The 123,345-nt window shown below is 46.3% G+C and overlaps 2 protein-coding genes across 4 annotated transcripts; both read right to left on the reverse strand.

Moving 5' to 3' along the window:
- Positions 1-18,010: 18,010 nt before the first annotated feature.
- rab3da (RAB3D, member RAS oncogene family, a) lies at positions 18,011-80,836 on the reverse strand. The gene is made up of 6 exons (XM_048521817.2): positions 80,815-80,836; positions 78,135-78,177; positions 49,775-50,002; positions 31,421-31,539; positions 26,636-26,760; positions 18,011-23,655 (listed from the first exon to the last, which is right to left on the reverse strand). The coding sequence occupies exons 3-6, from the start codon at positions 50,000-50,002 to the stop codon at positions 23,468-23,470; spliced, it is 660 nt and encodes a 219-aa protein (XP_048377774.1). The 5' UTR covers positions 78,135-78,177; positions 80,815-80,836; the 3' UTR covers positions 18,011-23,467.
- Positions 80,837-93,860: 13,024 nt separating this feature from the next.
- On the reverse strand, positions 93,861-121,346 carry LOC125447365 (shiftless antiviral inhibitor of ribosomal frameshifting protein homolog). Of its 3 annotated transcripts, none has more exons than XM_048521682.2 (9): positions 121,029-121,346; positions 120,734-120,881; positions 113,109-113,158; positions 110,665-110,712; positions 108,041-108,073; positions 101,146-101,286; positions 99,512-99,615; positions 98,189-98,337; positions 93,861-95,402 (listed from the first exon to the last, which is right to left on the reverse strand). In XM_048521682.2, exons 1-9 carry the CDS (start codon positions 121,092-121,094, stop codon positions 95,131-95,133), a joined length of 1,011 nt encoding a protein of 336 aa, XP_048377639.1. In that variant the 5' UTR covers positions 121,095-121,346; the 3' UTR covers positions 93,861-95,130. The 3 variants fall into 3 exon arrangements, with proteins under 3 accessions (XP_048377639.1, XP_048377637.1, XP_048377640.1); XM_048521680.2 differs by having other exon boundaries at positions 113,073-113,158; XM_048521683.2 differs by having other exon boundaries at positions 113,073-113,158; positions 120,734-120,886; positions 121,029-121,101.
- Between the last annotated feature and the right edge of the window lie 1,999 nt (positions 121,347-123,345).

Consider the following 123,345-nt stretch of genomic DNA (forward strand, 5'->3'; position numbering starts at 1 on the left):
AAATGCCCTCTGCTAAATAGTTAGCAGCTATGAACTAAATTAAAATTAGTCTTAGGCCCTGTTTTTGCCCACAGGCTGCCTCAATGTAGAAATCATATAGTTACTCAGTTGAAACAACTATAATATTCTCAGTGAGCATACACATAAACAGAATGCTGTAAACGGATGGTGCAGTTAGCTTTTAGTGTTCTTTCCAACCACGCTTCTCTCAGTTTGCCTGTATGAGTTAATGTATTCAAATTCCGAATGTATTTATGGTTTATGCAGAAAATGTTTTGGATTGTTGCTGTCAAAACCTCAAATATGAATATTTCTAACTGAGAGACAAACATTGTTGTGACTGAGGCATCCATATAATATTGTTTAATTAGGGATGGTAGGGGTTGTAATTTTATAATATGATCAAGAGATTCCAATCATATCACGAACCACATGACTTTTGACCTAGTTTTGTCATTATAAGTCTATGATGAAGTTATAGTCTTCTACCATCTGTTTTCTTTATTTTGAAAGTAAATGTATATTCTGTCCCTTTAACAAATTAGTATACTTTTGATTTAATACAGTATTTTCTAATAAAATGTGAATGTTTGATTTCAGTATTAAAATATAATTTATTATTATTACTTGAATAATTTATATTTCTATTAACCTGGTTGGTGCCATATTAAATTGTCAGCTCATGGTTGCAAAATTTCTTTAATTTTTGCAAAGTCAAATTTCTAGAATTGTGAATGAAGTAGTCTTTTGATTTTTAAATTTTTATTTTGTTCATAGTTCAAGACATTGAACCTGGAAAAGTAACTAAATATTCAAAATTGTGACATATCTATTTAGGCATGGGACTTGAGAAAATATAAAGATACACCAAGATTACATACAAGCAGGATTTCCTTCTTCAGTTACTTACAGTGTGATACAAAATTGTGTTTCACAATGAAATTCTTTTTGAAAGGTTGAACATTCTTTAGAGTTAAACTGTATTAGATAGTTATCACTGGCCTTGGTTTCAAACTCAGCACAGACAGGAGGGAGATCCTCTATCTCATAATAACTGCTAAGTGTTTCATTACATGTTGAAATGGATAGAAATTCATAGAAAATGGGGATACTTCTGTGATACAGTCAAGGTTGCTTTTCCGTGGCTGTGATTGTGGTACTCCGGTCACTGTAAAATGATTAAATGCAAAAACAAGAAAATCAGCTTTCTTCCTTCCAACTACAGAACAAATTGCCAGTGGAATCATAATCACCAGAAAGACAATAAATGTTGGCTTTATTCTGAAAATGAATAATAAAGAATCCCTCATGAGTATTTGTAGTGCAAACCCAGACTCAGTCATGGACAAGTGATAATGGGAACTGCAGATGCTGGAGAATCCGAGATAACAAAGTGTGGAGCTGGATGAACACAGCAGGCCAAGCAGCATCTCAGGAGCACAAAAGCTGATGTTTCGGGCCTAGACCCTTCATCAGAGAGCCTGATGAAGGGTGTAGGCCCGAAACGTCAGCTTTTGTGCTCCTGAGATGCTGCTTGGCCTGCTGTGTTCACTCAGCTCCACACTTTGCTATCTCAGCCATGGACAAGCCTGACTGAGAAGTGAAGCAAAGCAGAATGGTGTTATAGCTATTTGACAGCAGATGAAATGCAAATGCAGAGTGGTACTAAAAAGGGTGTATAAAATACTCTAGGGTTTTGAAGTTACTGCAAAAAAAATGAGAATAGAGGTTAAAACTTAAGAAAGTGAGAAAGTATTTTCTAAACATTTACACTCTATCTGTTGAAAGAGAGATTTTTATTTTGTCCAAGTATGTATCTCCGAAACATTCAATCCTCAGCTGGTTCAAAACTAAGCACTGCAAACAGATAACTCTTTGACTTGTAGTCGAAATCACTTGCTACTTCCACTGGTGTTGATGATGTCAAGATAACCTTCATGTCACTCTTCTGTCCTGAGTCATGAATGTCTGCACAAACTGGTATTGAGAACTCTGACACTGAGCTGTGAAGAGTATACAAAGTGTACTCTGAAGTAATGGAGTTGAAACTGACCTATAATTGGCTGTTGGCAAACCATCCTCTCTGAACAGACATCAAATATATTTTCTTGCATGATTCAGGGGTTACGAGAGAGAGAGATAATGGTATCCACCTGGTGACACCATCAAGCGGCCCTATCCTTTTATAGGGCAAAGGTTGCTCACCACGAGCATTGCCTGTTTTAAAATCAAAAATTCAGTAGGGTCTGAAAAACTCTCAGGATGTTGAAATTTCTGCCAAGAGAAAAAGTGCTGAAATCGTAATTTTGTTCCTGTTTAGCTGAGCACATGATTGTTGCCCTTCAAAGATTAGAGGAGTTTAATTCAGATCTGTTAATTACAGCCAAGTAAAGATCTGGTGCTAATTTTCAAAGCAGTCCCTGTAGCAGCTTTTAAGAGAAGTTTGGTCCAACTCCTTCCCAGCTACACTGACAGTTTCTGTTTCTCTATTCTTAAGTTAGTGTCATCTTTACTGCATTTATTCTTACATGAATACACACATTTCAAGGAGGAAAAAAAGAGGACAGCATTTCTGCAAATGTGCCAATATGAGGTGAAGTAGGTACATTCAGATTATTTTTTTCATTTGGAAGTGCCAAAGGCAATTGTCTCAGAAGGTTCACATGACCCAAAATGTTAACTGATTTCTTTCCACCAGTGCAGTCAAACCTGCTGAGCTTTTCCAGCAGTTTATGTTTTTGTGTCCGATTTACAAAGCTGCAGTTCTTTCAGCAGAAGCAATAACCCTTTCACAATTGCTGGAAGTAGATTAAATGAAGTTTAGACATTGGAGGGAGAATCCTCATGATAAACTGCATTGCTGACCAATAAAAATGATGTGGCCTGCCAGTGTTTGACTGGGATGGACAAAATCAGGAATCATATGACACCAGGCTATAGTGCAACAGATTTATTTGAAAACACATGCTTTCAGATCCTCAATCCTCCTTCAGGTGTTAATGAGAGAGATAATTTTTGTGTCTGATACTATCAGGAAAAGATCAAAGGTTCACACCATTGATGAGGATGTACTAAACAAACCTAAGATGCTGTTAAATCTTTATTCAGTTAGAAGGTTTTAATTGATTAATATGTAAATCTCTGGATTTCCTTCAAGTCATGGATGAGGAGGAATGAGACGGACACCTGAAGGTGCTGAAGAATGCCCTCATAGGAACAGGACACAATGCTCAACTCATCGATCGCCAGTTCCAACGTGCCACAGTGAAAAACCTTAATGACTTCTTCAGAAGACAGACACAAGATACGTCTGATAGAATGCCCTTCGTTGTCCAATACTTCCTGGGAGCAGAGAAACTATGCCATGTTCTTTGCAGCCTTCAACACATTATTGATGATGGTGAGCACCTTGCCAAGATCTTCCCCACACCAGCACTTCTCGCCTTCAAGCAGCTGCCAAACCTTAAACAGACCATAGTTTGCAGCAAACTACCTAGCCTTCAGTACAACATCGACCACAACACTATGCAACCCCGTTATGGTAAGATCTACAAGACATGTCAGAACTTCAACATGATGCCACCATCACACGTGGGAACACCACCCACCACGTACGTGGCAGATACTCATGTGACTCGGCCAACATTGTCTATCTAATATGCTGCAAACAAGGATGCTCCGAGTCATGGTACTTTGGCGAAACCATGCAGACGTTACAACAACAGATGAATGGACACTGCACAACAATCCCCAGACAGGAATGTTCCCTCCCAGTGGGGCATCACTTCAGCAGTCAAGGGCATTTGGCCTCGGATCTTTGGGTAAACGTCCTCCAAGGCAGACTTTGGGATGCACAATGACAGAGTCACTGAACAGAGACTGATAACCAAGTTTGGTACCCATGAGGAGTGCCTTCACTGGGATTTTGGGCTTATGTCGCACGACAGATAACTCCACCACACTATACACTCTCTCTCTCTCTCCCTCTCTCTCTCTCTCACACACACACAGGCACACACTCCCTTCCCCAAACACACTCTCTGTCGCCCCCCGCCCCTCCTCTCACACACACATGCTCTCTCTCCCCCCCAACCTGCCCTCTTCCTCTCTCACATACACGGATGAATCTATGGGATGAATTTGTATTTACAGATACATTTTATTTTGTTCAAAAAGCACACAATTTATAGACAGTCAGTCAATATAGCATTTTATAAATTCCTACTTTAGAAATAAAACCAGTCTGACTCCCAACTAAAACACAAACAAATTCTGAACAAGGTCTCATGCCAAACGTGCAATGTCTGACCTAAAATGCCACCTCTTCTTTACACCAATAAAACCTTTAGCTCTCTCAGGGCAGTGATTTGAAAGGAATTTGGGGATTTGTATATACATATTAATCAATTAAAACCTTCTCACTGATTAAAGATTTAACAGCATCTTAAGTTTGTTTAGTACATCCTCATCAATGGTATGAACCTTTGATCTTTTACTTATAAATTATGTGTCTGATACTACCTCTCACTAACACCCGACGAAGGACTGAGTCTCCGGACGCTTGCAATTTCGAATGAACCTGTTGGACTATAACTTGGTGCTGTGTGATTTCTCACCTCGACCAATAAAAAGGCCTCGGACGATCACAATCAATACCCTTGCTGCACCCTGCTGGCAGATTTGAGGACTGTAAAAACTCTTACATTCATGCCCAGTAAACTTCTATTGCCTTAAAATTCGGGAGGAGTCCTCGCTGTTTTTCATCGTAATTTTTAAGATACAGCCAAGGAAGCCGTGGGATAAATAAAACAATTTACCCTTTTTATTCTGGTATTTCAATGGTCTTTCCATTGTTCCACTAGAACATAGATTCATACAGGCATGAAAACAGATCCTTCGGTTAACTCAGCCATGTCAATTCCTCAACTGAAGTAGTCTCATTTGTCCACATTTAGCCCATATCCCTGTAAACCTTTCCTATTCATGCACCTGTCCAAAAGTGTTTTAAATGTTGTAACTGTACCTGCCTTGACCACATCCTCTGGCAGCTTGTTCCATATATGCACTACCCTCTGTGTTTAAATGTTATCCCTCAGATCCCTTTTAAATCTTTCCCCTCTCATCTCAAACCTATGCCCTCTATTTTTGGACTCTCATACCCTGGGGCCAATACCTTGGCTATTCACCTTATCTATACTCCTGATGATTTTATAAACCTCTATAAGGTCACCTCTCAGCCTATCCAGTGTCTCCTTATAACCCAAGCCCTCCAGTCTTGGAAGCATTGCTGTAAATCTTTTTTGCACTGTTTCCGGTTTAATAACATCCTTCCAATAGCAGGGTGACCAGATTGTATGCAGTATTCCAAATGTGACCTTATCAATGCCTTGTAAGCCTTAACATGATGGCCCAACTCTTGTGCTCAATGCTCTGACCAATAGAAGCAAGCATGCCAAATGCCTTCTTCATCACTATGTCCACCTGTGTTGCCACTTTCAAGTAACTATGTACTTGCATCCCTCCATCTCTCTGTTGAACAATACTCCCCAGGGGCCTACCATTAACTGTGCAAGTTCTGCCCTGGTTTGTCTTGCTTAAATGCAACTGGCCCAGTTTTTCAAGATCCTGTTATACTCTTAGATAACCTTCTCCACTCTCTGCAATACCATCAATTTTGGTGTCATCCACAAACTCACTAACCATGTCTCCTGCGATCATATTCAAATCATTTATATAAATGATGAACAACAGTGGACTCAGCACCAATCCTTGTAGCACACTGCTGTTCACAAGCCTCCAGTCTGAAAAACATCCCTAAACCACGACCCTCTGTCTCCTATTGTCAAGCCAATTTTGGATCCAATTGGCTAGTTCTCCCTGAACCGCCATGTAATCTAACCTTAACTAGTCTTCCGTGCAGAATCTTGTCAAAGGCCTTGCCAAAGCCCATGTATGCAGCATCTACCACTTTGCCTTCATTTATCTTTTTGGTTATCTCTTCAAAAATTCCACTCAAGTTTGTGACACACGATTCCCCTTGCACAAAGCCATGCTGATATGGGGAGCACCCCTGTAGGAACACCTTCCCAAAGTGAGTTATATTTTCAGACCTTTTCTAACTGACCTGTCTCAGAAGTATTGTCATAAACCTCTGGAGCAAGTGGGAATTTAAACCCAGCTGCCCCCTCCCCACCCCCGTTCAGGTGCACCAGCAGAGCCTTTTTTATTTATTAACAAACCATGCACACCTCTGGAGCAATAGGCACTCACACCTGGATCTCCTGGCTCTGAGGTAGAGACACTACCCCTCCACCACCAGAAACATTTCTTTCACTTCTGTAGTACTGAGTTGAGTAAAATTAAGAAGACTCATGAACCTGAACTACGGTGCTCACTGAGTGAACACAGTATATATCGAATTGCTGTGTTGACAGAAGGTGGTTGAATCAATCCAGTTGGCCTAGAGTAAATGGTGTACTCACCCTTCCAGGTTTGCAAATGGTGGGGCAGGGGGGCAGCAGAATGCTGCTTAACATTCCCTGCCTAGCAACTGGAACACTGAGGTGAATTGCAGAAGACTTCAGACACTACCAGTACAAATATTTAAACTGCGATCTTCCTATTCTGTTTCACTCAGTGCCACACAAGTTAACCAGATGGAATTGGGAACTTTTTTCTTCCAAGTTTCAAAAGACACATTCCCAAAACACCCTTTACGAGCACTGCAACCACACAGAAAATAATCATTTTCAAATGAAATAAAATGATTTTCCGATGTAAAAACAAGATGAGTAGACATCAAACTTCAGACAATAGAAATATCGAGTCAGTTAGTCCTTCCAGTGGGCCTTGTGACACAATGGATAATGCCCCTCTGTTTGATGAAACACTCCAGGTTCAAGTCCCAAACAGAACAAAACAGCCATGGAAGGTGCATTCATAACATGGGCAAACAAACTGCTCTTCAATCTGTGGGGAGTTGGTGCCACAGGAATACAGGAGTTATCCAGAAGTGCAGGCTAGTGCTGTAGAGGCACAAATTAAGTTCCACCATGGCAGATGACAGAATCATAAAACAGTAATAAAAAGCTACAGTAGTGATAGCCATGAAATAATTGAAAATCCATCTGGATTAGCATACTTTAGGGAAGGAGATCTGCCATCCTTACCTGGCCTAGCCTACATGTGATTTCAAACCTAAAGCACTATGGTTACCATTGGAAATGATCATGGAAGCCGCTTAGTTGGCCCAGACGGACTATCAAGCATCCACCTGGAAATGTCATCAGCATGCAAAGCCCCATCAACCCCAAAACTCTTCCTTACTAACGTCTTGTGCCTAAATTGGGAAAGCTGTCTCACAGACGAGTCAAACAACAGCCTGATATAGCTGTAGTCAGCATTATATCTCACAGACAGTGTCCCAGACACTGCCATCACCATCCCTGAGCCATTTGAGGACAGGCCGACAAGAGGTGGTAATGGAGTGGTATAGTTAGGAGGGACTTGCCCTGGGAGTCTCAATATTCACTCTGGACCGATGCAGTCTCATGTCATCAGGGTGAACATGGGCAAGGAAACCTCTTGCTACTCACCATTACTGCATCCACCCCTTAGCTGATGAATCAGTGCACATCCATGATGAATGCCAATTAAAGGAAGCACTGGGGGTGACAAAGGCACAGAATGTATCCTTTTGTGGGATTTAAATGATCATCATTGAGTGGCTCACTAGCAGCACTAAAGCAGAGCTGTGAGAGTCCAAGAAACCAGAGCTGCTAGACTAAGTCTATGATTGTGTGTGTGTGTGTGTGTGTGTGTGTGTGTGTGTGTGGGGGGGGGGGGGGGTGCGGGGGGTGCGGGTGTGGGTGAGATGCTCTTCATAGGGTCAGTGTGGATGCCATGAGCCAAGTGGCCTGCTTCCACACAGTAGGGAATCTATGATTCTAGGTAATATACAGAGGTAAGCAATCCTAATCAGATCTAAGTTCTAGGCAGCTCATCACTGCCATCTCAAGGGCAGTTAAAGCTGAGCATTAAAAACAAAGTTACTGGAAAAGCTCAGCAGGTCGCTCCAGTTCTGAGGAAAGGTCATGGACCCAAAATGTTAACTCTGTTTCTTCCTTCACAGATGCTGCCAGACCTGCTAAACTTTTCCAGCAACTTCTGTTTTTTGTTCCTGATTTGCAGCATCTGCAGTCCTTTTGTTTTTTATTAAAGACAAGCAATAGTTGTTATCCAGCCAACAATGCCCATGTTTACAAACAATGGAGCAAAGGTTTACCAAATTGACTCCTGGGATGGCAGAACTTATATATGAGTGACATCAAGTTTGTGAGGATTGTATTTACTGCATTTTAAAAGAATGGGATGCATTGAGGGAAGGGGGTTTGGGTGGAGGGGTCTCACAGAAGCCTATCAAATCCTAACAGGAGTAGACAGGGTCGACGCAGGAAAATGTTCCTGATTGGGTCATAGTTTAAGGATGTGGAATCAGCCTTTTAGGATTGAGACAAGAAGAAATTTCTTCACCCAGAGATGGTGAACCTGTGGAATTCACTAGCACGGAAAGTAATTGAGGCCAAAACATTGTGTGTTTTCAAGAAAGAGGTAAGAGGTACCTGTAGCTCTTGTGGCTAAAGGGATCAAAGGATTTGGGGAGGATTGTGGGATTAGTGTATTGAGTTTGATGATCAGCTATCGAATAGTGTAGCAGGCTTGAAGGGTCGAATGGCCTGCTCCTGCTTCTATCTTCCATGTTTCTATGGGACATTATGGTTCTGGGAATAGCCTCCCTGTGTGTGAAGGAGTAATACACATTTCAAGCAATTTAAGAACTCTGACATATCAACAGAAAGTGCTCAAGCATGCCTTGGCTATCTGCGGAGTAAATACAAGAAATGTTTCAGATTAATGACCCTTCACCAGAGACTGTCATGTCCCTTGGTGCTACCAGTTGAATGTAGAATGGGGGCTGTTTTCTTGCTATCAGATTTTTTAACAAATTAAATGCTTCAAACAAACAATTGAAGTATTTAGAAGGAAGTGAAAAGAATGGATTTTTTTTCCATTTGCCTTCGTGCAGGCAATTAATAAGATTAGAAGAAGTAGTAGCAGGAAACCCACCCCGCAAGCCTGCTCTACCATTCAACAAGATAATGGTTGATCTGATCAAAGCTTTATTGCTACAATCATCCCTGTCCCATAACATTGAATTCCTTGGTCAGTGAGAAATATGATTCACTCAGTCCCAAATATATTCACTGACCCAGCCTCCACCACCCTGTGGGGAAGAGAATTCCAAATGACTCTCGGAGAGGGTCCCAGCTCTGTCTTCAATATGAGACCACTTATTCTGAAACTGAACCTCTGGGTTCTGGATACCTCAATGAGAGGAAACATCCTCTGAATGTATTGAGGAGGTGAATTGGATAATGCACTTGGGGCGAATGGGATCAAAGGTTATGGAGTGAAAGCAGGATTAGGCTATTGAGTTGGACAATCAGCCATGATCGTGAAGACTGGTGGAACAGGATCCTTTCCTCATAAGACAATCCTTTGAATGTAGGAAAGATACTGGGAACTGCAGATGCTGGAGAATCCAAGATAACAAAATGTGAAGGTGGATGAACACAGCAGGCCAAGCAGCATCTCAAGAGCACAAAAGCTGACGTTTCGGGCCTAGACCCTTCATCAGAGAGGGGGATGGGGAGACGGTTCTGAAATAAATAGAGAGGGAGGGGGAGGCAGACCGAAGATGGAGAGAAAAGAAGATAGGTGGAGAGGAGAGTAGAGGTGGGGAGGGTATAGGTCAGTCCGGGGAGGACGGACAGGTCAAGGAGGCAGGATGATGTTGATAGGTGGGAAATGGAGGTGCGGCTTGAGGTGGGAGGAGGGGATAGGTGAGAGGAAGAACAGGTTAGGGAGGCGGGGACGAGCTGGGCTGGTTTTGGGATGCAATGTGGGGAGGGGACAAGCTGGGCTGGTTTTGGGATGTGTGGGGGAGGGGGAGATTTTGAAGCTTGTGAAGTCCACATTGATACCACTGGGCTACAGGGCTCTCAAGTGGAATATGAGTTGCTGTTCCTGCAACCTTCGGGTGGCATCATTGTGGCACTGCAGGAGGCCCATGATGGACATGTTGTCTAAGGAATGGGAGGGGGTGTTAAAATGGTTCGCGACTGGGAGATACAGTTGTTTATTGCGAACCGAGCAGAGGTGTTCTGCAAAGCGGTCCCCAAGCCTCTGCTTGGTTTTCCCACCTACTAACCTCATCCGCCTCCTTGACCTGTCCGTCCTCCTCGGACTGACCTATCCCCTCCCCACCTCCCCACCTATACTGTCCTCTCCACCTATCTTCTCCTTTATCCATCTTTGGTCTGCCTCCCCCTCCCTCCCGATTTATTTCAGAACCCTCTCCCCATTCCCCTCTCTGATGAGGGGTCTAGGCCCGAAATGTCAGCTTTTGTGCTCCTGAGATGCTGCTTGGCCTGCTGTCTTCATCCAGCTCCACACTTTGTTACCTTTGAATGTAGGAATCAGCCAGGCAAACTTTGTCTGAACTGCTTCCAATGCAACTGTATTGATTCTTGAACAGGGAGACTAAAACTTCACATTGTAATCAAGGTACAGACTCCCAATGCCCTATACAGTTTTTGCAGAACTTCACTCCTTCTATATTCTATCTCCTGTGCAATTAAGGGCAATCTTTTACTATTTATTTACTTTACAAACTAATTGCTAGACCTGCATGTTAACTTATCGTGATTCATGCACAAAGACACCCAGAACCCTCTGCACTGCAACATTCTGCAGTTTCTCTCCATTGAAATAATATTCTACTTTCATACTCTTCCTACCAAATTAGAAAACGTCACATTTTCCCGCATTATTATCCATCTGCTGGATATTATGCTCCTTACTTGACTTCTTGATGCCCTATTAAAAAAAATTTAGAAGAAAGTGAAAGGCTACATTCTTTCTAACGTTTCATTAGATTTAATGCAGTTTGTTGCAAAGACACCTTTTTTTCTAAAGGAAGACTGTGTTTTCAGGGTTGAGAGAGTGTAAGTTGGTTCCAATGATATGCCTTGATTAAAAATGGCCCTTTTCACACCTGCCCCAAAAGCATAAACCAAATAAACCAGCAAAGAGCAAATCAAAATTGCAAAGACGACTGGTGAATCTATCACAGTTTTCACCCACAGACCAAAAGTAACCACACCATCTGACATCAAGGTGGAGGGTCAGCCATTATCATGTTGAATGGTAGAGTGAACTCAATGGGATGAATGGTCTAATCCTTCACCTATTTTCTATGTTTCCATGTAAACAAAGATTCTCTGATTACACGGTTTCTTTTGTATAAGGCAATGGTTTTGAAGTGGTTAGTGCCTTATAGGTGTGAAGCTGGAAAAGCACAGCACGTCAGACAGTATTACAGAAGCGGGAATGTCAATGTTTTGGGCCAAAACCCTTCATTGGGACTGGGGTGAGAGAGGGAACCACAGAAATAAACAAAGGAAGGTGTGTTGGAGGGGATCGGAGGGGGATAGGGTAGGAGAGATGGTAACAGGTGGATGCCAGAAGGTGATTATTGTTATTGGTCCATGGGAAGGATGGAGCAGATAGGTAAATAGGAAGATGGACAGGTTAGGTCATGTCAGTAGGGGAAGGGCTGGACATGGGCTAAGGCTTGGGATGGAGGCATTTTGAAGCTGGTGAACTCAATATTGAGGCCATTGGGCTGTAAGCTCCCAAGGTGAAATATCAGGTATTGTTCATCCAGTTTATGTCTGGTCTCACTCTGACAGTGGAGTTGCCAAGGATGGGCATAACTTCAGGGGAAGTGGGAAGGGGAAATTAAAATGGATGGCAACCAGGAGGTTGGTTTGGTTGGTGCATGTAGAGTGCAGGTGCTCCTTGAGCCAGTCTCAGTGTCTGTGTTTGGTCTTCCCGATACACAGGAGACCACATCGGAAGCAACGGTTGCAATAGATCAGGTTGGATGAAGTGCAGGTGAATCTCTGCCGGATGTGGGAGGATTGTGTTACATCGGTTCCACCAATTCTATTGAGGTCACACACACTTTGGAGACAAGGTGTTCTATCCCAATTTAAGGAGGGAGCAGATGTATCTGTACCAGCTCCCTAAGGTCCTAGTCATTATATCTGGATAAAAGTGGTTGTACTTACTGCTGTGTTGTAATAAGCCATCTTGTTATCTAAGAACATTGATTCTCAGTCCAGATATTCTATGGTGATATATCCTCTCTTGCTAATCACTACATAAGCCCAAGATAAAGTGAAGATGAAGGAGAATTGGTAGCAGCAAACCACCTCAAACAACCCTTACTCAGTGCTGCATACTGGTTGGGGTGGCAAATACTGTAAGGAGGCATCTGGGAAAATTCCAGAGCATTTTTAGGAGTCTTCCTCTGAGACAAGTCAGAAATGGGCTTTCCTGCATGTCAGAGACCAGGCTGACCAAAACAAAAATCAAATTTTTGACAATGTTAACTTATTTGCTTAAAATCAAAACTGTAATGATAAAGTTCATACTGAGAAAATGTGACCATGGGTAAGGATTGTACAACACTATTTCAGGTTCCTGTTCAAGCCACTAACCCTCCTGACTTGGAAATAAATTGTTGTTATTTCAGCATCAATAAGTAAATATCCTGAAACTCCCTCCTGAACAGCACTGGGGAGATATCTACATCAAATAGACCACAGCAGTTCAGTAGGTGGCAGTCCACATATTCGCAAGGGCAACAAGGGCCAGACAAGAAATCCTGAGCCAGCCTGTGATGCCCACATCTCATGAATGGACAGATTTAAAAAAAAACACTTCACTCTCATTAGGACCAAACTAGCTTTTGAAAAGTGTTTGAAGTATTCCTACCAATTGAGATTAATGTGGAAATACCTCTGACAGAGATCCAGTTCAGAGGATTGAGATAGTGCATGATGAGGCTTCCACCAGATGGCGCTAAAGTCCAAGTTCTATCTGAGACAGCAAGGTGGAGAGCTGGATGAACACAGCAGGCCAAGCAGCATCAGAGGATCAGCGAAGCTGACGTTTCAGGCCTAGACCCTTCTTCAGAAGTGGGGGAGGGGAAGGGAGTTCTGAAATAAATAGGGAGAGATGGGGAGGCGAAGATGGATAGAGGAGAAGATAGGTGGAGAGGAGACAGACCGGTCAAAAAGGTGGGTATGGAGCCAGTAAAGGTGAGTGTAGGTGGGGATGTAGGGAGGGGATAGGTCAGTCCAGGGAGGACAGACAGGTCAAGGGGACGGGATGAGGTTAGTAGGTAGGGAATGGGGGTGGGGCTTGAGGTGGGAGTAGGGGATAGGTGAGAAGAAGAACAGGTTAGGGAGGCGGGGACGAGCTGGGCTGGTTTTGGGATGCAGTGGGGGAAGAGGAGATTTTGAAGCTTGTGATGTCCACATTGATCCCATTGGGCTGCAGGGTTCCCAAGCGGAATATGAGTTGCTGTTCCTACAACCTTTGGGTGGCATCATTGTGGCACTGCAGGAGGCCCAGGATGGACATGTCGTCTGAGGAATGGGAGGAGAAGTTGAAATGGTTCGCGACTGGGACATGCAGTTGTTTATTGTGAACCAAGCGGAGGTGTTCTGCAAAGCAGTCCCCAAGCCTCCGCTTGTTTTCCCCGATGTAGAGGAGGCCACAACGGGTACAGAGGATACAGTATACCAGATTAACAAACATGCAAGTGAACATCTGCTTGATGTGGAAAATCTTCTTGGGGCCTGGGATGGGAATGAGGGAGGAGGTGTGGGGGCAAGTGTAGCACTTCCTGCGGTTGCAGGGAAAAGTGCTGGGTTTGGGGGGGAGTGTGGAGTGGACAAGGGAGTCACATAGAGAGTGGTAACTCCGGAAAGCAGATAAGGGTGGGGTGGGAAAAATTGTCTTTGGTGGTGGGGCCGGATTGCTAATGGCGGAAGTGTCGGAGGATGATGCGTTGGATCCGGAGTTTGGTGGGTGGTACGTGAGGGCAAGGGAGATTCTGTTTTGGTCATTATTACGGGGAGGGGGTGTGAGGCATGAGTTCCGAATTCTATCTCCCAGTTCTGAAGAAGAGTTATGTCAAACTGGATACATTAACTCTGTTTCTCTCTCCATAGATGCTGCTAGACCTGCTGAGTTTCTCCAGCACTTTCTGATTATATTCCTTTCTGCAGGATTCTGGCCTCAGCTGGATCCAACTCCAATATCGATTAACACAAACTTTGTATATGTCAGTAAGTAATAGAATCATACCAAGCTTGAAACCCTTATAATTTTCCCACTGTTATACTGGAGGAAGTGCTACACAGTTGGAGGAACCATCTTTCAGAGGAGATACTAAATTGAGATGCTGTTATTTCTGTTGGTAGATGTCAAAAGTCCTTGTGGCACCATTTTGAAGGATATTTAAGCTTCAACCAACTAATTATCTGATCGCTGTGCATTAATTGCTTGCCTTGTTTTCTGTGTTACTGCAGTGACTGTGCTTCTAAATGTACTTCTTTTGCTGCAAAGCATTTTGGGATGTTCCATGTAAACGCAAGAGCTCTGTTTTAAACCTCCGGAAGAAATCACTGAGAACTTCTCAAGAGTTTGAGCTTTATCTATGCTTTTCTCAAAACAAGCACACATCAGCTCCCAGTCAATGCAACTTTAACTGTTACCTTTTAAGATTAATTCACAGAATGTGTGTTGCTGGCTCAGCCAGCATATATTGCTCATGCTGAATTGCCCAAGAGCAGTCTAACATCAACCATATTGCTGTAGGTCTGGAGCCACATGGTTTAGACCAGGTAGTGACGGCAGATTTCCTTCCCTAAAGAACATTAGTGAACCAACAACTGTTTCATGGTTATCATTAGGCTCTTAATTGCAGACTTTTGATTAGATGCAAATTTTACCATGGCAGGGTTTGAACCCTGGTCTCCAGTGACAATACCTTCAGCCCATCACCTCTCCACTACATTTAGTATTTACAGCACAGTATCTGGTCATTTGTCCAATTGGCTAACGTTGTTGCGTTACTTTGCTTTGCTTGAAGCTGCTCCCATACTTCTTCATGTAACCCTTACTAACTCCAGAATTGTTTGTCCTCTCCTGGTTCCTTCACGCTCTCTCTCTCTCTCAAATACATTATGGTGAGAAGCCAGTGCTGAGGCAGCTGGTCTAATCCATTGCCATTCTGATGCTTTTTTCAGGCTGTGATTAAAGATATCTTTAATCTCCTTGATAGGTTTGAACCTGAGTCTGCCCTAGAAAAACACATGACACATCACTTCAGTTTATATCCTGCGGTGAATCACAGAACAATCCATTACAGGAACAGTGTCATGATTAGGACTAATAAGAACACTTGGATTTAATCTCAAAAGTGAACTGAGTCATAGCCACTCTCCAAAGTTGATCAATTTCCTCTCTTTTAAGGTTCAAGCTCTGCAGATAATGTTAGTCTTCTCTTACCTCACGGCAATGGTGGCTCTTCATATGACTCTAAAAGGCATTCTGCCCTCGTCTATCGCTCTCAGATGTGGACCCAGAAATACACGCAATGCCATTTTCTTTGGGGGTGGTGCTGTGACTTCTGAGCAAACCTCATGAGGCCTAACAAGGAGGTACAGTGAGGTAACAAGCACCAAACAACTACAATGATGCAGAAATTTCCCCAAGATTCCAATTACCTGCCACTTGAACACACCACTGTGTTCTCACACCAACATTTCCTTTTTGGACTTGCTGTTCCAGTGTTCTTCGAGCTTGCATTGAGGCTCAACTTCTCATGTTCGGCTTGGGGACCCTGCAGCCCCTGGAATTCAGCATCAAGTTCAATAACCTTACAGCCTGATTCCACCCTGCCATGCGTTTTACCCACTCCTACACCCAAGCCTGTCATGACATGGGGTGCTTTCAGCTCAGTCACCCATTCCCACATACTCCTAGGCCCATTATCACATTATCGCAGTTAACCCATTTCCTCACTCTTAGCTCTTACTATCACTTTTTCAGCTTGTCTTCTGTCATGAAGATCCCTGTGATCATGTGATCCATTATCTCCTTATTTACACAATCTTTTCATCTTTCTCCCTTTCTGTCTCTCCAGGCTCTATCTCCAATTATCCAGTCACCTCTCCCCTTCCACCCCTGTCCCTATGCACTGCCACACCAACAGCCCGCACCCCACCCCACCTCCTGCCAAGCCATCCACCACTTCAGCCTCAGCATAAATACCAGTCCTTCCTAGCTAACAGTTCAGATGAAAAATCACCAGACTTGAAAAGTTAGCTCTGCTTTCTTCCCACAGATGTTGCCAGACCTGCCGAGTTCTGGCTTTGTTCCGGTAAACTATGTTGTTTACACAGAATACAGAGTATAGCACTTTCTGACATAATCCCTACCATTCTTCTCAGAACCTCAATAGCATGTGGCTGTTGATGCGAAAGTTATCTCATCATCTCAAGCCAATTCAGGCCATCTCAGGCCATGGCAATTTATTGCTACTTCACCTTTCCAGCTGCTGTAAGCTGCGTCTTTTTGTTGATACGTTAAAGACCTTTCTAAGGGTAAATCAGCCACCCTGCGCCTCCTACAAATAAGTGAAAGCATCTGGAAAAGGAAGATCATGAAGCATCGAACAATCAGCAAAAGGACAACCTCATCAAACCCTGTGTCTGGGGATCACTGAATCAACTTCCCAGTCTTTCCCTTCACCCATAACACCCAGTTTTTGTTTTACTTGTATCTATGTTTTTGGGGGACGGTGGAAGTTCATAAAGCAAGGTTAGAGTCTAAACAAGTGGTTATTTGTTGATGGCTAATAATTATTTTATCTGTGGTTACAATCTATTTATTTGCATTGACAAGTGATTCTTGTCAAGTTCAGTAACCAGGACAGTTCTTTGTCAACCTTGGTCTAAGAGATGGGAAGTTGGGGAATTTTACAGAAACTTCTTAAGATTTTAACTTGTTTGATGACTCCAGGAATATCAGGGCTTCTCATATCCAATGTGCTGCTTTCGTGAGCTGTAACAATTCTCATCATTTTACAACAGGTATAACTTTACGTGGAAATTGAAGGAGCTGGAATCATAGAATCCCTACAGTGTGGAAGCAGGCCACTTGGCCAATTGAGTCCCGACCAACATTCTGAAAAACATCTGACCCAGACCCATCCCCTGTAACCCTGCATTTCCCAATGCTAATCCACCTAGCCTTCACATCCATGGAAACTATGGACAATTTAGCACGGCCGATCCACCTACCCTGCACATCTTTGGACAGTGCGAGGAAACTGGAGCACCCAGAGAAACCCACGCAGACACGGAGAGTACGTGCAAACTCCGCACAGACAGTCGCCCGAGGCTGGAATTGAACCTGGGTCGCTGGCGCTGTGAGGATCATTGATTAGGTTTAAAAGGAGGAGTTGTTAAACTATAGAATACAAAGACCATGCAACACTCTTAAAGCAGTCAGAGCCAAAAAGGACAATTTAGTAGGAAGTAGGTAAACATGAGGAATAGGAAGAAAAGGTATAATGAAGGTACATGGGAAATGGGAGAATTAGTTTCAGCGTTGGATCCAGCAACAGACTGACCTGACAGCCACTGAGCTGCCAAATATTTGTCCCTCAGCCGATATGACTAAAAATAGCAAATTTGGTCATTGTCGCATTGCTGTCTGTGGCTCACTCGAAACTCAAAGTGGCTGCTGTATTTCCTACATCACCACAGGGATGATGCTTCAAAACATCACCCGCAAGTGTTTCAGGATGTGCCCAGGGCCTCCTCACCCTCAACCCCTCTCATCAGACAAACGGGCTGAAGTCTGACGAACAGAGACACAGGCTGGGTTCTTGCAGTTTGAATATTACTCTTTATTTTCTTTTACTTCGGTTTCTCCAACAGTGAACACAGAAAATGTGCAACTCGCTCAAGATGGCTATTTCTGACAGCCCAACAAAAAACAAAAAAGGACACGTACAAGTTGGGACAGCTAACAATCTTGGCCCCGTTTTAATCTTCCATTTGTAGACCCCTGCCACAAACCTGGCAAAAAATTTCCCCAAATTATTATAAAATGGAAATATCCCGGTGGAATTTGGTTCATCACATACATTACTGACAGCTCTTATACATTCATACAGTTAGGAAAGCTATTACAGAAAGTTTCTTTCCTATCACAGTGGTCATTAGAGCTGTTTCCTGCCTTCCCTAAACTCTCCTGTACCATTCCCCTCTTAATGATAAGGCAGTGTAACTGCAATCAGTCATTTACACCCCAAACCCTGCTTGCAGTGTTGTGGTCATCCAGAAATCCCCAGAACATTATCCTGAATTTCTCCTGAATTCCATTTTGCTAACCCTGTTTCTCAAGACGTTCTGCATCTTCCGCACTTAGACACTAGGGCAGCAACAAGTCAATTGCTTTGATTCCCATCCAGATGCTCACAGGCTGAGGGCACAAATCAGTCAAGAGCTTGACCCTTTCCCTGGCACAGTCGGCTCCCAATTTTAGGCACTAGCAACACTATTGGCACTAGTAGTTAGAGAAAGAATACCGTGACCCCTCAGCCACTGTCCATCACTGTGGCACAGGAGAATGACCAGGATACTTTCCTCTTTGTAAGTGACAGCAATTTAAGGGTCCCTAGCAACGCAGGGCAGAATTTCAATTCTTTTTCTTCAGTAATATTTGAAGAAAGAAGTGGGCTATCACCTCACAAAGTGATGCAGGAGATGAAATCCTGACCCGAAACATCAACTTTCCTGCTCCTCTGATGCTGCCTGGCCTGCTGTGTTCCTCCAGCTCCACACTGTGTTGTCTCAGGAGATGAGAGAGTTTTGTTTGTTACAGCGCTGTAAGCTGGATAGGCAAAATGTCACACCAAAGCAAAACTGCAGCTCATTTTGATACCATTCTCTCCCCTCCAGGCTTCGGCACAGCTAAAAACAACAAGAAATTTCAGAAACACCGTCAAGCACAAATATTAAACAAATACTGTGGCTGCTGGAAATGCGACACAAATGCAGACAGTGCTGGAGAAAGTCAGCAGGGTCTGGCAGCATCTGTGGAGAGAAAAAATGGTCAACATGTCGGGTCTGAGATGGCTCTTCTTCAGAGCTCCTTCCTCTGAAACAATCAGGCCAGAGTCCAAACGTTAACCCTGTGTTTCTCTCTCCACAGATGCTGCCAGAACCTGCTGTCTTTCTCCAAGACTCTCTGCATTTCAGAAAGGTGAGATTGCAAGGGGAGTTTATATCTCTAGCCCCCACTCTGTAGGGTTCATCAAAACCCATTTGGCACCTAATTAATTCCACTTAATACCTCAGTTGCATCTCCCTCTAAAAGTTGTCCTCCGGTTCATTGAATATGTAAGGCATAGGTAGAGGACCTTTAGTTGTGATCCTCGGATTTGATGTTGGACAGTCTCCCATAAATATAGTAAAAATTCACCAGGAGAAACAGCTTCAACCAGAGCCTGGAGCTGGGTTGTAAATCAGCCCAAGTGAACGGAGGTGGAACACATTAAATAGCCTCCTCCATTTCCTATGTATGATGTGATATAAATACTGGCCTACTGCTAAACTGATTAACTATTCATTATCCGTGGCAGTGCCTCTACCCAATCAGAGCCCACTTGCCAACCAACCAGCTGTCTCCTCTTATACAGTATAAATGTTGGCTTTCCCCTTTATTTGCACATTGCACTGATTGAAAAAAAACTTCAACAAAATGTATTTTTCGTTTTCAGCAATGCTCAGGCTCTGTACTGTCCAATAAGCATAAACACTAGACTCGCAATGATAATCAGTCTTTCAGGCTGCTGCGACAACTATGCCTCTTCAGCAGCACTTTGCAAGCCTGTGGCGCATACCACTTGGAAAGTTAAGGGCAGCAGAAATAGCTGAACGCCACCACTTGTAAGTTCCCCTCCAAACCACTCACCATCCTGACTTGGAAATCTACTGCCATGCTTGGGTCAGAATCCTGGAACTCCACCACTAACAGCACTGGGCGTGCCCCTACACCCCCACCCCGGATTGTCGCAAGTGAATGGTAAAAGAATAAAAGGGGGCAGAAGGAAAACCTTTACGCAGAGGCTGGTGGGGGCTGGAACTTGTATCTCTTCCCTAGTGCGTCATGGAGACATAAACACTCAAAACTTGTTAAAAAGGCACTTGGATCTGAACCTAAATCCTGGGAAGGTTATGGACCAGGTGCCAGAAGGCAAGAGTAGAATGGTTGGTTCTTTTTTGCCATAACTGGCACAGACAGGATGCACTGAATGTCCTTTCTTGTGCCATTACAATTCTATGGTTTAAGGGCAATTAGAGATGGGCGATAAACACAGACATGCAAAAGTGACACTGATACATCAGAAGACAACAATCTGAGCACAGGTTCTCTTTCACCAGTCACTACTGCTAAGAGATATCTACCAGCACTGGGTCACTGGACAAAGAAAGTTATTGTTGTCTGCTCCTGTTTGGGATTAAAAACCATCTCAGGATCAAGCGACAACCTAGCAGAGTGCAACAACAAACAAAACCAATACCTTTGGGAAAAAAAATAGAGAGAGATGAATTTGCTCCCATTTCAGTGGCATCCTGGATTTTGGAAATGGTAGTGTCAGAATTCAAGCCATTATCCCACCTCTCCCTTGACACTGGGCCAAGTAGAAAAGAATGTCCACTTTCAACCTCACGCTCTGGAGAAACGCAGACAACAGATATCTCGCTAACTGCTGTGCTCAGTGTCACTTGTCCTTTACACTTTCTTAGGGTGTGCGCATCACTGACAAGGCATTTGCTGCATATTCCCAACTGTCCTGGAGCTGAGTGACCCTGAAAGGGCCCTAGCAAGTCAACCACATTGTTATGGGTCTGAAGTCTGGCACCAGGTAAGCATGGCTGATTTCCTTCCTGAAAGAACACCAGAAGGAAATTAGAATACTGTGGTTTTTCGGACAATTGATTGTAGTTTTCACGGTCACCAGATTTACAGACTGAGTTCAAGTTGCACCAACTACCAGAGTGGGATTTGAATCCAGAGCTGTGCTTAACCTGGGCCACTCGATTACTAATCCAGTGGCAATATGACCACAGCACCCCTTCCTCCTCAATGCCAGTTTACTTGCATGTGGGTTCATGTTTCTTTAGATAGTCCTTCTGATAGAAATGCAGAGCCTGGCCAACCAGAAAAACATCCAGGGAGGAGACACAAAATGCATGAAGCTGACTTGGGTAATTCCAGTGGATTTCAAACACTCTCACTACTTCATCTAATTTAAGAACCAGAAGCCAGGCACTTTATCTTTCAAAACATTTTCAAAGAATTCAAATATTTAGCATGCAAACTTGACAAGAACCACACTTGGGAGTACACTCGGCAATTCTAGTCTCCATATCATATTAAGGACACGGGACAGTGAACTCCAGAGATGAGGGGCTTATTTTATGTACCGAGATTGGGCAGTTTAAGGCTACACTCGCTGGGGTTTAGAAGAATGTGAGGAGATCTAACTGAGATGTACAAGATGCTAAAGGGGGATGACAAAGTAGATACGTAGAGGATGTTTCCTTGTGTGGGTCAATCTAGAATGAGAAGTCATTGTTTTAGGATAAGGTGAGGCACATTTAAACCAGAAATGAGGAGGAATAACTTCTCTCAACGGGTTGTGAATTTGGTGGCATTTATTAGTCTGGAGTGCAGTGGATGCTGGGACATGAATGAGTTCAAGAATGAGACAGATAGATTTTTAATAACGGGTTGAAGTCTGAGATAAGGTTGTATCAAATGGCAGAGCAGGCTCGAAGGGCTTACTCTGGCTCTGACCTCTTTATGTTCTATAAGGGAGAGATGTAAATAAGTGAGAACGTAACTGAAGGTTATGTTGATTGGATTGGGTGAATTAAGGTACGGAGTGTAAACTCTAGCACAGACCCACCGGGATGGATGGCCTGTTTGTATGCGCTGAATTGTACAGAAATGTAACACCACTCAAAAAGGGACCTGTTGCATTTGCTGGTGTCATAATCAGAAACAAAATACTGTGCCTGCTGGCTTCATGTTGAGGCAACGTTCAAACATACAAAGCAAGTCCAGTAAAAGCCATTGAGAGACAGGTATGAATACGCTGGCAGTCAAAGATATGAAATGCATTTGCAGAGAGCCTGTATCATGTAGACCTCACTTCCTCCAAGTGAGTCAACATCTCGAATGGAAGTCAAAACCGGACTGTACAGACATAAGCCAATAAAATACTGGCACACTGATTCTGAAAATTTATACTTATAGGGCAGAGAACTAGCAACACGCACATACAAAATACCATCGCAAATTTGGCACTGATGCTTCACATGATTCACTGCACAAACACCAGGACTGAAAGAAAGGCAAAGAATATTTGCAGGTAGGAACAAGGAAGTGGAACAATGGAGGAAGTGGAATGATGGAGGACTGTTTTACCTAGCAATGTCTGTTCCCACATTTGAGCCATTGATCCACCAAAAACCTACTGAGACACTAGGGAGCGGTGCTATCATTTCCAAACGGTTAATATCTGCAGTCTCACCCTTATCTCCCAAAACAAAGAGAAATAAAATCTAAATTTGGGGTCACCTTCTTGAAAAATAATAATTCTTTATTCCTACATGGCATCCCAGATTCCCATATTTCTTCCCGATGATGGGAGGTATAAACGGCTGGGCTGCCAATGCCAGGGCTGAGCGTGTACCAGTTCCCACTGCCCGGGGTTAGCTTGGTGGGTTAAACAATAGCTGCTGTGGGTTTGTATGAATGGGTGTGGAAACCGCCAGCTCCGTTTCAGCACCCATCTAATTTATGTGACACAAATACTTCCTATCAGCGATCTGTAATATTGCATCACAAGTCAGGGACAAGAACGCTGCCCTTTTGTTCTTTCACGGACAAGAGTCCGCTGGCATGGCTGGCATTTGTTTTCCCATCCCTCACTGCCCTTCAACCGATTGGCTAAGCCAGCCATTTCAGAGGGCGGTTCAACCCCATTAGCAGTGGGCCTGGAGTCACATGTAGGCCAGACCTGGGTAAAGCAGAAGGATTCCCGCCCTAAAAGGACATTAGGGGAGCAGATGTGTTTTTACAACAACTGACGGTTAAGATCACTGAGACTAGCTTTCAATTCAGCAAGTATTAATTGAATTTAAATTGCACCTTGGTGACACCTGAACCCATGGTCACCACCGGGCCTCTCGATAACTTGCCCAGTGACATTGGCATTATCCCACCATCTCCCCAAGTTCTTAATTTAAAAATGAAATAGAGAGTTTGACACATTAGCCCTGAATCTTAAATACATTTTAAAGCCTATTTTCACTCCCTTTGCGAGCACCAATCTCTACCCCCCAACCCAAATCTGTGGGCCCTCTGTGTTTGATGATTTAGGTCAGAAGATAGGGGCTTTCTAGCATGCACAGCTGCTTGATTGTGAAGGGGGTTTCTCGGTGAGGGATGAATTCTTGTTGTTGCTCATTAGTGTGGGGTCTGCATCAAGGCTCTCGGACATCTTCACACAGATGATATCGACTAGGCGTTCAAAGACCTGCTTCACGTTAATGTTTTCTTTGGCACTTGCCTCGAAAAACTCGAAGCCTGCAGAAGGGGAATAAAAAGAGAGACAGATGAAAAGTGCAATCGAGTGGCGAATAAAGAAAGCTTCATTTTGCCCTCATCATAACCTATTGCCCCCGACTACAACAGGAGCCAGCAAGGGGTGAGCTAGTCTGGGAAAACCAACCCGTCCTACACAAACCCTGCTTGCACCCTCTGAAAACCTAAAATTCTTAGGCTATGCCCTGGCTCTAGAATCTTCAACCAGTGGAAGTAATTGATCTTAATCTACCGTCTTTCCCGGTTAATATGCTGAAGACTTCAATTAGATCAGCCCCTAACCTTCTAAATTCTAGACAATAAAGGCCTATTTTGTTTAACCTCTCCTTATAACTTAACCCCTGAAGCCCAGGTATCATCCTTGTAAACCTGCAATGAACTCTGTCCAGGGCCAAAACATCCTTCCTGAGGGGTGATACTCACTTCTTCAAAACAGTTCCACAGGATCAAATACAGCAATGTAAGCAGGTAGCCTGAGGTCTCATCTGGAAGAGTGACACTTTCAACAGACCAGCACATTCTCAGTACTACATTGGAATTTCAGACTTGACTTTTGAACTCAGGCCTGGAATGGGACCAGAGCTCTGAACCTTATGACTCAGATACGAGAGGGGTACCAACAGAGTGACCTCTATTTAAGCAATTTGCAATAGCCCCACAGATCAAATCAAAGACACTTGCCACTTTAGTTTGACAACGAGTTGTTCCATTTTCTGTGAGCAGACTGACTTTTAACCCTGGATGTACCATCTCAGACAGAGAAAAACACAGAGGCAATAATATGGAACATCAGAAGGACATTCATCAGTTTTACCACAAGAAGGGCTCACTTGAAAATGAATCCCTCAACAGTTCTGGGAGTGACCATTGGTTCAGTACTAGCATTCTCCTTCTGAAATACAAGTTTGAATTCCAATTGTGATGCAAGATGTGCTATGTATATTCATTTTAATATCATTTATTTCAGAGTTTGGATCTTGAACTGGTAGCATATGAACTTAATTTGGGTCTATGAAAGGGTTTAATTATTAAGGTGCACATAGTTCTGTGGTTACGGGGATTTTGTTTCAAACAGTATGAGAAAGAAACTTCCCAGATAGCAAAGGGAGGCTTTGTTTACACTGGGAGAGTTTTACGAGTGAGCAGAATAAACATTGATATTCATAAGGCTTCAGGCAGGAAGTTCCAAAATTATTGTTTTCGATGTATGGGAAGACATCATAGCTTAAGGAAAGCTTTCAGTTTGCAGAGGCCTTGGCTGAAGTTGGATGCAGAAGGCATCCTGAAAGGAGATGGTTCAAAATTGTTGAGAAAATAAATTCCTTAAACCGAGGTTATCCAGTTGAAAGATTCCAGGTCAGAAGTGGTTAGTTAAAACTCTGAAAGTGTTAGTTGAAGCCTAGAAAGTCTAAATTCAGTGCTAGGAAACTCAAGAGAACCATCAGATTCTCAAGAACAATGATTAAAGTCTCTGTTAGGTTCAGCTGTCTAGGTATTAGAGGGAAGAGGGAATACTCTCTGATGTGAATATTGTTGTTGTGGGATTAATGGGATTATATGTTACTATGTGTTTTGAAAACTTTAAACTTGTGTTATATGTAAATAGTTTGGTTTATTCTTTTTAATCTTCCTTTACTTTGTATAATAAACCTTTGTTTTAACATTAAAAACAAATCTGTGACACTGCACATATGTGTTTCAGTTGAAGACCATTTTGCAGAAACAAAAAGATTCATCAAGTCAGATTTCGGGCTGGGATCCAACATATCCAGTAATGAAATCTGCTGGAATGACAACATAATCCAGAAATCCCGAACAAGAGGAAACAGGGATTTGAGTCCTGCATTTGGTGACATAATGTAGTAGGATATTTACATGAGATGGGACTGAAGTGTGACAGCATATAGCTAGAATTGTTTTTAAACTCTTGGGACGCGGGCATTCTGGCCAGGCCAGTATTTATTGCCCTTCCCTAATTGTTCAGAAGGTCAGCTAAGAGTCAACCACATCACTGTAGATCTGGAGTCACTTGTAGGCCAGACCCAGGTAAGGATAGCAGTTCCCTTCCTTAAAGGCCATTAGTGGACCAGATGGGTTTTCCCCAACGATGGTTATCATTTTTCATGGTCATCATTACATCCTTAGTTCCAGATTCAAATTCCACCAGTTGTCATGGCTTTGAACCCAGGTCCCCAGAACATTAGCTCAGTCTCTGGATTAATTATCTAGCGAGAATACCACGAGACTATTGCCTCCCCATTTCCTGGTTGGGAGTTGCGAGTCAGTTTAACTGCCAGCCCATGTGTAAAAGGACTTGGCTGTAGGGCCAACCAAGATGTGTGGAAGGAATGGGTTGGTACAACAGCTGCTTGACTCGACAAAAAGGAGTCGATGGTGGTTTAGTGCCACGGAGAGCAACGGCTGTTCCTTCCAATCGGGAACTTTCTAGTAACACTGTCCTAGCAGGTGGCCTGCGAATTGCTCACGCAACATTGGAATCTTGCTGAAAAGAGAACATTTTGGCAAATCTTTACACCTTGTACACATCAGGACAAATACCAGAAGGCCAAAGCTGTCTTGTATGATCAGAGTTGACTTGCCAACCAATCAGCAGTGCTTTCTCCTGTGGTGCAAATTGTGTGACCATCTGACATTTGGCATTCTTGTATTTGTCCTGAAAACTGTGAGGTTGAAAAGCAGCAAGTCTCTGTTTAACAAGGTTCGGGTTCTGCACCACCAAGCAAGTGAAGGATGGTAGCAATTAAGAGCTAATCATGAGCGTGCTTCAGTGCTCCTTCCTCATAGCCATCTGGTTGGAGTTTGGCTGCGGTCTGAGCACACCCCAGCGTTGAAAAAGACAATGACTGGCCACGCTATTGGTTGGAAAACCCTTGAAAGTGAAGCCAATCTAGCCTCAGCACTGTTCACCTCATGCAAGTAGCAAATTATGTATTTTGTTTACCTAATTCTTCAGCCAATCGCCTTCCATCTTCTGTAGGGACAACACGGTCATCTTCCAGGTCAGATTTGTTGCCAACCAGGATCACCTGAGCATTGTCCCAGGAGTAGGTTTTGATTTGTGTAGCCCTGTTAGACAAAAGCACACAAGAATGAAGAGAGCTTACAGAGCAATCTCCCTCATTAACTCCACCGTAGGGTTTGTGCTCAACAGCATCAGATTTAAACACAGAATCTTGTAACACAGAGATCATTCAGCCCATCGCTTCTGTGCTCTTTGAAAGAGCTGTCCAATTTGTTCCACATGCCAAACTTTATCCCCCACAACTCTGCAAATTACTACTCCTCAGGCATTTAGACAATTGCTTTTTAAAGGTTCCTTTGGAATCATCTTTGCATTAACAACAGAAGGTGGTGAGAAATTTCTCACATTCTTTCTAATACTGATCGACATTTTGAATCTACAAACCCTGAATACTATCATAGTTTCTAGACGAAACAGCTTCAGCACCCCTTATACTTCTGAATATCTTTATGCAGATGCAACTTAACCTCTCAATGGAGACCAATCCCAGATCTCCCTCTATAACTGAACTCCTTAGTACCTGCTAAACCTCAAAAAACAAAAGAAGGACAACAATACAGCGCAGGAACAGACCCTTCAGCCCTCCAAACCTGTGCTGCCACATTTTTCATTTCCATACTAAAACTGTCTTCACTTACAGGATGCATATCCCTCTATTCCCTTCCTGTTCATGTGTTAGTCCAGGAGCTTGTTAAAAGCTGCTACTGTGTCTGCTTCCACCATCTCCTCTGGCGCATGTTCCAGGCACTCACCACCCTTTGTTTGAAAAATGTGCCTGGCACATCTCTTGTAAACATTACCCCCCCCTCCCCCCAAACACACACACACACACACACACCTTGAACCTGTGTCCACTAGAAAATTGACCCCTCCACCCTGGGAAAAAGCTTCATACTTTTCACTCTGTCCACACCACTTATAATCTTTTAATTTTCTGTTCGGTCACACCTCAGCCTCCTATGTTCCAGTGAAAACAAACCCAGTCTATCCAGTCTTTCTTCACAGCTAAAATCCTCTATACCAGGCAACATCCTGGTAAACCTTTTCTGTACCATCTCCAAAGCATCCACATCCTTCTGCTCATGTGGTGACCAGAACTGTACGCAACATTCCCGTGACTCCTCACAACAGCCTTGACATTTCTTCCAAAGTCTGGTGTCCAGAATGCTCCTGCCAAGATCTAACGAAGATTCCAAAATGGTTTAGCGTGATTTTCTCAGGTGTTCATGGCAAGTACCATGCTTTACAAAGATAACCATCCCATGGGTTTGCTTAGCCACCTTATCAAACATGCGCTGCTCGGGCTTGTGAATATATATCCCTGGTCTCCCTGCTCTCGCAGTACTGGCACCAGGTTATAAAAGTAACTGCGCAATGTAAACGGTGCGACTCAATATCGTTATCAGCGAGCGGGTGGGATAAAGTCCTGGCATTGTTGAATCTGTTTTCTAGAGCTACTTAAGAGACAGGACAAAAGAAATAGGAGCAGGAGTAGACAATCTGGGCCCTCGAGCCTACTCCACCATTCAGTAAGATCGTGGCTGATCTTTTCATGGATTCAGTTCTGTTTACCCACTCACCATGACCCTTAATTCCTTTACTGTTCAAAAATCTATTTATCTTTGCCTTAAAAAATTCAACAAGGTAACTTCAACTGCTTCACTGGGCCGGGAACTCCACAGATTCACAGCCCTTTGCATAAAGAGGTTCCCCTCAACTCAGTCCTAAGTCTGCTCCCCCTTTATTTTGAGGTTATGCCCCCTCGTTCTAGTTTCACCCACCAGTGGGAACAACCTCCCTGCTTCTATCTTATCTATTCACTTCATAATTTTGTTTCTATAAGATATTCCTCATTCTTCTAAATTCCAATGAGTATAGTCCCAGTTTACTCAATCTCTCCACAAGCCAACCCTCTCAACTTGGGAGCCAAACTAGTGATTCTCCTCTGCACCCCCTCCAGTGCCAGTACATCCTTTCTCAAGTAAGGAGACCAAAACCGCACTCAGTACTCCAGGTGTGGCCTCACCAGCTCTCTATACAGCTGCAGCATAACATGGTGTAGAGCTGGATGAACACAGCAGGCCAAGCAGCATCAGAAGAACAGGAAGGCCAATGTTTCGGGCCTAGACCCTTCTCCAGCATCTGCAGTTCCTACTATCTCGGCAGCGTAACCTCCCTGTTTTTAAACTCCATTCCTCTAGCAATGAAGGACAATGTTCTGTTTGCCTTCTTAATTACCTGCTGTTTAGGTTTAGAACACATCTTGTATACAGACGAACCCAAATGGAGCCAATCCATGGTCCAAATCAAGTAATGACAACTCAATTAATGATTGTTAACAATTTAACCCAGCTACCAATCACTCTGACTCTCAACCATTCAGCTACAGAACATGTGTAACACTTTCCCATCACTGCACTCAATAGAAAATGAAGGCATAACACTTGTTAAATGTCTCCAAGTGGTTTTGAATAAAAAGTTAGTGTGGATGATGCCAGCTGGTGATGTGGCTATATCCATCCACTAAAATTAAAAAGTTGGGCAAAAAAAAACTCCTGTGGAAGCTGGAAATCTGCAGTAAAAACAGGGAATGCTGAAGAAACTCAGCAGGTTGGGCAGTGCCTCCAGAGAGAGAAGCAGAATTAATGGTTCAAGTCTGGTGAGATGTTAATGGGATAACATCCATGAATATTTATGCTCTTTCCTACACGGGTATGTGGAAACTGTCTTAAACTTCCTGCCTGAATAGGATTGGGTGGGAAATGTTTGTAAAGGTGTGAGACATCTGTAATTCTGTAAGGGGATGAAACTTTTGTAAAAAGTATAAAACTTCTGTTCATACTGAAGCAGCCAGGTCAGTGACCTTTTGTTGAAGCCAGACACTTCATGGCTTGAAAGCACATTCTGTCACTTCGGCAATTTGAAAATGCATCCTGCCGTTATCAGTCACTTCACGATCGATCAATGCTGTATCCTGTTCTCTTTATGTTCCGAACATAATAATTGTTTTATGCATTCGCCAATTCATACATAGGGTATAAAAAGCGGGGACTATCCGCTGTTTGGGGAGAATCACTTATGAAACTCAGCACCCTGTGCCGGGTCGAGTACAGCGATCCTCCGCAGCTTGTACTTGCTAAATAATAAAGGCTTGTGCTTTGTAGCCAGGTCAGTGTCTTGCTATTACATCAAGTACGTGAGGGACTCCAAAAATGAACCTAACACTGGTATCCAAAGAAGTCATCAGGATTCAAACTGTTAACTCTGTTCCTCTCTCCAAGACCTGCTGACTGTCTTCAGTATTATCTCCTGTAATCTTAGATCATGCATGAGTCAATGCATATAGCGACCATTCATCAGCAACAGCCTCAGGATTCTTGCTAATGGTCACCCAGGGCTGAAAAACCATCTGTGGTGGCTAGCCCCAGAACTGGTCAGTACCTTTACAACCTGTTGCTCATCACATGACACCACGAAGGTACCAATGGCCTGCTGTGTGAATGCATGTGAAACACAGGAGTCTCAAACTGTGCAATCCATGCCCCAATGTGAGTCACGCACTGAGGAAAGGAATTGGAGTCATACAGAGTCATCGAGTTATACAGCATGGAAGCAGACCCTTCAGTCCAACTCGGCCTTGTTAACCAGATACCCTAAACTGAACTAGTCCCATTTGCCAGCATTTGGCCCAAATTTCTCTAAACCCTTTCTGTTCATGTACCCATCCAGATGCCTTTTAAATGTTCTAATTGTACCAGCCTCCACCACTTCCTCTGGCAGCTCATTCCATATATGCACCACCTCTGTGTGAAAAATGTGCCCCTTAAGTCCCTTTTAAATCTTTCCCCTCTCACCTTAAACCTGTGCCCTCTAGTTTTGGACTCCCCTACGCTGGGGAAAATACCTTGGCTATTCACCCTATCCATGCTTCTCATGAGTTTTATTAACATCTATAAAGGTTACCCCTCAGCCCCCGATGTTCTAGGCAAAATAGCCCCAGCCTGTTTCAGCCTCTCCCTGTAGCTCAAACCCTCCAACCCCGGCAACATCCTTGTAAATCTTTTCTGAACCCTTTCAAGTTTCACATCTTTCCTACAACAGGAATACCAGAATTGAATGCAGGACTTCAAAAGTGGCCTAACCAAGCAGCAACATACCTCCCAACTCCTACACTCAACACACTGACTAATTAAGGCAAGCAACCAAACACCTTCTTAACCACCCTGTCTACCTGCGACTCCACTTTCAAGGAACCATGAATCTGAACTCCAAGGTCTCTTTGCTCAGCAACACTCCCCAGGACCTTACCATTAAGTATACAAGTCCTGCCCTGATTTGCCTTTCCAAAATGCAGCACCTCACATTTATCTAAATTAAACTCCATCTGCCACTTCTCGGCCCATTTGGCCCATCTGTTCAAGGCCTTGTTTTACTCTGAGATAATCTTCTTCGCTGTCCACTATACCACCAATTTTGGTGGCATCTGCAAATTTACTAACCATACCTCTCACCAAATCCTTCATATAAATGCTTCATAAATAACTTGCTGGGGGTGTGGGGAGAAGACGGTGGGGGCTGGTTGCTGGGGCATGGGAGTACAATTGAAAACACCACGAAAGAGAATTGCATCTTGCAGGCACCGAGATCTGGATGGGGATCAGTGTGGCTTTCTTCTGGGGATTTATATACTCGATGAATACTTACCAATCATGCACAGCACTGAAGGATTCCTGGTTGGCAATGTCATACATCAGCAGAAATCCCATGGCACCCCTGTAATAGGCTGTAGTGATGGTCCTGTAACGTTCTTGACCAGCAGTGTCCTACCAAGAGAGTGGAAGAGAAGGAATTCAGGGCTTCACAGAGCTCAGGTCAGATTAACCACAGCAGTGGCAGGTACTGTAACAAGGGGAGAAACCTCACTCTCATCCCTCTCCACACACTCACGCCCTGCCACCTTACCAATTTCCTCCACTGCTCTTTTTTTTAGAAAGATTTTTCAAGTTGAGGTAAAGCTCCTTGGCAACACCAAAGAAATCATTGTTCTGGACCAGGTCAAACTCCCTCAAAATATTTAGAAGATTGTCTTAGACCTTAACATTTTCTTATTTTGAAGGTAAATGTAAGGTGTTGTGTTCCAGACGCAATTCAATTGGTCAAACTACCGGATTTAAAGCAAAACACACTTTATTCAGCCACTATAATTAAACTACAACAAAAGAAAGAAGGGATTGGAATAACTTAACTCTACTGGAACGCTTCACAGAATAATAGATACATTAACTATTACTTATTAATTGTTCCTATATAGTAACATTCCGTAAACACACCCTTAGAAAAAGGCAAATTCAGAAAACAGATTGTCTCACATGCAACCCCAGTAACAGGAAGAGAACCCCCAGCTTTTGGCTGCAACAGAGAGAGGGAAAAATAGCTTCCATTTCTTTCAGACTCCAACAGCAATTTCTGAACGCTAAAACTAAAAATCCTGGACCTGTGGGCTTGACCACATCCACGCAGACTGTTGTCATTGTTCCAACTTAAAAAAAACCCAAGTCTCAACCCGAAATGTCAGCTTTCCTGCTCCTCTGATGCTGCTAGGCCTGCTGAGTTCCTCCAGCTCCACACTGTGTTATTTCCAAGCCCTCTCAAGCTGTTTACTCTAGCGGCTCTGTTGACTGTTCACCATCTCTCTGCAAATCAAAAACCTCTCTGCCTTAAAACCTCTCTGCAAATCAAAAACCAGGGCAACATAACCTCTTAATTCATAGTATTATCACTCTATTCTTTGAGTGTAAAGCTAGTTCAGCTGCAGCTACATTCTGCACTGTCCTTATCCCATTCATGAATTTCTCACCTGCTACTCCCATGTTTAATGTCATCATTCTCAAACTGAATCAGACCAGCCACACAAATAACATTTTTGGGAAATCTGTGTTAAGTCACTCACCTCCCGACTCCCCAAAGCCATTTATAAGGAACAAGTCAGGAGTGTGATGGAATACGCCCCACTTGCCTGAATGGGGGCAGCCCCAACAACACTCAAGAAACTCGACACCATCCAGGTCAAAACAGCCACCTCACTGGTGCACAACCCATCATATTCAACATTCACTCCCTTCACCACAGATTCACAGAGGTAGCACTGTGTACCATTTATAAAATGCACAACAGCGACTCACCCCAGCCTTCTCCTACAGTACCTTCCAAACAGTGACCTTAACACCCAGAAATGTCAAGGGCAGTAGATACAACACTACTGTCCCTGCTCCAAGCCACACACCATCCTGACTTGGAAATATAATCGACATTCCTTCATTGACGCTGGGTCAAAATCCTGGAACTACCTCCCTAACAGCATTACGGGTGCCTTTACCCATGGATGCCATGGGGTACCATGTGGACTGAAGCAGCTCAAGAATACAGCTCATCACCACCTTCTCCAGGACATTTAGGAATGTGCAATAAATGACAGCAATACCTGCATTCCAAGAACGAATATTTGAAATAAAAAAGGCCTGGTGAAAATAGTAGGATTTTTACACAGGTAAACTTAGATGTGGCAAACTACCCTTCATGCTTCGGGAGCTGTGATCTTTTCATGTGTAAAAGATAACTGGAAGTGAAAAAGAAAACACAATGGTTATGTAACAGGATTTACAAATTTATAGGCAGAGACGAGAGTTCAAATTCCAGCCTGGGAACTGGGAATTCAATTCCTCATGTAAATCTGGGACAAATCGCTCATCTCAGTCGTTGTCACCACCAAACTGCTGCTTTGTCATCTACACCCTTCTGATTCATTAATGCCCTTTAGGGAATGAAATCAGCCATCCCTAACCAGTCTGGCCTCCACGTGACTCCAGACCCACCGTAATGTGGTCGATTCTGGACTGGCTGTGAAAATGTCGCTCGCTTTTCTTCAAGTTGGCTCACCACCTTCTCCTTTAGGGATGGGCAAGAAATACTGGTTATGCCAGTGATGCCCACATCCCATGTGTCAATTTAAACACGAAGCATGTGAACTTGCCTCCCTACGGAGAGGGAGTTTGGACATTTCAAACAGTGCAATACTCTGCTATTTAGCTCAGAGATCTTGAGCCTGCAGTAGCAAAGAGAGTTGCAGGTAGACAGTTACTGCACAGCTTGTACAATGCTGCTGAATCTTCCCTCATTACTGGACATAGTTACAAATTCCTGAGCTCTCTGGGTATCAGCTCCCAGCTCCTGCTCCAATCCATCATGTCAGAGATAATCAATATATTCTCGTTTCAATTACAAAAACAGGTCTTGGCTCCATTTTAAGCTAAGTTGCATTTACTTCCCACATCTTGATGGAGACGTAGATATTGCCAACTACCATTTCCCTTCTTCATCAGAATTCTGCTTTGATGCTGTGAGCAACACCAGCTCCTAATGCTTGGGTTCATGCATTAATTAACAGAGGCTCTGTTAGAGGAAGTGACTGCAAGCGCTGACTGTGCATCCTTGCATGGGTCTTAGGTTTTTAAAATTCATTTGTGGGTTATAGTTTCGCTGGCTGGCCCAGCATTTATTGCCCATCCCTAGTTGCCCCAAGAGAAGGTGGTGATAAGCTGCCTTCTAGAACCATTGCAATCCCCTTTGAGTAAGTACACAGACAATGCCATTAGGGAGGGAGTTCCAAGATTCTGACGCAGCGATACTGAGTGTACGCCAATACATTTCCAAGTCAGGTTGATGAGTGGTTTGGAAGGGAACTCGAAGATGGTCATGTTGCCATGTATCTGCTGCCCTCGTCCTTCTGGATGGTAGAGGTCACAGGTTTGGAAAAGGCTATCTAAACAGCTGTGGTGAATGTCTGCGGTGCACCCTGTAGTATAAATGGGTGGTACCAATTCAGCACACCGGGCCAAGTTTCTCAACTGTTGTTGGGGCTGTACCCATCCGGGCAAGTGGGGAGTATTCCATTGCACTCCTGACTTGTGCCCTGTAGATCGTGGGCTGGCTTTGGGGAGTCAGAAGAGTGCTTACAGCAGGATTCCTAACCATTGGCATGCTCTTGTAGCCACAGTATTTATACGGCTAATCCAATTCGGTTTCTACTCAATGGTAACCCCCAAGATGTCGACAGTGTGGGATTTAGTGACAGTAATGCACTCAAATATTAAAGGCAATAATTAGACTCTTTATAGGAGTGTGGAAACAGGCCCTGTGACTCAACAAGTCCACACTAACCCTCGGAGCATCCCCTCCACCAAGACAACTAACCTAAGCTACACATCCCTGAACACTACAGGCAATTTAGCATGGCCAATCCACCTAGCCTGCACATCTTCGGACTGTGGAAGGAGAGCAGAGCACCCAGAGGGAATCTACGCAGACACAGGAAGAATGTGCAAACTCCACACAGACAGTCACCCAAGGATCCTTGGCATTGCGAGGCAGCAGTGCTAATCACTGAACCACCGTTATAGATTCACGGTCATCATCAGACTCTTAATTCCAGATACGTTAGGAATACAAATTCTACCGTTTGCCATGGTGGGATTCAAACCCAGGTCCTCGGAATAGTCTGGGTCTCTGGCTTAACAGTCCAGCAATAATACCATGTTACTTCCCCCTGTTGGAGATGGCCATTGTCTAGCACAGATGAAGGCAAGACCAGTGGAGCCTCATGAGGCTTCTCAGTGCCTCCTTGCCTCATACACATGCAACCACTTCTTTTACAACATTTCCCAAACCCACCAAACCCCAAGCCCACCCCACAGCCCAGTAAAGGTAAAGTGGCACGTGAGAACATGAGTACCTCCTACTTTGCTTGCAAGTCACAGGGGGTCCCAACACGGACCCTGTATCACTGGACCCTTCCTGTCCTTGAAACCCTTCAGTTAACAGCACTCATCACTCAGACTGCAGGGGTTTGGGAAGGTAAATTGCACCTGCTGGGGTCTAGGATACTAAGTGCTGGCCTTGTCAAGCAACGGCCACATCACAGAAATAATTCTAAATCAAACATTTCCTTCGTTTTGGGAATGCAACGTTACCTTTGCTCTCATCAAACACTTGCCCTTCCCCTCCTCAATCACACATTCCAGACACGACACACAACATGTACTGACCAGCTTTGCAGAGGGCCCACAATGTTTCTCAACGATTTAACGCTCCCCGCGCTTCTCTCTCCGGGAACCCTGCAAGGTTCCTAACTGAAGAGCAAAGCACCAGAGATTCTGGAAGCACTCACTAGGTCAGATAACATGTCCCGAGGGAAATAATAAATCAGATGTAGCCACCCCTACAAGGCAAGTAATCCCAAAACATTAGCTGTTCTCCCTCCACAGAAGTTAACTGATCTGCTGGGCATCAGCGTGAAAATTGTCCGTAAGGGGTGAAGGCACTGGGCGAATGTTTCATGAATAATCCCAAACAGAAACATCTGTTGTGTTCCAAGAACTTAAAGCTATTTGGCTTTAAAGAAAGGTGCACTGACAAAATCCAAATTCCAACCATTTCAGGATCAGGAGAGGCCTCTTACACCTGGAATGACGTCAAACCAACATCTTCAATCATTGTACCGACAGACTGCTGCCAAACATCACCCCCCACCACCACCCCCAATGCCCCCCAGGAGCCTAGCAACGATAACTGGCCTAGGTGCAGAAAATAGCACAGTTACATCAAGTCCATTGAAAATTGCTCGGTTGCTATAGGACTCAGCAGAGGGAATAACGCAATAACAGGCCACTCTGACAGAGGTCACCTGGAGGGGAACATCATTCAAACAAACTTCACATCAAAACAACTCTTTTCCTTTGAAACAAAAGGAAAAGGCTGACTCACTGAGCAACAGTGTTGTTGAAATGCACAGAATGGGAGGGAGAAGGATGAAGGCCGTGGTGCCGTTTGACCATAACTTGCATTTATTTAATACTTTGGATGGGGACTACATCCACCGTTACCACAATTGTAGAAGCACATTCACCACCACAGGGAGGCAATGGCCTGGCTGTATTATTGCTGGGCTGTTAATCCAGAGGCCCTCTGGTAATTTTGTGGGGACCAGGGTTCGAATCCCACCCCAGCAGATGGTGAAACTTGAATTATATTTTTTAAAAAAAATTAAAGTTAGGAGTCTAATGATGACCATGAATTCACTATTAAGGGATTGGACACTCTGGAGGCAGGAAGCATGTTTCCGCTGATGAGGGAGCCCAGAACCAGAGGACACAGTTTAAAAATAAGGGGTAGGCCATTTAGAACAGAGTTGAGGAAAAACTTCTTCACCCAGAGAGTGGTGGATATATGGAATGCTCTGGCCCAGAAGGCAGTGGAGGCCAACTCTCTGGATACTTTCAAGAAAGAGATGGATAGAGCTTTTAAAGATAGTGGAATCAAGGGTTAGGGGGTAAGGCAGGAACGGGATACTGATTGTGGATGATCAGCCATGATCATAATTAATGGTGGTGCTGGCTCGAGAGGCCGAATGGCCTACTCCAGCACCTATTGTCTATTGTCAATTGTTGAGGACAGAAACCTATCTGTTTCACTAATGCCCTTTAGAGAAGGAAATTGCCATCATTACCCGATCTGGGGATGTGACTCCAGACCCACAGCAATGTGGTTGACCCTTAACTGTTAGGGATGGGCAATAAATGCAAGCCAGGCTTGTGAAGCCCTCGCATTCAGTCACTGCTTCGTTTGGCGCTGTCGTTACTGCTCTGCTCGCTGTCGCGAGGGAAGATCACTCAAACGGGGAGGGGTGGGGGGAAAACAGGGTTGGAGGAAGGGAGCTGGAGTGTGGAGAGGGATGGGTGTGTAATGATCGACATCAGAAGATCCAGGAGAGATGATCACAAGTTTCAGAAAGAGGAAAGCTTTGGAGAGGTGAAAGGGAATTCTGGGGCTTAGGGCTAAAGCAGCTGAAAGGCACAGCCTTCAATGATGGAACAATAAGAACCCAATGGCCTGGGTTCCAGAATTGGAGGAGTACAGAGGGCTCAAAGAGTTGCAAAGCCAAAAGCTGTCTTCAGGAGAGAAGGAGGATCATTGATGGGTTTAATTGCAAGAACAAAAATTGAAGACATTGCCTGCAGTTCCATTATCCTCAGCAAGCAGAGCATCTGTAAGCACCTGACCAACACACACAGCAAGCCAACCTGTCCGCAGCAAGCTCCCACCAGCTACCTCACAAGGCACGCTTTTAAATGTGAGCTATTGCAACAATAGATATTACTTAAGTAACTATTATTATATCAACGTGAGTGGGCAGAATCTGGTCATTTCCTTTTCAGCAGTATTAATGTATGAATTTGAGAGAGTTGAGCCAGATGGTTGGTGTCCGAGAAGGTAAAGAGGTATCTGTGCCGGTCTCGGAGTTTCTGGTGACCCGTCCATTAAACTAATTATTCCAGTGAGTCCCCATTTAAAGGGGAAGCATGAATGCCATGTGCTAAAGGCAGGGAATATTAAAAATTTGGCAGATAAGAGCCATTTACAACAAAACTCTCACGGCACCAAAATGACTTATAACAGCCTGGAGGCAGAGATAAAGAAGGTTTCAATTATTATCTGAAGTATCTCATCAAATAAATTTGCTTAAAATAAAAAACTACTGGGAGTCAAAAAGCAGAAAGCTAACTGTACAGGCATTCAATTAGGACATTTATAATTGTTTGGCAAGATGCTATTTGCTCCTGTAGAATTTTTAAATTGTACTTTTGATAAATATATTATTTCATACTGCCCCTTTGGTACAACCAGTCCATGTTGAACATAATCCCAAAATGAGCTTGTCCCACCTGCCTGTTCCTGGCCCATATCCCTCCAAGCCTTTCCTCCTACGCTGTAGCGAAAGAAGTGCAAAACTTTCTTCATAACTCAAGCCTTTCATACCCGGCATCATCCTGATAAATCTCCTCTGGACTCGTCTCCAGCTTATAACTGGGCACAATGAAGGTTTTTATATACATAAATAGTTGGACATTTAGGGCTATATTGAGGGGAAAGTTCTTCACTAAGCAGGAGGTGAATGTTTGTTAATTCTTTACCCGTGTCTGCAGAAGCTCAGTCATTGAGTATGTTCAAGGCAGAGCTCAATAGATTACTGGGTATTAAAGATATCTTATTTATGGATATTAAAGATATCTGGACACTAAAGATATCTGACTTTGAGGTGGAAGATCAACCATGATCTAGCTGAATGGCTAAATGACTCAAAAGGGTTCAATGGCCTACTCCTATTTCCCATGTTCCTATACATAATTCAATAGAAACACAAATCAAAACTAAAATAGGTTAAAAACACAATCTTGGTTTTTATGGTTTACTTTTGTGAGTACAGCCATCTTTAAAACAAACTTTAACTTAAGATGCATCTAATTCAGAAAATTTTCCAGCTATTGATTCTGGCAATTAAAACAAAAAGCTTCGAAGCACATTCAGAATACGTTATTGACTCAACTACATTAGAAACCACAATGGTCACAGCCATAAATTCTGTTTCTTGAACCGAAGGCATTACCTGCAGCCACATGTAGTCTCATCAATATAACAGGACTGTTTAGGCAGCACGGTTATGTTTCTCTGTATGAATTTGCAAAATGTAGTTTAATAATTGACTTATCTTCACAGCTCCTAACCTTTCTGATTTAATTAGTTTTAGGCTGTTTTAAATGAAATCTTAATTCAATTAGAAAGGTTCTGGATTTACAATCAAGATTTTTAAAAGGGATGTGCACAGCTCTGAAACAAATCTTACAGATCCCCGACTCAAGTCTTTTTATATTTAATACTTGGCCTGAACAAGATTCTTGTTCTGGTCTTCCAAACGTAAGGCATTTTCCTAACTCTCAGAATTAATTACCTAGTGACAAAACTGGTTTGTCTCCTTTCAGAACTAGCACCACTGTCTGGCAACATGCCTGTGGTGCACGTTATAAACTTTCAGTTTAGAGTATTCGCATTCTCGACCGACATCAGTAACAGAACCAGCTTTCCTTAGGAATGGACCAAGCCCTGGGACAGGCTCAAACGAAAAGCACGATGCTGCAAATGTTGGAACTCCAAGACCAAGTGCACAAAAAAATTCAGCAAATGGGGGAGATCAGTGGAGATAGAAAGAGAGTTAATGTTTCAAGCGCAACATCTTAGATTCGAATCATTGATTGCTCCTCACTCCACAGATGTTGCCAGACCTGCTGAATTTTTGCAGTATTTTCTGCTGCTAAAGCAGAATGAGAAAAGCTCTGGTGACAACTGTTGTTTCCGTGGTACCTGAAGATGCTGGTTTAATCACCGATCAGGTCTAATTCAAACAAACAGGTCACAGCGGAACTTCAGCAGCAGATCAGGCAGAGGGTTGTGGGGTTGAGTTGGAGTCTATGGAGACCCTCTGGAGCATGCACCAATTGGCATTGAGCAAGATCCAGTTTGGGCTCTCTCTGATGGCGAGCCCACCAAGGTTAAATATTGGTCATTGCAAATCCCTTTGTCTCATACATGATGGCCAACATAAAAGGTCACCAGAGACAGGTCCATCAGAGATGCCTAGCCTTCAACACGCAATGCAAGCTGGGATGGGAATGGGGGAGGGGGCAAATTCTTAAAATGTCAGTGTGAAGGCTCTCGTACCATTTCACTGGAACAGACCACACTTGGTCTAATTATAGCTCTGAAAGAGGCTGGACTAATTTTCCATTTTTTTGGGGAAGGTGGGAGGTTGGGATGAAGTGTTGGAAAAACAGAAGAAAAATAATTGGAACTTCTTGTACATAGAAATTGGACTGTGAAATACTGCTCAGAATGGTCAGAATTTCCTGCACTTTCCCTCTATTCCTACTTTCATGAGTCTTCATCTGTTGTACAGAACACACCAGCTGGATGCTGCCTGTGGATTCTGGGTTATCCTGTTCTATTTGGCCAGAAACTTTAGAAACAGGAAGAAATCTTCAGGTCGCTGAGCCTATTCCAGCATTCATGGCTGATCTGTATCTTAACTTCAACTTCGATCTGTGACCTTTCCACGAAGAAGTATCTTTAACTTGTTCTGAGCTCACATCGCAAGGAAGACTTATTCATTTGATACTCAGTCAATTCCCATCAAAATGCCTCAATCAGAAAACGTTTTAAACATCCTAATCTAATGGGACTATAATGAATGTTTACTAATACTTCAGTCTCTACCTTCCTAGTATTTTCCCAATTATGCTGCTATCAGGGTCTATCCAACTCTGACAAGTCTTTCTTCAGATATAGCGAGCCCTATTTTCAACCTAACCAGGCAGAAAGGAAAATGTAGAGATGTATCAGGCCCTCTAAGTCAAGGAAATGGCATGAATCGGACCTAGCAAGACAGGCTTTTGATTCAAACCCATATGGTAGATTAGTGATTGCCAATCTTCCAGGATTAACCCTGGAATCTCAACAACTCCCAGGAGAACAATCACAGAGGCAAAAATGTAGTAGTGGGTTTTTCTCCCCCCAAAATATTCTGCTGTCACTTGTAAAACTCCCGGGCATGTGGTAAAAGGGCCAACTAACAGGCAGTTAAGAATCAGAGTTTTTGGTTAAAATAGGTCATGGGAGGGCTGGGCAATGGCTGGATGGACCTGTTGGACAGCCAATGACAGGAATGTGAGACAGGTGGTCACGTGACAATACTTCCACGAATACCATGGAATCGTCTGGTTCATTGCCTTTGCACGACCCTCTGAAGCGCTTCCCACCCAGACCCAGCCCCTACCCTATCCCCGTAATCTCACACTTATAATGGCTAGGCCACATAGCCTGTACATCCCTGGACACTACGGGCAATTTAGCACAGCCAATCCACCTAATCTACACATCGATGGACTCTGGGAGGAAACCGGAGCACCTGGAGGAAACCCATGCAGACACAGGGAGAACGTGCAAACTCCACACAGACAGTCACCCAAGGGTGGAATGGAACCTGGGTCCCCGGCGCTGTGAGGGAGCAGTGCTAACCAGTGAGCCACCATACTGCCCAATATGTCAAATCATGTTCCAATGCTGGGTGGGTTAAGTTAACATTGAGGTGTTGTTGGTTAGAATGCCATTTTAATAAATCACTGATAAGATTGTATTTAAATACTAAAGCATTTCATGCTTTGAATCTTCAACCTAAAACATGTCTAAGCGTTGTGTTTTTGAATGTATGTGCCAGAGGAGGAAGGCAACATTCATTAAATTATTTTGGAACACCCCTTAACATTGAGTGTTTGTTAATAACTGTAACTGCAGCATAGTACAGCTCCCATGATCCATCCTACTCTTTCAGCTCTGGCCCACTGACCTGTGAGACAGCAGTTACTGACCCCAGGAGAAGCTTGGAAACTGCTCCAATGAAAGCGATATGTGTTACTAACCCGATATCTATTCTGTTACTAGGTAACCTCGTGCCTGGCTTTGCACAAACATATTGTAAAGTAAAGTGAAGCTCTTAGCTTGGGGGGGGGCGTTACAGTACAGCAGGGTGTTGAGATTTGAGAGTCTACCCTATTGCATCTCTTATGGCCTGCAATGATCCCAAAGCACTTTGGAATCGATGAAGTACATTAGAGGTCACTTTTATAATGTGAGAAATGTGGCAGTTAACTCACATAAACACACGACTAACTATATCTGTTTATACAAAGCTGTTTGAGAGATTAATATTCAACAAGTCATGCGAGAGCTTTTCTGAAGTTTTTTGAAGTAGCATCATTAGGTTTTTCACATCCGCCAGTTAGAGCCTGGGTTTTAACAGCTGAATCACTTAATTTCTGGCAGGCTGCGCACTCTCAGGACTGCACTGTGTTTCATTTGCGATGTAGAAGCACAATCCCACTACTGTGTCTTTGAACACACAATCTTCTGGCCCAGAAGAGGCAGGGATGGGGTGGGGAAGGGAGGTGGAAAGTGATATTGGCTAATGTCGGAGAGTGACAGAAGTGGAACTGCTGATCTCAGTTCCCCTCTCCACTCCCCACCCAATGCCCAGCGTTTAGAGAAGGGGAAAGTATGCTAGTGGGTGGGTTACCCACAACACATTGACCACAGCAAGATGACAGGGCTCGAGGACAGATCACTCACTACCCAAAAGACAGACTGCAAGGGAAAGAAGGAGAAAGTCACTGCAGATGCTGTGATCTGTACTGAGAACAAAAAATGTCGCAAGTTACAATGAGTCAAGCAGCGTCTGTGGAGAGAGAACAAGCTCATGTTGAGGTTAGACTCATCTAGAGTCGACTCAAAACGTGAGCTTGCTCTCTCTCTCTCTGTGGATGCTGAGATTTCCAGCAATTTTTTATTCTCGGTACTAGGAAAAGAGTACAGAACTTCACTTATCAGGACTGGCTGCGGAATTTGGAAGTGTTTACACTGGAGCGATGAAAGGAGCAGAGTGAATAGAGAGAAACTGTTCCTGCTTGAAAAAAGGATTGGGAATCAGGGCACAGGTTTAAATCGCAGTACAAAAGAAGCAAACACGAGGTTAGGCAAATAAAAAACAAATGTTTTCAGGCAACGGGTCATGAGGGTCTAGAATGCACTGCCTGAAAGTGTGGCATAGGCGGGTTCATAGAAATAATTCAAGAGGGTATTGTCTGATTATTTGGCCAGGGGTACAGGAAGAAGGCCGGAGGCAGGCACAATGTCTAAATGCTGACAGTGTAGACAGCCTTGGCTAAATATCAAGAATTAAAAAAAAACTTGCTGGAAAAGCTCAGCAGATTTGGCAGCATCTATGGAGGAGAAAACAGAGTTAATGTTTCTCCCTTCCTCCTGGCTAAACATGCTCCTTCTGGACTGGAGCAATTCTCAGATTTTATGAATACTGGAACTTTACTCAAAGTCAATAAATCAACACCCGTTATTATAGATCTCACCGGATTACACATTCACTCCTTTTCCTGCTGGACTAGCACCGCAAATGTTGGCAGTGGTTCAGTTCTGAGCCCGCTCATCTGAGTGAGGGTCCCACTTCAGAGAGATGAGAGCAAGTACAGGGTGAATGTTCTAGCACTGCGCTGTGGGTGTGCCGAACAGTCAGGCGGTCCATCTTTGGGATGAAATGTTAAATTAAAGCAATCCCTTCTGACTCCATTTTGATTTGGCCCCCCTCCCTCTTCTCAGTTTGCATTTGCACATAAAATTATTCAGTTGACAAACACAAGTGATTTACTCATAGTGGTTATTAGACCAAAATAAAACCATGGGGCGATTTGGTGATGGGTGAAAGAAAACATGTTCAGTTCTGTGCAAGAATGCTTCTAATAAATAAATAAATCAATCAATCATCACAGGTATGGAGCTGGTTGGATGAATGTAACTGATCTCTCAGCATTATTTGGAAGAATAGCAGGGCAGCTCTCTGCAGGATCCAGGCCAATATTTATTCCTCTCGTCAACATCACATGAACCATCACACATTAACTGATTGTTGTCATACTGCTGTTCATGGGAGCTTGCTGTGCACAAACTGGATGCCATGTTTGCTGCATTACAACACTGACTGCACTTCAACAGTACTCCATTGGCTGGACAGCATTGGAAGACATCCTGCGATCATGGCAGGCGCTATATAAAAATGTCTTTCATTCATTGCATACCCTAGTACCATGCACGGGCAAGAGTGATTTTGCAAGTTTGGGAACTCTGGTGTAGCTCTTCATTCGAGCCCTTATTCTTTAATGCTGGTCCCTCATGCGAAATGGGTAGGATACACTGTAACTCTTACATTCACAAAACTCCTTTAAATATGTTTCTGCTTTGACAGCTACCATATTTTGCAAACCAGGAGACTAATCTGTTCTCAAAACATGACAATATTAATAATAAAAATGACAGGATGCAAGGTTAATTCAAGACTTTAAAATACTGAAATGTTTCCACCCAGTGTATTTTGGGTCAGTGACTGGTAGCACATGATCACTCTCAATTTTCTATTTTTAAAACTGTTAAGATCAGTGTTGTTATTAAACACTGTTGGTGTGCAGCTGGCTCTCATTTACTCAGCAGCCGGCACTTTATTGATCAATTTGCTGAAGTCAAGAAATAGGAAATATGAACAGGGATTGGGTAATTCAACACTTCAAAATCACTCTATATTCCAGCACATCAGAGCAGGAGCAAAGGTCTGAATTTCTCCCCAGTGTTCAGATCACTCCCTCAGCAAATATTAGGGTGTTGTGGTACAGCTGTAATATTGTCAGCTCTTGGTCCCTGGTTCAAGTCCCCACTACTCCCGAAGCTTGTTCTAACATCTCTGAACAGTTTCATTCAAAATAAATCAACACCTCTGGAATAGAGTGTTCTTGTGGTGCAGTGATAGTGACCCTACCTCTGTGCAAGAAAGCCCAAGTTCGAGACCAGGGTTGAACAGGTTGGTTAAATTTAAAAGTCTAAAAATGTCAGAAAATAGTAAAGGGTTACTATGGTATAGTAGTCTGTGCAGGTGGTGTACTATAAGTGCAAGTTATCATGGCTCATAAAAGAGATGATACCATAATGTCAGCATCTGTTTGTTTTCAGGATGTTCCATAGAATCCCTACAGTGACGAAACAGGCCATTCAGCCCAACAAACTCCTGAAGGGCATCCCACCCAGACCCATCCCTCTACCGCTGCATTTCCCATGGCTAACCCATACATCCCTAAACATAACAAGCAATTTAGCATGGCCAATCCACCAAACTTGCACGTCTTTGGACTTTGAATGAAACCAGAGAACCCAGTGAAAACCCACACATGACATGGCGAGAATGTGCACACTCCATACAGACAATAACCCAACAGTAGAATTGAACCCAGGTCCCCGGTGCTGTGAGACAATAGTGCTAACCATTCAGCCACCGTGCTGCCCATATATTTGTTCATGAAATTCATGCATCAATGGGCAAGGACAGCAGTATTTGATGTCGTTCCCTAGTTGCCCTTAGGGCCAATTAAGTGCCAAACACTTAGCTGTGGTTCTAGAGCCACATGTAGGCCAGGCCAGGTCAAGATGGCTGATTTCCTTCCCTTAAAAAAAAAGGACATGAGTGAACCAGAAATGTTTGTATGACAATTGACAGTAACCTGATTTTGGTTTTGTTTAATTAATTTTAATTTCTACTGGCTGCCACATGTGCGCAGCATTCCCCTGGCTCTCTGGATTGCCAATTCAGTGATATCACTGCTACATCACTATCTCGCCTAATACACAGTGCTGTTGTGAACACAAATAGATTGAATACATTCCAAAATAGAACAGAATCCCTACAACATGGCATTTAGCCCATCAAGTCCACACCAATCCTCCAAACATCATCCCACCCAGATTCACCCCATCCCTCTAGCCCAACATGTCCCATAGCTAACCCACCTAGCTGGCACAGTATGGGCAATTTAGCATGCCCAATCCACCTAACCTGCACATCTTTAGGCTGTGGGAGGAAACTGGAGCACCTAGAGGAAACCCACGCAGACACAGGGAGAATGCAAACTCCACACAGAGGGTCACCCAAGGGTGGAACTGAACGCAGGTCCCAGGTGCTGCAAGGCAGCAGTACTAATTGCTGAGCCACTGTGCCACCCTGAAATCTAACATGCTCATCCTCACAACAAAGGCCTTCCAACTGAAAACTCTGAAGACAAACCATGCAGATTTGAGGACTGCAGTCTTCAGAATGCAGTTTTGATCACAAAAATCACATGTTCCACCAAACTTACACAGCAAAAACTAGTCTTTACCAAAGTGAATTTTGAAACCAGTTCATGATCAAATCCAGGGATCTTTCAATGGGAGTCCATTCAACACCCTGCATAGTGCATGTTAATCTCAGTAACTCCAAACTTGAGTTTCTCCCTCTGCCCAAGATAACAAGGTGTAGAGCTGGAAAAACACAGCAGGCCAAGCAGCATCAGAGGAGCAGGAAGGCTGACTTTTCGGGCCTAAACCCTTCTCCAGCATCTGCAGTTCCTACTATCTCTCTCCTCCTTGTTTTTAATGAATTCAGAACTCTTATCCATCTCTTCTCTAACTGTGGTTCAACTGTTCACATAGCAACAATACTTAATTCATCTCAAAGCTGTTACTTCTCAAAAACCTGACAACAACAAGTTTAAGCCTTCAGGCCAACCGCAGTTGAAGTCACTGCTTTCAGGATATTTTTGATTAAGTTCCCTTGCTGTATCAGCACTGGTAATGAATGAATGAATGAATGAACAAACTGCAATTTGCCAGTGCTGGTCCTTTGTAGAGGGCTATTACCAATGACAACTGGGCACGCAGCCAGATAGTCAGAGAACAGGAGAGTCACAAATCAGTTTTTAAAAAATACATACACAGCAAAACAATCTCATTTCCCCCAGCGAGCTTGTCATTTTAAGGAGCCAGGCTATTTTTGTTCAGTGTTCTTGAGGCGTTACAGCCATCACCCACCTCCCCTCCCTATCTCTGCACACACTGAACTTTACAAGTGTTTAATAAGTGACTCAGCCCGGATTTTGCACACACGCCCATCAACAGGGATAATTGCAGGTTGATTTTTTTGGGCGGACGGATGGGGCCTCCGCACATTCTCTGGTGTTACTTCCTGGATTCCAGCCGCACCAGACTGCCAACACCTGAAAGACTTGAGTGCCTTCTGCAGTCACGTGGCTGCAGTGTAACTCCTGCCAAGTGCAGGACTGTTGCAATCACAGAACGTGACAGCACCCCGCACCCCTCCCCCCCACCAACCCACCCACCCTTGGATCATTTCGCACAAGGATTCTGGCAAGACCCACCAGCTGAGCAAACAGTCAAGTGGCTCCCTGCATTGTTGCCTAGACTGTCACAGGACCAAACATCAGGCACGACTGCAGCTGTAAAATAGCTTTGCTGCAATTTTACAGTCTGTGTTAAACATATCTCATTCTACAAAGACATGCCTTAGAAATGGGACTTGATAATGTAGTCTTCATGGAACAAGTTTCTTTTGACCAACAGAAAGATCATGGTTTTCAAACCCCACTACCTCAATAACCTCTTATTTTCCTACTTTATTCTGTGAGGAACTAGAATGTGGAACTTTCGGTTTTATGTTTTATTCCTCTATTTTTGTACCTAATCTACTTTAGTACCTAAGGTGGTATCGTGTGTGGTGACATGGTACACTTTTCACTAAACTCTTGTTCCCACCTGTCCTGTTCCTTCAAGTCCCACCTGTCTCAGGATTTTTGAACAGGCAACCATACACCTCTTCTGTCAAATTGATAAGAGTGCAGTGTTTATCATTGATTGTAAAGGTGCTCTTGAGGCACAGTGGTAGCACCCTATCTCTGGGCCAGGAGATCCAGGTTCAAGATCCATCTAGCATTAAAAAAACGGTGTTTAATTTTTTAAAAAGTTGAGTTCTTCATTTGGTGTTGGTTTCATTTTCAAAAACAACAAAGAACTGAGTTCGTCCCTGGTGAGGTTCAGCGTCTGGACGGAGAAAGGGTTCAGATGGGAAAGATGGAAAGTGATGCTTGCCATAAATTGCAGACTTGCACTGAATTTTATTGTAAGTCTGTCGCTGCCGAATTCAACAAAACAGTACACGTGACAACGAAAACTAATTCTAATCTCCGTACAACTTGCATAAAGATTTCCTAAAACCTCCACAGCTGTACTAACCCCCTCTATGTCCCTTTTCCTCTCCCACTTCCATTTATTCACAGGATGTCAGGGATTTGGTGGGGTGGGGGTCATTGGCTGGGCCATAATTCATTGCTCGTCCCTAATTACCCTGGAGAAGATGTTGGCGAGCTGTCTTCTCAAATACAACTGGCTGGATGCAGAGGGCGGTTAAGAGCTAATCACGTGTAGGCCAGACCAGATAAGGATGGCAGATTTCCTTCCTTAAACGGAAACCAATGAACCAGATGGTATTTTACAATAATCTGATTGATTCCAGGAATCAGTGGTCAATACTGAAGTTTAATCACAGATTAATTCTCTGAATTTAATTTCTCTCTGGAACAATAGATCAGACCTCCAGAATACAAATTTAATAGTATAACTGGAATACATTGAATCCCAGAATGCAGTGTTGACTGTTTCAAGCCCCACTCTTAGATCAGAGAAACAAAATCTAATGTGACACTCCCAGAGACTGAGGGAGTGCTGACTGACTTTGAGATATTAAAATTGGGCTCCCTTTACCCTCAAGTAGATGTAGAATCTCTGACAGGCACCGTTTTAAACAGAGAGTCCTCCTGAAATGCAAATTTCTAATAAATATCTGAGAAAGAAAAGTCACCACAAAAAAAATGCAGAGCTGATGATGCTTTCATGTTTAAAGAATGGAGTTCCGAGGTCTGTTTTAGTTGTAACATCCCTGCCTCTGAACCAGGAGCACTGGGTTAAAGTCCTGCCCATTCTAGAGGTGTGTTAGAACATGTTTGCACAGGTTGATTAAACTACTTTGAAAAGGGGAGTGCTTGTAGAGCAGTGGTAACATCCCTGCCTCTGGGCTGGAAAGTGCAAGTTCAAGTCCCACCTGTCTCAGAAGTGTGTCACAGCATTTTTGAACAGGCAGTTTAAAAAAATACAATATTAAAGCAACCTGGATGTGAGTTTGCTCGCTGAGCTGGAAGGTTAGTTTTCAGACGTTTCGTCACCATTTGTCACTTGTGAGCAAACTCACATCCAGAACCTCAACCTGACCTACAAATCTTCTCAATTAAAGCAACCGTACACCTCTTCTGTCAAATTGACAGGAGTGCAGAGTTTATCATTAATTGTAAAGGCACAGTGGTAGCACCCTATCTCTGGGCCAGGAGATCCAGGTTCACGATCCATCTAGCATTAGAAAAACTGTGTTTAATTTTTTTTAAGAAGTTGGGTTCTTCATTTGATGATGGGTTTATTTGCAAAAGCAACAAAGAACTGAGTTCGTCCCTGGTGAGGTTCAGCATCTGGAGAGAGAGAAAGGGTTCAGATGGGAAAGATGGAAACTGATGCTTGCCATAAATTGCAGACTTGCACCGAGTTTTAACGTAAGTCTGTCGCTGCCGAATTCAACAAAACAGTATCAGTGTGTGAAACACGTCGGCTCAAACTTCAAACAGAACATACCCAAATTTGCAGCTTCACCCTCTTTTCGTTTCTGTAGACAGTTTTCACTTTGAAGTCAATGCCGACTGTACTGACAAAGGCAGACGTGAAGGAGTCATCTGCATATCGAAACAGAAATGAGGTCTTGCCCACACTGCTGTTGCCGATGATCAGCAATTTGAACATATAGTCAAAGTTCTGGTCTGCGGCATCCTTCTGCACTTGCTTGGTGTCATTTGCGGAGGCCATCTACAGGGAACACAGACAAGAGACAAAAAGGTTTTTAAAAATAGGAGTCTGCGACAAGGTTGGCTCCCTTTCAACAATAACTTTTGAAAGGAAAGTTGCTGGAAAAGCTCAGCAGGTCTGGCAGCATCTGTGGAGGGAAATCAGAGTTAACGTTTCGGGTCTGGTGACCCTTGCTCAGAGAGCTTTGAGTGTCACGGAGATACCTATGATCCTGAATGGGCAGAAAGCACAAGAGATAAAACCTGAGTTGGAATCGGTGTGGTGCTGAATCTGGGCCTGAGGCAGTCACTAAGAAATGTGACCTGGCTGTAGAAACAAGCTTTAGCAAAATCCCGGTCAAACAACAGGAGCGACAATGAAATTAATGACGGCGGACAAGGAAAAAGATTGGAAATCCTATTGGGGAGAGGAGCAGAACTTCGTGGGCAGAAGAGATGTGGCAGTGAGTTAAATCCTAAATAAAAACCGAACATCTGCAGTTCTTTCAGTTTTTATTTGGTTCCCTTTTTAAGTAGGGCTCTATCTACAGCGTTACACCTAACATTGAAATCCTAACTTTGTGCAGCACAATTCAGTTAATTACAGAAAATTTACAGCACAGCAATAGACCACTTTAAAACAAAACACAACACGAGGAAACTTTGTTTTAATACACCATCAGTTAGGATCTGGACTGTCCAAGCCGAGAGTGTGCGGTGGAAGTAGATTTAATCAAAGCTTTAAACAAGAGCTTGAGAATTAGCCAACAAGAAAATAAATGGCAGAGCGATGGAGAAAAGGCAGGGAATTGAAACGAGCCAATCTGCTCTAGTAGAGAGGCAGCGCAGACAAGACAGCTGAATGGCCACCACATGTGCTACAGCGACGTATTCAGCCCAACTGATCCATTGCAGTGTTACACTCCACACCAACCTCCCACACCGTTCATCATCTAACCGCAGCAGCAAACCCTTTTAATCTTTTCTCCCTCAAGCAATTGTCCAGCTTTCACCCCATTTGGTTTGACTGAGAGTACAGCAGATTTCACTGAAGTCTAGTTCCCCAACAGGGGCAAACCGTGGGTCCTCTCCCATTACGGACCAGGCCAGGCCCCCTCAAAGTATTTGAAGAAGGTGACCCAGACCCTAACTATTTCTTATTTTAAAGGCAGATGTGTTCCAGATACAATACAACTGGTCAAACTACTCAACATCAAGCAAAACACAATTCATTCGAATGCTATAGATAAAATACAACAAGAAAGCAGAACTTAGAGCAACTCTATTGGAAAATGTGCAGGGTAGGTGGATTGGCCATGCTAAATTGCCCATAGTGTTCCGGGTGATGGGTCTGGGTGGGATGCTTCAAGGGGCGGTGTGGACTTGTTGGGCTGAAGGGCCTGTTTCCACACAGTGTGGAATCTAATCTAATCAATAGAGTAACATCCCACAAACACACCCTTTAGCAAAAAAAAAGTAAATTCAGAAATCAGATTTTCTCACATGCATCGCCCACCGTAGGAAGAGAAATCCTAGCTCCTAGATGTAACTGAGAGAGAGGGAAAACAGCTTCTATTTGTTCAAAACTACAACAGCTTTTGCTGAATCGAAAAGCTAAAAGCAAAACCTATAAATCCTGGTCTGTGACAGTTGGCCACACCCATCCAGGCTGCTTCTATTGTTCCAACTTTTTAAAAAATCCTTAAGGTATCACAAAGGCTGTTCATATCACCACAAGCCTCTTGGCCATTCTTGTTCAATCTCTCTGTTAAAAGAAACCAGGACAAAATACACCTCTTAAAGCCACAGCATCGTCACACTTCCAATCCTCTTTGTTTATCTTTGTCTGGTAAAAACGATGACTACTATCAAGGTTCAGCCAATCAAGTAACAAGCATTATGGATGTACTTTCTGATTAGTGCGGGAAGACTGGGTGCCATAGCAATGGACACATGAGGTGATCAATGATGGGAGAGTAGGGGTTATGGATAAGTTGGCAATAAGACATCATGTGATGAAACCCCCAGGGGCACAAAGTTGACAACACTTGCTCCTATTTGAGAGAAGCTGGCTAAAACAATCTTATCCCAACACCTATACAGCCTGCCCCCAACCCTGTCAGGTGACAAAGACCGCACAGAATTATTCAACTCCAACAATACTTCCTTGTTCTCCATTCCACGTCACATCAAAGCACCAACGCATTTGTTGGAACAATCCCATTAAATGAAAGTATTACTGTCGGCTTCTATTTCTTTTAATCAGGATTGACAAGAAATTTCATTTTTATTCATTCACAGAACGTATACACCTCAGCTCGGCCAGCATTTATTGCCCAGCCACCAGTTAAGAGTCAGCTGCATTGCTGTGGGTCTGGAGTCACATGTAATATAAGGACAGCCATTTCCTTCCCTAAAAGATATGAGTGAACCCATTGACAATGTCAGGTATGGTCTTAATTCCAAATTCCAAGGCAAGATTTGAACTCACATTCCTGGAATAATACCTGGATTAATACTGTAGTGATAATACCACTAGACCATCACCTTTCCCACTTGACACTCAAAGATGGGCTTGAAGAACAGCCTCCAGCTGTGGAGAACAATGAAAATATAGTGTGCCACACTTCTGCCTCCTGACCAGGGACACCTAGTCTTTCACAAACCTACATGTGGCTTGTGATGTCAGCTAATGCTGCAATGAGCGGCTCTCTACCTGCACAGGAAGGTCAGGGGTTCAAGTCCCACTCCAGAGAATGGGTCGCCATAACCACGTGGACATTGTCAGGGCAGTACTGAGGGACTGCTGCCCTGCCGCATTCAGCAAAGACATCAAATGAGACCAGAGATAATGGGAACTGCAGATGCTGGAGAATCCAAGGTAATAAGGTGTAGAGCTGGATGAACACAGCAAACCAAGCAGCATCTCAGGAGCACAAAAGCTGACGTTTCGAGCCTAGGCCCTTCATCAGAAAATGTCTAGGCCCAAAACGTCAGCTTTCCTGCTCCTCTGATGCTGCTTGGCCTGCTGTGTTCATCCAGCTCCACACTTTGTTACATCAAATGTGACAGTGGCTACCTCATTTTTTGAAAAAAATCTTGTGGATTCTGAAGAAGAAGGAGGGAGATGCCACTGGAGTCCATTAGAGTATATATCACCACCAGCCAGCCCTTCCCATGTCACAAAAACTCACTACCTGCGATTTGTGGGGATGTGCTAAGAGGGGAAGCACGGTGGCTCAGTGGTTAGCACTGCAATCTCACAGCACCAGCAGCCCAGGTTCAATTCCAGCCGGGGGTGTCTGTCTGTGTGGAGTTTGCATGTTCTCCCCACATCTGCATGGGTTTCCTCCAGGTGCTCTGGTTTCCTCCCACAGTCCAAAGATGTGCAGGTTAGGTGGATTGGCCATGCTAAATTACTCATAGTGTTCAGGGTGTGTCGCTTAGGTGGATTATAGGGGGAATGGGTCTGGGTGGGATACTCTGAGGGTCAGTGTGCCCATGTTGGGCCAAAGGGCCTGTTTCCACACTGTAGGGATTCTAATTCAAATATAAATTATCTGTCCTGCTCACTGCATGACCACAGTTTGAGTGTACCTTCTTGGCTAAGGATTTGGGATGGTGCTAAACAAATGCAATTTATTTTTCCTTCACATCTGTTAAGGCCCACCACAATGTCCTCATCACAGACAAGATTGGTTAACTAAAAGCTTTCTTGGAGTCATTCTGGACCCACAACTCTGTTTCTCTCTCCAGCGTTGCTGCCAGATCTGCTGAGTTTCTTCAGCAGTTTTCAAATTTCATTTTTCTTTCTTTGTTCTTTGACAGGACATGGGCACCACTGAAGGATATTTGTTGCCCTCAACTGAAAGGCTTTCTAGGAGTCAACTGTATCCACAGTCCGAGTTAGGGCTTACATGTGACTCCAGACCCACAGCAATGTGGTTGACTCTTAACTGCCCTCTGGGCAATTAGGAATGGGCAATAAATGCTGCCCTAGCCAGCGATGCCCTCATCCCATGAATAGAATAAAATAAAAAGAGAGAGATATTTTCTTCCCTGGTATATTTAAAAGCTGCCCACTTCCCTGCTTGGTCACTGCTGCTCTCCCCTGCTGTCTGAGAGAGCTGTGCAGGTCAGGAAGGCTTCAAGGCTAGTTAGTGCTGGTTAGTGAGAATGTTATGGGAATATCTATCCAGAGGCCCAGAATGAAGGTCAAAGTTACCTGGGTTCAGATCCCACCACAGTAATCGAACTTTTACACTGGTCTCCCAACTGTAGGAAAGATGTTATTGAACTTGAAAGGGTGCAAAAAAGATGTTGCTAGGATTGGAGGGTTCGAGCTACAGGGTGAGGCTGAATAGGCTGGGGCTATTTTCCCTGGGATATTGGAGGCTAAAGGGAGATCTTATAGAGGTTTATTAACTCATGAGGGGCACGGATAGGGTGAATAGTCAAGGTCTTTATCACAGGTGGGGGAATCCAAAACTAGAGGGCAAAGGTTTAAGGTGAGAGGGGAAAGATTTAAAAGGGACCTAAGGGGCAACTTTTTCACACAGAGGGTGGAGTGTGTATGGAATGAGCTGCCAGAGGAAGGGGTGGAGGCTGGTACAATTACAACATTTAAAGGGCATCTGGATGGGTATAGGAGTAGGATGTGCTTAGAGGGCTATGGGCCTAATGTTGGCAAATGGGACTAGATTAATTTAGGATATCCAGTTGGCATGGATGAGTTGGACCGAAGTGTCTGTTTTCATGCTGTACATCTCCATGATTCTATTGTGTGATTTGAATTCACTTAATAAATGTGGAACTGAAAGTTAGTCTCCATTAATGGTGACCTTCGCACCCACAGAAAGTGTGTTCTGAAGGAAGGCGCTCCTGACTCTCAGCCAAGACCCTGCAGCAGGACCAGAGCCCCTGGCCTTCTGTCTCACCGGCAATGGATTCCTCATAAACCAGGAGTAACTGGCCTTTCTCAGGGCTGAAACATTCAGTGTTTGAAAAGTGGTCTTTGGAAAGACCTCAGGAAACTGGCGGTGAGGGATTTCGAATCCTGCTGTTTGGGAACTGCAATTTAAGTGAGTTATTATTTAGCCAGTGTATGTTTGCTGTGGAAATGAGGTAGGCGTCCCACACAATACATGTTGTTTACTTTCACTTTGAAGGGCCCAGTTAATGGCCTGGTCTTGATTGCACTGTAATATAGTCACAGGATGGAAAGCACTCTGCATCGATGAAAGGCGGCTTCACCAGGAAACCACTGGGTGCATTCAACCCAAACAAGTGGAAGTTCTCCAAACAAAACCAAACCGGTACTCTGCATGCAATACATTCCATTCAGATTCGGAGGTCCTGTTAACTTGGCCGAGGCATAATCCACACTTTAGTATGGACTCCACCCCTCATTTCTACATCCACCAGCAACATAAGCTCTTCTTTTGAAAGCCTGATTGCAGACACACACGGTCAAAATTGGGCCATTGGGTCAAAATTCCTACAGCTCCCCCTCCAATAGAACTGTTCTTTCACTCCATGATGGCAGCAGTTCAAAAACATGGGAACAGGAGGAAGCTGTTCAGCCCAGCAAACCTAGCCCACCATTCATTGACATCGTGGCTGATCTGTGGCCTAGCTCCATAAACCTGCCCTAATATCTTTGCTTTGCAATACTTTCTCCTCCTCAGATTTAAAATCAACAACTGATCCAGCTTCCATTGCCTTCGGTGGAAGACAACTCCAAAACTCTCCAGTCTTTTGTGTGTAGAAATGCTTCCTAACATCTCTCCTGAATTGTCTGGCCGTCATTCTCAGACTACACCCCCTACAATTCCCAACCAGTGGAAATAGTTTGACATTTTCCTCTCCTGTCTTTTCTAGTTAATATCCTGAATACTTCAGTCAGATCACCCCTTTATCCTCCTAAATTCCAGAGAAACTGGTCTAATTTGTATAATCTCTTTTTATGACTTAACCCCTGAAGTCCAGGTATCAATTCTTGCAAACCTACATTGTACTCCCTCCAAGGCCAATATATCCTTGCTAAAGTGTGGTACCCAGATCCGCTCACAGTTTTGCAAGTGGGCTCTAACCAGAGTTTTGATTAACTGCACCATGACTTCTGCATCCTTGTCCTCTCGATATAAAAAATCCAGCATTGCACTAGCTTTTGAGTCATTTCTAGACCTGGTTATGACATTTTAAAAGATCTAAGCACCTGAATCCCTTTAGTCTTGTTGGACATTCACTCTGTTTAACTTCAACATGTGTTTTGTAGCATCCCTACAGTGTGGAAACAGGCCATTCAGCCCATCAAGTCCATGCCGACTGTCCTGACAGCATCCCACTCAGACTCATCCCACTACTCTATCCCTGTAAACTTACATTTCCCATGGCTAATCCACGTAACCTGCACATATTTGGATTGTGGGAGGAACAGACACAGGGAGAATGTGCAAATTCCACACAGACCTGTCACCCATGGGTGGAATGGAACCTGTGGCCCTGGTGCTGTGAGACTAACCACTGAGTCCCTGTGGCATACCATCCACAAAGTGCTCTAATCTATTCTTTCTTGGTCCAAAACAGATAGCCTCACACTTGCTCACATTGAACTCCATCTGTCATAGTTTGCCCATTCACTTGGTCTATTGACATCCCTTTGAAATTTTATACAATCATCAACACTGCCTAAAGTGCCACCTTACTTTGTGTTGCTAGCAAACTTGGAGATATGACTTTCAATGTCATTATCTAAGTTGTTAATAAATAATATAAATAATTGAGGCCCTAACTCTGATCCTTGTGGGACACCACTGGTCACATCCTGCCAATTTGAGAATCTACCCATTATCCATACTTTCTGTCACCTACCCTTCAACCAATCTCCCAGCCATGACACTAATTTTCCTTCAGTTCCGTGGGCTTCCATCTCAGTTAATAGTCTCTTCTGTGGGGGCATTATCAATTGCCATCTGGAAATCCACATAAACAAGAACCACAGACATTTCCCTGACCACTACCTTGGTCACCTCTTTGAAAACTACATTAGGTAGGTCATGGGCCTTACAAATCTGTTATAAACCCATGCTGGCTTTCCCTGACTGGCTGAAAATTTCAAACGTGTTCAGTTACTGCCATCCTTGATTATAAACTCCAACAGGTTTCCCATCACAGGTGTTAGGCTAAGTGCTTTGCAATGTTCTGCTCTGTAAAATGATGTTTTCTTTCTTTCACTGTTCTTAAAAAGTAGAGTGACATGTACAATTTTCCAATCCAGAGGGATGACTGCTGTATCTGGGGGACTCCGAAAGATGGTCGGCACAACATCGTGGGCTGAAGGGCCTGTTCTGTGCTGTACTGTTCTATGTTCTATGTTCTATTACAGCGAGGATGTCTACAATGCGCTCCCTGACTTCCTTTGACACCCTCGGACAGAAACCATCAGGTCCCAGGGATTTAACACTCTTTAATTCCATTAATTTCCTTATTATTCATGCTTTACTTTGATTAATTTTATTCAGTCATTGTTCCCAATCCAAAATTAGTTTCCTTGGTTATTCCAGTAAGCTATCTTCCTTTTTTACTATAAATACTGAGTCATGTCAGCTATTTCCCCATAGTCATTGATCATATCCGCACAATTAGTCTTTCATGGGTCATCATTGCTCCTGACCATCCCCTTTCCCTCTATGTAACTGTAACATTTCTTCTGACCGATTGATATCCCTGGCAAATTTCCTTCTATAATCCTTTCTAGTAGTTCTTACTGGCTGCTTCCCCATTCAGCAGGGTCTGTGCTGTTTTTGTTTTGCATTTTGTAAGTCCTTTCTTTTAGTTTTCTGCTGTCCCCTTTACTCGTACATACCTTTTTTCTCCTGTAATGTACAGCTTTTGCAATTCGGGTGTATGAATTGGTTTTGTACTAGTGTTAAATGTCTCTTTAAACATCCTCGCACTGTTCTTCAGTTGTTCTACCCAGTAGCAGGTTTTCCCAATTTACTGTCGACAGTCTCCGTCTCATCTCATTAAAATTGGGCTTCTCTAAATCTAAAACACTAGTGGACTGGTGCACACTTTTCACTTTCAAATGCGACACTGAACTCTATCATGTTCTGAGCATTACTTTTGATCAATGTTCTTGCGCAATTAGATTACTAATTAAATTTAGCTCATTAATAAATCCAATATTGCTTGTCTCCTTGTTGTTTCCAGGACATGCGTCAGCAAAATGAAGGAGCTGGTCATTGACTTCAGGAAGTGGAGTGGACGACACGCCCCTGTCTGCATCAATGGTGCTGAGATGGAGAGCGTCAAGTTCCTAGCAGTAAAGATCACCAGCAACCTGGTGCACCACACCGATGCTACGGTCTAGAAAGCACAACATTGCCTCTACTTCCTCAGGAGGCTAAGGAAATTCAGCATGCCTACAAGGACTCCAACCAATTTTTATAGGATGCTTTCTACTGTGCATCTGTTTGGAAACATCATGGCAATGGTATGGTAACTACTCTTCTCAAGATTGCAAGAAACTAGAGAGTTGTGAACACAGCCCAGTCCATCACACAAACCAGTCTTCCATCCATTGACTCCATCTATACTTACCGTGCCTTGGGAAAGCAGCCAACATAATCAAAGACACTCCCAAGCCCGTTATACTCTCTTTCATCGTCTTCCATTGGGCAGAAGATACAAAAGTTTGAAAACACGTACCAATACATTCAAGAATAGCTCTTTCCCCATGGTTAGCAGACTTCTGAATGAACCTCTCAAATGTTAATTCTGATCTCCCTCTATCTGTGCCTTCTCTGCAGCTGTAACACTGTATTCTCACCCTGCTGTGCTACCATGAAGCACTTTGTACGGTGCAATCTGCCTGTATAGCATGCAAAACAACACTTTTCACTGTAGCACGGTACATGTGACAACAATAAATCAAAATCCAATCAGACAGACTCCAGAAATTCACTACCTTTCTGACAGGCGCTGGCCTGGCTCTCCCAATCTAGGTTAAAGTTAAAATCCCCCATTAAAAGTATTCTTGCTTTGCGATGCACTTGCCTAATTTCTGCCTTTATACAATCCAGCACTTCATACTGTTGCTCAGTTCCACCCATACAGTCTCCTCTGAATGCCTTAGCCTCATCATAACCTCGCTCCACACTGGTTCAAATCAGTAAGGCCATTCCACCTCCTCCACCATTTTCCCTGTCTGTCCTGTAGCTGTGATAACCCGATGTACATTTAGCTCCCAATCCCAGACCATCCTGCAGCCATATCTCAGTGATGGCTGCAATTTCTTAATCCCCAATTTGAGTTTGTGCCCGCAGGCCAGTAAATTTACTCCTCACACTCCATGCTTTTGTATATTGAACTGTTATTCTGATCAAACACTGTAACCTGTCCCTCACTAATGTCCTTTAGGGAAGGAAATTGCCAATCTTACCTGGTCTGTTCTATATGAGACTCCAGACCCACAGCAATACAGTTGGCTCTTAAGTGCCCTCTGGCTAATTAGGGATGTGCAACAAATAGGCCTAGCCAGCAATGCCCTCATCTTTTGAATGAATAATAAAAAAAATACATGCTTTTATTTCTTGCTTATTGTTTCGCTCTTCCAGTTTCATTACACACTTTTGATAGTTTTGCCATTCCCTGCTGTACCTGAAGTCAGATCCCAGACTGTTTCTTTACTCTCTTTCCTGTTACTAGATTTTGAAACAGTATTGATTTGCCTGTTCCATGAAATCATAGTATCCCTACAGCGCAAAGAGAGGCCATTCAGCCATCAAGTACCCACTGATCCTCTAAAGCGTATCCCACCCAGATCCACAAATCCCTACCCCTCCCATCCCCGTATTGACCCCGCCTAATCCACGCAGACACGGGGAGAATGTGCAAACTCCACACAGACAGACAGTCACCCGAGGGTGGGATTGAACCTGGGTCCCTGGCACTGAGAGGCCGCAGTGCTAACTGCCGAGCCACCATGGTTTCATGGTCATCATTAGACTCTTAATTCTAGATTTTTATTGGATGCAAAGTTCACTATTGCCATAGTGGGATTTCAACCAGGTCCCCAGAACATTACCTGGACCTCTGGATTAATACTCTAGCAATAATACCACTAGGCCAGTGCATTCCTACAGGACCATGCAGAGGGACTCCAGGCCAAATTGGCAAGTGCGCCAATGCCTGAACACATCTTCTCTGCAGGGCTGAGTGTGGCACAGCAGCCTAGCTTCTTACATAAACAGCAAGAAGAATTACTGACACCAGAAGGAACTAAACCATGAGTTAATGAAGTCTGTCATACACTCACACACTGAGCTAGCAAAGGTGGAATCACTGGCCAGTATTTTATCAGCAGTTGCTTGGTACGGTTGATCAATTCTAACGCTCTTAAAGCACTCACTTACAGAAAATTCCAGCAGCCATCTATCTTGGCTCAGCTACAGCTCGGAGTGTGGGCATTTAAAACAGCAGCCCCGAAACAACAGCACGGCTAGGAGGATTTAAAAAAGGAGGCATGACCTAACTGGAAGTCTCTCAGGCAGCTTGTCGAGGGTCTTTCATTGTAGACGGAGATGGGGTGATTTTTGTTTTCTTGCTCAATAGAGCCAAGTCTGTGGAACATTCCTCCCCAGATACGGGTTCAATCAATACTTTTATGAATACTTAATAAGACAGAGGGTCAAAGGTTATCAGAGGTAGGTAGGAAAATTGGAGAGAAGGCCACAAACAGATCAGCAGTGTCATACTTTTAAGGTCTTAGCGGTCAAATTGAACAGCAAAGCAGTTCCGGAGGGCAGAATGGCCTATCCCTACGCCTAATCCATTTGTTTGGGCAGCACGCTGGCTCAGTGGTTCGCACTGCTACCTCACAGCACCAGAGACCCAGGTTCACTCCCACCCTTTGGTGTCTGTCTGTGTGGAGTTTGTACATTCTCCCCATGTCTGCATGGGGTTTCTTCTGGGTGGTCAAGGTTCGTCCAAAAGTCCAAAGATGTGCAGGTTAGGGAGGATTGGCCGTACTAAATTGCGCTACAGCGTCCAGGGATGTGCAAGTTAGGTGGGTAGCCATGGAAAACGCAGGATTACAGAACAGGTTGGGGGGTAGGCCTGGGTGGGATGAATTTCAGAGGATCAGAGCGGACGCAATGGGCTGCCTGGCCTGCTTCCACACTGTAAGGATTCAATGATGTTTGGAATTATCTGTTGAAATCTGTCCTGGGGTCAGTGGAAAGGGGATATCTTCAAAATTAGGAGCTGATACAGGAAGGGCAAAAGGAGCCAAAACATTTGGTGTATTTAAGAATTAAATTGTTGCATCATGGGACGGGCAGCTTTCAAGGAAATGGCAAAAATTGCAGGAACTAATTATTTCAGACAGCCAGCACCAGAATGATGGGCTGCAATCAACCCTCTGAAGAGTATCCCACAACCCCTGCCCTACAAACCTGCATTTCCCACATCAAACCCACCTAGCCTACACATCCCTGGACACTATGGGTAATTTCTACAGCCTGACCTAACCTGCACATCTTTGGACTGTGGAAGGAAGCTGGAGCACCCGGAGGAAATCCACACAGACAAGGGGAGAATGTGCAAACTCCTCACAGACAGTCACCAGAGGGTGGAATCGAACACAGGTCCCTGGTTCAGTGAGACAGCAGTGCAAGCCCCTGAGCCACGGCTGATGGACTGAATAGCCTACACCTGCTCCTACTCCCTATGACAGTAACAGGTTGTTTGACTGGGCAACACAGTTGTAGGTTCAGTGATAAAACTTCTCGGAATATAATCTGACCAGAGTTGGATCCTTCTGGGGAAGTTTAAGGACACAGATATTGCTTTAGGCAGCTTCTCACACGTATCCATGTTGGTTCTGAGGCTGCATATTTTGAAATGGAATCCGAGTCAAACTCAGAAGTTTACTGTCCAAATCTTTTAAAGATCCCACTTAGCAGGGACCCAACCTCCAACTCACTTGCTCTGTTCTGGCAATACTTAGAGGAGCTGTATAACCCTAAAGCTAACCCTATCATACAAACACACTGCCCCAGTTCATTCTTCTCGACAAATTAATCTTCTGAAATTGAATCAGTTGTTGCCCAGAACTCTATTAAACAGATACTTAGCAACACGCTGGGAACAGTAATAGAACAGCACAATATCACTGCATCTAACACCACTAAAACCTTATGATTTTGAAAGGAAATGTATCCAGAATGGACAATGGGGCATTTACAACTGTGCCAACTTTTGGCACCCAAAATAAAGATTTACCTATCACACAAATGAGCCATGTGATATATGAATTTCAGTGCCAGTATGATGACAGATACTTAACTGTAAATCCCACTGACGGGTCAATCATTTCTCTTCGGTTATTCATGACAGAAGCAGTACTAATTAAACTCAGTCCATGCTCCATCGCTCAGAACATAACTTCCAGTAGTGCTGTGATTGGACAACACTTGCTAAGTAATTTAGACTGCGCTCAGAATCACACTAACAACCAATTTAAGATTATCAGTTGGGCTCAAGGTATTGCTCAGTTGTGTGTGCTGGAAACATACACAGGGCCCTGTCATTTGCAAACAGGATCATGAAGTATAGATGAGGTTTGATATTCTTGCGAATCTGTCCAGACGCCGTGCAAGATGCAAAGCTTCAACAGCATGTTTCATAGAAATACAGAAGATAGGAGCAGGAGGACGCCATTCGATGCTGCTCCGCCATTCATCATGATTACGGCTGATTGTCCAACTCAGGAGCCTAATCCTGCTTTCATCCCGTAACCTTTGCTCCCATTTGCCTGAAGTGCTGTATCTAGCTGCTTCTTGAATACATTCAATATTTTGGTATCAACTACTTCCTGTGGTAATGAATTCCACAGGCTCACCACTCTTGGGTGAAGAAATGTCTCCTTATCTCTGACCTAAATGATCTACCCCGAATCTTCACACTATTTTGTGATAGCAATACACAAGTTTGGTATCATCATCAAGCAGCTACTTGCATTTGTAACAAATTGTATTTGTGGATGTGAGTTTGCTCGCTGAGCTGGAAGGTTAGTTTTCAGACGTTTTGACACCATTCTAGGTAACATCATCAGTGAGCCTCCGACGAAGCGCTGGTGTTATGTCCCGCTTTCTATTTATCTGATTAGGTTTCCTTGGGTTGGTGATGTCATTTCCTGCATTGGTGATGTCATTTCCTGTTCTTTTCCTCAGGGGATGGTAGATTGGCTCCAAATCAATGTGTTTGTTGATGAAGTTCCGGTTGGAATGCCATGCTTCTAGGAATTCTCATGCGTGTCTCTGTTTGGCTTGTCCTAGGATGGATGTGTTTTCCCAATCAAAGTGGTGTCCTTCCTTATCTGTATGTAAGGATACGAGTGATAGTGGGTCATGTCGTTTTGTGGCTAGTTGATGTTCATGTATCCTGGTGGCTAGACTACCAAAAATTCACAAACCAGGAGCCCCCCCTCAGACCCATACTATCGCTACCTGGGACACCAACCTACAGATTAGCCAAGGAACTACACCAAAGACTAAAACACCTAGTAGAAGACTCCCGCCACTCCATTCGCTCCACCCAAGTATTCCTGAACACCAAAGACACCAAGATAGAAGAGGATGAAATAATGGTCTCCTTTGACGTAACAGCCCTGTTCACATCCATCAACATCAACCTGGCCAAAGAAACACTGACTACACTATTAGAAGAACTGAAGACACATACACCAGACACCACCAACCTCATCAGCAAGGACAACATCATCAAGCTAGTGGACCTATGCCTCACCACCCACTTCACTTTCAATAACAAAACCTACAGACAAACCAACGGTACACCCATGGGATCTCCGATATCAGGGTTCTTAGCAGAGGCAGTAATGCAGAGACTCGAACAAACAGCTCTGCCAATCATCCAAACCAAACTTTGGGTCCTCTACGTGGATGACACCTTTGTCAACACTAAACAAAACAAATTAGAGGAAACCTTCAAGACCATCAATAATACCCTTTTACTGGCATAACATTCACAAAAGAGGAGGAAAACAACACCAAACTGCCATTCCTAGATGTCACAGTAGAGCGAACAGCCAATGGGGAACTTCAAACCAGCGTCTACAGGAAAACAACACATACGGACCAAATACCGAACTACAGGAGCAACCATCCCAACACCCACAAACGAAGCTGCATTAGAACATTATTCCAACGAGCCACCACACACTGCAGCACAGAGGAACTACGCAGAGCAGAGGAAAATCACCTATACAGCGTATTCAAAAAGAATGGGTACCCTATGAACACCGTCTGCTGATTTCTCAGCAACAAACCCAAACAAACAGACAAAACGGGCCCAGAAACCATAACCACTCTCCCCTACATCAAAGACATTTCCAAAATGACTGCCAGACTACTCGGACCTCTTGGCATCAGGGTAGCCCACAAACCCACCAACACACTAAAACAGCAGCTAATGAGCTTAAAAGACCCTATACAGGCAACAAGCAAAACGAACGTCATCTACAAAATACCTTGCAAGAACTGTGACAAACACTACATTGGACAAACTGGCAGAAAGCTAGCCACCAGGATACATGAACATCAACTAGCCACAAAACGACATGACCCACTATCACTCGCATCCTTACATACAGATGAGGAAGGACACCACTTTGATTGGGACAACACATCCATCCTAGGACAAGTCAAACAGAGACATGCACGAGAATTCCTAGAAGCATGGCATTCCAACCGGAACTCCATCAACAAACACATTGACTTGGAGCCAATCTACCATCCCCTGAGAAAAAGAACAGGAAATGACATCACCAATGCAGGAAATGACATCACCAACCCAAGGCAACCTAATCAGATAAATAGAAAGCGGGCCATAACACCAGCACTTCGTCGGAGGCTCACAGATGATGTTACCTAGAATGGTGACAAAATGTCTGGGAACAAACCGGCAAGCTCAGTGAACTAGCTTACATCTTGAACACAATAAAGACCCACTCTCTTGTGGACCGAGAGGAGGAGAGTGCTATCTTGGAGGTGAAAGGAAGACGTCAGGTTGGCTGTGCACCCTTGCAACCAGTGGATCTTAATGCTGGCTTCGGCCTAACGCTGGTTCAGGGGAGCAGCCAACCTGCAACGATGGCTGCGGCAAGTGCTCGTGCCCCAGGTCAGGGGGTCCAGAACACCATCCGTGTTTCCGTGAAGAAGGTGGATGAAGGTGCACCTGTGGACCGCACCTTATTCGTGAAGAGGGTCCTGTTGGACTGTTGTGGGTTCGCTGCTGCGGACATTTACTGCCTGCAGGATTTCCCCGGAGGAGGTTTTTACGATGTGACCTTCAGGAGTGCCAAGCTTTGCGAGCGCTTCCTGGAGGTTTTCAAGGAGAAAGGAGGTGAGGGCCCCCTCTCTGTATTGACCGCTGTCCCGCTGTTTGTGATGCCAGCACAGAGGAGCCGTATCGTGACTGTGCATATGTACAAGCCGCATGTGCCAGCAGTTGATGTCCTGACCTTCCCCGGAAGGTATGTGAAGGTGGAAGGGGACCTAACTGACATCATGGACCCCTTTGTCATCTGGACGAGTAAGAGGCAGGTCAAGGTGACGCTGAGGATGGGGGCAGACGGGAATGTCGTACACCCACCGTCCAGCTTTGCGATCGGTGGGAGCAGGGGCTACCTGACCTACGCAGGGCAACCTAAAGTCTGCCATGCCTGTGGTAGGTCAGGTCACGTGGCGGCCGACTGCAAAGCCACGAACTGCAGGGAGGAGGGACACCTTGCAAAGGATTGCCCATGAGAGAGAAGCTGCAACCTTTGCGGGGAAGCGGGCTACTTCTATAGGGCATGCCCGTGGCGGGGTACCACCTACGCCCAGGTCGCCGGCAGGGGAAATGCGGGGCCAGCCCCCCACGGAGGAGAGGAAGGCACCAGGGCCCAGCAAGGACCCCACTAATGTGCAGGGGGGCCAGGCCGTGCAGGAGGGCCCAGCCCCGCAGGATGGGCCCGAGGCCAGCAAAGCACCCCTGCAGGCTCCGATCCCCCCCGACAACCCGGAGCCAATGGAGGCGGCGACAGGCGACCCAGGGGAGTGGACAACAGTCCGGAAAGCGAGGAGGAAGGTGCGTCGACGGGCCCAGGAACCACAACCATCAGGCGGGAAGAGGCAGCTACAGGGAGGCTATGAGAGCTCCTCTGACGAGGAGGATTCGGAGAGGGCCCACCTTTAACTTCTGCTTCGGGTCTCGAGGGGGAAGGAAAGCAGCACCCCGCTTCCAGGTGACAGGAGGCGTCTTGAGGCTACCTCCGACACCGTCAAGTGCCGCTGGAGCACTGGAGGGCCCCCTGGAACTTCCAGGCGGGAAGGAGGAAACAGCGCGTCCCCAGCCTGACCCGGAGCCGGACCCTCCTGCCTCCGCACCCCTGACGGGGGGATGCCACCCGGAAGGCAGCACGGACGGTTTCCTGAGCCCGGAGAGCGTCCAGCAGTTAGCCCAGGGAATGGGCATGAAGGGACAGATGGAGGGGCTGGACCTTGGACTTGGGGAGGGTACTGTGGTCACTGCCCACAATGGGGGTACGAGTTGCGAGCATTAATGTGCGCAGCGTCAAGTCAACCGCAAGATGTGTGTCCACATTGGCCTACCTGACCACCATCAAGGCGGACCTCCTGTTTCTGCAGGAGTGCGGGATACCGCACCTCAGCAGGTACGGGAAATGGTCCGGCGCCTGGACCTTTGGGCCTTCGATCTGGTCGGGGGGTAACGACTGTCGCTCCTCGGGCCTGGCTATTCTGCTGCGGGGGCGCGACTTCACCATCTCTCAAGTTCAGGAGGTGGTGAGGGGTCGCCTCCTAGTGGCTGACGTCACCTACAGGAACGCTCCCCTGAGGCTGATCAACATGCACGCCCCAGTGGTACGGAGTGAGCGGTTGGCCGTCCTGCAACGGCTTCCACCCCTGCTGGCTACGTCCAGGCCGGTCATCCTAGGCGGAGACTTCAACTGCATCATTGATGCAGATGGAAGATCCGGCATGGGGACAGAGGGTGGGGGGAGTCAACTGGACGTCACGTCCAGATTCCTGATGGGCACGGTGAAGGACGCCAAGCTGCTCAACGTCTTCAGCACCCCTGCAGACGGCGCGCAGCAGAGGTACACCTGGTCGCGGCCAGACGGGTCTATCCGCTCAAGGATAGACTTCCTGTTTGTGTCACGGACGTTCTCGGTCAGGTCCACCGGCGTCGAGCCGGTGTTCTTCTCTGACCACTGCCTCCTGCTGGCCGACTGTCACTTACAGGACGACCAGCCGGCCGGCAAGGGGATGTGGAAGCTCAACACGACTCTGTTGACCCCAGAGAACGTCGAGGAGCTTAAGAGGGAGTACGCCGGTTGGAGAACCGTGAAACCCCTCTTTGAGTCTCCAGGCGACTGGTGGGAGACAGTGAACGAGAACATCAAGAGGTTCTTTGTCCTCAAGGGTGTTCAGAAGGCAAGAGAGAGGCGGGGAAAGCTGTCGCGACTCCAGAAAAGGGTGCAGAACCTGCTCCTTCTGCAGTTGATGGGGGTCGATGTCACGGAGGACCTCCGGGAGGTGAGGGGCCAGCAAGCCTCGCTCTTCGCCGCAGAGGCCTCCAGGATAATCTTCCGGTCCAGGGTCCGCTCCGTGGAGCAGGACGAGACGTGCTCGCGTTTCTTCTTTTGGAAGGTGCACAAAGAGAGCTCTGTGCTTAGCCGGCTGAAGGAGGACGATGGCTTGGCGACGTCGTCTCGGCCCGACATTTTGAGGATCAGCAGATCCTTCTATGCCAGACTGTACGACACAAAGCCCACAGACAGCACGGCCTCCGAGTTGTTCCTGTCGTCTATCATGGAGGTCTTAGACGACGGTACGAGGGAGTGGCTGGACCGGCCGATATCCCCGGACGAGCTGGCCAGAGCCCTCAAGTCCTTGCAGAGGAATAGGACTCCCGGAAGCGACGGCTTACCGGTCGAGCTGTATTCCGCTCTGTGGGGCCTGGTCGACCAGGACCTGCTGGAGGTGTACGATGGTGTGCTTTGGGCAGGGGAAATGTGCAAGTCCATGAGGAAGGGCATCATCACCCTCATTTACAAGAGGAAGGGGGAGAGGGAAGAAATTAAGAATTGGCGTCCCGTTTCACTTTTGAACGTGGACTACAAAATCCTGGCCAAGGTCATTGCCAACCAGGTCAGGTCTGTCCTGGAGTCAGTGATTCACCCTGACCAAACCTGTGCTGTGCCAGGCAGAAAGATCACTGAGAGCCTCGCGCTCGTCAGGGATACGATCGCCTACGTACAGGACAGGCGGGTGGATACCTGCCTCGTCAGCCTGGACCAGGAGAAGGCCTTCGACAGGATCTCTCATGCTTATATGAGGGACGTCCTCTCCAAATTGGGGTTCGGGGAGGGCATCTGCAATTGGATCCGGCTGCTCTACGCCAACATCGTTAGCGCAGTCTCGATCAACGGGTGGGAATCAGACAGTTTTCCTGTCAGATCTGGAGTCAGGCAGGGCTGCCCGCTCTCTCCTGCCTTGTTCGTGTGCTGTGTGGAGGCCTTCGCCGCATCCATCAGGAAGGACGTGAGCCTGAAGGGCGTGACCCTCCCAGGCAGCGGAGGCCTTCAGGTCAAGACCTCCCTGTACATGGACGATGTCGCCGTCTTCTGCACCAATCGTCGGTCGGTGAGTAGACTATTGGACATCTGCGGCCAGTTTGAACTGGCCTCGGGTGCCAAAGTCAATAGGGGTAAGAGCGAGGCCATGTTCTTCGGGAACTGGGACGACCGCTCCTTCATCCCCTTCACCGTCAGGACAGACTACCTGAAGGTGCTGGGTGTTTGGTTTGGTGGAGCTGGGGCATGCACTAAGACTTGGGAGGAGCGTATCACCAAACTGAAGCAGAAGCTGGGCAGGTGGACGCTCCGGTCCCTCTCCATCGCGGGTAAGAACCTGGTTGTCAGGTGCGAGGGGCTTTCGGTACTGTTGTATGTGGCGCAGGCCTGGCCTATTCCCCGGACCTGCACCGCTGCGGTCACCCGGGCCATCTTCCACTTCATTTGGGGGTCGAGGACGGACCGGGTCCGCGGGAACACCATGTACAAAGACCTGGGAAATGGGGGAAAGGGCGTACCGAACGCCACCCTCGCCCTGACGGCTACCTTTGTGTGCAGCTGCATCAAGCTGTGCATAGATCCTCAGTATGCAAACACCAAGTGTCACTACTTACTGAGGTTCTACCTGTCCCCGGTGTTGCGAAGGATGGGCCTGGCCTCGTTGCCGCGGAACGCTCCGAGTAGTTGGACCGTTCCATACCACTTGTCCTTCGTGGAGAAATTTTTGAAGGGAAACACCTTTGACCGTCAGGCAGTGATCAGCACGTAGTATCCTCGGGACCCTTCGGGAAAAGGAGAGGGTGGATCCCGTCGTGTGGTTCCCAACGCAGACTGCCAAAGTCATTTGGCAGAATGCCTCATCGCCAGAACTTTCAAACAAGCACAAGGACATTGCTTGGTTGGCGGTGAGAGGGGCTCTGCCAGTGAGATCCTTTATGCATGCCCGGAATCTCTGCACCACCGCTCGCTGCCCTCGAGGTGGCTGCGGGGGGGACGAGACTGTCGATCACCTCCTTCTGGAGGGTGCCTATGCGCAGGAGGTCTGGAGGGGGATGCAGTGGTATTTGTCGAGGTTCGTCCCGAGCAGCTCCGTGATGCGAGACTCCGTGCTCTACGGGCTGTTTCCGGGGACGCACACTGAGACCAACATCAACTGCGCCTGGAGGACCATCGCTGGTGAAAGACGCTCTTTGGTCTGCCCGCAACTTGCTGGTCTGCCAGCTGAAAGAACTGACCCCGACCGAGTGTTGCAGACTGGCGCACTCCAAGGTCCAGGACTACGTGCTGAGGGATGCGCTAAAGCTTGGGGCAGCCGCCGCCAAGGCGCGGTGGGGAAAGACCACCGTATGAGCCCCCTCGTCCAGAAAAGGGAAAAGAACCCTATCTGGTAACTGGGCCCAGCTGGCGCCTTCCCCAACTGGTCAGGGGGCCAACTGGGACTGTGCGGGGTGACGACTGCCGGGGCGGTTTCTTTGCTTTGTTTTTTTTTCTCAGTTTTGTTTTTTTCCTTTAGTTGGTGTACGTACCCCCGGGTAACCCGGAGCGGCTTGCATGACTGGGTAGGTGTATAAATGTTTTATTTTTTGTACATTCTATGAATAAAGTATATTTTTTCAAATAAAAAAAGGTGACAAAACGTCTGAAAATGAACCTTCCAGCTCAGCGAGCAAACTCACATCCAGAACCTCAACCTGAGCTACAAATCTTCTCAAAACTCACTAAATTGTGTTTGTATTTCTATGGAACCTTGAATATAAGATTCCCAGAAACATCTTCCAGCTAATGGAAGCACTTATTCTGAGGGGTACATACCACTTTGATGTTCACTCAAAAGTGCGGTCACCAAGCAAATCTCATTACCCAGGCACTAAGAGATTAATCATCTCCATTGCAGTTGATAACAACAGTCAAATGGTTTTTAAGTAATGCTGCTTGTCAAAAGTTGCATTCAAATTGGAGAATGGTGTCATTGGCTCTGAGTCAGCAGTAAGCACACCTGAGGCAACTGATTCAATGGCATACTTTCATCTGAATCAGATGGTGCTGAGCTCACATCCCACTCGGGGATTTAATGAAGCAAAATCCAGGCTGACACTACAGTGCTATCCTGTGGGAGTGCCACACTGTGGGATCTGCTACCTTCCAGATAAACCGAGGCCCCGTCTGCTTTCTCAGGTGGAAGCGAAAGATGCCGCGGTGTTATTCTGAATAGGAGTGCGGCACTTCTTAATCAAGTTTTACTGATATCGATCTATTAACTAACATCACAATAACCTGCTTGTTATTGCATTTCTGCGAACTTGTTCTACCATGAACTAGTGTTTCCTACTTTACAGCACTGTTCATAAAAGTACTTCAGTGGCAGTAAAGCATTCTGAGATATCTGGTGATCTGAAAAAGCTGCTTGTAAATGGGATCATTTAACTTATGATGTTGAATCAATTCAGCCCTTCAGTTGCACCAAGTACTTTTCATCAACAAGTGAACAGTTAGCTACCACAAAGTTTCAAATCGGCCAGAGTTCACCTTCAGCTAATACCGACAACTGGCCTTCCTGATTTAAGAACTTTACCCTGCGACAGAGGTTGGAAGAGAAACTTTCACATAACAAGTCCTCTTTGGGGTGATATTTTAGGGACAACTTTCATTTATATAGCTTCCTTTGACATAGTAAAATACCCCGAGGAACAAATCATAAAATTTGACACTGAGCCACTTTAAGATGATACCAGGATGACCCAAAGCTTACTCAATGACGTTGATGAAAGATGAGGGTTAAAGAGGGAACACTGGAGCCATCAGCTACAACATGTGTTGGTAATGACAATATTTTTCATACAATATGTCAATGTTCCGTTGCTCCGCTTGGTTTTACAAGCTGTAGTTTTAGTGCAGCAATTGATATATATTAGGGTCTTTGGATCTATCAGCTGATGCATTCAAAAAGCCCACTGAAAAGTTCCTGCAAAGCTGCCGCGGTGTTTTGAAAAGAAAAACAAAGAAGTGAACTGAGAGCCTTTTGGAAGTGGGAGTGGTGACTATAGGCACGGAGATAGAGCGAGATATTCAAATATTCTTTGGTAGAAAGGAGTGGTAAGCAGTTCACACATCTGAAGCTAAACTCAACATATATCAAACACTTAGCTGACTCTACAATTCAAGAGACTGTTCACTGTCAGCATCTACTGATCCATACTTTGCACCAGAGCTCCATGCTCAACTGCTCCAAATCAAAGCCAAGTCCCCACACTCATTATACTGAGCACAGGAAACATGCAACTTGGTTTACATATGCCCTCAGTGAACTGGGTTTATTGTCAGATTGTAAGAGATAGGAATGGGTTGGTCCCTCAAACCTCTTCCAACATTCCACACAATCATGGCTGATCAGATGATCGAATCCTATTTCCCACCAATCCCCAGATGACAAACTTACTGATTTCAATCTTGACGACTGTCAATGACTGAGCATCCACAGATCTGTAGGATTGAAAAGTCCTCAGCTTCACAACATCAAGGGAAGAAATTTTTTCTTGACTCAGACATGGATAGATGTCCCTTTAACCCCAAGGCTTCTCCTTGGCTCTCCATTCAGGGAAAATACTCATGTGTATCTCAGAAAATTAACAGTCGACATCTCACAAAGGCCTTGTGACCCAAAATGTTCCTCTCCACAGATATTGCCAGACCTGCTGAGAATTTCCAGTATTTAGTTTCATTACTTCTGATTTTCAGAATCGGCAATACTTTTTTGTCATAAAACATTTAATGATAGTCCTCCTGCGTTTAGTCCTCAATATCATTTGAGCAGCTTGTTTTATTAAGTCACTAGCAGCCCAGGTCCCTTCAGGGTGATAGGCCAAAGGGAAGATATTGGTGTAATGGCAATCTTACTGGATTGGACATCTACAGGCCCAGGCTAATGGTCTGAGAACATGGTTTCAAATCCCACTGTGGTAACTGGTGGAATTTGAATTCGATCAATAAGTCTGAACTGTAAAGTTAGTCTTCGTAATGATGAGCATGAAACGATCATTGTTTGTTGTAAAAATCCATGATGCTCTTTAGGGTAGGAAATCTACCATCTTTATTTGGCCTGGCCTACATGTGACTAGACCAACAGCAATGTGGTTAAATCTTAACTACCCCCTGAAATGACTAACCTAGCCACTCCTTTCGTGGGTCATTCAGCATGGGAAACAAATAGCCAGCAAAACCCACATCCCATGAAAGAAGGAAATGAAAGGAAAGGGCACTGTTCTCATCCTGTCTCACGTGGCAATGTTACAAAGCACCAATGTCACGGCATGTTTCTGCTATTCACTCACGGGATGCTTCTGTCACTGGCTGGGATTAGCAGTTTTTTTTCCTTGTCCCTACTGCCCCTTGAGAAGGTGGTGGTGAGCTGCCTTCATGAACCGCCACAGTCAGACCTACAACATTGTCAGCAAGGGAGCTCCAGGATTTTTGACCCAGCGGCACTGAAGGAACGGTAATATATTTCCAAGTCAGGATGGTGAGTGGCTCAGAGGGGAAATTGGAGGGGTGGTTGTATCAAAGACTGTAGGAACTGCAGATGCAGGAGATTCTGAGATAACACAGTGTAGAGTTGGATGAACATAGCAGGCCAAGCAGCATCAGAGGAGCAGGAAAGCTGACGTTTGAGGCCTAGGCCCTTTCTGATGTAGGCTCTAGGTCCAAAACATCAGCTTTCCTGCTCCTAAGATGCTGCTTGGCCAGCTGTGTTCACCCAGCTCTACACCTTGTTGTCACAGAGAGTGGGGGGTGGTGTTCCCTTATATCTGCTGCCCTTCTCCTTCTAGATGGAAGTGGGTTCAGAAGGTGCTACCCGAGGTGTCTGGGTGAAATTCTGTAGTGCATAACATTGACAGAGCGCCCTGCTGCTACTATGCTTCACCGATAAAGGTGATCGCGGTGCCACTGAGGCTGGCTGCTTGAACACATCTCCTCAACAAAACATACAACTGGATACAACTGGAATTTCCATCCAATCAGGAGGCACCTCTCCTGATTTCACAACGTTCCCCCCCTAGTGATTCAACTGTGCTACTTACATAGACCTGGAAAGGTCTTTGTTTCACTCTTTACTTAGTGCTGAGCTGGATTACCTTTGCCACGGTAACGTCATGGAGCGCCATTTAACTTCACTAACCCCAGGCTAGGGAGTGGATCTGATTCATCCAAATCCCTACCTCCGACAACTATCTCTTTGTTGTGTACAAAGCTAAGCTGGTGCTTTTAAAACACAATACGGCCTTTTAAAACATTTCAAGACCAGTGTCTTAGTACACTTAAAGTGGCAGAACTATGAGTGTGCAGATACATTCAGATGACATGCAACTACACAGTATTACAAAAGACAGGTCACATGGAGTACAGTGATAATGGAAACTGCAGATGCTGGAGAATCCAAGATAACAAAGTGTGAAGCTGGATGAACACAGCAGGCCAAGCAGCATCTCAGGAGCCCAACCAAATCATGGCTTTGAGGACTGGGGCAGGGTCATGATGAAGGCAGCATTTTAATTACTTGCAGGGTAGAAAGGAGAGCAAAGCTAACTGAAATACAATAATTCCTCCATCTCTAACCTGCCCACAGAACCTAAGATCACCCTTGCAGTCCCCACATTGTGGCTCAGCAGGAAATGTTCATACTGTTGAGTCTGAGGATAATAGGTTTAATTCCTACTCCAAAGAGTGAGGCTCAAAAATTAAGGCTGACGGTCCCAGTGCAGCTCTGACAGAACTCTGAGCTGTGCAAAAGAGAGACCTGCATTTGTAAAGCGCTTTCCATGATAACCTCATGACGTCTCAAACTGCTTTACAGCAAATAAATTATTTTTAAAGTGTAATCACTGTTGTAATGTAGAAAATATGGTGGCTGTTTGTACGGGTGGTGGCACTAGGGTAGTGTCACTAGGTCAGTAATCCAAAGGCTGAGTCCCTTACTCTCAGGGCAACTGATGGAATTTGAAGTCAATGGAGAATTGAAGTCTGGCCTTGTTATGGAAGAGGTCATCAACTGTTGCTTAAAACACCATCATAATGCCCTTTAGGGAAGGAACTCTGCCATCCCTACCTGGTTTGGCCTATACGTGACTCCAGACCCCACAGCAATATAGCTGACTCTTAACTGCCCTCCAAAACGGTCTAGTATACCGTTCAAAGGCAATGGATAAAAAATGCTGGCCTGCAACACCACCATCTCATGAAAGAATAAACATTGAAAAGTGGCAATGTAATCATGTGCCGATAACCTTTTTCTTGGTGATGCTCACTGAGGGATATATCGACCAAGGCACCAGGGCAGTATGGTGGCTCAGTGATTAGCACTGAGTTTGGTATCACCCTCGGGTGACTGTCTGTGTGGAGTTTGTACTTTCTCCCTGCGTCTGCGTGGGTTTCCTCCGGGTGCTCCGGTTTCCTCTCATATTCCAAACAGGAGCAGTTTAGATGGATTGCCCATGCTAAATTGCCCATCGTGTTCAGGGATGTGTAGATTGGGTGAGTCAGAGGGTGATGGTTCTGGGTTGGATGCTCGGAGGGCTGGTGTGGACGTTTTGGGCTGAAGGGCCTGTTTCCACACTGTAGGGATTCTATGAAAACTTGTTCAAAATAGTGCCATGGGATTTTGATTCCTGATCAGGCACATGGAGTCTTGCATTGATACTGCATTCAAAACGCAGCTCCTCCAATAGCACAGCACTCCTCAGCACTGCACTGAAGCATCAGCTCGGAGTTCTGCTTCAAGCCCCGGAATAGAAATTCAATCTAGAACCTTGAGATTTAGAGGTGAATGTGGTCCAAATGATTTGCAGTTGTAGTTCTGATTAGACTTTGAACCTGGACCCTGCTGGGTCTGCCACTGTCTGACCAGATCAGTGGTGTGTGTGTGTGAAGAAAAGCAGGAGAGTTCTTGCTGGTACTTGGCCAAACATCATTCCTCAACCAACTTTAATATTGGAAACTGTAATAAAAAAAAACAGAAAACACTGGAGAAACTCAGCAGGTAGGCAGTGCCCATGGAGAGAGAAAGCAGGATTAATGTTTCGAGTCCAGTATGACTCTTCTTCGGGAGCCCCACTGGAGCTTTTGGGATCTTGCTGTGCACCACAGATTTGCAATGTTGGCTCCACTTTGGGATGCCTGGAAGTTGTGAGTGACACTGTCGAAATGTAACCCTTGTTTATTTGCCTTACTTTGTGCATTGTGCAGGGACCATTCTCCCTGACTCTGTGGTGAGCACTCTTAAACTCCCGTTCATCGGTCTTTTCTGCCGGGGAACGGTGTGAGATGTAATGGAGTTTAAAGCAGCAGGAACAAGATGACAGAGAAGCTTCAGAAACCCCTCCCAACAATGTAGCTCAGTAATTACTCACAAATGAAGACAGAACCCAGTGCAGGATACACTGCTTCACATGCAGTGTATCTCCAGGCAGTGGGAGTGGTAGGGACAGAGTTAGTCAATTATATGGTGAAAGATAAGAAAGGAGGTTTGTAAACTCGTAACATTGGAAGTACAATAACTGATGGGCAGGGCAGCACGGTGGCTCAGTGGTTAGCACTGCAGCCTCACGGCACCAGGGACCCAGGTTCGATTCCAGCCTCGGGTGACTGTCTGTGTGGAGTTTGCACATTCTCCCCGTGTCTGCGTGGGTTTTCTCCGGGTGCTCCGGTTTCCTCCCACAGTCCAAAGATGTGCAGGCTAGGTGGATTGGCCAGGCTAAATTGCCCATAGTGTTCAGGGATGTGAGAGTTATAGGGGGATGGGTCTGGGTGGGATGCTCCAAGGGGCAGTGTGGACTTTTTGGGCCAAAAGGCCTGTTTCCACACTGTAGGGAATCTGTAGGGAATCTAATTGTGAAAGTTAGGGAGTGTGTACCTCTCTGAGAGCCTCTTGTGAACATGGGTGAGGATCTTGAAGCAAAGTATGGTGGCTAACTAGAAAGCTATTGGAAGTTCCTGGCAGAGTGTGGGCCAAAAGTAACCAGGTCTGGTGTGAGCTGCAGCTTATGAGCAGAATGACAAGGGACAGAAAGGGTGGTGGAGAGTACTGAAGGGAGGAGGTCACTTTCTGGGAAGGAGTCACTTGGGGAGGATTCCTGGAAAAGCGGAGAGGTTCTGGATGTTCCCTGCAAGTGCAAAGCTATTTTCTCAACTCTTTCTTCCACCCCAAAGCTCACTGGCTCATTTTTGTTACCTCCAGCTCATGTAATTGTGCATCAGTTTATTTGTTTGAGTTTTGGGCAGCACGGTGGCTCAGTGGTTAGCACTGCAGCCTCACAGCACCAGGGACCCGGGTTCAATCCCACCCTCCGGCGAATGTCTGTGTGGAGTCTGCACATTCTCCCCGTGTCTGTGTGGGTTTCCTTTGGGTGCTCAGTTTCGTCCCACAGTCAGAAGGCGTGCAGGTGGAGAGGCCATGAGAAATTGACTCAGTGTTCAGGGATGTGCAGATTGGGTGGGTTAGCCATGGGAAATACGGGGTGGGGTCTGGGTGAGATGCTGTTCAGAGGCTTGGTGGGGACTGGATGGGCCGGATGGCATGCTTCCCCACCGCAGGGGCTCTACGATCGACCACCTTTCGCCCTCCAGACGTTGAGAGAAACTCAAATGAGCTCCTTTCCCTTAATTTCTCCTAATCCCTTTTTCCCTCCAGCCCTCATTCCTCTCTCCTGTTTCTCCAATTCTCTTGGTCCCACCATTGCCCACTCATCCTCTCCATCTCAGGCCACTTCTCCCCAGCCTCCAGCTGCTTACACGTTCCCTGCCTGTAATTCCAGCTGATTTTGGAAACGAAAAGATTTATTTTTCAAATCCCACCCTCTCCCCGAACCTTTTTAAAAATGCCCTGAAATAAAGCTCCATAGAGCGGGCTGGGAGAGTATGAAGACTCATTCAAGTGGTCCGTTTTTGACGGTCTCTCGAGGCGGACTCGGACTGAGCCTGTTCCCAGGGAGAGTTTAAGGAAACACTGGGGAGGGGTTCCGGAGCAAGGCTAACAGCTGCTAACGTTCACTTTAAAACGCTCCTTAAAACACTACAGATCCCGCTCTTCAAATTTAAACAAAAAAACAAAACATGATGATGGGGAGAAGGACCACATCCCGCAACTGTGTGTCCCTTCAAGTGAGCTAGAGAAATTAAAATAATTGGTAAAAACAACACGCACTCTGATAAAGAGAAACTTCACCGAACCGAAAATAAAATCACACCCACAAGCATCCGATTGAGATTAAATGGCAAAAAAAATCACCGAATGGAGACTTTAGCTATTTCAAAGTCTTGTGATGTACTTATTACAAATGTATCTGTTAAATATTTACCATTTTCCTATCCCTTGCTAAACAGCAATTTCGGTTTAAATAATAAGCAACTTTCTCGATTAAGAATCAATTTCAGGAGATCATTTGCTTGCGGAACCTTATACAGAGGGGCTGCTTCGGCTAAGATGCGGGGTTTTCCTTACCTTGTGTCTACGTCCCTCCGTCTCCTCTCCTACTTAACCGGATCTGCACACAAGGGAAGGAAGGTGTGAGCGTGTGTGTGTATATATATATGTGTGTGTGTGTGTATGTGTGACTAACACAATACCAGACTGCAGCAATCAACCTCCAACATCATCCACCCAGCAAGAAAAGCACACACATAGATATACAGCCATCTACAGATCAATCGATCGAGGAACACAAGTACAGCGAATTGCTGTGAAATTTACGAAAGGGGAACAGAACAGAACGTCCGTGTTTGCCTATGCTCAACCCTGTCTCAACTCTAGGTCTCCCCTCCCTCAACCGAATCAGTCTATCTCTTGAAAACAGCCTCTTTACCCAAGCAATTGGCCGCCTGTCCTTATACCTCCTTATGTGGCCTTAAGAAGTAGAAGCAGGAGTAGGCCATTCGGCCCGTCGAGCCTGGTCCCTCCGTGCGATAGAATCGTGGCTGATCTGGCATTCCTCACATCCACTTTCTGCCCATTCCCATGCTCCCCTGACTGATCAGGAATCTATCTCTGCCTTAAATACACGAGGACTCTGTCCCCACAGTTCTCTATGGCAAGGAGTTCCAAAGACTCACAACCCTCTGAGAGAAGAAATTCCCCCTCAGTCTTAAATTGACTCCTTTTTATTCTGAGACTATGCCCTCTGGTCCTAGATTCTCCCATGAGGGGAAACATCTTCTCAGCATTTACCCTGTCCACCCCCTTAAGAATCCTCTACGTTTCAATGAGATCACCTCAATCTTCTACACTCTAAGTCAGCAGTTACATCACACCGGGGTATAGTCCAACAGGTTTATTTGAAATCAAGCTTTTGGAGCACAGCCCCTTCATCGGGTGATGTTCTTCACCTTGTTAAAAATCCAGTAACTCCCCTGCATTCATGTTAAGTCAACACTCATGAAAGGAAGTAAACAAACCAATATAATCAAAGAAAATGGGAGGAGTTAAAAGAGAAGTTGTTGAGGGGGATTCTGAGGAAGGGTCACCGGACCCGCAATGTTAACTCTGTTTTTTTCCTTCACAGATGCTGCCAGACCTGCTGAGCTTTTCCAGCAAATTCTGTATTTGTTCCTGATTTACAACATCCACAGTTCTTTCGGCTTTTATACCAACTTAGTCGGTCTTTAAAAAAGAACAGATCAGTTACAAGGAATCAAAGAGTTTGAAATTTGTGTTTTTTTTTCTCTCTGTAATCAACTTTAAGCAGTGTGCCATGGGTTTGCTCTCGTTTGTTCTGCAGACCCTTGGAAACATGGCCTTAGACGGAGCAGTTTAGTTACGAAGAGAGGCTGGTTAGGGTCAGGTTGTTTTCTCTAGGGCAGAGAAGGTTGAGTCAAGGGGGCATCTGCCTGACATGTATAAGATTATAAGGAACATGGACATAGTGAATATGAAACAGCTATTGCTCTTAGCTGAAGGGTCGGTAATGAGGGGACGGTGGTCATCATTGGGGTTGAAGGTTTTGAAGGGATTTGAGGAAAATAAATTTTACTCATAGGGCAGGAAACATCACAGTTTTTTTTAAAGTCTGTGGATACACAAGCTGTTGGAATGTCATTGCATTCAAGGCTATGGGCTATGTGCGGGAGTGTGGGACTAGTGCAGCTTCAATGGGCTGAGGGGCCTCTTCTGTGCTGTGTGACTAAGTTTGTCGCAGTTACTTGGGGATCAGTTGCAGTGCTGGTTATTTGCAATGCAAAGCACCTACGCACAGAGAGAATTTCTGCTCGGCCTAGATGCTATTCCCAGGAATAGATTCATATTCCAATGTTGCAGAGTTTGGGAGAGAGTTCCAGCTGATAGTAAAAATGATATTTTACAAAGTCTGCAGACACTCCTTACGTCATTACGCCAGATCTCGCTGAAACTCTTTTTGTTTAAATAATTTGCACCAGTTTTAAATTCTCATGAGAATTTAAGTTCTTTATGGATTTGGAATTTGCACCCTGCAATCTTCCGAAACAAGTAGCACACCCAGCAGATATGTCCCAGGTATGTCAATCATGAACAACCACAATAGATCCCAATTATGTGGGAATGGAGAGGCACTGAACATTACAAACAATTCTTCCCTCTCCCTTCCAACCCTCTCCCATCCTCTGACTGGGAACCTCTATCGTACAGCCTACTCCCATCTCCAGGTTGTCAGAGCAGCTCTCCTTCAGATGAGCCAGTGAGTAGGCTCTGTTTGCCCTCTTGGGTGGCTGTTAAAACAAAAAAATAGCCACACTTGCTCCAAGCAGTTCTCCCCAATGCCCCGGGCCAATAATTAACCAATAACTGGTCATTATCATCTGGCTCACTTTTGGGGAACTTGCTGTGTGCAAATTGCGTTCTGTGTTATCCGCATTAGAACACAAACTGAAATCTTAAACATTTGTCAAACCTTTAAGGAAGTCCTGAGATTTAAAATCCACTACATTAAAAAAAAACACAAATAATTACAATTTCAGCAAGGAAGTGAATTCGAAAAGGAATAATTAGTAGGATTATGGGGAAACGGCAGGGGAATGCAGACTGATAGGATACTGTAGCTTCTCCAAATAACGGGCATAATCGAGCAAAATGGCCTCCTTCGATATAAATTCTAATACAGTTTTACAATGCAAGTCTTCTTTTCGATTTGAAGATGCAATCTTCCTATTACCTCTGAGTGACTGCTGCTCGCGTTCCGGCATTCCTCACTGACAGTCAGTGTGCGCAAAGGGATCTGCCCTGTTAAACAATTCTGCCATCTAGTGACTAAAATGTGAAGTGCTGCAACAACGACCAGGACTGACTTAGACCATTTCTCCGGAGATAGTAGGAACTGCCAATGTTGGAGAATCTGAGATAACAAGATGTGGAGCTGGGTGAACACAGCAGGCGGAGCAGCATCAGAGTAGTAGGAAGGCTGACGTTTCTGGCCTAGACCCTTCCTCAGAAATGGGGGAGGGGAAGAGAGTTCTTAAATAGATAGGGAGAGGGGCAGGCGGATAGAAGATGGATAAAGGAGAAGATAGGCAGAGAGGTGACAGACCGACCGGTCAAAGAGGCGGGGATGGAGCCTGTAGAGGTGCGTGTAGGTGGGGAGGTAGGGAGGGGATAGGTCAGTCCGAGGAGGACGGACAAGTCAATGGGGCGGGATGAGGTTAGTAGGTAGGAGATGGGGGTGGGGCTTGAGGTGGGAGGAGGGGATAGGTGGGAGGAAGGACAGGTTAGGGAGGCAGGGATGAGGTGGGCTGGTTTTGGGATGCGGTGGGGGAAGGGGAGATTTTGAAGCTTGTGAAATCCACTTTGATACCATTGGGCTGCAGGGTTCCCAAGCGGAATATGAGTTGCTGTTCCTGCAACCTTCGGGGTGGCATCATTGTGGCTCTGCAGGAGGCCCAGGATGGACATGTCATCTAAAGAATGGGAGGGGGAGTTAAAATGGTTTGCGACTGAGAGGTGCAGTTGTTTATTGCGAACCGAGTGGAGGTGTTCTGCAAAGCAGTCCCCAAGCCTCCGCTTGGTTTCCCCAATGTAGAGGAAGCCACAACAGAAACAATGGAACTCCCCCCCACCTCACCCCCATCCCAGACCCCAAGAAGACTTTCCACATCAAGCAGATATTCACCTGCACATCTGCTAACGTGGTATACTACATCCGTTGGACCTGTTGTGGCCTCCTCTACATCGGGGAAACCAAGCGGAGGCTTGGGGACCGCTTTGCAGAACCTCCGCTGAGTTCACAATAAACAACTGCACCTCCCAGTCGCGAACCATTTCAACTTCTCCTCCCATTCCTCAGATGACATGTCCATCCTGGGCCTCCTGCAGTGCCACAATGATGCCACCCGAAGGTTGCAGGAACAGCAAATCATATTCCGCTTGGGAACCCTGCAGCCCAATGGTATCAATGTGGACTTCACAAGCTTCAAAATCTCCCCTTCCCCCACCGCATCCCAAAACCAGTTCAGCTCGTCCCTGCCTCCCTAACCTGTTCTTCCTCTCACCTATCCCCTCCTCCCACCTCAAGCCCCACCCCATTCCCTACCTACTAACCTCATCCCGCCCCCTTGACCTGTCCCCCCATCCCTGGACTGACCTATCCCCTCCCTACATCCCCACCTACACTCACCTTTACTGGCTCCATCCCTGCGTCTTTAACCAGTCTGTCTCCTCTCCACCTATCTTCTCCTCCATCCATCTTCTATCAGCCTCCCCCCTCTCCCTATTTATTTCAGAACCCCCTTCCCCTCCCCCATTTCTGAAGAAGGGTCTAGGCCCGAAATGTCAGCCTTCCTGCCCCTGTGACGCTGCTTGGCCTGCTGTGTTCACCCAGCTCTCCACCTTGTTATCTCATTTCTCCAAAGGGTGGGTCCATCCTTGTAGGAATATTACAAGGGTGGTTAGCCATTAGCTTCTGCAGGATGGTTGACCAGGAGACTCTCCTCCTTTTAGTGGGAAGAATTTACCAGCTGATGGTCAATCTGCTTGGTGGCGTTGGAATAGTACCAGGTCCAAAATGGCAGGTGAGCCCCAGGTGGACAGAGGAGCGGTGACGGCCTAGTGGTATTATTGCTGGACTGTTAATCCTGAGACCCAGCTAATGTCCTGGGAACCCAGGTTCGAATCCCGCCATGGCAGATGGTGGAATTTGAATTCAATAAACATATCTGGAATTAAAAGTTGAATGATGAATATGAATCCATTGCCGTCTGGTTCACTCATGTCCTTTAGGGAAGAAAACTGCCGTTCTTACCTGGTCTGGCCTACATGTGACTCCAGACCCACAGCAATGTGGTTGACTCTGAACTGCCCTCTGGGTAATTAGGGGCGGATAATAAATGCTGCCCTAGCCAGTGACACCCTCATCCCCTGAATGAATAAAGGAGAAAGAAGTGCTTCAATGATCCCTTCCAGGTCTCACAGGTGAAGTGCAGCATTCCCTGGGAATCACTGGCCCAAGACCGTCCAAAGTGGAAGCGGGGTATCTGGGAAGGCATCAAACACCCTAAGACTTCCCGTCAGGAAAAAAATGGAAGCCAGGAGAAAACAGTGAAAGGACCACACTGCCACACAAATGCCCCAGCTACACCTTCCCAGGCCCCAAGTGTAACACAGCCTGCGGTAGCTGCATTGGTCTGTACAGCCCCTGAGAGTGAGTCTGTCGGTGCCTGTACAGACTGATGTGACTACTCTGAGAGTAGAAGGGAGTCAGCCTTGTCTGCAAGGGCCGCCAATGAATGCATAAATGATTCAGTTTGGTCATTACACAGACACTGCTTCCATGACAAACGCATCCTGGGGTGGGACTTGAACTCAGAGCTTCTGGCCACTTGGTAAGGATGCTACCACCGCACCGTAGAAAGTTCTCCCTTTCCCCTGTGCTATTTCCCTTATAACCAAGAATGACACTGGGCTACCATCCCAGAGGGGTTAGGAAAAACAATTTAGAATGAATGCCTGGTCTTTCTCAGCTTTTATTTTGATGTACTCAAGATGAGTCAGACCAGTATGTGTCATTCACCAGCTTTGCTGGTTTTTCCTTGCAGGATAACATCAGACAACTTCCAAAGTTTCACATATATAGGAGAAGGCATGTGAGGAGTATGAACACCAGAATGGACTACAGTTGGACCAAAAGAGTTGGTCTGTGCTGTGGGCTCATTAATTCAGTATGGAGAGCAGACTGTTTATGGCTGCAGATGTGAAAGGCAATGAGAGAAGGATGGTTGTAGTGATTGTAATAGGGTCAGTCAGGTGGACCTCATAAAGACATGAGTTCCCTGATTGGGGCTGTTAATCTGGTCTAATCAGGGAGCCCTGGCTGACAGGTACAAACAGCAGTGTCAGAGGTTACGTTCACTCTGAGACTTGACTCTGAGGGAGCTGGATCAGTGTCATATACTGTACATGTATAAGTAAAGGGTGATGGGATGCCAGCATCTGGAGAGTTATTTCAGTGGTAACGAGAGTGGGATTAATGATGTAACTGTGCAAAAGTGCCTACTGGCTGAAGCCCAACTTGACCTCAAACTGGCATTACAATGGGCTTTGTCATTGGAAAATGCAGCAAGTGGAGCATACGAGGTGCAGTGTATACCAATGGAAGTGGGCACCCTCACCAGTGTGACTGAGCTCCAGGAATACCACTTGAATGAAGGCAATTGCACAGCCTCACTGGAAACATATCCTGAGCAGAGGGACTCCAGGTCAGCCCACAGCAAAACACCAAAACAAAGCTAAGCCTCAGCCAAATGGTTAATGTTTTCTTCAGTACCCAGGCCAGCAAACCATTGTGGTTTCTGCCGGTATATGGACTCGAGACAGCTAAAGAGTCCCACTAGGCTTAAGCTGAGTAAGAGAACTCATAGGTCAGTATCTAGGAAAGTGCACATCCTGGAAAGTTGACTGACATCCGGTTTGGGAACAGTTAAATTGCTGATTAACATCAAAATCAGAACCAATCAAAACACACATCTGGTTAAATCTGGCACCCAGTTCCAGTGGAGGTGTATCCTGCATGGCCATTTCAGTGATTGCAGGACCATTCTTCAACAAAATTCAGTCTGGACTCCAACCCTTAAGTTTGCACAAAGCCTCAGCTAGACTGAGAACTTATACCAGGAAACATTTACAGATTAAGAGTGCAACTTCATTTCTTATCTCATACGAGAAGCAGTTGGTTCAGTTGCCACTGATTGTAGTAAAAGGTTCAGGCCAAAGCTTCATTTGTTGACAAAGATACACTTTGATTGGCTTAACATTTTTCAATTAGAAAAGTGAGTGAAATCCTAATTAAATATCCAGAGGTTTATCTGGAAGGTCTAGGGCCCATCAAAAGGGCCAAGGCCATGTTGCATATTGATCAGGAAGCAATTCCATGATTCTGTAAGGCCCGCCCAATGCAAATTGATGAATATGCAAAGATAGAGGCAGAAACCAGGAGGCCGGAAGGTGAAGGAATCATCAAACCAGTCCAGTTTGCAGAATGGGTGGCACCTGCCGTACTGATTCTGAAGCCTGACAAGTTAGTTCACCTCTGTGGGGATTTTAAACAAATGGTAAACTGCTTCTCAGAGCTGGATAAATACCCAATCCGTTGCATAGAGGATTTATACTCAAAGCTGGTGGGGGCATGGCTCACAAAGCTGGATATGAGCCATGTGTACTTGCAATTGTGGTTAGATGCGGATTCCCCAAGGTATGCTGCAAGTAATACTCATAAGTGGGTGTGCCAATACACAACACTGTAATGTGGGGGGATCATCAGCCTGTGCAACTTCTCAGTGGATGATAGAGAATATTTTACAAGGTCTACATCAGGTTGCCATTTATTTGCACTATTTGCTAATAACGGGGAAGACCAATAAGGAGCACTTCGAGAACTTGGACAAAGTCCTTCGCCATTTCTCCAAGATGGGCATACGCCATAGAAAGGAAAAAATATATGTTCCAGGCACCTCAAGTGACCTGCTGATCAAAGGTGCCCCAGCTCCCACATCTGTACCGGAGTTGAGGTCTTTCCTTGAATTGATGAATTATTACAGAAAGTTCATACAAAACCCATCTTCCATCCTGGAACCGCTGACACCTGCTATTGAAAAAGATTCAGCTTTGGAAATGGTCTCGTAGCCAAGGTGTAGCCTTTCGGGAAGTGAAGCAGCAGCTCTCATCATCTCAGGCAATGGCACACTATGACCCAAAGTGAGATCTGCTGCTGACATGCGATGCCTCCCTGTACAATACTGGGGTAGTTAGTGCTGGTTCACAGATGGTCCAATGGAGAGGAACACGCAATAGCACAGGTTTTTTGGGACTTTGGCTGATGCAGAATACAAGTAGAGATGCAGAGAAGGAAAATTTGAGTCATCTTTGATGTGAGGAAGTTCCACCAATACCTGGACGGATGTAAATTTGTAATAATAACAGGCCACAAACCCTGCTAGGGCTACTCAAATAGGACAAGGCTCTGCTGCCCATAGATTCGGGTTATTTTCAGCAGTGGGCTCTCATTCTAAGTGCGTACGATTATAAGTTGGAACACCATCCAGGGGACTAAGCAGCAAATGCAGATGCTTAATCCCGGCTCCCACTACTATATACACCTCAGTGGTGCCTCCATTGGGAGAGTCAATGCTGGTTTTAAACTTTCTGGACACCTTTCTGGTCACTGCTGACATCAGAATGTGGGCGCAACAAGATCTGGTCCTCACAAAACTAAACCAGCTGGTGGTGATGGGGAAACAAAAGTGCCATCACGACCAGAATTGAAACCTTTCTGGACCTCACTATGGAGGTCAGCATTTTATTACAGGAAGCATGAGTGATTGTCCCTAGAAGAGGTTGCCACCAGATACTGGCTAAACTCCCCCAGGGTCATCACGGGTGTCCAAAATGAATATGTCGGTGACAAGTTATTCCTGGTGGCCAGGATCAGATGCAGACATATCTGCTTGGTGGGGCAGTGCCCAGATTGCAAACAAGGACAAAAATTACCGTCAGCAGCTCCCCCACACTCCTGGGAATGGCCGGGTAAATCCTGGACTCGGTTACACATCAACCACACAGGTTCGTTCATGGGATCAACTTTCTTAACCATTATGGACGCCCATTCAAAGTGATTGGATGTGCACATCGTTGATTTATCAAACATGGAGTCAACAATAGAAAGACTGAGAGCATCTCTTGCAACACACAGTCTCTCGGAGGGGTTGGGCTATCATTTACCAGCAGGGAATTCAAATATTTGCTGAAGTTGAAAGGCATTTGTCCACACCATCACATGGTCTGGCAGAAAGAGCAGTCCAAACTTTGACAGCAGGTTTAAAGAAACTAAAGGCCTACAGTGTCACCTGATGCCAAACTGTCCTGGTTCCTATTTGATTATTGGACCAGACTCCCATGCAGCAACACGGATGGGTCCAGCGCAGTTACTAATGGGGAGAAGACTCCACATCAGGTTAAATCTGATCTTCCTGGACCTGGGGTGAGGTGGGGATGAGGATGGGGTGGGGTTGAAGGTGGGGTTGGGTTGGGTTGGGTGTTGGGTTAGGTGTGGGGTTGCGGTAAGGTTGAGGGTGGGGTTTGGGTAGGGTTGGATTGGGGGTTGGGTTGAGGGTTGGGTTGGGTGTGGGGTTGTGGTAAGGTTGAGGGTGGGGTTTGGATGGGGTTGGGTTTGGGTTGGGGCTGGGGTTGGATTGAGTGTGGGATTGGGGTTAGGTTTGGGGTGGGTTTGGGTTGGGGGTGGGGTTGGGTTGAGTGTGGGGTTGAGGGTGGGATTGGGGTTGGGTTTGGGTTGGGGGTGGGATTGGGTTGAGTGTGGGGTTGAGGGTGGGATTGGGGTCAGGGTGGGTTTGGGTTGGGGGTGGGGTTGAGGGTGGGATTGAGGGTGGGATTGGGGTTGGGTCTGGGGTGAGGTTGAGGGCGGGGTTGGTTGAGTTGGGGGTGGAATTGGGGGTGGGGTTGCGATGGGTTTGGGTTGGGGGTGGGGTTGAGGGTGGGTTAGGGTTGGGTGGAGTTAGGTGTTGGGGGTTGGGTTGGGATTGAGTTTGGGGTGAGGTTGAGGGTGGGGCTGGGGACGGGTTTGGGTGAAATGGCATCAGGAACTCCAATGCCAGACACAAGATGCTGCTGAGAGAGAGAGAGAGAGAGACAGTTTCCTCCGGGGGATGAGGTTTGATGCTGAAACCACAGAAATGGTGCAGTAATGGGCAACAAGCAAGGTCAGTGCAAGGTCAGGTCCTGTGACATATAAAGTTCTGGATAGTGAGGCAGTCCCAAACATGCACATGGACCATATGAAAGCTGCAAACTCGCTAATGGGGCAGGGGGAAAGCACACCTGGCCCCTCAGAACATCCAGAAAGACTATCAAAAACCCTTCATTCTCCCTCTCCATCTAGTGCCAGAGGAACTTCGGTAACTGAGGCAGACATGGCAGACGGTACGGTACAGCCTTGATACCAGTGCTGCTTGAATTTCTTCCGAGGTTCTCCGGGTGTGAGAGGTGGGCTTACGGTCCGGTACACGCCACCCATATCCGAGGCTGGGTCAGAGGAACCAGACCTGGTGTGAAAATACCCCAGAGGGGCTACAGGAGAAAGAACAGGGCCATGTCTCAGGACTTAGAGGCAGAGGGATGTAGTGACTATAATAAGGTCAGCCAGCTGCCCCTCATAGAATAGAAGTTCCCCTGACTGGTTAATCTGTTCCAATCAGGAGCCCTGGCTGACAGATATAAACAGGAGTGTCTGGGGTTCTGGTCACTCTCGGAGCTGGCTCTGAGCTGGCTGGGTTTGTATCATGGACTACGCATGTGTAAATAAAGGGTGACTTGCTTTTGTGGAGTTATTTCAGAGACTATTCAGCCCATCAAGCCTATACTGTCTCTCCACAAAGGCAACTGAGCTAGCGCTAAATCCTGGCCCTTTCTCCCTAGTCTTGAACCTTTGCTTATTTTTCTCTCCCTTTCAGGCCCTTGCTCATTTGCCTTTCAAAAGTGAAGACCGTACCCACCACACCCTTGGGCAACGACTCCCAGATCCTGACCCACTCGCTGCGCGAAAATGTTTGCCCTCATGTCATCCTGGTTATTTTGTCAACCACCTTGAATCAGTATGCCCCGGTCTGCGGCCGTTCTCTTCCTTCCCACCCTGTCGCACCCCATCATTGATTCAAGCGCCTTCTATCAGGCCCACTTCCTCCAGTCTATCCTTTGGGGTCCCACCCTCGGCTGCACATGCTCATTCACTCACCTGTAGACACCAGGTCAGCCTTGTCAGCTACTGATTAAAACCCAGAGCCAAAACCTTCCTGTTCAGACCGGGAAAGAAAGCAAACAGCAACCAGACTGACAAGCTTTAATGATAAAAAAACATTCCTTTGGGGAAAATAAAAGCAGGACAACTTCACGCTTTACCCTGACCGCAGCCAGACTCAATGAAATGGTTATGCTTTCCCTTTTCTGCGCTGGGCGACAGCTGTGTGGAATTCACAAACCTTCACAAAGCAGGACCACACGCTGTCGGGGAGGGGAAGCATAGATTCCACTCAGGGGCATTCCAGTGTGGAAAACATCTTCCAAACATAGATCACATCCAATGGCCACTTGTTGAAGTGCAGTGCCCACCTCCACTACAAGGCAGAGTGTTACAACGCACAGAGCTCAGAAAATTCTAGTTTAAGCTGTGACCAAATTTCCAGCCTCCTCCCCTGGTTTGAATTATAAATGACCTATATATAGGTCAGATACAGTCATAGAGGTATACTGCATGCAAACAGACCCTGCAGTCCGACCCATCCATGCTGACCAGATATTCTATATAAATCTAGTCCCATTTGCCACCATCTGGCCCATATCCCTGCAAATCGTTTCTACGCCTGTGCCCATCCAGATATCTTTTCAATGTTTGTAATTACTGGAGGCTGGGAGCATAGGAGGCTGACGGGTGACTTCACAGATGTTTATAAAATCATAAGGGGTATAGATAAGGTGAACGATAGGGTTTTTTTCCCTAGGGAGGGGGATTTCAAGACTTGACGGATATATTTTTAAGGGTGTAGTGTACAGATTTAAAAATGACACGAGGGGCAATTTTTTTAACACAGAGAGTGTGTGGAATGAACTTGCTGAGGGAGTGGTGAGTGTGGGTACACTTACAATGTTTCCAAGACATTGAGGTAAGTACGCGAATTAAGAAATGTTTGGAGGGATATGGGCCAAGCTCACGCTGGTGGGACTAGTTCAGATTGCAATAATGGTCAGCCTGGACTATTTGGGCCAAACGGTCTGTTTCTCTCACACTGTTTAAGGTTTGGAATCAGACTGGTGGACACCATAGGTTAAGGGATTTCAGTAACTCTTGGGGTGACCACAGTGTCCCCTGCACAAAACAGATGAATCGTATTTTAAAAAGAGCATTGAAAATTTCATGTTTAATAAGATGGATTCGGCGTGGCTTTGAAGAGAAGCATTAACCCCATCCCTTCAAATCACCATTTTCACTGTTAGCAAATGATTGTACTTTGTCAGATTTCTTTTATCTCCACTGCATACAACATTACGATACTTCAAAACTCAACCTTGACTTTATTGTTCCACAGCTTAGTGCAAACATCAAAACCCATCCACCACCTTCATTAACTTAGAATCATTATGTAATTTCCCTGAGAGAGAGAGAGTGTGTGTGTGCAGTTTGGAGGTGGTGGGAGGATGGACAGAATGAAAATTTAAAGCAATCCCTGAGGACAAGAAGACAGTTAGAGAGGCAAATGAGATAGCAAGAACTGCAGATGCTGGAGTCAGAGATAACGCAGTGTGGGACTTCAGAAACACGGCAGGCCAGGCAGCATCAGAGGAGCAGCAAAGTTTACATTTCAGGTCAGGACCCTTCTTCGGAAATGGGGGAAGGGAAAGGGAGCTGGGAAATAAGTGGATAGGAGGGGTGGGGCTGGGGAATGGTAGGTGGGATGTTGATAGATGTCGGTAGGGGGTAGTGGGGACTGGTCAGTGGGATGGGTGGGGTACATAGGTGGGGGAGAAGATGGGCAACTGGTGTCAGGTCAAGGAAGCAGAATGAGAGGAAGGGTTGGTCATGGATGAGGCCAGGGTTCATGGGGTGGGGGGGAGCGGAAATAGATTTTAAAACCGGTAAATTCCATGTTTACTCCATTGGGCTGGAGGCTCCTGAGGTGGAATATGAGGTGTTGCTCCTCCAGTTTACGGGTGGTGTCATTGTGACACTGGAGGATGGACATGTCATCCAGGGAGTGGGAGGGGGAGTTAAAATGGTTGGTGATTGGAAGGCGTTGTCGATTGTCGCGTACAGAGCACAGATGTGCCTCGAAACGATCCCGGAGTCTGCGCTTGGTCTCACCAATTTAGAGGAGGCCACTTCGGCAGCAACAGATGCAGTAGACCTTTTCCGCTGTTACACTGGCACTATTCCCCACCTCTTCCTCCGTGACATCGATGACCGTATCAGGACCACCCTGTGCTCCCATGAGGAGCTTGAACAGTTCACCCCGAACTCAAATTCACCTGGACAATCTCCAATGCCTCTCTCTCCTTCCTGGACCTCTCAGTCTCCACCTCTGGTAACCGCCTCAACATCGCCATCTATTTCAAGCCCTCTGACTCCCACAGCTACCTTGACTCCACCTCCTCTAACCCATCCTCCTGCAAGAATGTGATCCCTTAATCCCAATTCCTCCATCTCTGCTGCATCTGTTCTGAAGATGGAGCGTGCCACTCCCCCACATCCCAGATGTCCTCGTGATTCAAGGACCGTAGCTCCCCACTCCGTTGATCAAAAATGCCCTCAACCACATCTCTTGCATTTCCCATACTCTGCCCTCAAACACCCTTCCCCCAACAAAAATAAAGACAGAATCCCGTGTCCTCACATACCACCCCCTAACCTCCGCACCCAGCGCATCACCCTCCGACATTTCCGCCACCAACAATCTGACTCCACAACTAAAGAGATATTTCCCTCCCCGCCCCAATCTGCTTTTGTAGGGACCGCTCACTCTGCAACTCCCTTGTCTGCTCCATACTCCTCAATAACTCCACCACTCCCGGCACCGCTCCCTGCAACTGCAGGAAGTACTACACCACCCCCCTCACCTCCATCCAAGGGCCAAAGCAAATCTTTCATATTCGACATGGGTTCACCTGTACTCCAACCTGGTCTACTGTATCCGTTGTTCCCGATGTGGCTTTCTCTACATCAGTGAGACCAAGCACAGACTCAGAGAATATTTCATAGAGCATCTGTGGTCTGTATGTAACCAGCGACACCACCTTTCGGTCACCAAAGATTTTAACACCCTCTCCCACTCCCTGGGTGATATTTCCATCCTGGGTCCCCTTCAGTGCCACAATGATGCCACACACAAACTGGAGGAGCAGCACCTCATTCTGCGTTGGGAGCGATGCAGCCCGATGGCCTGAACATGGAAATCATCAATTTTAAAATCTCCCCACCACCTCATCCCAATGACCAAACCTCCCATACATTCCCGCCTCCTTGACCTGACGCAACCTGCCCATCTTCTCTCCCACCTATCCGCCCCGCCCACCTCACTGACCATTGCCCACCACTGCCCTATCTGATGCCTACGTGTCACCTTCCCACCTGCCTTCCCCAGCCCCACCTCTCCTCTATCTATTAACTTCGCAGCTCCCTCCCAACTTGGGTCCCGACCTGAAACGTCAACTTTCCTGCTCCTCTGCTGCTGCCCGACCCGCCGTGTTCCTGCTGCTCCACACTGTGTTGCTTCTGTCGGGTCAGAAATTGTGGCTGCAGTGAGGAGCTGCAGCCACCAGGGAGTGATGTTGCCACACCATGCGCGATGGTTATAAGAAAAGGCTCACTGAGGGCAATGTGCACTTCTGGACATGATCTCCTGATGGTGGAGGCTCCAACATTCATTCCATCAGATAGCAGACCAGGAACCTTAATAATAAATTGTGAGGCTGGATGAACACAGCAGGCCAGGCAGCATCTCAGGAACACAAAAGCTGACGTTTCGGGCCTAGACCCTTCATCAGAGAGGGGGATGGGGTGAGGGTTCTGGAATAAATAGGGAGAGGCGGACCGAAGATGGAGAGTAAAGAAGATAGGTGGAGAGGAGAGTACAGGTGGGGAGGTAGGGAGGGGATAGGTCAGTCCAGTTCCCATTATCTCTGAGACCAGGAACCTTTCCTGAGCTCAACTGCCTGCCGTTGGCACGTGAAGGAAACATCTACAGGTCGATAAACAACGAATGCATCTTCCTTCGCCACTACGTCCTGGGGTGGCACTCAAACCCGGAGATTCTGGTTCAGTAGGTGGGACACTACCCACTGCACCATGAGAGCTCTCTGTACCTGCAAGTTGAACAAGTTGTGACGAGCAGGTCGTGTGCTTCTGTAATCAATAATACGACCGCGCAGTTTGGACATTAGATCAGATTCCCTACAGTGTGGAAATAGTAAACAAAACTGAACCTCAACACCAATCTTCCTCTGAAAATGACTGGGAGCATTTGCATCCTCTTGGAACAGCCAAAAGGACCACGGCAGAGTTTCATCTGAAAGTTGACTCCTTCGGCAGAGTTGCACTCTTTCAGGACTGGCTCTGCATTCAAGTCTATGGAGTGGGACCTGCACTCGGGATGCCTTAACTCAGGAGCAGGAGGTGTTGATGAGGGAGCCACGATTACGGGGATGGACTCTGGCGGGGGGGTGGGATCACTGCAGTGGGTCAGCCATCACCTCACTGAATGGCTGAATAGTTTCGAAAGGGCCAAAGTTCCTATCTTCCTGTCGCTGACATGGCCGCGCTCCCAACCCGGTGTCAGGAAGATGCTTTGGCTCATCACTCCCGAACTGGGCCAAAATCAAATCAAATCCGCCTGGTTTTCTCTTCACCAGCATTTCTCTGAAATCCAGCCCTCAGGAATGTTGTATCCTACGGCAGAGCGAAAATTCATTGTTCAGCGAGCTCCGGATTTCATCTGAATGAAGCACTCAAAGCTTCAATGTTAATTTATTTTTTTAAAAAGTGCTGTCGTTTCCTTTGGGGTAAATAAAAAGCTAAACAATTCCACACTTTGCCCTCACCATACACTCAGTACAATGATTATACTTCTCATTTTCAGCCTGATGCCCGGGTGGGATTCACGGTCCTGCACACAGCGTTTGTTCACAGGGAGGGGAGCAGACATTACAAAAAGGGCGTTGTAGAGTCGAAATTTATTTTACATTAAAGCTCACATACCTGGATCCAAAACATAACGGGCACAGGGCATGGGAGAATACAATCTGAGGATGGAGCATTGTTCCCTCGGACAGAGATTCAGAACTAAGAACAAAATGGGAAGGAAAGCTCCATCCAAAGGTCAACGCGAGGGATTAACAGATATCAATTCAACAACAATACAGCACCCTCAAACGCTGGTAAAACATGCCAAGGTACTTCGTGTGCATGTCAGGAAACAGAAAAATTTGAAAGTGTGGTGAATGACACGGTGGGAGACAGGAGACGACGGAGGATTCGAGCTCAGTGAGAGCGCAAAGAAGAAATTGCTTTCTGAAGCAAGTCTGAGAGAATGTGTAAGTCTCTCGCAGAAACAGCAGTTTCAAGCACACGGTCTGGACTCAAAAATTAATTACTTTTCTCTCTGCACACATGCTGCCAGGCCTGCTGAGCTTCTCCAGCTAATTTCTGGGGGGTTTTTTTTGTTTCTTGCATCTACAGTTCTTTGTTTTCGTTTAAAAAGAAAGGGCTCTGGGGAAACGAGTGAATTGGCTATACTTTTTTTCCCCGAGAGCCAGCAGAGGCAATAGTGAGCAAGGTGGCTTTGTTCTGCGCTGTACAAATGCAGCGCTCAATAGCTGCTCCTGCACTCGTCTCCGAGCAGGAAGTAAGTAACTGTTTTGAGGATTCAGGACACAGAGGAGCAAGTCGACACAGATGCAGAGCCAGGAGGGCTTCAAACACACCAGGCCTCACTCATCCTGCTGGCAATGATTGGAAGCTGCAGCCTCAAGCTGTAATCGAAGGTTGGTCGCCTTTTCAAAACGACACCCACACGCACACCAACACACAAGGACGAATCGAATGCATTTGGGGAGTGGATGAAAGACCTCAGGACAGCGATGCCGCCCATTGTTGATCAGCTCGACAAAACTTACGCTGAGCCGGAAAACATAACTGAACCTTGCCCTTTCTTCGTCGCGGATCGGAAACGGGGATGACGAGCTTTCTTACACGCACTCCAACAAGAGGGATGTGAGGAAGGGGATTTATAATGCCCTTCCTAGGTGTAGGCAATCCGTCCAAATGCCAACCGCAGAGCTCGCCCGAACCCAGGGATTGGCGGAGGGGTGTCTCAGTGTTTGGTGTTGGGGGGTGCGGTGGGGACATTACTCCAGGGCCATGCGCTTGGGGACGGTGAGTGTTTGGGACCTGGTGCGGGACGGAGCTGGGGCTGGGACGAGCATCACCTCAGTCTCCGTTGGCGCTGTTTTCATTGCCGGACTGGTGTTCCGTCGAGTCCTCGTCATCTTCCTCGGTCGTGTCCTCCTCCTCCTCCTCCTCCAGGATGTCCTCCTCAATGATGTTATCCACATGGCACTCCATCAGGCTCCCCTGGCTCAGGCAGGTGGCGATGGTAGACCCTGTGCTGTGGTGCTCTGGGCTGGGGTACAGCACTCTGGGGAGTCCCTTCTGTTGCCTGCTGCGTGGGTGAACACAGTGCGTCCCGGGGATGTGAGGTTCTGATGTGCAGGATTGGGGGGTGGCGGGGGGGGGGGGGGGAGGGAAGGGTCAGTTGTGGGACAGAAAAGTCATTCTTTGAGTACCTCCTAGAACACGTTTGACTACATTAGCGCCTTTTGTGACTTTAATATCACCCAAAGCATTCCCCCCCCCCCCCCCCCATGGTGTATGGTCACTGCTTTACGCAGGAAACACGGCGGCCCCCCCAGCTTGAGTACAGCAAGTTCCCACAATCATTGCATTGACCAGTTTTTCACCTTGACCCGAGGGATCGCTATTGGCTGGGACACCAGGGAGATCCCAATCCACATCACTCCCCACTTGGAGCCCTGCGACCATTCACCCATGATAGCCCTCAGAGCTTTGGTTTATCATCTCTCTCCCACGTGGGAGCCTCAGAGTTGAGATGTGCCATCATCAGGGCGGGTGCTGACAGGGTGAGGGAGGGGTAGGGGTGGGCTCCCCAGGCCCCAAAGGCCTGCCTTGCCCAGTGAACCGGGGTGGGGGGGGTGGTTGCTGATGTCAAGCTGGCACAGGGGGAAGGCAGAGTCCTCTCAAAGCTGGCAAGTTGTGCCAGGCTTTCTGGACAAGGCAGGAGACTGGCAAACAGCTGCCTGAACCCCTGCTGGTCCATAGAGTTCAGACAGGGAAGACTGGAGGGGAGGGGCCTGGTATTATTTCCTGGGGTTCTGGTTGTTGGAATAGCGGTGGTCACCTCTATCTGTTATAGGTGACTGCTTCTGCCCCAGCATCCCCCCACGTCACTCCCACATAACTCCCTTCCTTCAATCTCTGCCTCCCATGTGACTCCCTTCCCCTCAATCTGCCTCTCATGTGATTGCCCCTCAATCTCTGCCTCCCATGTGACTCACTTCCTTCAACCTCTGCCTCCCATGTGACTCCCTTCCCCTCAATCTGCCTCTCATGTGACCCTCTTCCTCTCAAACTCTGCCTCCCATATGTCTCCCCTCCCCTCAATTTCTGCCTCCCACGTGACTCCCTTTCCTTTGATCTCTGCCTCCCATGTGACTCCCTCCCACTCAATGTCAGCCTCTCCCAGCTGAAACACCACAGCCCCCCTCCCAGTCTCTAAAGTATTCCAACATGCCATCACCATGCCTTTCAAAGCTATGGGCCAAGTGCTGACAAATGACATTGGAATAGTGAGCTCTCGATGGGCTGAAGGGCTTTTCACTCTGCTGTGGAGCTCCGTGACTCTTGCAGGTGACTCCCCCCCCCCGCCCCCAAGATCTGACCCTTACAGATGAACCCCCCAAACCCGACCATTGAAATACACAGGCGAGGCCTAACGCCAACCTCCCAGCCTGGCAGATGATACCCATCACCCACCTCCTCCCCAGACGAATCTCTGCCCTAGGACCTGGGGTTGCAGGATCATACTAACCAGCCTGTAGAGAACTGCTGACCTGGGTTTAGCCAATTCTAGCCTCTGCGGCCGTTGATGGGGCTGGGTCCTATCAATGGAGACCTGCCAAGAGGACTGACCTGTCCATGTGTGATATTTGACTACAGGCTGTGAGAAAGGGCAGCGTGTGACCACTTTCTTTCATTCACTTACAAGGATGAGGGTGTTAATGGCTGGTCAACATTTACTGCTCGACCCTACGGGCCCAGAGTCAACAATCTTACTGCAAGTCTGGAGTCACATGTAGACCAGACTAGATGAGAATGGCAGATTTCCTTTTTCCTAAAGGTTCAGTGGTTAGCACTGCAGCCTCACAGCGCCAGGGACCCAGGCTCAATTTCAGCCTGGGGCGACTGTCTGTGTGGAGTTTGCACATTTCCCCTGTGTCTGCGTGGATTTCCTCCGGATGCTCCGGTTCCCTCCCACAGTCCAAAGATGTGCAGGTTAGGTGGATCGGCCATGTTAAATTGTCCACAGTTTCAGGGGTGTGTGGTTACAGGGGGAGGCATTTGGGTGGGATGCTTCAAGGGGCGGTGTGGACTTGTTCCCACGCTGTAGGGAATCTAATCTAATCTAAGGACATTAATGAACCAGATGGGTTGTCTCCCTGACAATTCACATGGTTGTCATTGGACTCTTAATTCCAGATATTTCTCTGAATATCAAAATTCCACCATCTGCTGTGGCAGGATTTGAACCCCAGTCCCCAGAGAGTGAGCTGAGCTTCCTGAATTAACAGCCCAGCAATAATATCACTAGGCCATCGCTTCCCCACTAACTGGCTCTAGCAAGCTGTCTGGGAAATCAGGGAATGGGCTGTCATCCTGAAGAGCATTCAGCGAACACACCCAACCCTTGTTAGAGGTCAGGGTGTTGTTCGAGAGTGGGAATGGGATAGACCCGTGCCTACCTTACCATCATTCCAGGTGAACATCCTACAGACCCTGACCTCAAAGTCCCCACAGGAACAGGATCTGGCCATTTGGCCCTTTTGAGCCTGCTCCACCATTCAACAGCATTGTGACTAATCATCCAACTTAGTTCCCTGTTCCCACATGCTCCCCCATTCCTTCTGTTTCCCCTGTGCCCCAAGAACTAAATCTACCTCCTGCTTGAAAACACTCAAAACTTTCTGCGGCAGAGAATTCCACACTGACGTAAGGTACGGGAGGAAGGTTGGGAGCCCCAGAAGAACAGGCCTGTGGTCAGAAGACTATGCACCAGGCAGAGAGAACAATGAGAAATCACTGACAAGCATAATGGGCAGCAAAAAACAAAAACAGTTTGATGTAGCTGCTTTGTGAGGGTAGCAATAGGGGGAGTTGGGTGGTGGGGGGGTAGGTGTCTGTGGGAGCTGACCTTTGCGATGGTAGCAATCCTCAGCGAAACAGCTGTGGGGTCTTCGGGTGCGAGGGCCAACCCCCTTCTTCGGTGGAAGGATACGCACGGGAGTCACGCAGCTGTGGCAAACGTAGCACGGAGCTGGCAGTGCCATCTGTCCAAAGCCCCTAAAGGCGAGAGCACATGGCGGTCAAGAGAACGAGGTCCTGTTGCTCACTGCCCATCAGTGATGTGTAACCTTCCTACACTCACTTACAGGATGTGGGCATCACTGGCTGGGTCAGCATTTATCGGCTGTCCATAATTGCCCCCAGGGAGGGTGATGAGAAATGGCCTTCCTGAACCTTTTGGGGATGTAGTGAGTGTAACAAAGTCAGTCAGGTGGACCCCATAGAATATGAGTTCCCTAACTGGGGCTGTTAATCTGGTACGATCAGGGAGCCCTGGCTGACAGCCATAAACAGCAGGGCCTGAGGTTCTGTTTACTCTGACAGCTGGCTCTGAGGGATCTGGGTTAGTGTCACATTTAAGTGAACAGTGACCTGGTAATGGGATAGCACTTCGTGGAGTTATTTCAGGGAGTGCCTTTAGGGAGGATTTTGACCCAGCGACACTGAAGGAACAGTGATATATTTCCAAGTCAGGATGGCACGTGTCTTGGAGGGGATCTTGCAGGGGGTGGTGTTCCCATGTATCTGCTGTCCTTGTCCTTCTAGATGGAAGTGGTCTCAGTATGAAAGGTGCTGTCTAAGGATCTTTGGTGCCTCATTGTAATGCATCTCATGGACGGCACAGAAAGAGAAAGAATTAGATTGGGTAAAAATCAAGCAGGATGCTTTGTCCAGGGTGGTGAGGTTCTCTCGCGGGACGGGAGGGTCACTGGCAAGGCCCGTATTTGTCACCCGTCCCAAACTGTCCATGAACTGAGGGGCTCGCTGGGCCACTGTGCAAGATAGCTAAGGTACGGTCACACTACTGTAGGCTAGACCAGGTAAGGATGGCAGATTTCTTTCCCATTCACCTTGGTGAACAAGATGGGATTTTTCCAACAATAGTTTCACTGACATTTACAGATTTTATAAAATTGAAATTAAATTCCACCAGCTACCCTCGTGAGATTTGAACCTGTGTCAAATCTATTGGATTGAAGTACTCGTCCAGCAATACTACCATCGTGCCACCATCTCCCTGGATAGTTTGGGAGCTCCATGCTTTATCAATGAAGGGGCTCTGTAGCTTTCAGTGATGGTGCAAAGGATGTCTCTAACTAAGTCACCTTTGCCAACAGATTGCAGGGCTGATGCTTGATACCCCCCCCCCCCCCCCCAGCACCCTCCTTACCCAAAGGTGTTGCCACAGCATTGGCAGTGAAATTCAGCGTAGCCCCACATTTTGTCACGCGGCACTGGACCGTACTTCACCTTACACTTGCGACACCTCGAGACCTGCAGGCAGGCAAAGACATTCCCATGTCAGAGGGTCACAATGGCTGTATCCATCCCGCTGTCAGGGAATCTCTGGACTCGAAGCTCCCTCCCCGTTTCTCACTCTGCCCCATTGATGCCCCGAGGATGGATATTCTGAGAAATAGGGTGCAGGAGTTGTCCATTCTGCCCATCAAGCCTGCTTTGCTGTCCAATTAGATAATGGCCGGTCTTGGGTTGCAATTCAACTCACCTATCCTACCTTACTTGCCCCTCACCCTACCCCACACTCCATAAGCCTTCATTTCATCAGAGACTAAGGATCTGTCTGTTCCAGCCATTCCTCTATTCAATGAGATACACCCTCTGGGCTACAGAATTCCAAAGGTTCACAATTCTTTGTGTGGATTAATTTCTCTGCACCTTTGGTTTAGAGTCACATACATGAAAATCTAGCCACACTGATCCGTGCCCTTTACTGTGGCTCCATCCCCCATGTCTCTCCCACCACTCCCTGACCCCACATTACTGCCCTGCTCCATGAGTTACTGCCCAGTTCCTCCAGTCGCTTTCCCTAACTTCACCCAGCATCAGAGTTCACTGCCAAGAGGAGACAGCCTTCAAGAACTGGGTCTGAGCAACACTGTTTACTGTTTAACTGAATGTTCACAAAACTTCCCAATCCGCCCTCCCCATCCATCATCACATTTCCCCCTCCCCCTTTGAACACTCTGTGTTCAATTGCACTGACTGGGGGCTGTGGGCTTAATCACACTCCAGAGTGATGGCCCCACATGGAGACCTGGACATGTGTATCTGTGTGTGTGTGTGTGTGAGCGTGTGTGTGTTTGTGAGTGTGTGTGTGTGTATATCTGTCTGTGTATGTCTCTGTGTGCTTGTGTGTCTCTAAGTGTCTATGTGTGAGTCTGTGTATGTGTGTGTGTGTCTGTGTTTCTATGTGTGTCTATATGGGTATATGTCTTAACATATGTGTGTGTCTCTGAGTGCGTGTGTCTGTGTGTGTGTGTTTCTGTATGTGTGTGTGTGTTTCTGTATGTGTGCATGTGTGTGCCTGTATGTGTGTGTGTCTGTGTGTGTGCGTCTGTGTTTCTGTGTGTGTCTGTGTTTGTGTGTCTGTATGTCTGCGTGTGTGTGTGTGATTTACAGATCACCCATCAATATGCTTGCCTGCGGAATGATGCATCTTCTGTGGGCACCCAAGCCCTGAGGTGGGACTTGAATCCAGAGCTCTTGGTTCCTGAGTTTTGGCATCACTGGCCAATACAGTGCAAACACCTCGCAGAGAGCTGGGTAGTATTCGGCTCTCTGGAGGTTCATCAGGAAAGCTGGATCATTTCAACTTTCCCAACTCTTTCAAATCAGAGCGACTTGGTCGCTGTTCCTGGCTGGGGTCAAAGGTCAAACCTGAGACCATCCGAGTCTGTGCTTGGGCCTTGTGCCCTCAGAGCCCAGTCGGGATACGGCCCATCTCCAGATCTCTCACACATGTCCCCGCGGAGACAGGAAGCGGGAAACCAGGCAGTCCCTTACCTGTTTCCTATCAGGTACTCTCCTCCACCAGTAATGATCGCACTGCCTGCATGCAAACTGTTTCTCCACCCACGGTATCTGCTTGGCACTGGCCTGATCAAACAGTTTCAGGTTCGCCTGCGTCAACTGTGACACTAGTTTCTGGAGGTAAGGATGAGAGAAAGAGGAGGAGAAAGGAAAAGTCACTTCTTAAAAAAGACCCATTCTCCAGTCACGTGCCCCCACCCCGATGTTTCTAATTTGTTTCGCCCCATCTCTGTCCAGGGGATCAGTGGCCCATGGGGGCATTCCCACTCTGGAGGCTCGTGGAACTTAAATTCAATGAATAAATCCCTAATTACAGACCTGACCTCGGCCATGTCTACCATCGATTGTCATGGGGATGCCTTCCGGTTCATTAATGCCCTTCAAGTGCAGGAAATCTGCCATCCTTGCCTGGTCCGGCCTCCCACATGACTCCAGACCCCATGCAGTTGATTCGTAACTTCCCTCTGAAAATGGCCAAACAACCCACTCAGTGCAGGGGTAGTTCTGGGTGGGCAATAAATGCTGGCCCAGCCATTGACCTCCCCCACCCCTCCACCACATCTCATGAAGGGGTGCCAGTAAAAAGGAATTGGCTGTTGAACCTCAGCCCTCAGGTGTGGGATTGGTCGAGTAATATTATTTATTTATTCCTTGTCAGAACATTGCATGACCAGCATTTTGCTGTCCTTCGACCCAGTGGCTCCCTAGGCAACCCAATCTGAGAGATTTTTAATCAGCAAGGGCTCTGGGGAAAAGGTAGGAAAGTGGAGTTGAGGAATATCAGGTCAGCCGTGATCACTTTGAACAGCAGAGCAGGCACGATGGGCTGAATGGCCTACTTCCGCTCCCACATCTTATATTGTGGAGTTGAAGTCACAGAGGCCAGACTAGGAGGACAGACAAACCACCCTTGGATGGGGCTTTCCTTCTCAAAACAACTCTTACCTATGGTTAATGTAGCAGCTGCCTAGCCTTCAATTTTATTAACTCGATTGATTAGATGTCGTGATGAGATTTGAACCTGTATGGCCACAGCAATAGCTTCAGCCTCTGGATTACTAATCATAGAGTCATACAGCACAGAAACAGGCCTTTTGGCCCAGCCAGTCTATGCTGACCATGTTCCCAAACTAAACTAGTCCTACCTTCCTGCGCTTGGCCCATACCCCTCCAAAACATTACTGTTCGCACTTATCCAAATGTCTCTTAAATGTTGTAATTGTACACACATCCACCACTTCCTCTGGAAGTTCATTCCACACACAAACCACTCTCTGTGTAAACAGATTGCTCCTCATATCTTTTTTAAAATCCTTCTCTTCTCACCTAAAAACGTGGTCTTGAAATCTCCCTCCCTAAGGAAAAGACACCAGACATTCACCTGGGATAGTATCAGAGATAATGGGAACTGCAGATGCTGGAGAATTCCAAGATAATAAAATGTGAGGCTGGATGAACACAGCAGGCCAAGCAGCATCTCAGGAGCACAAAAGCTGACGTTTCGGGCCTAGACCCTTCATCAGAGAGGGGGATGGGGAGAGGGAGCTGGAATAAATAGGGAGAGAGGGGGAGGCGGACCGAAGATGGAGAGTAAAGAAGATAGGTGGAGAGAGTATAGGTGGGGAGGTAGGGAGGGGATAGGTCAGTCCAGGGAAGACGGACAGGTCAAGGAGGTGGGATGAGGTTAGTAGGTAGCTGGGGGTGCGGCTTGGTGTGGGAGGAAGGGATGGGTGAGAGGAAGAACCGGTTAGGGAGGCAGAGACAGGTTGGACTGGTTTTGGGATGCAGTGGGTGGGGGGGAAGAGCTGGGCTGGTTGTGTGGTGCAGTGGGGGGAGGGGACGAACTAGGCTGGTTTAGGGATGCAGTAGGGGAAGGGGAGATTTTGAAACTGGTGAAGTCCACATTGATACCATATGGCTGCAGGGTTCCCAGGCGGAATATGAGTTGCTGTTCCTGCAACCTTCGGGTGGCATCATTGTGGCAGTGCAGGAGGCCCATGATGGACATGTCATCTAGAGAATGGGAGGGGGAGTGGAAATGGTTTGCGACTGGGAGGTGCAGTTGTTTGTTGCGAACTGAGCGGAGGTGTTCTGCAAAGCGGTCTCCAAGCCTCCGCTTGGTTTCCCCAATGTAGAGGAAGCTGCACCGGGTACAGTGGATGCAGTATACCACATTGGCAGATGTGCAGGTGAACCTCTGCTTAATGTGGAATGTCATCTAGGGGCCTGCGATAGGGGTGAGGGAGGAGGTGTGGGGACAAGTGTAGCATTTCCTGCGGTTGCAGGGGAAGGTGCCGGGTGTGGTGGGGTTGGAGGGCAGTGTGGAGCGAACAAGGGAGTCACGGAGAGAGTGGTCTCTCCGGAAAGCAGACAGGGGAGGGGATGGAAAAATGTCTTGGGTGGTGGGGTCGGATTGTAAATGGCGGAAGTGTCGGAGGATGATGCATTGTATCCGGAGGTTGGTAGGGTGGTGTGTGAGAATGAGGGGGATCCTCTTAGGGCGGTTGTGGCGGGGGCAGGGTGTGAGGGATGTGTTGCGGGAAATACGGGAGACGCGGTCAAGGGCGTTCTCGATCACTGTGGAGGGAAAGTTGCGGTCCTTAAAGAACTTGGACATCTGGGATGTGCGGGAGTGGAATGTCTTATCGTGGGAGCAGATGCGGCGGAGGCGGAGGAATTGGGAATAGGGGATGGAATTTTTGCAGGAGGGTGGGTGGGAGGAGGTGTATTCTAGGTAGCTGTGGGAGTCGGTGGGCTTGAAATGGACATCAGTTACAAGCTGGTTGCCTGAGATGGAGACTGAGAGGTCCAGGAAGGTGAGGGATGTGCTGGAGATGGCCCAGGTGAACTGAAGGTTGGGGTGGAAGGTGTTGGTGAAGTGGATGAACTGTTCGAGCTCCTCTGGGGAGCAAGAGGCGGCGCCGATACAGTCATCAATGTACCGGAGGAAGAGATGGGGTTTGGGGTCTGTGTAGGTGCGGAAGAGGGACTGTTCCACGTAACCTACAAAGAGGCAGGCATAGCTGGGGCCCATGCGGGTGCCCATGGCCACCCCCTTAGTCTGTAGGAAGTGGGAGGAGTCAAAAGAGAAGTTGTTGAGTGTGAGGACGAGTTCAGCTAGGCGGATGATAGTGTCGGTGGAGGGGGACTGGTCGGGCCTGCGGGACAGGAAGAAGCGGAGGGCCTTGAGGCCCTAGAGGGGAAACCAAGCGGAGGCTTGGAGACTGCTTTGCAGAACACCTCCGCTCAGTTCGCAACAAACAACTGCACCTCCCAGTCGCAAACCATTTCCACTCCCCCTCCCATTCTCTAGATGACATGTCCATCATGGGCCTCCTGCACTGCCACAATGATGCCACCCGAAGGTTGCAGGAACAGCAACTCATATTCCGCCTGGGAACCCTGCAGCCATATGGTATCAATGTGGACTTCACTAGTTTCAAAATCTCCCCTTCCCCTACTGCACCACACAACCAGCCCAGCTCTTCCCCCCCACCCACTGCATCCCAAAACCAGTCCAACCTGTCTCTGCCTCCCTAACCGGTTCTTCCTCTCACCCATCCCTTCCTCCCACACCAAGCCGCACCCCCAGCTACCCACTAACCTCATCCCACCTCCTTGGCCTGTCCGTCTTCCCTGGACTGACCTATCCCCTCCCTACCTCCCCACCTATCTTCTTTACTCTCCATCTTCGGTCCGCCTCCCCCTCTCTCCCTATTTATTCCAGCTCCCTCTCCCCATCCCCCTCTCTGATGAAGGGTCTAGGCCCGAAACGTCAGCTTTTGTGCTCCTGAGATGCTGCTTGGCCTGCTGTGTTCATCCAGCCTCACATTTTATTATCCTAGACATTCACCTGGTCTATGTCTCTCATGATTTTATAAACCTCTGTAAGATCACCTCTCAACCTCCTATGATCCAGTGAAAAAAATTCCCAGCCTATTCAGCCTCAACTGATAACTGAAACCCTCCGTTCCTGGCAACATCCTGGTAAATCTCTTCAGAACCCTCTCCAGCTTGGTAATATCTTTCTGATAACATGGTGACTGGAATTGGACACAGCACTCCAGAAGAAGCCTCAGCAATGTTTTGCACAATCTCACTGTGACATCCCATCACCTCACCCATCTCCCTGGCAGTTTTACCCTCCAGGTGCCCAGATAAGAGCCTGTGGTCCACAGAAAGTTGAGGGACCAAACAGTCAAGATTGGGACTGGAAACTCTGGCCGTGTGCAGGGGATTTCGTTTGCTTCATTTGTGCTATCGATGTCCCACCACGTTCACTATTCATTGATTTAATCTCTGTGTGCTGATTGAGTTTGGCGAAACCATTGGCCAAACACAGGAAATGCCAATGGGAGTTGAGGGGGCAAAGATGAAAGGTTCTCCAACTGGTGACTCTCTCCCTTGTCTCTAATTTCGCTTCAATTGTCTGGGAAACCAGGCTGTGTCTGTACGGAAAATGGAAAGCAAGCTCCAGCAGATGCTGGTGATCGTAAATATAAATAGAGAGTGCTGGGAGAAACCCGTCCATTCAGAGAAGGGTCAGAGCAGGTTCGAGATGTTCACTTCGTTCTCTCTCCCTCTCTCTACAGGTGCTGCCAAACCTGCTAAGTATCTCTGGGACACTTTCTGGTTTTCATCAGTGTGGGCTCAGCATTGGGAACTCTGCCCATATCAAACAAAGAACTATTCACGCTGGAGATGTGAAACAAAACAGAACAGAAATTGCTGGAGAAATTCCGGCAGCATCTGTGGAGAGAAGAGGAGAGATGATGCTTTGAGTCTCTTGCCCAGCTAGTTCTGAGGAAGCATCATTGGACACGAAACATTAACTGTGATTTCACCCCAAACACCCCTGCCCGTTGAGTTTCTACAGCAATTTCTGCTTTAGCATTGAAAAATTCAACACAGGTTAAAATACCGCTGTTCCCAGGTGCTGCAAGAAATGTATGTGATGACATTTCCCGTTTAAAACCCATTGCTCAAGTTCAAGATAGGAAGTAAATGCTGATGCAACCAGTGTTGCCCACATCCTGAGACTGGTAATGGCACCCTGTGAAGACTCCTCACCAGTAGTGAGCAGGAAATGGTCTCCTATTTCTGTAACCACTGGGAGGCCAGCAAGCTCAAGGCAAAATGTATCGACTCGCAAAGGATTAGCAGCAACATTAGGCCATTCACACCTCAAGCCTGTGTTATCATTCAACAAGAATATGGCTGATCTACCCCAGGCTTCAACTTCTCCTTTCTGCTAGTTCCTTACAGCCCCCACCTATTGACCTCCTTGTTTAATACTTTCAATGATCGACCCACCCCAAATCTCTGAGGGACATAATTCCAAAAATTCACCACGCTCTCTGACAGGTGGAATTCCTATGCAGTGAATCAAGCATCACTTTATTCTGTAATTCTACCCCCAAGTACAGGATTCTGCTCCCCACCCGCCCCGACACACACATACACTCACACACAACACAACACACAACATACACACACAACACAACACACAACATACACACAGACATACATACACCAACAACACACACATGCACACACAACACACACATGCACACACAACACAGACATAACACACACACAAGTTAATTTGTACGCAAGTCAGAACACAATACAGGACAATAATAAGAGATAATGGGAACTGCAGATGCTGGAGAATCCAAGATATCAAGCACAAAAGCTGACGTTTCGGGCCTAGACCTTGGGTCTAGGCCCAAAACGTCAGCTTTTGTGCTCCTGAGATGCTGCTTGGCCTGCTGTGTTCATCCAGCTCCACACTGTGATATCAGAGGACAATAATAAAGCAGCCGTTCATTAGTTCAGGAAATGCTCAGATGTTGGCTCTTTAAAATTACCAGCCCCCACCGCAAGCCCCGCATCAACCCCCCACCGCCCTCCATATTAGATCGCATTCATAAACACAAGTGTTCTTAAATCCAATGTTCATAAATCAGGGTGCCCCTGAATGTTTCAACAGTTTTATCATTCTTCTAAGCTCTCCTGAATAAAGACCTAAACTTTATCAAGTGTTAACCTTGGTAAGTCAACACTTTCATTCCAGGAATCAGCCCACTGTGTCTCTTTTGGACTGGTTTGTGTATGTATGCATTTGAATATATGCGGACATAAATGTGTGCATGGATCGGTGCGAGTGAGTGAGTGTCAGAAATCAGTGTGTTTCAGTATGTATGTGTCAGTTTGTGTGTATGTGTGTGCGCCTGCGCGTGGATATTAGTATCTGCATGTTTTTATGTGTATATATCTGTTTGTGTGTGTGTGTGTGTGTGTGTATCCATGGCCTGCACCAACGGTGTTTTGTAAGCAAAAGGAAAGCGAAAAGTGAACCTTTTTATTTAGAAGAAGGAACCCTATGATTTTAGGAATTTAAGCCTGCAGCAGGCCCCTGGAGACTCCAGGTTAATCCTTTGGGCCTGGACGACCTACCTTTACCAATCACAGTCTCCAGCCAACCACTACAAGATCCTAGATAATAAAGTGTGAAGCTGGATGAATACAGCAGGCGAAGCAGCATCTCAGGAGCACAAGCTGACGTTTCGGGCCTAGACCCTTCATCAGAGACCAATGGGTGGGCTACTGAATGTCTCACTGTGTGTGTGTGTATGTGTATTGATAGTTGAACACACTGAAGACCCTCAGGCTGAACACCTCCTGTAGCTGTACTGCTGTGAACTTGCAATCCCCCACCTCACTGGAAGCTAACTGATTGCACCCCACAAACTGCCTTTGGACTTTTCTGTCACTGTTAGCAAGCCACCCACTCCCACACGAAGAAAGCAAACAGTAAGCAAAAGCTGCAATGTTTATAACATCAGCCACCACATCAAGCTTTTACCTTTACTTCAGGATCCTCCTTGATCTTCATTGTCTGGAACAGGAGAAGATTTGATCAAGTCAGGGACAAGTTTCCATCTCAAGATGGCAGCCCTCCCACCAGCATGTGCCTCAGCCAGCAGGTGGCCAACTCTATTTGGACATATTCCTGCAGTTTGTCGTCAATGACTTCCTGTTTCAGGGTGCAATGTGTCTCACACACATTTCCATCTCTGTGTAGTCAACTCACACACCGTCATGACAACCACCAATTGGCAAGGCTCTTCCCGATGGGTTAATGACTGAAAACATCTTTTGCTTGGTTGCACCAACTGTGTTTTGTAAGCAAAAGGAAAGCAAAAAGTGAACATTTTTTTTTGAAAAGAAGGAACCCTATGATTTTAGAATTTTAAGCCTGCAGTAGGCCCCTGGAGACTCCAGGTTAATCCTCTGGGCATGGCAGACCTACCTTTACCAATCAGTCTTTAGACAACTACTACAAGATCCTACAGGCCAATGGGTGGGCTATTGAAATTCTCACTGTGCGTGTGAGGAATTATTGAGGTTGGGTTCAAGGCCCAGTCAGGAGCAGGCACTGTTCTGCTTGCAACTTCCATTTAGTGTGTTTTTAATGCCATCTCCTGGCATCCTCCTTGGCCTTCTGCCCCTTCTCCGATACAGTTACTGCTGACTGATTAAGGATGTACCTTGCCCCGGGCAATCAGCTCCTGTCCAATGGGAGGTTCCGTTCAGAGGATCAAGGTTACTGGAGCTTCTCTACAGTGAAAGAATGCCCCTGTAACCCCCTTCACTTCTGGGGCATCTCATGGGCTGGGCCGCTGCCTCGTTCTGCCAACACAGGAATCTGGTTTCAAGGTGTCCTGTGTGACTGTGCAGAAGGAAGAGAGAGAGAGAGAGGCTGTAAAAGGAGGAGGGGAAGCTGCAGGAGAAGGGAGACTGGAACTAGGTGAAGTGACAGCTGGGTGGACCTCATGGAACAGGAGTTCCCCAACTGAGGCTGTGATCCAATCAGGGAGCCCTGGCTGGCAGACATAAACAGGAGGGTCAGGGGTTCTGCTCACTCTGACAGCTGACTCTTGAGGGACCTGGGTCAGTGTCAAGGCCTTTCTTCATATAAATAAAGGGAGACTTGATGATGGGATACCAGCCTCTGTGGATGTATTTCACTGACAGGAGACGTTATTGTTTAAAATTCAATCATGGGATGTGGAACCCGCTGGCCAGGCCCAGTATTTACTGCCCAAAGGGCAGTTAAGGTTAAGCACATCGCACTGGGTCTAGAGTCACGTGTATCCCTGACCAGATAAGGCTGGCACATTTCCTTCTTGAAAAGGGGCATTGGTCAGCCAGGTGAGATATTTTTTCTTTGCCCTGATCATTAACCTACACTTTCATGGTCGTCATTTAGATCCTTAATCCCAGATTTCTTTTCTTAAAAAAAAAGTTGAATTCCCATTCTGCCATCTGGTAGGATTTGAACCCAGAACATAATCTGGATGTCTGGATTAACAGTCCAGGTCATCACCACACCTCAGAGACTGGAGGACTGGGGACTGGCTATGCAGGCTGGGAAGGGCAGAGTAAGTGGGTGGGATTTTAGAGCAGAGAAAGCCATCAACAAACACATGGAGCTAGACCCCATATACACTCCACTGCGAAGGAAAACCGGAAGTGAGGTAATCCAGCTCAAGGGACACCAGAGTTTAAATAACAGGCAGGAAAATACAACAGCTTCGTCGGAGGCTGGACTGATGATGTTCCCAGCCGGGTAATGAAATGTCTGCGGAGCAACGAACCAGCTCAGCGAGCCAACCAACCACAACAAAGTGGGAGGGAGGCCACAAGGTGGAAGTAGGAAGACATTCAGAGGTCGAAAATCACTGAGAAAAGTTTATACACCTGTCAACAGAGACGTAATCTGCTAAATACGAGCTAGGAAAACTGGGCGTCACGGGGTAATGGATTTCTTGGAAACAAAGCTTTTATTGCTAACTTATGCCTGCTGTCTGTACCAATTTAACCCATTTTTCCAATCAACCTGTTATTACATGCTTTTGGAGCGGGCAGGACTTGAAACTGTGTCCTCCCAGTTCAATGGTAGGGACACTACCAATATGCCTCAAGATAGCCCTTCTGTACCAATTTAAATACCAAGAAATAAGTTACAGAGGTGGGGTCGGGTTCTGGGTGGGATGCTCTATGGAGGGTCAGTAGGAATGGGCCAAATGGCCTGCTTCCACACTGCAGGGATTCTATGAAAAATGCCTTAATCGTGTGTTTAATGGAAGGCTGCTAATTATTGAGGAATTCTTCTCGTTCTGAGTTCCAACAACAAGCAAATGCAGGTGTGGTTATAATGTAACTGTCTCACTGAATAAGCTGTTTGCAGAAAATGAAAAAGTAGCCCCAAAGCAAAAGTGGCCTCCTCCCCACCATGAAAATCTAAGCACCAAGGGACTGCACAAATTTTTTGATCCCTGTTCCGAAGGACAGTGGGTTAAATTTTGGTGGGGTTAAGGGGTGCGGTGTAGTGGAGTTAAGGAGCCAGGAAAGCAGCATGATTTCTCTCCTTGGTCCCACTCAGATCTAACATTCCTCTTCAAAGCAATCATGATTAGGACCCACCTTCTCCTTCGCTTTCCTCTCTTCAGCTTGGAGAGTCTCGATGACATCCTGCAGAAAGAGCTGGCATTAATGAACTAGTCTTCAGCTGCAACAGATGCCAACCATCAGATTTAGACTGGGTCAGGCAAAGTGAGCTGTCTGCCTGTTGGGGAGGGCGGGGGGGGGGGGGGGGGGGGGGCAAAATATCTCATGCTGTGACGGTCCCACATACCACCCTCCCCCTGCCCCCCATCTACCAACAGTCCCGACCTACAACTAGCACCCGAGATACCTCTGCTCTTGTTATCACTGTCCTGGCTACCGACAAACTTGATCTCACCGCTATCTTTCAGAAATAGGAAGTCTGACTCATTACCAGGGCGAACATAGCCACTTTTAAAGGGAAAACTGGACAAACACTGAATTCTTACAGTGTGGAAGTAGGCCATTCAGCCACATTGGCTCCATGCTGGCCCTCCATAGACTATCCCACCCGCACTCATCCCCTTACATTTTCCATGGCTAACCCCCCCACCCTGCACATTCCTGAACACTATGGGGGCAATTTAACATGGCCAATCCACCCTATCCTGCGCATCTTTGGTCTGTGGGAGGAAACTAGAGCACCCGGAGGAAACCCACACAGGCAGGGACAGAACTCTGCTCAGAGAGTTACCTGAGGGTCGAATGGAACCCAGGTTCCTGGTGCTGTGAGGCACCAGTACTGACCACTGAGTCACCGCGTACCCCAGGAGGGAGAATGGAATAAAAGTAATAATAACGTCACCATAAACCTACTGTACTGTCAGGCCGCTCTGTTGTTAAAGAGAGAGAGATAACTGGAGGTGTTTTAATCCTTGGGGCACCATGCCTGAGGTTGGGGTGGGGGCAAGTGGGTGTGAGAATTAAACCTAAGTTGCTGGTATTGTTCTGCAGTGCAGAGCCGCCATCCAGCCAACTGAGCTAACCCACCCCAGGGAAAGGAATAGAAGGAAAAGCCGATGGGGCTTCACAGAGACAGAGGAGGTTTGTTAACACCAGCACAGGCAGGTTAGGTCTGTTCCTCTGTTGTAAATAATCTAGAATCGTTCATTCTGAAGGATGATTGCTGTTGCTTGTATAAAGCTGCCCAAACAGCTGAGTGAAATGCCCTGACAGTTTGAGCTCATCTTTGTCCCTGCCACTGTCTGAAGTGAAGAACACTGGTGCCCAGGAATGAAACATTTCCAGCTCTTAAAGCCGGCCATCAACCCATTATCTGAGCTACTAGTGTGTGCAACACAGACAGCCTTAAACACACGCAGAGACAGAGGGCAGGAGGAGACTAATCTCCCATCGGGACGATGCCATGGTAGTCGAAGCACTGTAAATAAATCCTTCATTTTCCCGTTCTTCTCTCCCAAAGAGAAGTAAAATGTTGTAGGAGAATCCCAGGGCCAATAATGGAGGAGGTGGGGATACACACTCACACCCCCACACACTCACACCCCCACACACTCTGAACCCTACACACACTCTGAACCCTACACACACTCTGAACCCTACACACACTCACACCCCCCACACACTCACACCCCCCACACACTCTGATCCTCATACACACACATACACTTTCCCACATGCATAAACACACATTCACACACACACAAACACTGTGTCACACGTGTACACGCTCCCTCCCACGTACACAATTTCTTTCTCTCTCTTTCACTGACACACACACGCGCACACACGTTTTCTCTCACACACGTTTTATCTCACACACTTTTCTCATGTACACACACTTTCTCACATGCATAAACACACATTCACACACACAACCACTGTGTCACACACGTGTACACACGCTCTCCCACATTTCTCTCTCTCTCTTGCTCTCTCACACACAGACACATTCTCTCACACACATATGTACACACACACACATTCTTTCACACACATACTTACACATACACACACACACACACACACACACACTTCCTCTTCCACTTTATAACATACCTTTTCACGTCTACACATTTTAAAACCCAGACTTAACAGCATTGAACATTAGCAGAGTTCATGTGTTTCTTGGCTTGGCTGTTTTCTCATTCCTATGTGAAGTGCTGATGATTTGTGGTCCCCCTTACACAAGTTCCCACAGCCATGTTTTGGCATAGTGAGTCACTGCTGGGCTATGGGTTCTCTAACGATCCCAGGTCCCTTCTCAAGCACAGCGTTCCTCAACAATGATACAACGGCAGTTCCTCACGTCCTTCCCGAAAGGCTGAGACCATGGACTGATTCCAAGAGAGCAAAAAGGGCCTGAAAGCATTCCCCCTTTCCCCAGGCCCCTGGTGGATGTGGGAATATGCACACGGACATCCTGCTCCAGGGTTGGTCTCTGCTCACCATCTGGCTCGAGTGACACTCCCTCACAGAGAACTCACCTGATAATATAACAGATGGGAAAGGTTCCCATTTACCTGGAGAACTGGACTGGCTTCTATCTCTCTCCTGTCGTCAGCTTCTAGACCTTAAAAAAAAGTGAAAACCTTCTTTAATCGGTTCTCCATTGCTTTTCCCTCAATGATTCTCTCTGTGCAGCCATCAATCAGTGGGGGAACAGAGCTCCCAATGCAGTACAGAGGGAGTGCTGCTCTGTCAGAGGTACCATGTAATGAATGAAACATTAATCCATTGGACTTATCTGCTCTCTCTTAGGAGGATGTAAAGGATCCAGCTCATTGCTATGGCAATTGACTGAAGCTTGCAATTTCACACCTTGTCTCACCTCCTCATTCTCCCAGAACAGCTGGGGGTTTTTAACCTGTTTCACTCACCTGATATCTCTCCTAATTGTCCATTTCTCCCCGCTCAGCCTAATTCCTGAGCTCTCTGCTAACTCCAGCTGTGCACTTCACTCTGAAACCCCTCGATGTCAACAGCTGACTCCCCTTCATTAAAGTTCCCTTTCTCAATCACCAGAAACAGTCACTGTCTACACATATTGTCCCACCCCTTTATAACTCCAAACATCTTGGTCTGATAACTCTGTAATGTTCACCAATCCGATTACAACATCCACATTTCCACTTTAATGTATCGTTCCTCGCAACATCCGAGTGAACCTTCAACCTCGAAACCAGGGGAACTGTAGACCATTTGCTATCAATACCTAGTCTGGCTTCGATGTGCAATGTTCAGTAAATCCAGCTGACTCTGTTTTGTGTGACTTTTTTGTGGGCTATATCCGTGTGTTCATAAAAAAACGCGGTTCGTCTTTGGAAAACCTGATGAAGACGAGTGCGATTATTCACCCCTCACAAAGAAATGAAGTCAGGTCAAGGATCCTACGGTTTGAAATCCGGTACAAAACTCATTTGACACCTACGAGAGGTAATTGTGAATTTTGACATGAATGGCATTTTTGCTTTCTGAAAAATTCCGAGATTAAAGAGGTTGAGGTTATATCTGACACTTGCAAACTTGTACTGGGTCTGAAAGGGTTAGTACTGAGAGTTGCGTCAAGCACCATCAACTGAGACTTTGTCATTCGGGCTTAAAGCTAAAAGAGCTTAAGCTCTTGCAAGAGTACGGTGAAACAACTGGTCCTCCACAAAGTCTCTGAAACATGTCTAGTGTATTATTATGACCTGCAACTAGTCACTAACATATTGCATTCACTGCATGCAGTGTGGCCTACTCTACGCAGACTGGGTAACTGCTTTGTGGAACACCTCCAATCTGTGGGCAGGTGTGACCCTGACCTTCCTGCAGCCGGTCACTTTAACACAAGAGTCCTGCTCACATCTCCACATGTCCGTACTCTGCATGCTGCAGTGCTCCAGTGAATCACAGCGCAAACTGGAGGAACAACATCTCATCTTCATTTCTGAAGAAGCGTCCAGACCCAGAACATCAGCTTTCCTGCTCCTTGATGCTGCTTGGCCTGCTGTGTTCATCCAGCTCTACACCTTGTAATCTCATCTTCAGCCTCCTGGACTTAATATTGAGTTCAACACCTTCAAAAATTGTGAACCTACTCCCATTTCCACCCTTTCTTTCAGCTTTACTTGTTACATTATCTGTCACCATTCCCTCTCCCCCACTCCAGTAAGACTGTCTATTCTATCCAGTCTGGCAGTTAGACACACCATTGATCTGCCATTCACACATTCCCATCACTTAATCTGAACCATCAATATCTTTCCCTGCCCCCCTCCAGCACTCTACACCCACTACCCACATCCCCAATAACATCAATGCTGCCCCCTCCGTTTCAGCACTGATGAAGAATCACGTGAAGTCGAAACATTAGCTTCCTCTCTCTCCACGGACACTGCCTGACCCGCTGCGATCTCCAGCATTTGTTTTCAGTGCAATAAACAAGGTCTTGTTTACTACAAGAGTCTTTCCTGGTTGGACCAGGAAGTGGTCTTCCTCTCCCACACTTAACCAAGCAGGCCCTGTGGTCTCCTACACTCAAACAGGATGGTGGTGGCACCCCTTATCATAAGCGAGGTACTGAGTTGGCGTTGGCATCATTGTTACATATTGCAGGTAAAGATCAGAGAAGTTCCCAGATCCCTCTTTGATCACAAACTACACCTCAATCAGCAACAAGGTGCATAGAAGCCAGTGAGTGCAGTTGGGGACAGATCCTCAGACACCAAGCTATCAAATCAACACCTTAACATCCTTCAATCTATCTGCTCTTATAATGACCTGCACACAGAGGTATATCTGTGCACTGGTAACCCACCAGCAATACACAACCACCTGACAGAACCCAAGAGGAAGCATCTACAGTTTCCTGTTTCCACTTCACCTCATCCTAGCGCTGTTAGCCTACTCCTTTCTCTCTCATGCATTTAATAGGTTTCCCTTGTTATGATATTCAGTTCGACATCTCCCTAAGGTAGCGAGTGCCACATTCTCACCACTGTCCTCTGTAAAGACGTTTCTCCTGAATTTCTTGTTGGATTTACTTGTGACTTAGTCCACCCTGGTTTAGAGGCGACTTGTCTCTGAGTCACAAGGTTTGAGTTCAAGCACCCCTCCAGTGACGGAGTGCAAAACATTTCCGCTGCCATTCCAATACAGCGTTGAGAGTGTTGCAATATACAGATGCTCCCCTCATTTAGATAAACCAGGCCTTCCCTCTCATGTGGCCATTAAGAGATCCTACGGCACTATTTCCATGAGAACAGGGGTGTTACCTCTAGTGACATGGTCAATATTTATTTCTGAAACAAACATCACAATAACAGGTTATCTTGACATTATTGTGCCGACGTTTGAGGGATCTGGCTGTGTGTAATTGGTGGCAGAGACTCCCACTTTACGTAGAAACATAGATAGCAGGGGCAGGGGTAGGCCATTCGGCCCTTCAAGCCTGCACCACCATTCAATAGGATCATGGGTGATCATGCAATTTCAGTGTCCCAGTCCCACCCTCTCTCCATCCCTCTTGATCCCTTTAGCCACAAGAGTCCACACCCAGCTCCTTCTTGAATATATCTAACTAACTGGCCCCAACAGTTTTCATGGTAGAGAGACGGTGACTGCATCGCAGAAATACTTAATTACTTGGAAAAGCTGTTTGGGAGACCCTGTGGTCATGTAAGGTGCTATATAAGTGCTGGCCTTTCTCTTTCAATCCTACTGATGACCCTTAACTTTGAACAACCTGACAAGTACAAAGAAATTAACAGTGCCCTGTATATGAATTGGTGTCCTGGGCTGGCCCAGTGAATACTATGCATGATAACCCAGGATACTATTTTGGAACATTCATGCTGCAGGGTTTATCCCTGCCTTGTCCTGGGATCAAAGGGCTAGGAGGAATCAGATGTCATGGTTTTGCTGTGCAAAAATAAAGAAATGGAACTAATGTGATCTATAATCTTATACAGGCTGAAATAACTCAAAGGAAGCCACTAGCCTGTCACCAAGTCCCCCTTTATTTTTATGTGCGCAGAACATGGACTCTGACCAGCCAGCTCAGAGTCAGTCCTGAGAATGAGGAGACTCTCTGAATCTCCTGCTTATATCTGTCAGCCAGGGCTCTCTGATTAGTCCAGGTTAACAGCCCCAACCAGGGATCTCAAACTCAATGGGATCCACCTGGCCCTCATTCCAATCACTACAGTAACAATGATGCCAAACTGCTGCTGTAAAATAGTCCAGTTAAAGAGAATCTGTACAAATTATCAAGCAGAGCTGTGCTTAATGATCAGGCACCAGTACAAACACTGATGGGAGCATCACCAGTTGGGTGTAGCTCATGTGCAGTGATGGTATTCAGTCATTGGGCAGGAACTGTCATCAGGGACACTAACAAAGGCACAGAGAAGGAAAATAGACAAATAAAAGGCACACCCTACTACAGTACAGTGTAACATGGGGATAGATGGTAATATAATGGTAATATCACTGGACTCTAATCTAAAGGCCCAGGCTAACACTCATGGGTTCAATTCCTACCCTGGCAGCTGACAGAATTAAATTTAATTAATAAGCGAGTCTCAGCAACAGTGACCATGAAACCATCAACTAAAAGCACATTTGGTTCACAAATAAGATAACACAGTGTGCAGCTGGATGAACACAGCAGGCCAGGTAGCATCAGAGGAGCAGGAAAGCTGTCGTTTCGGTTCGGTCCAAACCCGAAACATCAACTTCCCTGCTCCTCTGATGCTGCCTGGCCTACTATGTTCATCCAGCTCCACACCTTGTTATCTCAGACTCCAGCATCAGCAGTTCTTACTACCTTTGGTTCACAAATGCTTTTGGGAAAGGAAATCCACTATCTTCACCCAGTCTGCCCTCTGCCTGGCAAACCAGCAATTCAAGGGCAATTAGGGGTGGGCAATAAATGCTGGCCTCACCAGTGAAATCCACATTACATCAAAGAATAATGAAAACTTACTGAGTGTGGAATAGATATGCAAACAGTCGCTAAAGCAGAGGTATCAAAGAGAGAGGCTCACTCACTGCTATATAAATTAATTAGCAACTGTTAATATTTAAACAGATTCCTGTATAGGGAGGAAACTGAGATACACAAGTTGCTGGGAGTGTGAAGGTTATCGGTTTCAGCCTCTTCATTTTAGGGTAAGTTTAATTAATTAGAGTAGGTACACAATTAATTGTTGCCGCATAATAATTCCTTCCTGCAGCTGGGATTAGTGTAATACCAAACACACCCAACCTCCCCAATCCCTGGGAAATCTTCCAGATAATGACACACAGAACACCCGTATTGTGGCAGTGCAGAATTAGGCCAATTGGCCCATTGTTTCTGCACCAGCTCTTCAAATGAGGAATTCAACTGCTGCCATTCTCTGTGTAACACTGCACACTTCAGACAGGAGTCACATTCTGTTCTGACTGAACCTGGCTCACACTGTTGGGCATTCCACATCCTAACGGCCTGCTGCGGGGACATGATTTCTTTTCCTCTCAGATCACTTTTGTTTCTTCGGCCAATTACTCTGAAGCTGCGCCAACCCCCTGTGAACGAATTCTCCACGTAAACTGACTGCCTGCTTCACTCCCAGGCCTGATTCTGCTGTCACTGTCTCTGATTGCTTGCCGAGGGGACAGGGTCAATCAGGCCAGTTGCAGGTTCAGTTCTAAGTCTCACGCTGACTGACCTGAGCTGAAGCAGCACCTGGGGTCCACGGCTTATGCTGGGGTGGAGCACGGGGACTGAGCAATCATCAGAGTTCCCTCTGCAGAAAACACTGCATCTGAGTGAAAGGTACTGGCAATGCAAGAGGTTGGCGTGATTCTGTGAATCGTCAATTTCAAGGTCCCAGTGAGTGCTAACAGAGTGGATTTCACCCACTCAAGTTCCAGTCCAATTCGCAATCCAATGAAATGAGCACATTAATCCTTTTCCTTAACCTGTGGAACTGGCTGATAATTTGTAATGGCAGTCATGTTCATGAGGCTCAATTGTAGAATGTTCATTGGACATCTTTTATCTTCAGACCTGATAACTGTTCATTAAAAACGCTGGTAAAGCCAGCTGCTTTATTTATCTCTTAACGAAAAGCACCAAAAGAAAATCGACGTGTCCAGGTCATAAACTCAGAACATCCTAAAGAGCTTCACAGACAACAAGGTTGTGACTGCGGAAACAGAGGAAACCGGGGCAGCCAATTTACACTCAGGAAGCTCAAACAAAAACAATCATGGCCTAAGTATGCTGTTTTTCGTAATGTTGGTTCGTAGAAATATTGCCCTGGGAGAACTCTAAAATAAAACAAGGAACTGCATTTGCTGGAGAGCTAAAACAAAACCAGAAATTGAAGATTCACAGAATCCCAACAGGCCATTCAGCCCACATCAACCTCCAAAGAGGATCCCACAATCTAACCCTGCATTTCTCATGGCTAACCCACCCAGCTTTCACATCCCTGGATACTATGGACAATTTAGCATGGCCAATCCACCTGACCCGCACATCTTTGGACTGTGGGAGGAAACTCACACAAAATAGGGAGGCAACATGCAAACTTCACACAGACAGTCACCCTAGGCTGGAATCAAACCAAGGTCCCTAGCATTGTAAAGCAGCAGTGCTAAACACTGAGCCACCATTCTGAAGAAGGGTCAGCAGACTGGAAATGTTATCTCTGCTCACTCCCCACTGATGCTGCCAGACCTGCTGAGTTTCTCCAGTAATCTCCACTTTCGTACCTGGGAGAAGTTCTGTGCTGTTCTTCAAAATACTGCCGTGGGATCTCCTGCTGGATTGGCTGCTAAGCAAATTAACTCCAAATTTACTAAATAAATGCGGCTAACAGACAATTGTTCAAAACTATCCCGTCAAACACAGGATAGCTTTCCTTAAAGCAAAAGTAAGTTGGAGTTGCAGATGATAAGCAAACAAATTGCTGTTTTGCCCAGGGTGCTGAGTTTGGGTAAGGACCCTTCAGTGTAAAGATGGCATGAACCCTATCAACACGATATCAATCACTCTGACCAGTACATCAACAGTGTCCGGTTGCACAGAACCAAACAAAAGGTGATAATGAAATGTTTGGCTGGATGAACACAGCAGGCCCAGAGCATCTCAGGAGCACAAAAGCTGACGTTTTGGGCCTAGACCCATCCCCCTCTCTGATGAAGGGTCTAGGCCCGAAACGTCAGCTTTTGTGCTCCTGAGATGCTGCTGGGCCTGCTGTGTTCATCCAGCCTCACATTTCATTATCTTGGATTCTCCAGCATCTGCAGTTCCCATTATCACTCAAACAAAAGGTGATCTGCCCTAAAATGCTTATTTCTGTTTCTCTCCCCAAAGTTGCCGGTCTGTTCAGTGAAACTTGCTGTTTTTGTACCCACTTTCCTGCATCTGGGAGCAGTTTGCTTTCGTTTTTGACATATTGGGAGTTCCTTTAACACTGTAAAGCAGCCTGGCAGAGAAATCTGGCCAAATCCTAAACCAGGCCAAAGGTGGAATAAGTGGGCAAGATTTTTTATTACATTTTGTAAAAAACGTAGATTTAAAGGTCCGGGGAAGAAAGAGGTGGAGATAGATTTTCAATCAGTAAGGGAATCAAGAGTCAGGGTTAAGTGGCAAGAAAGTGGAGGGAAAGGATAACACGGTGTGGAGCTGGATGAGCACAGCAGGCCAAGCTGCGTCAGAGGAGCAGGAAAGCTGACGTTTCGGGTTCAGACCCTGCTTCTGAAGAAGATTCCAGGCCTGAAATGTCAGCCTTCCTGCTCCTCTGATGCTGCTTGGACTGCTGTGCTCATCCAGCTCCACACCGTGTCACCTCAGATTCTCCAGCATCTGCAGTTCCTACTATCTCAGAGGGAAGGGATTATCAGGTTAGGCATCATTGAATGGATTGCAGCCTCCATGGGTTGAATGGTTCTGCTCTGGCATCTTACTGCCTATTGGTTAGGAGGGCAGGAGACTTGAACAGTGCTGTGGAGGATCTCAAACCAATTCTGAGGGCTAACTTACAGAGGAGGCAGACAGGGGGCAATGCTCTCGAGGGTTTGCAGCAGGAGGGTGAGAAACAGGAAAAAGGCCAGTGGGTGGAAGAAACGTTGCTCCAATTTAAGACTTTTAAAACAGTGACCCACTCACCATCAGTATCCAGGTCAGGGACCATGAGAATTATGTGCTTGGCTACCAGCTGGTAATTACAGCGAAATCTGTTCATCAGCAGCACCGCTAACTCTAACGGCACGTTCCCGTGGAACATCTCTCTGAACCTCCTGACGCTCTTTTCCAGCTGGTCTCCAATTGTCCAGAGACGAAAGGAAAACGAACAACAAATTAGCTCAAAGATAGTTAGAGCACAATCCGTCCAAACTCGTGCCAAAATGAAGCATCTCAACAGCAGCCCCGCCCCAAACTCAAGCGAAAACACTCAAATCACCTCAATTTTTTCCTTCAAGTGCATGTGAGCCATGCTGGGCTTCTGAAAGAAAGCGATCGCAGACATTCGGAAGTAGCCTCCAGGATTTTAACTCCCACCGTTTCTCGTTTCCCTGTCAGGCTATCGAACGCAATTTCCTGATTGCACGTTTTTTCACTTTCAGTTTCGAACCGTTTGATCTTCAGATTTTATTGGGGATGGGAAGCTACATTTAAAGAGATGAACGACGTTGCAGACGTGACGATGGTGAGAAAACGATGCCTATCTCCCACAAACAAACGTATAAATAGGCGCTGTCTAAATGTTCAACCTCGAAAGGACCTTTGTTAAGATATTTTTTAAAATCTGCAGGAATCAGCAAAGACTAATGATGGCTAAAAGTTGGAATGTGTTTCTTTGATTATATATATATATATATATACACTCACATCAAAATAAGGGCATTAACGGTATTGAGAGGACACTACGGGAGCAAGCCTGTGTTCCACTGCATTTACTCATAGTGCACAGCAACAGACCCTTCATTCGACTCCTCTGCCCCAGACCAGACACCCCCAGTTGACCTAGTCCCATTCTCAGGCTGAGAGTTGTACAGAATGGAAACAGACCCTTGGCTCCAATTTGTCAGTGCCAACTAGAAATCCTAAGTTAACCTGGAGCATTTGGCCCATTTCCAGCTAAAACCTTCTAATTCATATACCCATTCAGATACCTTGTAAATGTAGTCACTATACCACCAGTCTCCACCACCTCCATACACACATCACCTTCTGTGTGAAAAAGTTGTCCCTGAGGTCCCTTTTAAATCTTTCCCCTCTCACCTTAAACCTATGCACCTCTAGTTTTGGACTCCCCCACCCTGGGGAAAAAGACCTTGGCTTTTCACCCTATCCATGCCCGTCATGAGCTTATAAACTTCAATAAGGTCACCCCTCAGCGGTCGACGCTCCAGGCAAAAGGGCCCCAGCCTATTCAGCCTCGCCCTGTAGCTCAAACCCCCAATCCCAGCAATATCCTTGTAAATCTTTTCTGAACCCTTTCAAGTTTCACGATATCTTTCCTGTAGCAAGGAGACCGGAATTGCTTGCAGTGTTCTAGTAGGGGCCTAACCACTGTCCAGTACAGCTGCAACACGACATCCCAACTCCAATGTTCTGACCAACGAGGAAAAGCATACCAAACACCTTTGTCACCACCCTGTCTACCCACAACGCCACTTTCGAGGATCTGTGCACCCGCACCCATAGGTCTCTTTGTTCAACAACACTCCCAAGGGCCCTACTGTTAGCTTTAAGTCCTTCCCTGATTTGCCTTGCCAAAATGCAAACCTCACAGTTACCTAAATTAAACTCCATCTGCCGCTCCTCATCCCATTGGCCCGCCTGGTCAACGTCCCGTTGTACTCTGAGGTAATCTACTTCACTGGCCACGACACCATCTATTTTGGTGTCATCTGCAAACTTGCTGATCATATCTCCAATATCCACATACTAATTATCTACATAAATGGCAAAAAGCAATGGACCCAGCACCGATCCATGTGGCATACTGCTGATCACAGGCCTCCAGTCTGAAAAACAACCTTCCACCACCACCCTCTGTCTCCTACCTTCAAGCCAATTTTGTATCCAATTGGCTAGTTTCCCCTGAATTCCATGTGATCTAATCTTACGAATCAGTCCACCATGTGGAACCTTGCCAAGCACTTTGCTGAAGTCTACATAGACAACATCTACTGTTCTGCCTTCATCAATCTTCTTTGTCAACTCTTCAAAAAAAAACTCAATCATCCAAGTGCATTTTGATTTATTTGCAATTTGCAAGTATTTTTAATATGTTTCCAGGATGAGGCCATCACTGACATTTACTGCCCATCCCTAATTGCCCAGAGTGCAGTTAAGAGCCAACCACAACACTGTGGGTGCAGAGTCACATGTGGACCAGATTGGGTGAGGACGGCACCTGTCCCTCTGTAAAGGGCATCAGAGAACTGGGTGGATGTTTAGAACATCAAATGTGGTTACGTGGGTGGCATTAGGCTCGACTCTTTCCATTTTTTTGTTTTAAAATTGAATTCAGGTGTCACCACCTGTCCTAGTGGTCTCCAGAGCCATGTCTCTGGAGCATTACCCAGAGGTGCTGGGTTACCAGCCCAGTGCCATTACCATGCAGTGTTGTTTTGACCCACTGGGACTTTGCTATTGTTCCAGGTTATCTCTGACACACACATTGAATTATGACGAAGGTCTAATGTTTCCAGGAAGAGCAACAGAGACTGGAGTGTGTCAGACAAATTGGACCAGACATTCATACACCC

The sequence above is a fragment of the Stegostoma tigrinum genome, chromosome 35 (assembly GCF_030684315.1).
Source record: "Stegostoma tigrinum isolate sSteTig4 chromosome 35, sSteTig4.hap1, whole genome shotgun sequence".
NCBI classification, from domain to species: Eukaryota; Metazoa; Chordata; class Chondrichthyes; order Orectolobiformes; family Stegostomatidae; genus Stegostoma; species Stegostoma tigrinum.

Bases quoted from the DNA above. Each gene is read 5' to 3' on its own strand.
- rab3da (XM_048521817.2), bottom strand. From the start codon at position 50,002: ATGGCCTCCGCAAATGACACCAAGCAAGTGCAGAAGGATGCCGCAGAC. The intron at 31,540-49,774 runs GTATGTTCTGTT...CTCTCTTGGTAG, and splicing joins GGGTGAAGCTGCAAATTTGG to GACACTGCTGGTCAAGAACG. The intron at 26,761-31,420 runs GTAAGTATTCAT...TTTGTCTAACAG, and splicing joins TTCAGTGCTGTGCATGATTG to GGCTACACAAATCAAAACCT.
- LOC125447365 (XM_048521680.2), bottom strand. From the start codon at position 121,094: ATGTCTGCGATCGCTTTCTTTCAGAAGCCCAGCATGGCTCACATGCAC. The intron at 98,338-99,511 runs GTAAGGAGGGTG...TCTCGCCTTTAG, and splicing joins TGCTGTGGCAACACCTTTGG to GGGCTTTGGACAGATGGCAC. The intron at 95,403-98,188 runs GTCAGCTCCCAC...CCTGCACATCAG, and splicing joins GGATTGCTACCATCGCAAAG to AACCTCACATCCCCGGGACG.